Source organism: Pituophis catenifer, unplaced genomic scaffold, assembly GCF_029215685.1.
Source record: "Pituophis catenifer annectens isolate HBS135680 unplaced genomic scaffold, rPitCat1.0.hap2 SCAF_8, whole genome shotgun sequence".
NCBI lineage: Eukaryota > Metazoa > Chordata > Lepidosauria > Squamata > Colubridae > Pituophis > Pituophis catenifer.
Window position 1 is genome coordinate 73,385,935 of NW_027256888.1, and position 144,179 is coordinate 73,530,113.

General features: G+C 43.3%; 1 protein-coding gene across 1 annotated transcript; it reads left to right on the plus strand.

Moving 5' to 3' along the window:
• Positions 1–51,836: 51,836 nt before the first annotated feature.
• RASGEF1B (RasGEF domain family member 1B) lies at positions 51,837–112,276 on the plus strand. Its single transcript, XM_070948205.1, has 14 exons — positions 51,837–51,906; positions 80,391–80,573; positions 86,932–87,054; positions 88,058–88,195; positions 97,795–98,007; positions 98,452–98,526; positions 99,982–100,077; positions 101,241–101,343; positions 102,676–102,755; positions 103,874–103,969; positions 104,303–104,398; positions 107,385–107,508; positions 109,444–109,516; positions 110,674–112,276. The coding sequence occupies exons 2-14, from the start codon at positions 80,397–80,399 to the stop codon at positions 110,696–110,698; spliced, it is 1,419 nt and encodes a 472-aa protein (XP_070804306.1). The 5' UTR covers positions 51,837–51,906; positions 80,391–80,396; the 3' UTR covers positions 110,699–112,276.
• The last annotated feature ends 31,903 nt before the right edge of the window (positions 112,277–144,179 follow it).

Sequence of the window (144,179 nt, forward strand, 5' to 3'; positions counted from 1 at the left end):
TCATGTGAACTTCTATTTATTATGACCCGTGAGAGACCAAATAGTAACATTGATAGATTCCAATAGAAGAGAATATCTGGGTTGAACAGTGAGGTTCTTGGTGCTCTCTGAATTTGATGGTTTGCTTCAGAGGTCGCATTCAGCCGGTTCAGACCGGTTTGCCTAAACCGGTAGAGAAAATCACAGGTGGGGGCCGCCCGCCCATCCGCCCTGGCTCTATGCCATCCTATTTAGGCACGTTTTCGAGACTGGGCGCATGCGTGGAAGTCGTGCACATGAGCAAAATGTATGTGCAGAAGGCTGGGCGCATGTGTGGAAGGTAGGTGCACGCACAAATCAGGCGTGCGCGTGCATGCAGTGAGTGTGCATGAACCGGGTGTGCGCCAGTGGTGGGTTCCTCCCGATTCGGCCGAGCCGGTAGCGGTGATGATATGACGTCATCAAACCGGTTCTCTTTGTTTGGGAGCTGGGCCCTCCCGCCCTCCCCCCCGCCCTCCCCCCCATGTTATTCTTACCTTTTATTTGGCCCCGCCCCCAATCTATTGCTGCCTCCCGAGTCCCAGTTGATTGGCTAGAAGGAAAAAAACTGTTTAAGCTCTTGCCGCGGGGCTTCAAAGGGCCGCCCTACAGCTGATCAGTGTTAAAAGGCAGTGTGGTGGTAGACCGGTGCCTCCAAAAACAAATGGGTAGACTGGTACAGCTCTGCAAGCAGTTAAAAGCCTGATAGACCAGTATCTCTGCTAAAGCCTAAATAATTGTCACATGACCATCAAGCCACGCCCACAAAATAAGCCATGCCCACAGAACCGATAGTAAAAAATGTTAGAACCCACCCCTGGTGTGCGCACACACAAAGGGAGCAGACGTGATCCAGGCGGACGTGCACACAAAGCAAGCATGCGCAAACGGGACACATGCACACACAAAGTGAGCTTGCGTGCACATGGCGAAGTGGTAGTAAGATCATCCGAAACCCACCACTGGTTTGCTTGCAAAGGTTATGATACCCAACTAGATAATATCATCAGTGCTTGATGATGCTATTTCCTGATGAGGTTACCTAATTGGGTAATGAGATGTCTGCAAGCAAATCACCAAGCTCATGAGCACTAAGGACTCTAAAACATTGATAGAGGCAAACAGACAGAACTTCCTAATTAATTCCAGCTTTCACACAATTATAAAATATAGGAGTTGCAAAGGACCTTAGGGGATCTAGTCTAATCTCCTCTTCAGGGCAGGAATCCGCTAAACCCTCAACAGTTCCAGGTAGTCTGTTTGAAAATGCCCAGACAGCAGCGCAGAACATTTTATAAGTACCTTTTAAATTTAATCCCAAATGACAACTGTAGTAAATAGCTTCGGAACAAGCCAGAATATTAAAGCAGCTTCCTTGTCTCTGTGATACGTGTTTTGCTTGTGATATAACTAGATTATTGTAAAGTACTTAGCATGGTTTTGCCTTGGAAGATATGTTCACAAATTAGAACTGATAAAGAATATTGTGAGAGGAAAATTCAGAGCTAGTATTCAGACTGTATTACAGCTCTAAAATCTGTATCGGTTACATGAGCTTCATTTTCTTTTCAGGTTTCAAATCTTAGTTTTGGAATTTTAGGTGCCCAATGAATAGAGTATTTTTATGAACGTACTAGCTGGATATCTGTGCTTCACTACTTATCACCATTTTTCACACTTACGACCATTGTAGCATCCCCATGGTCTCGACACTCTCTTGTTGTCATCATCACCAACGAAGTCTATCTGGAGAAATGAAGGCTGCTGCTGAGGCCCCGCCATGATACTCCCTATCCTGTGGTAGACCTGCCCCTCCACTTTGAATGTTGGCATAAAATTTCCCTCCTTCACCTCTCTGGCTACAAAAAGACGTCATTTTGAAGTATCTGTTGTACTTCTGGGCAGCAGAAAGATAATCTTTTTCCTTTAACTGCTGTTACAGTAGAAGGAACAGATTGGTCTGAACTGAGGAGGTCAGTGTAAGAAGTGAATTGGGGCTGGGACACTATGCAGGAGAAATTCGGTTCACAATCCGTTGGCTCAGTGGTGGTCGGTGATTGAAACACATAAGGGAATATCTCTCCTGCCGCCTTGAGTCCGGAAGCAGTTCCATAGGTAGAAGGCGTAGACATTTTGGTGAGGTACTGACATATAGTACTATAAGGAGCCCCAGACCACCCCTGAGTGAAGGAGTAGAACGTCTCCTTCCAGTTTGACCTAAGGGTGAGGCAACTGGCAATTGGAACAGAGTTCCTTTCAAGTGGGGATGGGGAGTAGAACGTCTAACCCCTTAGCATCAGAGCGTGTGAATATACTGTATATGAATATATTGTATATGAAATACTAATGATCTGATGGTCATTTCAAAAAATCCTTTCTTAGCGAGCACCTAGAAGCCAAGACGAACGTACGTGCCAAATTTCAAGTTTGTCGGTTTTACCGTTCTGGAAATTTTGTGATGAGTGAGTGGATTTCGCTTTTATATACTGTATTAGAGGTGGGTTTCAGCAGGTTCTGACCAGTTCTGGAGAACCGGTAGCAGAAATTTTGAGTAGTTTAGAGAATCGGTAGTAAACATTCTGACTGGCCCCGCCCCCATCTATTCTCTGCCTCCCAAGTCCCAGCTGATCGGGAGGAAATGGGGATTTTGCAGTAACCTTCCCCTGGATTGGGGAGGGAATGGAGATTTTACAGTATCCTTCCCCTGCCATGCCCACCAAGCCATGCCACACCCACCAAGCCATACCTACAGAACCGGTAGTAAAAAAATTTGAAACCCACCACTGTGCTGTATACAGGTTAAAACCTACTTTTCCTCAATCAACGTATAAGATAGTTCAAGGAGCTGAATATCCCTCACTTCTTCCTGAAGGACAATCCCTCTCTTAAATGGTATGAAGTTCAGTAAATATATGTTTTTCCTGACCTCCAATTTTCCTAATAACTTAATAATTGGCTTCTTTTTTACTTCCTTGGAGTGAAATCATGATGCCGGGTGACAGAGAGGTCTCTTCCACTCTTCTAGAAGGTTAAACTTCTCTAGAAGATGACTTCCAAAAACTGTCCATTCTGATCTTCACAACCCAACCATTTTGCACAATTAGAAAGGCTTCAGATTCCCACTACAGATGAAAAATTGGATTTCTTTTTCTATGCTTATGTACTTTTTACCTGTTTATCTTTCATTATGTCAAGCGCAAAAGCCCAATTTCATACAGAAAGTTCCATGTGATTTATCATTACTCACACCTATGCCCAGGAATCTACAGCTTGTCCTCAACTTACAACTATTCTTTTACTGACTGTTCAAAGTTACAACGATACTGGATACCGGAAAAACATGATTTAGGACCTTTATTCACACTTAAAACTGTGGTCATGTGATCAAAATTCAGATGCTTGGCAGCTGACTCATAGTTATGACGGTTCCCAGGGTCATGTAACCACCTTTTGCAACCTTCTGACAAACACAATCGTTGGGGAAGCCAGATTTACTTAACAACTTAATCTAGTGTTTCTCAACCTCGGCACTGTTCCTAACTTCACAACTGCAGTGATTCAGTTAACAGTTTTGGCAAGAAAAGTCGTAAAATGGGGCAAAGGTCACTTAACTATCTTGCTTAGCAACAGAAATTTTGGGCTCAGATGTGACCGTAGGTGGAGTATCTGTACTCAACTGCTAGCACTATTGTAGAGTAAGTAGAATCGAATCGAATCGAATCGAATCGAATCGAATCGAATCGAATCGAATAGAATAGAATAGAATAGAATAGAATAGAATAGAATAGAATAGAATAGAATAGAATAGAATAGAATAACAGAGTTGGAAGGGACCTTGGAGGTCGTCTAGTCCAACCCCCTGATTAGGCAGGAAACCCTATATACCACTTCAGACAAATGGTTATCCAATCTCTTCTTAAAATCTTCCAATGTTGGAGCATTCACAACTTCTGGAGGCAAGTTGTTCCACTGATTAATTGTTCTTAACTGTCAGGAAATTTCTCCTTAGTTCTAAGTTGCTTCTCTCTTTGAATAGCAATAGCACTTATATACCGCTTCATAGTGCTTTTACAGCCCTCTCTAAGCGGTTTACAGAGTCAGCATGTTGCCCCCAACAATCTGGGTCCCCAACGGTTTCCACCCATTGCTTCTTGTCCTGCCCTCAGGTGCTTTGGAGAATAGCTTGACTCTCTCTTCTTTGTGGCAGCCCCTGAGATATTGGAAGACTGCTATCCTGTCTCCCCTAGTCCTTCTTTTCATTAAACTAGACATACCCAGTTCCAGCAACCGTTCTTTATATGTTTTGGCCAGTGGTGAAATCCAAATTTTGTTACTATCGGTTCTGTGGTTAAAAAAAAAAAACTATGGTTAGTTTGAAGATTCTTTGTTTGTTTGTTCATGGCCGCACTTTATGAGTTTAGCTGAAATACAATCACCCAAAATCTGGCATCGTCATTGTTCTGAGTGGTGGATGGTTAGACTCTGGAATCTGTCTGGAATCCTTCCCTCATATCAGACATGAATGCCATCGAGCGAGTTCAGAAGTAGTTTACAAGGAAACCCTTGCATTCTTCTGTCCATAAAAGAATACCTTACGCCAGGTGAAATCTACTTAGCTTCCTTACCGGTTCAGAAGTGCATGTACCATGCACACATTACATACGTGCACAGACCCACTGTGCATGCGCAAAACCTTCTGCGCATGCACAGAGGGTAAAAAACACATTTTAACCAGGAAGTAACAACACCCGGGTGAGTGGGCGGAGCCTCGCACCGCCATCGTTACTGATTCTCTGACTCACCTGCCACAATCGCTACTGGATCGTCCGATCCGGTCCGAACCGGGAGCATTTCACCCCTGCCTTATGCCGCTAGACTTGAAAGTCTTGCTTTGAATAGTTTAGAATTGCGACCCTTGTGGTCAGATTTAGGTATTGCATATAAAATTGGACATAGTAAAGCTTTACATCAAGGGTGTCAAATTCAATTTCATTGAGGGCCGTATCAGGGTTGTGTTTGACCGTGGGGGCCTGGGGGGGAGTGCAGTGGCTAGGGTGTGTGTGACCAACTTGACATCACTTGTGTCAGGGGTGCCTGTAGGCCCAAGTGCTCTGCCAGGGAAAATGGGCTCCTGACAGTGGTGGGTTGCCCCCGGTTCGGACCAGTTCGTAAGAACCGGTAGTAAAACTGGCAGGAGGCTCCACCCACTGACCCGGACGGCATCATAGGTGATCCGCGCATGCGCAGAAGAGCGTGCACAAGGGCGTGATGCAAACTGGTAGTAAAGGTAAGTAGAACCTACCTGTCAGCATTCTGATGCTGCCATAAAAAGACGAGGCTTGACTTTTCACCTACTTATTTTCTCTGTAGATAATATCCCCTAGGAGATGGGATGGGAGGGGGGAACATTCCTGTGGGGTGAGGTCAGAAGCTGGAGAGACTGACTTGGAAGATGGCCAATGAGAAGATGAGAATTGGGGAATGGAAAGGGAAGGGTTTGGGGGTCAGAGGGTTAGTATTGGCTACGACGAAGTCGGGGCCAGATCTGTCGTACTCAATAAATGGAATATTTCAGCAAAGATTAATTGTTTGGGAGTGCAATTTATTTGAGATGACATCGAAACCTGACACTACCCCTAGTCCCGAGCTCCGTTTTTGGCTGGGACAGCCTTCTGCAACCCTCTGCCAGTGAAAACAGAGCTTGGGAGGGCCGCCCGCAGCCCTCCCAAGTTCCATTTTTGCTGGCAGAAGCACTGTGGGCCAGTCCTTTGCAGATCTAAATACCCTGCAGGCCGGATCTGGGCTCCGGGCCTTGAGTTTAACACCTGGAAATGACTTTTTAAAGTTTTAATTGTAATGTAAAACGTGCAAACAACCGCTTTGAACTTAAAGTAAGCCGCCCTAAACTCGATTGTAAAAAATTAGATTTTTTTGTAACAGAATTGTGAAAGTCTGGAATATCTTCCCGGATTCAGTTGTCTCAGCCGTGAGTGAATGAGTGAATGAATGAATGAGTGAGTGAATGAGTGAATGAATGAATGGTTTTCCACCAGCTATTGATATTCAGAAATGATACAGCAACAAACTCAAAGGTTTTGATTGACATGCCCTGCGAATGAAGAGATGCAGGACCCAACAGGAAGGAAGGCAAAATTTACGTCATATAATTTTCTGCTGATTTCAGAGTTCGGTGATTCACTTGAACGTAGTCTTGGAGGAGGTCCCATAAAGGATGTCTATAGAGATGCCCTGGGGGATTTTATTTTAATTTAGAATTACATTATGATTTTAGAGTATTTTCTCATAACTATGAATTGGCCGAACTGCTTTGGATGATAATTTTGCAAGATTTGAAACACAATATTTATCCAGGCAGGATATTGCCTGAACTTAATTAGTTATTATTTTTTTAATTATTAATTCATTTTTAATTATTCTTTCATTCATACTCCTCCACTGTTTTTTCCACAGTAACATTGACCTTACAACTTTTTTTTAAAAAAAGGATGCCAACCGTGTTAAGTAGAAGCAATCCTTGACCGATAACCACAATTGAACCCAAAATTTCTATTGCTAAGCAAGCCAGTTGTTAAGTGATATTTGCGACAGCGCTTGGCTGTCTTAGGAATTCTGGGAGTTGAAGTCCACAGGTTGTAAAAGGCCACAGTTGCCCACCCCTGCAATAAGGCCAAGCGCTTATTTCAGGGTTCAAAAAAAAATAAGATAGGGTCTTATTTTTGGGGAAACACGGTATATTACAGACATGTAATTTAGTGAGAAGTAACGACTACATTTTGGAAATCAATTCTTTTTCATTAATCTGCATGACAACTAAAAGGAAAAAAAAAATGTAGACATTTTTTCTGCCGGGATTCAAAATCAGTTTCTTTAAACCTTCATTGTCATGGAGCAGCGTATCACAGATACCTTTTAAAACGTTGTCCTCGACTTACAACAGTTCATTTAGTGACCCCTCAAAGTTACAATATTGCTGGAAAAAAAATGAGTTATGACCATTTTTCACACCTACGACCATTTCAGCATCCCCATGGTCATATGATCAAACTTCAGACGCTTGGCAACTGACTCATATTTATGACAATTACAAAGTCGCGGGGTCATGTGATCCCTTTTTGCGACCTTCTGACAAGAAAAGTCAACGGGGAAGCCAGATTCAGGGTCCTTTTTGCTGTCAGAGGGCTGCAGAAGGCCGTTGCAGCCGAAAACAGCCTCAATGAGTGATGTCGAGCTGGCCATGCCTACCCCAGCCACACCCATCCCTGTCTCCCCACCCGAGTTCAAACACAACCCTAATGTAGCCCTCAATTAAATCTAGTTTGATACTTCTGACCTAGATAGACGTATTTTGGTTTTAATTATCAAAATGGAAATTTGCAATTCAATGGAGTTTGTTTTGGGAAGAGCAACCTCTGAGAACAGCATGGAAAATGCAGCTGCTTCTGAATGCATCTGCTAAATTGCTGGGCAGAGTGATGAGTATTTTGTCCCAATACTTCAGTTGTACATTTAGCCAATGAATCAGCCACTTCCCCTTTCATACTCTGCCAAGGCTCCGTGTCAGCTGCATGGGCTTCTCATCTGCTTCTAGACCATTCAACATTTGTATTCAGTTAAGTTGCTGCAAGACAGGACATCTGTAAAGTGGACCGCATCAAGATGGAATGGGATAACTCGGTGCAGCCAACTTGTCATGGCCAACTCAGCATGGCCAACTTGTCATGGCCAATTCAGCGTGGCCAACTCAGCACAGCTAACTTGTCATGGCCAACTCAGCGTGGCCAACTCAGCGCAGCTAACTTGTCATGGCCAACTCAGCGTGGCCAACTTGTCATGGCCAATTCAGCGTGGCCAACTCAACGCAGCTAACTTGTCATGGCCAATTCAGCGTGGCCAACTCAGCGCAGCTAACTTGTCATGGCCAACTCAGCGTGGCCAACTCAGCGCAGCTAACTTGTCATGGCCAACTCAGCGTGGCCAACTCGGTGCAGCTAACTTGTCATGGCCAACTCAGTGTGGCCAACTCAGCGCAGCTAACTTGTCATGGCCAACTCAGCGTGGCCAACTCGGTGCAGCTAACTTGTCATGGCCAATTCAGCGTGGCCAACTTGTCATGGCCAACTCAGCGTGGCCAACTTGTCATGGCCAACTCACCGCGGCCAACTTGTCATGACCAACTCACCGCGGCCAACTTGTCATGGCCAACTCAGCATGGCCAACTTGTCATGGCCAACTCACCGCAGCCAACTTGTCATGGCCAACTCACCGCAGCTAACTTGTCATGACCAACTCACCGCGGCCAACTTGTCATGGCCAACTCAGCGTGGCCAACTCGGTGCAGCTAACTTGTCATGGCCAACTCAGTGTGGCCAACTTGGTGCAGCTAACTTGTCATGGCCAACTCAGCGTGGCCAACTTGTCATGGCCAACTCAGCGTGGCCAACTTGTCATGGCCAACTCACCACGGCCAACTTGTCATGACCAACTCACCGCGGCCAACTTGTCATGGCCAACTCAGCATGGCCAACTTGTCATGGCCAACTCACCGCAGCCAACTTGTCATGGCCAACTCAGCGTGGCCAACTCGGTGCAGCTAACTTGTCATGGCCAACTCAGCGTGGCCAACTTGTCATGGCCAACTCAGCGTGGCCAACTTGTCATGGCCAACTCACCGCGGCCAACTTGTCATGACCAACTCACCGCGGCCAACTTGTCATGGCCAACTCAGCATGGCCAACTTGTCATGGCCAACTCACCGCAGCTAACTTGTCATGACCAACTCACCGCGGCCAACTTGTCATGACCAACTCACCGCAGCCAACTTGTCATGGCCAACTCAGCGTGGCCAACTTGTCATGGCCAACTCACCGCAGCCAACTTGTCATGGCCAACTCACCGCAGCCAACTCGGCGCAGCCAGCTAGTGGCGGGACAACTCATTGTTTAACAATTCAATGTAAGGACTTAAAATAATTTTTAAAATATTTTAATTTTCGTCATTCGCATTTCATTCTGTCCCTCCTTTTGTAGCCTTTCTTTAATAATTCTATTCCACCATTTCTTTGATATTAGTGTAACTCTTGTCCTACAGCGAGTTGTTCCACAGCGAGTTGGCTGTGGCAAGTTGGCCATGCCGAGTTGGCCACAGTGAGTTGTCCTAAACCTCCATCAACACCCTTCTTAGCGGCTTGGCTGATGCAAGGTAGCTTTGATTGGCATCCATGAAACACATCATAATTTTTCAGGGCAGTTGGAGGAGCTGGAAAAAATTTTCTCTGAGCTACTGCAAGCGCCAGTTGAAGCAATCAGAGCGAGCGAAGCCAAGTGTTATTACCACCCTCTCAGCAATGGGGATTGTATTGTATTGTTTCACAGAGCAACAATGGCTTTGTCAGAGTGTCGGGTCTAAACTCTGGAAAATTTATGACTGTGTTGAATTGAGTTCTTTCCTAGATTGGGCACAAGCTAACAGTGATGGCCTGAATACTAAGATTTAAGAAAGGCAGAAAAAACCGTGGAATTACCTATAGGTAGTCCTCCACATACAATGGTAATAGAGCCAAGACAGAGGTGGGTTTCAGCAGGTTCTGACCAGTTCTGGAGAACCGGTAGCGGAAATTTTGAGTAATTCGGAGAACCGGTAGTAAAAATTCTGACTGGCCCCGCCCCCATCTATTCTTTGCTTCCCGAGTCCCAGCTGATCAGGAGGAAATGGGGATTTTGCAGTAACCTTCCCCTGAATTGAGGAGGGAATGGAGATTTTACAGTATCCTTCCCCTGCCACTCCCACCAAGCCATGCCCACCAAGCCACACCCACAGAATCGGTAGTAAAAAAATTTTGAAACCCACCCCTGAGCCAGGCCATTATGTCTGTATGTTGTGATGGTCATAAAATGGGTCAGTCACCTGACCAAATTGATTTTGTGACCCTTTTTTGCAATAGTTGTTAAGTAAATATAAAACAAACACAGGAGTTGTTAAGTGAACCCACTGTTCGCTATGACACTATTTTGTCAAAACCCAGAAGTACCCAGAATAACTGTGTCATTCACTTAACAACCCCGGTGTTCATTTTACAACCATGGCATTTACTTAACAATTGCCGCAAACAAGCTACCTTCCAGTTTTTGGCAAAACAGTTGTAAAACACAATCTTATCACCGTAGGATACCACTTATATACCACTTCACAGTGCTTTACAGACTTCTCTGTAAACCGGTTTACAGAGTTAGCATATTGCCCCCAACAATCTGGGTCCTTGTTTTACCAACCTCGGAAGGATGAAAGACTGAGTCAACCTTGAGCTGGTCAGGATCGAACTGCTGGCAGTGGGCAGAACTAGCTTGCAATACTACATTTTAACCACTGCGTCACCACAGCTCTTGGTAACAGGTGTGTTACCAAATCCCTCAAATGCAGTCACATAACTGTGTGGCGGGGGCGACCCTCAAAACTTCGGATTCGGGTTGTAATTCCCTTTTCTAGGAAACTTTGACTGTTCAGGGTACTCCTCAACTTATAATCGGTTGCTTAGTGACTATTCAAAGTTGTGGAAACAGTCGAAGTTTCCACAACTGTGAACAGTCTCTAAGCAACCGGTTATAAGTTGGGTAATATCTGTAAAAACATATGGAGGAATGAGAACGCTACATAAACAAATTGGTTCCTGAAAAATTAAGCACTGTTTTTCGTTTTTTTTTCTTTCCATGATTTTGGTGGGCGGGTGCTACCAATTGCAAGGGGAAGCAAAATTCATTGATTTTGCAGCCAGTAAAATTGACTTTAGTAACCCAAGTTTTATTTAGTTGCTTGTAACTAAGGGCAGAGCTATTATTTATCTGACAAATGATGCTGAACTGGTAACCATTGAATTGTAAAAGTATTTTGTCCCGATAAAGATCCTGGGAATGAAGAAAATAAATTATTTTTAGATACGTTTCTTCTTCCTATGCCTTTAATTTCTTGGATTTACAAATGCTTATTCTTTTTATTATTTTTTTTGTGGGCTGTGTATACCCTGCTTAGCTTAAAAAGGAACAGCATGATTGATAGGTATGCCTGTGTATAATTAAGGAATACACAGATGAACTCCCTTACTGATCTGTTACTCTATTTCCTGTGTAATTGGATGTAATTGGAATAATGGATGTATATGCAGCCTTTCCTTTCTCCTTTACTCCTGACTTGTGACCTGCAGTGTTAACCTTTGTAGCTCAGATGTGATTGAGGCCAGGAAATGAACATCAATTGCATACAAACATCCATATGTTACCTCCCTTAATTACTTTGGAATGAAATAAACAAGTAGTTTCTTATTTATTTATTTTATTTTATTTATTTATTTAGTTTGTCAAACGTGTGCAAGATAACAGGCGTAAGTATAAACGTGGCAGTGGTGAAATCTGAACCAGTTTACTACCAGTTTGCTGACTGCGCAAGCGCGCCATGCACCAAGCGCATGTTGTGCACACATGCGCCCTACACACCATGCACCAAATGCAACATGCATGTGCGCATACGTGCATGCAGTGCACGCTAAAAGGAGGCATGGGATAAGTAGAATAGCACGCAATCAGCGAGTGTTTAGCGGGTATGATCAGCTGTGGCGCGCGATCTTCAGAGCCTTTTTTTTACCTTTTAAAAGCATTTTTTTCGAATAGGTTGTAAAAAAAATGCTTTTAAAAGGTTAAAAAAAAGGCTCCGATGATCGCGGGCCACAACTGTGATAGTTGGAGCCTTTTTTTTTACTTTTTAAAAGCATTTTCACTACCGGTTCTGGAGAACCGATAGTAAAAAGATGCTATTTTTTTTTAAAGTTCCGACGATCGCACGTCACTCACCTGATCGTCGGAACTTTTTATTTTACAGTTTTTACTACCGGTTTGGTGAACCAGTAGCCTTTTTTACTACCGGTTCGGGCAAACTGGACCGAACCGGGAGCATTTCATCCCTGAAACATGGACATGAACACAGGAAATGAGTACAAATAAATGGGGGCAGTAGGACAGGGACGGTAGGCACGCTGGTGCGCTTACACACGCCCCCTTTACAGACCTCTTAGGAATGGGGTGAGGTCCACGGTAGACAGTTTGAGGTTGAAGCTGTGGGGGTTAGAGGATGTAACAACAGAGTCAGGTAGATCATTCCAGGCATTGACCACTCTGTTGCTGAAGTCGTATTTTCTGCAATTGAGTTTGGAGCAGTTTACCTTGAGTTTGTATCTATTGTTTGCCCGTGTGTTGTTGCAGTTGAAGCTGAAATAGTCATTGACAGGTAGGATGTTGTAGCAGATAATTTTGTGTACTATGCTTAGGTCAGACCAAAGGTGATGTAGTTCAAGGTTGTCCAAGCCCAAAATTTCAAGCCTGGTGACATAAGGGATTCTATTGTGAGCAGAAGAGTGGACTACTCTTCTCGTGAAATATCTCTGGACCTGCTCAATTGTATTAATGTCCGATATACAGTGTGGATTCCAGGCAGACGAGCTGTATTCGAGAATTGGTTTGCAATATTTTACATACTAAAATATTCTATTCTATTCTATTCTATTCTATTCTATTCTATTCTATTCTATTCTATTCTATTCTATTCTATTCTATTCTATTCTATTCTATTCCATCCCATCCCATCCCATCCCATCCCATCCCATCCTATCCTATCCTATTCCATATTTTCTATTCTATTCCATTCCATGCCATGCCATGCCATTCTAAACAATCGATGCTTGTTTGTGCAGACTTGCCCTGGTCTTCTTCGAATACTGCCAACCAGTTTTAAAGGTTTTCCAAAAGCACCTTAGATCATTTTATATTAAAATGTATTATCTACAAAGCCATTTTTTTTCCCGCCGGAGCTCCGAATATGAACTAAAACCCCAATCCATCGGGGATTCTGTTAATCAAGCCTGCAGTACATACTAAAATATGCAATAAACAATTGACAATTATTTTTATTTATTAGCCATAAAGCTTTCATTCTTCTGCTTTCATAAAACGCGAGGGGTGGGGGGGCTGGGAAGAAATTTAGGAGATCGTAGACTCAATTTAGTGAAGTTTGGAACCATAGCACAATGCATTCAACAATTCCTGAGCAAGCTTTTCACCACGGGGCAATTCCAAGATCGATTCGAAAGAGCTGTTTTAGCCCATGTAAATGCAAGATGCAGATCTGCGCCCACTGTAGGAGCCGTGTTTTTCTTATCTGCATCATGGCAGTAAGCCAGCCATATGTGGCAAGCCGTCTTGTCAAGGTCAAAGGATTTATAAAAGGAACAGCTTCCCTTCCCTGTGCAGAAAACAGCTGCCTGGGAGCCTTTCAGTAGCCGCCATTCACCAAATGAGCTCTCCTGTTGCAAATTAGGGGGCTCTAATAGTAAAATTCTTTAGAGGGACGCGGTGGCTCAGTGGCTAAGACACTGAGCTTGTCGATTGAAAGGTCGGCAGTTCAGTGGTTCGAATCCCTGGTGCCGCATAACGGGGTGAGCTCCCGTTACTTGTCCCAGCTTCTGCCAACCTAGCAATTTGAAAGCACATAAAAAATGCAAGTAGAAAAATAGGGACCACCTTTGGTGGGAAGGTAACAGCGTTCCGTGCACCTTTGGCATATAGTCATGCTGGCCACATGATCACAGAGACGTCTTCGGACAGCACTGGCTCTTCGGCTTTGAAACGGAGATGAGCACCGCCCCCTAGAGTCGGGAACAACTAGCACATATGTGCGAGGGGCACCTTAACCTTTCACCTTTTAGTAGTAAATTCTAATCACAGCTCTTCTTTCCGTGTCCCCCCCACCCAGCCCTCCCAATTTTGGACAGAAAGCAAACGGGATGGAATTCCAAAATTATCCCTGAACATAACTCTGAAAAATTCATTTGCTATATGGTGCTGCTTTTGCTATATAAAACGCACACTTTCACTTTTCAAAGGTGATCACGGAATCAAAGTTTGTGTAATGCCACAGCATGCATAGAACAACAGAATATCAGCGTTGGAAGGGACCTTAGAGGTCTTCTAGTCCAACCCCCTGTTCAGGCAGAAAATCCTATACCATTTCAGATAAATGTTGTCCCAACCTCTTCTTAAAAACTTCCAGTGTTGGAGCATTCACACCTTCTGGAGGCAAGTTGTTCCACTGGTTAATTGTTCTAACGGTGAGAAAATTTCTCCTTAGTTCTAAGTTGCTTCTCTCCTTGATTAGTTTCCACCCATTGCTTCTTGTCCTACCCTCAGGTGCTTTGGAGAATAGCTTGACTCCCTGTTCTCTGTGGCAACCCCTGAGATATCGGAAGACTGCTATCATGTCACCCCTGGTCCTTCGTTTCATTAAATTAGACATACCGAATTCCAGTTTAGCAAAGGGGAGGAAAGTCCCAATATGTCATGTGACACCCCCATGACGATGCAAGTTTGACACTCCTGTCCTAAGCTAAGAAGACAGTAATATTTCCATCAAGTCAAGTTTCACTCCTTCATGTTAGCCGTAGAGAAGTAGTCTTCCATTGCTTCGGTGGAGAAGTTGTATGGTCTTCTCCTTCTAGCCCAGGGATCTCCAAAACTGGCAACTTTTAAGATTGTGGATTTCAACTCCCAGAATTCCACAGCATGGCTGGCTGAGGAACCCTGGGAGTTGAAGTCCACAAGTCTTAAAGTTGCCAAGTTTGGAGAGACCTGATCTAGCCTACAGCCTTGTCCTGGACACCTCTCATTTAATGGGCCTAAATTCAACCCAACTGGACTTTGCTTAAACTATCATAAGCACTTATTGAACCTTGCCCATTATGTCATTACAGGTAGTCCTTGACTTACAACAAGGGGTGGGCTGCTGGGAGTTCGCAGGGGTTCGGGAGAACCTCTAGCTAATATTCTGTGCAGTTCAGAGAACCCCCAAATCCCACTCCTGACTGGCCCTGTTTATCCCTTCCTTCCCCTCCCAGGAGTCCCCACATGGCCCGTTTTGGATGCAGGTAAGTGCAGGGCACATGCGGAGGCTCGGGGAGGGCAAAAAACAGGCCTACCAGAAGTTCAGGAAGGGCAGAAATGGCCCGGCCTCCAGAGGGCCTCCGGAACCTGGGGAGGCTGTTTTCACCCTCCCGGATGCTCGAAGAAAGCCTGGGGCAACCACCCCTCCCCCCCCTGTGGTGCAGGAGGCTGACTAGGCCATGCCCACTTTTCAATGGGAAAGCCATATTCATCTCAAATGATCTAAGTGCCAGGGCTCACTGCAACAACATTGCCAAAAAGGCATTAAGAGTTGTTAACTTAATCTTGCGGAGCTTCTTCTCCGGTAATATTGTACTGCAAACTAGGGCATGCAAAACCTTTGCTAGACCAATTCTCGAATACAGTTCGTCTGCCTGGAACCCGCACTATATATCAGACATTAGTACAATTGAGAGAGTCTGGAGATATTTCACGAGAAGAGTCCTCCACTCCTCTGCTCACAACAGAATACCTTATGCCACCAGGCTTGAAATCTTGGGATTAGACAATTTAGAATTACGCCGCCTTCGGTCTGACCTAAGTGTAGTACATAAAATTATCTGCTTTAATGTCCTACCTGTCAATGACTACTTCACCTTCAACCGCAATAATACACGAGCACACAATAGATACAAACTCAAGGTAAACCGCTCCAAACTCGACTGCAGAAAATACGACTTCAGCAACAGAGTGGTCAATGCCTGGAATGCACTACCTGACTCTGTGGTTACTTCCCTAAACCCCCAAAACTTTAACCTTAGGCTGTCTACTGTTGACCTCACCCCATTCCTAAGAGGTCCCTAAGGGGGCATGCATAAACGCACCAACGTGCCTACCGTCCCTGTCCTACTGTCCCCATTTATTCGTATCCGTTTCATGTATTCATAACCATGTTTATACTTATATCTAATACATATTTGACAAATAAATAAATAAATAAACAATTGCAGTGATCCACTTATCAACTGTGGCAAGAAAGGTCGTAAAATGGGAACAAAAGAAAAGCCTCACAATATATGAAGTTTCTGCTCCGTAAAGTTCATCAGAGCCCCACACCTGTTTCATGTGCATTGTCATGCAAATGAAAAGGGGCGGAGCTTCGATCACATGATCGTGGCTGCCATCTTGACTTGTTTGACTCTTCCCTGCAGACACCCCTGGTTCCCATAATTGCATTTAGCAGGATTGTCTTCCCACATCCACATCTCCTTAAACTTATTTAATAGTGATTTGTCCCCAATATTTATCACTGATGCCTACAGTAAAAATATTTGACAAAAAAAAAAAAGAAAAAAGAAAATATATAATAGAATATAGTAGCAAGGATCTAAGCTTTAAATTAGTAACTCAAACGTCTAAATGAATAATATCATTTAATGACCATTAATGTTAGTGTTGTTTTATTTATTGCTTATTAAATGTATATACTTCCTTTCGGCTTGTTATAAGCACTCAGGGTATTTTGCAACAATAAATCAAGAGACAAATAGAAAACCTGGCGGTGAGATCATCACAATTAAAATAAAAATTAAAGTCAACCCGCATTAACATCGCTTAACAAATTAATCTCTTCTTAATTGAGTTTCTGTACTTAAAAGCTTTGCAATAAATTTGTAAATACAGAAAATAAATTACTGATTCATTTTAATATAAATTAAAAATAAAAACACATAATTATTTACTTAAAAATAAATTAATAAAATGCTCAAGTTGTTCCTTTGGTTCATTTTCTATTCTTCCCTTCCCCAAATAAAAATTATATTATGTATGGTTTAATGTTTCTCCCCTTCTTCTAAATGTTGCTCTTGATTGAAGCCGGCGTCCCTTTATAGTGCCTTCATTCAGCAATAGATCAGCAATGATCTACTGTATGGATCATTTTACAGAAAAGAAGAGATTTCTCAAATCTTCAAAGACTCCAGATATGTTGAGTTTCAGTTCTCATTATTTGTTGTGGATCACAGGAGCTGAAACTTGCAGGAAAGTTTAAAAGAGGAATCCAGCTTGATCAAAGAACCCAATGTCATATTGACAACTATCACTAGGTGGATAAAGAATAGAATAGAATAACAGCGTTGGAAGGGACCTTGGAGGTCTTCTAGTCCAACCCCCTATTTAGGCAGGAAAGCCTATACCACTTCAGACAAATGGTTATCCAACATCTTCTTAAAAACTTCCAGTGTTGGAGCATTCACAACTTCTGGAGGCAAGTCGTTCCACTGATTAATTGTTCTAACTGTCAGGAAATTTCTCCTTAGTTCTAGGTTGCTTCTTTCCCTGATTAGTTTCCACCCATTGCTTCTTATCCTGCCCTCGGGTGCTTTGAAGAAGAGCTTGACTCCCTCTTCTTTGTGGCAGCCCCTGAGATATTGGAAGACTGCTATCATGTCTCCCCTCGTCCTTCTTTTCATTAAACTAACATACCCAATTCCAGCAAACCGTTCTTCATATGTTTTAGCCTCCAGTCCCCTAATCATTTTTGTTGCTCTTCTCTGCACTCTTTCTAGAGTCTCCACATCTTTTTTATATCGTGGTGACCAAAACTGGATGCAGTATTCCAAGTGTGGCCTTACCAAGGCATTATAAAGTGGTATTAACACTTCACATGATCTTGATTCTTGATTTTTGTGTAGATAAGGGTCAACTGAATTCAAGAATGGCTGGACTTAGTTCATTTATGGCTACATAACGATTCTAGGATGATTCCTTTTTTGATTCCGTCCCCTGATCTGCCACTTCTTCTCCTACATATTCCGACAGAAAAGCAGATAAAGCAATTATTAGCCACAGCTTCTTGTCCTACCCTCAGGTGCTTTGAAGAAGAGCTTGACTCCCTCTTCTTTGTGGCAGCCCCTGAGATATTGGAACTCTGCTATCATGTCTCTCCTAGTCCTTCTTTTCATTAAGCTAGACCTACCCAATTCCTGCAATTCCTTCTTCGTATGTTTGAGCCTCTGGTCCCCTAATCATCTTTGCTGCTCTTCTCTGCACTCTTTCTAGAGTCTCCACATCTTTTTCACATCGTGGCGACCAAAATTGGATGCAGTATTCCAAGTGTGGCTTTAGCAAGGCATTATAAAGTGGTATTAACACTTCACATGATCTTGATTCTATCCCTCTGTTTATGCAGCCCAGAACTGTGTTGGCTTTTTTTGGCAGCTACTGCACACGACTGGCTCATATTTAAATGGTTCTCCCCATTTGGGAATGGTGGGAAGACCCAACATTTTGAATCTGTCAGAGTCTTTAAACTTTCATTTATTATCACAGACAATACAGCGTGCATCTAGTGTAGGTAAGATTATTTTATTATACATAAATCTATTCCAATGATAAAATGTCCGTGTATCTGTGTTGAAAAAAAATAGAGAGCGAGAAAAGATCTCTTCATACAGGTGGTCCTCGATTTACAACAGTTCATTTAGTGACCATTTGAAATTACACCTGCACTGAAAAAAGTGACTTGTGACCATTTTTCACACATACGACCATTGCAGCATCCCTGTGGTCACGTGATCAGAATTTGAATGCTTGGCAACCGACTCATATTTATGACGGTTGCAGTGTCCTGGGGTCACGTGATCCCCTTTTACGACCTTCTGACAAGCCAGGTCAATGGGGGAAGCCTGATTCACATAACAACTGTGTTACCAGCTTAATAACTATGGCAGGAAAGCTTATAAAATGGAGCAAAATTCACTTAACAAATGTCTCGCTTAGCAACAAAAATTTGGTGCTCAACTGAGGTTGTAAGCAGAGGTGGTATTCAGCCGGTTTGGACCAGTTTTGGCGAACCGGTAGCGGAAATTGTGTCCTATTTAGGCACGTTTTTGAGGCAGGGCGCATGCGCAGAAAGAGCACGCGCATGCGAAGCGAGCGTGCACATGCGGAGCAAACCAGTGGTAACAAAATGTGAAACCCACCACTGGTCGTAAATCGAGGATTACCTGTAATGAAAAACAAACCTAATGGAAATTCAAGGCCACAAGATGAATCTACCTTGTCATTTTGTGAGAGTTAATGGCCAGTGGTAATATAGTTTTTGATTATGTATTATAATCAGAGAGGAAAAAATGATAAGTAGGCAAGACTCGGGGGGGAGAGACGGAGGACAAGGAATGAATATAAACCATTCTGCTACTTTCCTCCTGCTGTATGTCTCTCGGCTATAAATTCACTTCTTCCAAACTGGAGCTTATTTTTATAAAATCATTGCAGATATCATGTCCAGCTCAATGGCAACACCCAGCTGATCTTGATTGACCTCAAAGAAAGCTCAGAAAGATTAGAACTGGGTTTGTACTGGGGACCAGGAGGCCATCGGATATAGACAGTCTTCGATTTATGACCACAATTGAACCCAGAAGTTAGGTTGCTAAGTGAGAAATTTGTTTTGCCTCCTATTACGAACTTTCTTGCCACAGTTGTTAAGTGAATCACTGCAGTTGTTAAATTAGTTAACATGGTTGTTAAGTGAATCTGGCTTCCCCCATTGACTTTTTTCGTCAGAAGGTCGCAAAAGAGGATCACATGATCCAGAGGGCCTCCAGAGCCTGGGGAGGTTGTTTTTGCCCTCCCAGAGGCTCAAGAAAAGCCTCCGGAGCCCGGGAAGGGAAAAAGTGCCCCTCCCCCATCGTGGTGCAGGAGGCCGACTAGGCCACGCCCACCATGGCCATGCTTACCCAGCAACCAGGCAGAGAACCCCTTGCTAAAATTTTTGAAGCCCACCCCTGCCCGAGGTCATGTCCTCACCTTTGACAACCTTCTGACAAGGAAAATTAACGGGGAAGCCTCATTCACTTAACAGTCGCGTTACTAATTTATCCACCGTGGTGATCCACTTAGCAACTGTGGCAAGAAAGGTCGTAAAACGGAGCAAAATTCGCTGAAAAATAGTATTTTACTTTTTCCCTCATACGTGGGCCTTGAAAACGGGTTTTAAAAATATCAAACGAGTGGAAAAAAACAAGTTCCTTACATGTGCAGGAAAAACCCGTTGACATTAAATGACGGTGCCTCACCAGGAGTGAGCCTGATGATTGAAATGGCTCACCCTGGCCTTGCTAATAAACTTTGCATTTATGTGCATTTATTCAAGGCTTAGACTGTTCTCAGGGTAGATCAGTGGTCAGACGTCTTCGAGCAAAGGAAAAACAAACTTGTTTTCTGAGAAAAGACGAAGTGTGATGTGACAATTCCCAGAGAGTTCAGTATGGAAAATCAAGTTCTCTGGGAAATTTTAGTCTCTTCAGATTTTAGTGGGGGGGAGAACTGTCCCCAGTGTTATTGTCTGTCAGGACAATGACTAGACTAGACTAGACTAGAATAGACTAGACTAGAATAGACTAGACTAGACTAGACTAGAATAGAATAGAATAGAATAGAATAGAATAGAATAGAATAGAATAGAATAGAATAGAATAGAATAGAATAACAGAAAGTTTAAAAGAGGAAACAAGCTTGATCAAAGAACCCAATGTCATATTGACAACTACCACTAGGTAGATAAAGAATAGAATAGAATAACAGAGTTGGAAGGGACCTTAGAGGTCTTCTAGTCCAACCTGTAGGAATCTGGAGTCTGCCTTTGTGTGTGTGGTCACTCAACACAACCCCCTACATCACTTCAGACAAATGGTTATCCAACGTCTTCTTAAAAATTTCCAGTGTTGGAGCATTCACAACTTCTGGAGGCAAGTTGTTCCACTGATTAATTGTTCTAACTGTCAGGAAATTTCTCCTTAGTTCTAAGTTGCTTCTCTCCTTGATTGGTTTCCATCCATTGCTTCTTGTCCTGCCCTCAGGTGCTTTGGAGAATAGCTTGACTCTCTCTTCTTTGTAGCAGCCCCTGAGATATTGGAAGACTGCTATCATGTCTCCCCTAGTCCTTCTTTTCATTAAACTAGACATACCCAGTTCTTGCAAGTGTTCTTCATATGTTTTAACCTCCAGTCCCCTAATGATCTTTGTTGCTGTTCTCTGCACTCTTTCTAGAGTCTCCACATCTTTTTTACATCGTGGCGACCAAAACTGAATGCAATATTCCAAGTGTGGCCTTACCAAGGCATTATAAAATATATGAAAATGGTGACAATGGCTGAGTAAAATACTGTAGGAAGTTAGCAGCCACCCGTCTCCTAGGAAAATGAGATATTTGAGGAAATATTAAAAAGACAGAATATTTCCCCTAAAAGGGAGGCAGAAACTCACACCCCCTCCACCTTTGTCAATGGGCCATTAAGGGCTAGTCCAGTCATAACAAAGATCTACCTCCTTCAGGCAGAGCCATAGTAGGAATTGCCCAAAGCCCTTTCATTACATCATCACCCAACAAGGCTCAACCAAGCCTGGGACACAGACAACCTACGAAGTTACCCCTGCATTGCCCCATGGGAGTCTGACAACCAATCAGAATACAAGCTCAAATTCAAAGCCCAATAGAGGGTATAAATCTCTCTCTCTTTCTCTCAGCCATGTGCTTTTTTTGCCCGGGATCTCAAGCCATGTGATCCTGTCCACCATTAAACCATCATTCCAAACAGCCACCATGAATCCAGTGTCTTTTTCCACGCTTGGAACTGAACCCAGAAGGATATTTCTTCCAACAATACCTTATATCTCCCTTGGGTTTAGTAACTTCGTTTTCATTTGCCTGCCCAGTTCTGACTTGTGGTTTCATTTAATATTCCTTTTTGGTTCTCCCTACAGGGGTTTCCACAGGATAGATCCATTTATTGCATGGATATAGATGCCATTTTGATTTTTTTGGCCATTCTTGGTGGAATGGATCCGTTGTTCTGAAGTGCCGAAGTGTTCGAAATAGCTACCATAACAGTAAAATCTTGCTTTACTATATAGATTGTTAAATTTTTCCAGGAAAATTGATGGAAAAAATGGTATTCTTTCTAGCTTCGAATCTCAATTCTTTTGCAGTGGCAAAATTGTCCTCATGTTAATTTTCTGAAAATTAACACACGCATTTACAAAAAAACCCAGCGAGTCACCCAGAACAAGATTAATACGTGCAATTATTTTTGTGCAAAGGAAAACCTGTACAGCATAGAATCACATCTCCAACATTTTGAGCACCTCATCTTTTCCAATTAGCAAAATCCCTCATTTTTTCCCCCTCGGAAGACATAAATATGCGCTGTGAATTCAAGTAATATTTTTATTAAGTGAATGTAATTGTAAAACTAATGAAATGTGATGCATAAATGCTAAAATCGTCTTCCATTAATGTTTAATGCGCTGAGAGTTCCAATTCCTTATTTTATGGCTCCCTATATTACCGGACATCCAATTTTAGTATATTTAACCATCATTTGTAAATAATAACTATGGAATTATTATTTCGTTAAAAAAAACCATTGTAAAACGCCTAATACTGTACGAAAGGGGATTGATTGTGAGCTTTAAAGCTGCAGATGGATCCATCCATATGTAAATCTCCATTTAAGATTTTGCCGCTCTGAACTACGCAACAAAGATATATAATGTTGAATATTCAACTGGTTATGTTGCAATTCTTCAAAAAACAGAAATTCTGTTTACTAATCTGTTCTAGGAGATATATTCTGCCCTTGGTATTTTAACCAGAGGGATGCCTACCTTGTTACTTTCAAGTCTAAATTCCCTCCACAATGCTTAGCTTATTAATAGGAAGGGAACCTTTGTGGCTTTCTGCATTCATTACAGCTAATATTTCCCTTTCATTTGAAATCTGAAGTCTTTTGAAACGGAAATCTCCTGGTTCTCCAACCTCTAAAGCCTGTTATTTTTTCTACCTTGCATTCCAGTATTTTACTGAATGGGTACACCTGCAACCACAAATGCTCTTTTTGAAAATAAGATTTTTTTAAAAAAAATATAAATTGCAGCCCCACCAGTAGTGGGAATAATGGCTATTGTTATAACAATTCCACAAAAAAAAAAGAATGCTGGGCTAAAGCCTTGTAATTATTGCTAGTTTTCCCTTCTCCAGATGAAAGAGGCTGCCCATTTGAATTTTAACGCCTGCACAAAGTAAACTGAATTAGTCCCCCGTAGATTCAAGAAGTACCTATTAATAAATATGTGGAAATGACACTTGGATCAACTAATGAAGGAGACACATGGGATTTACAGCCAATATTCTTGCTTCTCAGTCAGAAGTGTATTAGCCTATTTAACTTGAAAACAAGAGATTTTTGCCTGCTTCGTGTATTCTTCGTTGAGTTATTCAAACCAATGTCTTAAACCTCGTCACTTCTCGCCTGGACTACTGTAATGCTCTCTACATGGGGCTCCCCTTGAGGAGCACCCGGAGGTTCCAGCTGGTCCAGAATGCGGCCGCGCGGGTAATTATGGGGGCAACATGGCGCTCCATGTAACACCTCCCCTGCGCGAGCTACACTGGCTCCCGGTGGTCTTCCGGGTGCGCTTCAAGGCATTGGTTCTCATCTTTAAAGCGCTCCATGGCTTAGGGCCCGGGTACTTACGAGACCACCTTCTGCCACCGATAACCTCCCACCGGCCAATTCGCTCCCACAGAGAGGGTCTCCTCAGGGTGTCGCCGGTCAAGCAGTGTTGACTGACGACCCCCAGGGGGGAGAGCCTTCTCTGTGGGGGCACCCGCCCTCTGGAATGAGCTACTCCCAGGAATACGACTGATCCCGGAGCTCCGTACTTTCCGCCGAGCGTTAAAGACCTTCTTATTCCAGCAAGCCGGGCTGGCTTAAAATTTTAATTATTAAATTAAATTATTATTAAATTAAATTTCTATACCGCCCTTCTCCTGAAGGACTCAGGGCGGTGAACAGCCAGAAGATAAAACACAGGAATACAAAATTTAAAATAAATTGGGTTAAAATAATGGGTTATTTTATGGGGAAAGGGTTTTAAAATTTAGGGAAGCCAAACTGATTTAATTTTGTTTTAATTCTTTTTAATTTTTATACTGTATGTGTCTTAAATTTTGGCTGTTCACCGCCCTGAGTCCTTCGGGAGAAGGGCGGTATACAAATTTAAATAATAAATAAATAAATAAATAAATAAATAAATAAATAAATAAATAAATAAATAAATAAGCCAGGGGTCAGCAATCTTAAACACTCAAAGAGCCACAAAGGCCCTAACTGGGAGCCTCCCATTCAATTCTGGAGCCAACCGGAAGTCTGGTTCCTCCCACCAAAGAGTCTCCTCCTAGCGCAGCATAATTTTTCCTCTACCTATCCTAACTGAAAGTCCTATCAGTTGTGGAGCAGACTGGTGACAGGGAGCTGCAGCAGAGGGATAAAAGAGCCACATGCGGCTCCAGAGCTGCGAGTTGCTGACCCCCGTCTTAAGCAAACTTAAACTCTAATATATTTCTGATGTTTGAATTTTCATGGTCTATAGTTCATAAAATGCCTCTAAAGCAGATCTGGGCATTTTATGACCCATGGGCCACATCCAGCTCATAGGCTCTCCCACAGGAGTGGTATTCACTTACTTTCCCTACCGGTTCGCAAATGTGAGCACCCGTCCACGCATGCACCCGGCCTCAAAAATGTGCCTAAATAGGATGGCATAGAGCCGAGGCAGGTGGGCGGGGCCACCCGCAATTTCCGCTACCGGTTCGGGTAAACTGGTCAGAACCAGCTGAATACCACCTCTGCTCTCCCAGTCCGGTTTATCACAACAGGAAGTGGCGGAGGGGCGGAATGTCCAGTGGTGAAATTCAAATTTTTTTTACTACCGGTTCTGTGGGCGTACTTGGTGGGTGTGGTGTGGCTTGGTGGGCATGGCAGGGGAAGGATACTGCAAAATCTCCATTCCTACTCTACTCTGGGGCCAGCCAGAAGTGGTATTTGCCGGTTCTCCAAACTATTCAAATTTTCCGCTACCGGTTCTCCAGAACCTGTCAGAATCTGCTGAATTTCACCCCGGGAATGTCATCAGTGGCGGGAGGCGGAGTGACATTGTTGGGGGGGGGCATCATCATCAGGGGTGGGGCATCATTGTTGGAATCCAGGCCACAAGCACTGGGGACTGGAGTGGCAATTACGGCCGCCTTTCACAACAGTCCCAATTACACATGTGACCCCCCCATGGGAAAATTAATGGCCCACCGCTGCTCTAGAGAAGAAGAGCTGTTTTTGGTCTCTTGCAGCAGAGATGACAGTTATTTAAGTCACATTAATACATAGTTTTTCTCAATAGCAATTCCTGCCATCAAAGTCATAGAAGATACTGTAGTCTTAAAAAAGAAGTACCGTATAATACAGTGCAGTGCAGAGAAATTATCTGCATTTTTAAAAATCATTCAGTTGCATGAAACAAAAGGGGCTTTTCGTGGTTTTTTTTTCAAGGAAGTGGGGGAGTTTTGAGATATTTATATGGACAGGGGTGGATGTTTTTGCATTAATTTAGTAACTCAATGTCCTAGAGTCATATTTGTGTGGATGTCCCCTCTGTCATTCTCCAGAAGTCGACATTTTTCTATCAGGGTTCCAAGTAATACGCCCAACGAAAGAAAACTCTGAGGCATGAGTTTCCTCAAAGTTGCATTTTATTAGAGATGTCATATTGGCACATCTGGGAAAACCCGAATCTGAAAGTTTCCAGCTTTTCTCCACCCAAAGGAAAGTTCAAGTCCCTGCCCAACACCCACATGTCCATCACATGGTCCAATCAAAGCATCGTCTGGAGATGCTTCCCAGTTCCAGCTGTCCAGGTGCAGGGCAAGATGTCCTTGACTCTCTGAGAAAGGAATGTTATTATGACTACATATCACCCCTGCTCCACACAATCCCCCCTCCCAGTTTCCCACAGTAGTAAAATGTGGCAGGCCTGAAGGCCCAATGGAAAAGATGGCTTCCAGGCCTGACATCTTCTTAGCTACACCAATTTCTAATTCATCCCTTAGAGAGGACATCAGAAGAAGAATTTCGCTTTAAGGGATTCTTCCAGTACAGGTTATCCTCATTTAACGACTGTCTTGAATATTGAATATTTGTAGTCATAACGATGGTGAAAAAGTAAATTTGGGACTAATCCTTGTATTTGCAACTTTCGCTGGTCTGTAAAGCAAAGAAAAACTGAAGTAATATCGTAAGCACTGTTGTGGTTTCAGTTAACAACTGCTTCACTTAACAACCTAGTTGCTGGGCTCGATTGTGATCATTGTATTAGCGAAATGATGCTTTAAGTCAGAAATGAAGAGCTAATAATGACCAACAGCAAAGTTGATTGAATGAATTAGAGTAGTAAGGAGTAGAATCTGGGGACAGAAAATCCTGGAGAAAATCAATCTACATAGTCACTAAGTGTCAACAACTTAATGGCATATAATGAATCAATCAGCTAGTTTTGTAATACAGACTGTCCTCGACTTAAAACTATTCATTTAGGGACCATTCAAAGTTACAATGGCACTGAAAAGTGACTTATGGCCATTTTTCACACTTACGGCCGTTGCAGCTTTGCCATGGTCATGTGATCAGAATTCAGATGCTTGACAACTGGCTCATATTTATGACAGTTGCAATACTTAAGCAAAATGGTTCAGTTGAGATCTACATATGTGGGACTGATTGGGGTAGATTGCAGGGGTGACACTGAAATAGAATTTTATCATATTTTATCTATATCTTAAATTATTGTATTTTATTCCAATTTCATTTTAGGCTGTATTTTGCTCCAATTTCATTTTAAATCATATTTTACTCCAATTTCATTTTAAATTGTATTTTATCCAATTCCATTTTAAATTGCTTTTATCAAATTTTAGTAATAATTTGTTTCTGGAACTCTGCCCTTGGATATGGCCCAAGGGCTAATCAATAAATAAAGACTGCAACCAGAATTCCGATGCTTGGGAACTGACTCATATTTATGACAACTGCCGTGTCCCGGAGTTACGTGATTCCCCTTTTGCGACCTTCTGAGAAGCAAAGTCAACGGGGGAAGCCAGATTCACTTAACAACCGTGATACTAATTTAACAACTGCAGTGATTCACTTAACAACTGTGGCAAGAAAGGTGGTAAAATAGAGTAAAATTCACTTAACCAACGTCTCACTCAGCAACAAAAATTTGGGGCTCAATGGTGATCATAAATCCAAGGACTACCTGTACATTCAGCAAAACTAAACAAGACACGTTTATTATTTAACATGATCTGTGTGTCCAGCAACCCACATGTATTACCAGTCAGGATGTCAGTGTTACACATAAAATGTCGATTGATGGTCACTTACCTGTAGCCAATTTGGTCTCTCACTTTCTCCTTTTCCTATTTAATCCTTTCCCTGCTTCACGAAATATTTGTAGAACTATTTAGAACTCCTTCGTAATCATTCTATTCCGTGAGTCTGATGAGATTGACTGTTTTTTAATCTTGAAGTTTCTCCAGGAATCTGTGAAAGTTTGAATGGAGGCGGGAACTCCGTATATCAGACTTACTCATATCTTCCCATACTGTCCTTCCTGTCCCCTTATCACCCTACTGCTGATGTCTTCATGTCCTGTTTTTCCGGAGCTTAGCTCTTTGCCTGATCCTAGATTAGACTTCAATAGGGACGCGGTGGCTCAGTGGCTAAGACACTGAGCTTGTCGATCGAAAGGTTGGCAGTTCAGCGGTTCGAATCCCTAGCGCCGTGTAACGGGTTGAGCTCCCGTTATTTCTCCCAGCTTCTGCCAACCTAGCAGTTTGAAAGCACGTAAAAAGTAGAAAAAATAGGATTAGATTAGATCAAAAAAATTAGATCAAAAAATTGGCTTTGTGCAAAATGAGGAGAATTTGGTAAAACAAATTAGAGATCAAAAACAAATGCATATTAAAAGGTTGTATAATGCTTTATTGGAAATAGATTCTGAGACGGAATTGGTTAAAGACTGTATGATTAAATGGGCACAAAATTTTCAAGAGCCAGTAATGATGGAAACTTGGGAAAAGATTTGGATTAGAAATGTGAAATTTACACAAGCACAAAATTTAAGAGAAAATTTTTATAAAATGTTTTATAGATGGCATTTAGATCCTAAAAAATTATCATGTATGTATTCTAATGTGCAAGCTAAATGTTGGAGATGTGACTGTGATGATGCAACTTATTATCATATATGGTGGACTTGTAGAAAAATCAAAGCATTTTGGATAAAGATTTGGTGGGTGATGCAGAATATTCTTAAAAAGAGACTGAAATTTACTCCACAGTTGTTCTTACTGGGTATAACTACGGACTGTACAGTTGCAGAGACTAAATTGATTTTGAACTTGATAACAGCAGCAAGATTGTTGGTAGCACAATACTGGAAGAAGGACTTTTTGCCTACTATTTATTTATTTATTTATTTATTTATTTATTATATTTCTATACCGCCTTTCTCCCGTAGGACTCAAGGCGGTGTACAGTCAAGAAAAATATAGACACACAAACATCATAAAATTGCTAATTAAAATAATTGATAATTATTGATGACTGGATATTGAAAGTAACTAATTTAGCTGAAATGGCTAAAATTTCAGCATATCTGAAGGATCACACACAAGAAAGGTACATACAGGACTGGAGAAGATGGATTGATTATATACAAAATAAGTATCAGACCAAAAAATATCAAATAGCTTATGAATGATCTCTTTTATTTGTATAAGTGTTATATAAGTGACATTAGAAGTATTATGTTTAAGAAATAGGATTTTATATATGGGGGGTTAAGAATTTTTTTTTATAGGGATGTTAGTTTAATGATTGGTTATGCAATTTAGATTATTGTTAAAGATCAATAGAAATACCTTGTGTTCTGCTCTGGGAAGTCGGGGAGGGGGAGGGGGGGGTTGGGGGGATTGGGGGGGGGTTGTGGGGAAAATATGTTTGTTTTTAAAACTTTTTCAATAAAAAAAAAAAAGTAGAAAAAATAGGGACCACCTTTGGTGGGAAGGTAACAACGTTCTGTGTGCCTTTGGCGTTTAGTCATGCCGGCCACATGACCACGGAGACGTCTTCGGACAGCGCTGGCTCTTTGGCTTTGAAACGGAGATGAGCGCCGCCCCCTAGAGTCAGGAATGACTAGCACATATGTGCGAGGGGAACCTTTACCCTTACCTTAAATTAGACTTCATTAGATATCTGAATTGCAAGCAAGCTACTCTCCTCATATTTATTAATCCAGTAAAGAAAAAAAGCTTAGAAAAGGTGATAGAACATCTGCAGAACAATTTTTAATCTTCCTGCAGTTAGGTGTATGTCTGAATAAGGCTAACAGCCTTGATGGCTTCTGACAATTGGGTTCCAGTCCAAGAAGGCATATTAAGAAATATTTATTTTTAGGGCACGAACAATATTTATTTTCCTTTTGCTGCAACAGCTGGAAGTTCAGAACTTCCCTAAAAATTTTTTTGCTGTTTCTCTCACCTACAAATACAGTACAGTGATATGAAAAAATCCTGAAATATTTTATTTAATAACAGGTATTCCTTTGGCCCAAGCAGAAAGCCACCTCATCTTAAACTTTGACCACCAAACTGAAGCTAACAAACCAATAAAAACATTTTTCAAAAATATAATTGATTTCATGTCTGCAGCATTTCAATGGGAGATGAATTTCCATAATCCGCTCAGTTTTCTCCAGTCAACAATTCAAATGCATTAAAAGTTGGGGGTGATTCACCCTTAAAGCTACAGTGCTGACTAAAAAGAGATTAATCAAATTTGATTCTTCTTCCTGAGGGCACTTGAGGCTAGCAGAGAAAGCCAACAGGGTTTGATAGGATCAACCCAACAATGGCCAATCTGATGAGAAATCATAGGAAGTTTGGTCTAGTGATTAAATCACCAGGCTAGAAACCAGGAGTATGTGGGTTCTAATCCTGCCTTAATCCAATTGGGTGACTTTAGGCCGATCAACTCTCTTTCAGCCCAATCCACCTCACTTTGGTCGTTGTTGTGAGGAGAACAGGAGGAAAAACAGCATACTAGATGTGTTTGTTGCTTTCTGTTGTTTATAAAAGGCGGGATATAAAAATAAATATACTGTCCTCAACTTATGACCACAATTGAGCCCCAAATTCCTGTTGCTTAGTGAAACATTTGTTAAGTGAGTTTTGCCCCCGTTTTACGACTTTTCTTGCCACAGTTGTTAAGTGAATCACTGCAGTGGGTAAATCAGTAACATGGTTGTTAAGTGAATCCAGCTTCCCCATTGACTTTGCTTGTCAGAAGGTCGCAAAAGTTGATCTCATGACCCTGGGACACTGCAACCGTCATAAATATGAGTTAGTAGCCAAGCGCCTGAATTTTGATCAAATGACCAAAGGGGATGCCCAAATCGTCGTAAGTGTGAAAAATGGTCATAAGTCACTTTCTTCAGTGGCATTATAACCTTGAATGCTCACTAAATGAATTGTTGTAAGTTGAGGACTATCTATATAAAAACTACTATATTAAATAAATATACTAGTCATGGCAGATGGTATGAAGCAAAAATGGTCATTTAAACAAGGTGGAGAAGCACAGGCCTTTAGATAATACCGCTGAGTCTTTCCGGCAACTTAAAGTTTGGTGGAGGCTGACAAAATAGATAACACATGGCTAACTCTCCCCTGCCTTGTCTGTTTTTGAAATCTTTGACTTGTGCAAACCTGGAAAACTGGAGATTTATCTCCTGAGTCAAAGGGTGATGTCAGGGTTACGTCTTGTATTTAGGAATAAGGTGTAGTAGGTGATCTTATGAAATCAGACTCGGCTTTATTAGGAATTCTGGGCGATGCGAAGCAAGCTCTCGGGGTTAGAAATCAGAATACCTCACTTGGCCTGTGATACAATGAAGGGATGAGCTGGGCTATTGCCGTGTTTTTCAACCTTAGCAACTTTTAAGATGTGTAAACTTCAACTCCCAGAATTCCCTTAGATCTATTGTATCTATTTCACCATTTGGAACCAATAGCCCAGCATTTCTCAATTTTAGCAACTTTCAGCAGGGGTGGGCTTCAGATCCTTTAGCAATGGGTTCGCTGGCCCGTTGCTGGGTGGGCGTGGCCATGGTGCGTGTGGCCTAGTCGGCTGCCTGCACCACGGTGGGAGGGGGTGTTTTCGCCCTCCCCAGGCTCTGGAGGCTTTTCTTGAGCCTCTGGGAGAGCGAAAACTGCTTCCCCCAGAGGGCCTCCGGAGGCTGGAAACAGGCCCATTTCCAGACTTCCGGAACCTCTGGTAGGCCCATTTTTTGCCCTCCCAGTCCCTCCACGCGGCCCCTGCATTTACCTGGAATGATGAACGGGCCACGTGGAGACTCCTGGGTGGGGTGGGGTGAGAGGGGTGGGGTGGGATGGGCGTGGCCAGCCAGGGATGGCATTTGGGGGTTTGCCAAACCCCGGCGATCCTTGGCTGGAGGATCACCCGAACCCTGCCGAACCCCCAGGAGCCCACCCCTGACTTTAAGATGTGTGGACTTCAACTGCCAGAATTTCTCAGCCAGCCATAGCTGTGAGGACATGTATTTACTCCACCATTTGCAATTGATAGCCCAGCATTTCTCAATTTTGGCAATTTTAAATTATGTTGATGTCAACTCCTAGAATTCGCATGCTGGCTGGCTACCTAAACAGAAAAATGAAAGGAAAAGAAAAAATAAATGTATTTCTTTCTTCTCCTTACTTCACGGAATCTCCAAAACTGAATATGTTCCAAAGTCTAGTAAAATAAATGTCAATCAATTGTAGCACGTCCTGTCTAAAAACAAGCTTTTCCGCTATAAAACCACCAAGGAGGTGGCATTGGGAAAGTACAAATAAATACTTTTCTGACTTTCAGAAACTTAAAGCAATTTGGTGGGTTTAAAAAAAAAAAGAAACTAACATGAAACCTTCCATGCAAATAATTACAACATTGTTTTGACTTCCTAAATCATCCCACAGAAAGGACCAAGAGAGCTCCCATCAACAACATCAACATCAACATCAAATCTATTTATTTATTTATTTATTGGTTCGATTTATATGCCGCCCTTCTCCAGAGACTCAGGGCGGCTTACAATGCATTAAGCAATAGCCTTCATACTTTTGTATATACCTGCTCAGTAGGGCTTTTTGCCCCCCCCCCCCCACCCAAGTGGTGTTCTTTTTTATACAAAGTCAGCTTATTGCTCCCACAATCCGGGTCCTCATTTTGCCTACCTCAGAAGGATGGAAGGCTGAGTCAACCTTGAGCCTGATGAGATTTGAACTTGCAGTAATTGCAGGCAGCTTGCAGCTAAGTGCTACTTTAACAGCACTTAGTCCACTGCGCCACCAGGCTCAAAGATCCTTTCCTTTTAAAGTGTGAAGGGTCCCCAGTATTCTTTGAGCTTAGTTGTTTTCTCGCAGACGTTTCATTACCAAACTAGGTAACATTATCAGTGTTCTGATCACAGCACCAGCGCTCTTTTAAAGTGTGTTGCACACATTATACAGATATAAGAAAGGACTGGGTTTTGATCACCCAGTTGGGTCTGTCATTTATCAAATGGGAAATCATTTATCAAAGAGAGATCCAATTCAGAATTAAGGAGAAATTTCCTGTCAGCGAGAACAATTAATCAGTGGAGTGGCTTGCCTCCAGAAGTTGTGGGTGCTCCATCACTGGAGGTTTTTAAGAAGAGATTGTGACAACCATTTGTCCGAAATGGTATAGGGCCGTGATGGCGAACCTATGGCACGTGTGCCACAGGTAGCACGCGAAGCCATATCAGTGGGCACGCGAGCATTGTCCTAGCTCAGCTCCAGCGCACATGCGCACGCTGGCAAGCTGATTTTCGGGCCTTCCAGGCCCACCGGAAGTCGGGAAACACGCTGTTTCCGACCTCCAGAGGACCTACAGGGGGGTTGGGAAAGGCCCATTTTTCACCCTCCCCAGGCTCCAGAGGCTTTCTACGAGCTTGGGGAGGGCGAAAACGGCCTTCCCCACCCCCCTGGAGGCCCTCTGGAGGCCAGAAATGGCCCGTTTGCCAACTTCTGGTGGGACTGGAAGGCCTGATTTTCACCCTCCCCAGGCTCCAAGAAAGCCTCTGGAGCCCGGGGAGGGCAAAAAACAGGCCTACCAGGCCCACCGGGCCATCACATGCCAAAAGCGGGGGGAGTGTGGGGGGGTTGCGCGCATACGCGGGGCACATTGAATCATGGGTATGGGCATGTGCGCGTGTGACCCCCTGTGCTCCCCCCACTTTTGGCACGTGACGACAAAAAGGTTAGCCATCACTGGTATAGGGACTCCTGCTTTAGCATGGGGTTGGACTAGAAGACCTCCAAGGTCCCTTCCAACTCTATTATATTATAATTCTGTAATTCTGAGTCTGTTGACCCTACCCACTGCAGATAAGGGAGGGCATCTTTGCTAACATTTTCCACAGTTGCAAGTATTGTATTGTGTGTATGGGAGAAAAGCTGTGCATTTCCAGCCTTTTATTTATTTAAATGTGAGTTGCTTAGACACATCCACAGTCTAGCTTTGCATCTTCACTGATAGAGGAAGGGGAAGTGAATAAGAAGTGTTTCCACAGCTCTCCAACCCAAAGAAAAAGCTAGCTTGTTGTGGTTTAACGAGGAATAAAAATAATTGGATGAAAAATGAGCTTGGATAGATATACATGCCATGTAGAATTCTGGAGATGCAAATCTGAAATATGTTTTTTACCACCATGTAAGGAACCCAAATCGTTTCTTTATGTACAGTTTTGACATCTTGTCTTTCACAGGCTGTATCTTATTTTGAAAATCCTGTTACTGTTCTGCCCCAGCTACGGACCCCAAAGATCGCAGCACACACAAAGTCTGTACAAACCTTAGTTTACTAAATTAAATCAGTCTTTTTCAAACAAAGGCTCTTAATTAACTTTCTTAACAGCCTACAAGAATCCAAAGAATAAATAATCATAATCTTACTATGGTTGGCAGAAAGCCCAGAAGCAATTTGCAGAGAACTAAAATCAAGGCGCAAAGGAGAGTGAACGAAGTTGTTCCCTGCAAATTGCCTCAGTCGTCGTCCTTCCTTAAATAGGCTAAGGGAGTGGCCAATTAGCCCCAAGCCTTACTCTCAAGGAGACCTCCTCCTGAGGAGCCACTCCTGCCTTTTGGCAGCTCTGTGCGCCCGTGCATCGAGAAGAGGCTCCTCCTCTTCTTCCTCTTCACTTAAGGGAGCTTCTGGAGGTTCTGAAGGCCCTGGCTGAATCCCCGCCTCTGACACCACATCTTCTCCAGCCTCCTCATTGTCCGACTTGAGTGCCAGTTGCACAGGCTGCTGGAGCAGCACCACACCAGCCTCCTCGCTGTCGGAATCAGCTACTAGCTGCACAGGCGGCTGACGGGCCACAACAGTTATGAACCTGAGATGAAGAATGACATTCTGAACATATGCACCAGGGGTGAAAGTGCGCTCGCTTTGCATGTGTGTGCGCGTCTCATGCGCACAAAAACTTCTGCGCATGCGCAGAAGATAAAAAACACATTACTTCCTGGTTAAAACCAGGAAGTAATGACACCCAGGCGGGTGGGCGGAGCTTTGCTCCATCATCGCTACCGGATCGTTGAACCACCAGCCAAGATCGCTACCGGACTGGGCGATCCAGTCCGATCCGGGAGCATTTCACCCCTGATATACACCATACACTGCATGGTCTGAACATGTGAACCAAATTTCATTCCGATTATCTTCAAATTATGATGACAGGTGTCCATATATTAAATAATATTCAAGCTTTCAGTTTGAAGAGATGCATTCTCAAACCCCAATCCCAGAAGTCATGCAAACAAAAAGCAGACCACGTTTTTGGTACCCTCACACTCAGGGGAAAAGAAAAAAAAAAGGATATAATCTAAAAGAAGACAGGTTAAAGCACCAGCTGAAGAATATAAAATGTTCTCCGGTTGCAATTTGCATTAGAAAATGCCTCGTTTGCATTTTTATTGCAAAGTGGTTTTGAGAAAAAAACCTAGATTCTGCAGAAAAAAGGGGAAAAAAAATACTTAAGACTCCAGGCCTGACAATGTCACTGAACAGTAAGCCTCACTGAAAGTATAGCAAGGGTGATTTATGAGTGAAATGCATGACATGGCAATGAGCTGATGCATCTTTCGGTTCCCCTGACTGAAATCCAAGAGACCACATCTGATCCTCATTTTAGATAGCCTCCAGGATGTCACCTTTTATGTCAGGGGTGGGGAAGTAGGGATCCTTTAGGACTTGTGGACTTCAACTCCCAGAATTCCTAAGACAGCCATGTTGAAGGGAGTTGAAGTCCACAAGTGATAAAGGAGGGGCAGTGGGGCACAGTTCCCCACCTCTGTTTTATGTGAAGGTGGCCCCATAACAGTGGTGGAATTCAAATTGTTTTACTACCAGTTCTGTGGGTGTGGCTTGGTGGGCGTGGTGTGGCTTGGTGGGCGTGGCAGGGGAAGGATACTGCAAAATCCCCATTCCCTCCCCACTCCTGAGGGAAGGATACTGCAAAATCCGCATTCCCTCCCCACTCCTGGGGGAAGGATACTGCAAAATCCCCATTCCCTCCCCACTCCTGGGGGAAGGATATCGCAAAATCCCCATTCCCGCCCCACTCTTGGGGAAAAGATACTGCAAAATCCCCATTCCCTCCCCACTCCTGGGGGAAGAATCAGTGATGGGTTTCAAAATTTTTTACTACCGGTTCTGTGGGCGTGGCTTCGTGGGCATGGCAGGGGAAGGATACTGTAAAATCTCCATTCCACCCGATCAGCTGGGACTTGGGAGGCAGAGAATAGATGGGGGTGGGGCCAGTCAGAATTTTTACTACCGGTTCTCCGAACTACTCAAAATTTCCACTACCGGTTCTCCAGAACTAGTCAGAACCTGCTGAAACCCACCTCTGGGAAGGATACTGCAAAATCCCCATTCCCTCCCCATTCCTGGGGGAAGGATATTGCAAAATCTCCATTCCCACCCCATTCTGGGGCCAGCCAGAGGTGGCATTTGCCGGTTCTCCAAACTACTCAAAATTTCCGCTACAGGTTCTCCAGAACCTGTCAGAACCTGCTGAATAGCACCCCTGCCCCATAAATATTGTAATTTTTTCTCCACAGGGTTGGTTTTGGGATTTCCTCATTTCTTCCCTTACAGGTCATCCTCGTTGGGCGACCACAATTGGGACCAACAACTCGGTTGTTAAGCAAAGCAGTTGCTGAGTGAAACTGTGCTTACAATCTCACCTTAGCTTTCCTTCACTTTACAGACCTGCAATGGTTATTATTTAAGTAGTCCTCAATAGTTTGTTTAGTGACCGTTCAACAATATAACAGTACTGAAAAAATAATAACCTATGATCATTTTTCACATCTATAACCATTGTAGCATCCCCCTGGTCATGTGATCAAAATTCAGACACTTGGCCACTGACTCATATTTATGACGGTTGCAGTGTCCGGGGTCACGTGATCCCCTTTTGCGACCTTCTAGGAATCGAAATCAATGGAGAAGGCAGATTCACTTAACAACTGTGTTCCTGACTTAACACCTGCAGTGATTCACTTAACAACCGTGGCAAGAAAAATCGCAAAATGAGGGAAAATTCCTGTCACAACTATCTCGCTCAGCAACAGAAATTTTGGGCTCAAAATTGTGGTTGTAAGTTGAGGACTACCTGTGAATGTGAGGATTGGTTCCAATGACATTTTCATCACCATTGTCATGGCAAATGGTCACTAAATGAGGCAGTCTCTAAACAAAAACAGCCTGTGTTATCGTAAGAGAGATAATACAATCTTAACATTTAATTCTTAACACTTGACAATTTTCCTTCCTTGATTGGCACATTTTATAGAAGTTCTTTCCTTCTTCCCCGTTCGTTTTTTTCTTATTTTTGTAGCACAAAAAATTAAATAGATTATTTACCTTGGTTTTCAAAAAAATGTCAGCGCCCCATCTGTGAAAGACACACTCTAGATCTCTTATACATAGTTATGATTTCTAGAATTCAAATGTCAATGTGGATTTCTGTCTTGTTTATTTTTCTCCCCTGTGGAGAAGAAGAGAAAAGAAGAGAAAAATGATTTCTTTGACTCAGAAAAGACACCGAGAGAGAGCTTGTAGTGGGACAGCTGAGCTGAGATCTCAGACCTTCTCTTCCTGTATCCTATTCTTCTGTCTCCCCATTTCTTCCCTTACAGCCCAGCTGCACCATGTACCTTAGAGCAGCGATCACCAACTGATGGTGCGTGGACCACTGGTGGTCCACGAGAAAATTTTGGTGGTCTGCAGAAAAATTATTTGCATTTTTAATATTGCACTAAATCAGGGGTCCTCAAACTACGGCCCCTGGGACAGATACATGCAATGAACATTTGTGTTGCTGCAGAGAGTCTCCCCCTTTGGGATCTTTTTGTGTGGGTCGGAGGGGGGCAGAAATTCCGACGTGGGGTCTGTTTCAGCCTCCTGGTGTGGGGCTTTGGGCGAAGGCTGGAGGGAAGCACCGCTGGTGGCGAAGAGCCAGAGGGCCTCGTTCCAGTAGGACTGCCTCATGGCCTGGAATTGGCTGACCATCTCAGCCCGCTGAGCCTCCAGGCGCCGGTACCTGGCCTTGCACTCCCGCAGGTCTTCCCTCTGCTTGGAAAGCCTATGCTCGTAGTCCTCAGTGAGGTGCTTCTGCTGAGCCTCCTCAATCACATCCAATTTGAACTGAGCTGTTTTGCCAACTCTTTCTCGTGGTGGCTGCTTAGCTCCAACAACTGCTTCCTGTTGTGACCCTAAGGAGTCTGGGCGGGGAGGCGAGGAGTTGGCTATGCCCACCCAGTTACATGCCCACCTAGCCACACCCACACATCTGGTCATTAGGCAGATCATATTAGTGGTCCGTGGGATTTAAAATTATGAACTTAGTGGTCCCTGAGGTCTGAAAGGTTGGTGACCCCTGCCTTAGAGTGTATTGGCTTAAAAAATTCCCTTTGTCTATCTTCCTTTCCTTGTCCCTCCTCCCAAATTCCAGCAGGGGAGAGAGATAGGACCCCCCCCCACACACACACACAAAACCTATGGGCCTTATCAGCAAGCAGGAAAGGAGGGAAGAGAGTTGATAAACATGAAATTAAATTTGATAGCAGCACCTCTTAGAACTTGCTTTGGGAGTCTGATCAATCTCACAAGACGTAAATAAAATAAAGCTTCATTTAAAATGGAAAAGAGAAATGGTAATCATTCTTTTTTAAGTTTAAGTAGGCAGAGGCGGTGGCTCAGTGGCTAAGACGCTGAGCTTGTCCATCAAAAGGTTGGCAGTTCAGCGGTTCGAATCCCTAGTGCCGCGTAACGGGGTGCGCTCCCGTTACTTGTCCCGGCTTCTGCCAACCTAGCAGTTCGAAAGCACGTAAAAAATGCAAGTAGAAAAATAGGGACCACCTTTGGTGGGAAGGTAACAGCGTTCTGTGCACCTTTGGCGTTTAGTCATGCCGGCCACATGACCACGGAGACGTCTTCGGACAGCGTTGGCTCTTCGGCTTTGAAACGGAGATGAGCACCACCCCCTAGAGTCGGGAACGACTAGCACATATGTGCAAGGGGAACCTTTCCCTTTCCCTTTAGGCAGAGGCAAGACATTTGGTGATGCAGGAGAGAAACAAATACAGAGCTGCTAAAATCACAAGCAGCATCCTTTAAAAACATCCAATAGAATGCACCAAAGGAAAACGTTGATAGACAAATGATGCTGGCTTCTTCTAGTTTAAATACAACTTATACTTCCCTTAGCTTGTCAAGCATAACACTTTCTTCTTCTCACTATTACAAAGTATGCGAGTTTTTCCTCCTAGCCTCAGGACAGCATTCAACTTTCAATTGCTCCAGAACTCATCTGTCTTTTTGTTAGTCCACAGTAATTTTAGTAACTTTCTCCAACTCTGTCATTCAAATTTTCTCTTTCAGTCTTTCTCAATTTTCAGCCTTCCCTGCTACTCATTATCTCTTAAAAACCAACGTTTTAGCTGGTTTTATATTCCTTCAGAAAACAAGCCAATTCGGGGAAAAAGAAAACAGAAACTGGAATTACCAAAAAAAAACCCAGTCTGCGTCTTCCTAAACAACTTACGTTGAGTTTATTAATGTTTAACTGAACTATCTTACAGCATTTGGTAGTCATTTAAGCGTCTGTTTTGAGAACACAGGAATAGCTTTTCTGGAGTAAAAAAAATATATCTATGAATTTGAAGAACTCCTTTGAGAAGGAGTTTACATGCTTCTAATTTGGAAGCTGAAAAGAGGAGTAGGAATTCCCCCAGCTGAATTTCCAATTGCTAACCGAGTCAATTCTGTTTTACATTCTTTCTAGGAAATCCAACACATTCCATCCAGATGTTTAATAATAATGTCTAGGCTTCACAGAAAGAGGTTCCCACTCAAAGAGAATGTCATGTTCGAAGCTATATGTGTCAAAAACAGAGAGGTTACATGCAAGCCAGAAGTTTTAAAGCAGCTGTGGCTAATAATTGCTTTATCTGCTTTTCTGTCGGAATATGTAGAAGTGGCAGATCAGGGGACGGAATCAAAAAAGGAATCAGCCTAGAATCGTTATGTAGCCATAAATGAACTAAGTCCAGCCATTCTTGAATTCAGTTGACCCTTATCTACACAAAAATCAAGAATCAAGATCATGTGAAGTGTTAATACCACTTTATAATGCCTTGGTAAGGCCACACTTGGAATACTGCATCCAGTTTTGGTCACCACGATATAAAAAAGATGTGGAGACTCTAGAAAGAGTGCAGAGAAGAGCAACAAAAATGATTAGGGGACTGGAGGCTAAAACATATCTGTTCTTCATAACGGTTTGCTGGAATTGGGTATGTCTAGTTTAATGAAAAGAAGGACCAGGGGAGACATGATAGCAGTCTTCCAATATCTCAGGGGCTGCCACAAAGAAGAGGGAGTCAAGCTATTCTCCAAAGCACCTGAGGGCAGGACAAGAAGCAATGGGTGGAAACTAATCAGGGAGAGAAGCAATTTAGAACTAAGGAGAAATTTCCTGACAGTTAGAACAGTGAATCAGTGGAACAACTGGCCTCCAGAAGTTGTGAATGCTCCAACACTGGAAGTTTTTTAGAAGAGATTGGACAACCATTTGTCTGAAGTGGTATGTAGGGTTCCCTGCCTAAGCAGGGGGTTGGACTAGAAGACCTCCAAGGTCCCTTCCAAATCTGTTATTCTATTCTATTCTATTCTATTCTATTCTATTCTATTCTATTCTATTCTATTCTATTCTATTCTATTCTATTCTATTCTATTCTATTCTATTCTATTCTACAATAGCGCTAACAGCTGAGTACAGATCAGGGGTGAAATCTACTTACCTTCCTTATCGGTTCGGAAGTGCACGTGCCGCCCTGCCTTCCCGTGCATACATGACAGAGACCCAAACACCAGCTGGCTGGCGGGAGGTGCATGCACATGCGCAGCGAAGCTGAACTGGTGCGATGGTTCACATGCCATCAGAGAGGGTGCTGCGTGCCACCTCTGGCACGCATGCCTTAGGTTCGCCATCATGGGCATAGGATCTCCTGCGTGAGCAAGGGGTTAGACTAGAAGACCTCCAAAGTCCCTTCTGAGCCTATTATTCTATGTTCTATGAATCTCAGACGTTGGGTTAAAAAGGAAAAGAATAAACCTTGTTCTATTCTTATATAAACCACTAATGGGAGCAAAATTAGACATGTGTCCTTCCATTAAAGAGGGCATCCCAGCATCTACCAAAATCGTTTCAAGGGGGGGGGAGTTACCACTTCCCCCTTCAAACTTTCTCAACAGATGGATGGGAAAGCTCGAGGCCATTGGAAACATGGAGCATTCTGCCTCCTTTCTGAGACTTTCCGGCATTATTATTCAGGCTCTTAAACCTATGGCAGGCTGTTAATGGCTTAATGCTTATTCAAGTGTCAGGGAGCGCTGGCAGATGTCAGAATAAATGGGGAGCTGTCAGCAAGGAAATTATTTACCGTTCACAAAGTGATGGCTGCAGTCTGTCAGATAGCATTGGAGCTCCCCTGTCATCAGGCTGAAAAGGGGAAAACGGGGGAGAAAGGATTGTCAGGGTTTTAAAAGGGGTGGGAGGGGGTTGATGAAAGGAAAACTGGGGCTCCAACAAGGTTCGCCATAAATCAGGAGATAAAAAAGAACCACAGATCTTTTCTAAGGTTCATGCTGTTTTTTTAAATCCCCCCCTTTTTTGTTAAGTGCAATTACACAGAGAGTTAACACCATTTGGGGCTGTCTGCAAATTGCAATAAAGGGTAGCACGGTCTCAAATTTCATTGTTAAACCCTGTTCAATTTTATTTTGTTCTCTAATAGAGGAATCTTACGGTTGCAGGAAATTGTTTTTTTCTTCTGGATCGGGGTGAGCAATGTGCGGCAGCCCCCAAACAGATGAATTCCCTTTTTAAAAAATATTTATTTGTCTATTTAAATTTCATTTTCATTATTTATGATTTCCCATTAACCATCACAATTTGGGAATAACTTTCAGAGAAATTTTGGCTGGGGTGAAATTTGGGGGGGGTGGGATAGGAAGAGCTGGCAAATTCAGATTGAAATTCCCTAAATAGGAGAAACTTTGCATTGTCTCGTTTTTTTAAACTTCCTGGTCTGCTGTGAGAGATCACTCTATCCACATTCACACAACACCTCCCAGATATGGTTGATTATAAGCTGGGCAGTTCATGGTGGGAAGCCAGCCCTTGTAGACAATTGTAGAAGTAGGCCATTGGCCTAAAGCCAGTTTTAATCTTATTCTTTAATTTTAGTGGGTTCTGCACACCGTGGCAATTCTGCTTGGTTAATTCTAGTCTAGTGAAAAGGACTAAGGGGGATATAATTTATTTATTTATTTATTTAATTTATATACTGCCTTACTCCCGAAGGACTCAGGGTGGTGAACAGCCAAACAGTAAAAATACATAGATACAAAATTTAAAAACAAAGTAAAATCGAATTAAACAAATTTGGCCCAAACGTATTAAAACCCCAATCGTTTAAAAACCAATTAAAATTTGCATAATTAAAAAGAGGGAAAAGATTAGGCCAGGCCCTCCTGGTGAAATAAAAAGGTCTTAAGAGCGCGGCGGAAAGTGCGCAGATCCGGGATCCTCCGTATCTCTTGGGGGAGCTCATTCCAGATAGTAGGTGTCCCCACAGAGAAGGCTCTCCCCCAGGGGCCGCCAGTCGACATTGTTTGGCCAACAGCACCCAGAAGAGCCCCTCTCTATGAGAGCGTACTGGCCGGTGGGAGGCTATTGGTGGTAGTAGGCGGTCCCGTAGATAACCAGGTCCTAAGCCATGGAGCGCTCTAAAGGTGGTAACCAAAACCTTGAAGCGCACCTGGAAGACCACCGGGAGCAGTCAGTGCAGCTCGCGTAGGAGAGGTGTTACATGGGAACGCCATGTCGCTCCCATTACCATCCGTGCGGCCGCACTCTGCGCCAGTTGGCAGTGTTGGCAGTAATAGAAGTGTTCCAGTATTTGAGGGGCTGCCACAAAGAAGAGAGAGTCAACCTATTCTCCAAAGCACCTGAAGGCAGAACAAGAAGCAACAGATGGAAACTAAGCAAGGAGAGAAGCAACCTAGACCTAAGGAGAAATTTCCTGACAGTGGGACCCATTGAATAAGTGGAGTGATTTGCCCCTAGAAGTTGTGGGTGCTTCATCACTGGAGGTTTTTAAGAAGACAGAAATGGTATAGGGTTTTCTGCTTGAGCAAGGGGTTGGACCACCAAAGTCCCTTCCAGCTCTTGTTATTCTGTGATTCCATCCTTCCGAGATTGGTAAAATGAGGACGCAGATTGTTGGGTGTAATATGCAAACAATGCTCCGACATTGTAAATCACCCAGAGACAGTGGTGGGTTCCTCCTGGTTCGGTCGAGCCGATAGCGGTGACGATATGACGTCACCGAACCGGTTCTCTTTGTTTGGGAGCTGGGCCCTCCCGCCCCCACCCCCGCTTTATTCTTATCTTTTATTTGGCCCCACCCCAATCTATTCGCTGCTCCCGAGTCCCAGCTGATCGGCTAGAAGGAAAAAAACTGTTTAAACTCTTGCCAAGGGGCTTCAAAGGGCCACCCTACAGGTGATCAGTGTTAATAGGCAATGTGGTGGTAGACCAGTGCGCTCAAAAAACAAATGGGTAGACCGGTGCCTCCAAAAACAAATGGGTAGACCAGTACAGCTCTGCAAGCAGTTAAAAGCCTGGTAGACCAGTACCTCTGCTACATCCTAAAGAATTGTCACATGACCATCAAACCACACCCACAAAATAAGCCACGCCCACAGAACCAGTAGTAAAAATTTTTAGAACCCACCCCACCCAGAGAGTATTATAAAACGCTAAGCATTTATATTGACTGTTTCCTAATACGATTTGATTGCTCATTTGTTCCCTATGACTATCATTAAGTGTTGTACCTTATGATTCTTGATGAACATATCTTTTCTTTTATGTACACTGAGAGCGTATGCACCAAGATAAATTCCTTGTGTGTCCAATCACACTTGGCCAATAAAGAATTCTATCTATCTATCTATCTATCTATCTATCTATCTATCTATCTATCTATCTATCTATCTATCTATGCCTAAATGCTATTGCTAAATGCTGTATTCACTCCCACTCCCTCTTCTTAGGCTGATAGTTAGTAATGGCAGAAAGTACTGAGTCACTGATTCCTAAATAATGTTTAAGATATTCTCAGTACACATTAAAGTGGAAGTGGAAGTTGAAAGGGGAGAGCTAGAAAAGTCTTCAAGGAACTTTGATTCTTCCTCTTTTGGACAGGGAAATTTTTTTACAACCGGCAGCTGAGATTTACTTCTCCAGTTAGATTAGAAGTGAGCGGGGGTGGAAGAGAAATGAGACTCCATGAGTCTTTCTCAGATGTCCTTCACACAAACATTTAGAATTTACAAGAGAACCAAATGATAAGGAAAGGAAACTGGGAAGTTTTGAAAAGAAGAAACTTCTCACATGACAATGACACATGATTTGGAGATCAAGTCCTCCCTTTCAGGGGATTCCTGTAAACGAACCCACATTTACCATTTTTATATTGATTTTTCCATTACAACTGGAATATAGAAATTCCCTAAACAAACGGTTGTAGGTTGAGGACTACCTCTGACTTATGACCATTTTTCACACTTACAACTGTGGTAGCATCCCCATAGTCATGCAATCAAAATTCAGACACTTGGCAACTGATTCATATTTATGACGATTGCAGTGTCCCGGGGTCATGTGACATCGCAATTCTGACAAGGAAAGTTGACGGGGAAGCCAGTTTCGCTTCACAACCGGGTTACTAACGTAACAATTGTGGTGATTCACTTAACAAATGTGGCAAGGAAGGTCGCAAAATGGGGCAAAATCCCACCTGCCAATAGAAATTTTGGGCTAAATTGCAGCCGTAAGTCGAGAATCACCTGTATTAAAGTCTCTTTAATGGTTTACTCTGAAAGAAAGCAATGAGCCCCATCATCCTAGTCCACATGGATGGACATTGTCACACAAGATATTTGGATGACCTTTTGGGAATCTCTACACTCCAGAGCATGTTTCTCAATCTTGGCAACTTTCAGATGTGTGGGTTTTCATTTCCCAGAATTCCCCAGCCAGCAATAGCTTGAAAACTACCAAGGTAAAGATAAAGCAGGAATGGTTAAATGGATTATTTTATTCAAAGAGGAAAATATGTTTTCATTGGGATATCACTTCTGGATTTGGTGCTGGTGATGGGGAAAAAAATGCAGCTTTGACTTTGGTTTTGTTGATCAGAAAGATTTGTTATTATAGAAATGGCTAGTTATATATTAATGTGTAAAAGCAAAAAGTTGAGGATGCAGTCTCTTTATCTTGTACTGTGCTAAGAGTCAGAAGTCAGTGCCCTTTCTCTTTCTTTCTTTCTTTCTTTCTTTCTTTCTTTCTTTCTTTCTTTCTTTCTTCTTTCTTTCTTTCTTTCTTTCTTTCTTTCTTTCTTCCTTCCTTCCTTCCTTCCTTCCTTCCTTCCTTCCTTCCTTCCTTCCTTCCTTCCTTCCTTTCTTTCTTTCTTTCTTTCTCTTTCTTTCTTTCCTTTCTTTCTTTTTCTTTCTTCCACCCTCTTGTATCCCTTTTCCCTGCTCCTTTTCCTTCTCTTATTTCCTATTTTATTTTCTGTTCTTTGTATTTTATATAATAAAACAAATAAAAATTTGAACGAAAAAGAAAATTGCCAAGGTTGAAAAATAACCTTGCTCCAGAGTCTGGAAAGACTCTTAAACAGTCCTGGAAACGGAAGCATTAGAAGACACGGCACAGCTGAACTTCCAAATGGTTGTCCTTCAGAAGATTGTGTAGGCAAGATGAAACTTGTTCTCTGCTACGCCTTCTCTGTTCTCAGCCTCCGAGGTCTGTGCCTGCATTGCTTTAATCCTCTATAATAGCTTTCCCAGGAGAAGCACCCTGGAAGTGACCAAGTTATCTCCTAGGCTTCGGGGTATGACGTTGTAGCAGTTGTATACATCAACCTCACTTCCACGGCACTTGGCCTTACTTGCACATTTCACAGCCAACCCGAAGGAATGCCATCAAATAACCCCACCAAACCAGAGCTGTAGGACGGATGAGTAAGCGCTCCAGACGACCTTCTGAATCACCTGTCAGAGATGTCTGTCTACTACAAGGCCGAAAACTTGAATGGCACTGATAGGATTTGGAGAATGTGGAGAAATGTGTCGCAGGATGCTTCCTGTAGGCCCCATCTAAGACAAAAATAAAACCCTCCATTGCTCAATAGCTGGGAAGAGATAGGGAGACAGGAGACTGACCTCACTACTCACATTCTGATAAATGGAATTAGGGGGATGGGAAAATCCACAGGTTTAAAATAAATCCTTTGAATCAAGTGGATAACTTCAAGGACGCGTCCATTCCTAGCAACGTGAGTGGAGTGCTTGGGAATTCTTAAGCTAGCCTACAGCAGGAAGCCCTTGACGAGCCCAAAATTGCTGTGGCTAAGCGAGACGGCGAACCGGGTTTTGCCCCCATTTTACGACCTTTCTTGCCACTGTTGTTAAGTTTATCGCTGCAGTTGTTAAGTTGGTAACCCGGTTGTAAAGCGAATTGGGCCTTCCCCATTGACTTTGCTCGTCAGAAGGTCTTAGAAGGTGGTCACATGACCCCGGGACACTGTGGCTGTCATAAATCTGAACCAGTTACCAAGCATCCGAATTCCGATCACGTGTCTACGGGGACGTGTGAAAAACGGTAATTTTTCAGTGCCTTTGTAACTTTGAGTGGTGGCTAAACATTGGTTGTAAATTGAGGACTACCTATAATCTACAACCCTAGAATATATGAATGGCCAATCAAACCCTGTTTAGTTCGAGACTGATCAAGACTCGGATCTGCCTCCTTAGATCTTAGATCTGTAATATGGAACAAACTTTCCCTAACCCTTTGAGCCGTGAAAATCTAAATGTGATTTTGGACAACTCTGCTTGAGACTATTTCCACTCCAATCAAAATGGGAGTGAGTGACTTTTTTTAGAGCAAAGTAATATAATAATAGTAATTTATTAAATGTATAAAATGCCACTTGATTCCCAATAACCCCCACACACAGAGAGCTCTTGAAATATCAAAATGAGTGCCACCGAAACCCTACTCTCTTTTTGCATGTGTCACATGTGGTGCAAATAGGAATAGGAATAGGAATAGGAGTAGGAATAGGAGTAGGAATAAGAATAGAATAGAATAGAATAGAATAGAATAGAATAGAATAGAATAGAATAGAATTGAATTGAATTGAATTGAATTGAATTGAATTCTTTATTGGCCAAGTGTGATTGGACACACAAGGAATTTGTCTTTGGTGCATATGCTCTCAGTGTACATAAAAAGACAAGATACAATCGTCAAGAATCGTAAGGTACAACACTTAATGAGAGTCATAGGGTACAAATAAGCAATCAGGAAACAATATCAATATAAATCATAAGGATACAAGCAACAAGGTTATACAATCATAAGTGGGAAGAGATGGGTGATAGGACGGGTGAGGAGACTAATAGTAATAGTAATGCAGCCTTAGTGGATAGTTTGACAGTTTGAGGGAATTATTTGTTTAGCAGAGTGATAGCGTTCGGGGAAAAAACTGTTCTTGTGTCTAGTTCAAGGGTGGGTTCTATTTACCTTTACTACCGGTTTGCAGTGGGGTCGCTAGCGCATGCTCTTCTGCACATGTGCAGAAGCGTTCTGATGATGTCAGGGTCGGTGGGCGGAGCCTCCCACCAGTTTTACTATCGGTTCTATAGAACCGGTCCGAACCGGGGGCAATCCACCACTGGCCTAGTAGTCTTGGTGTGTAATGCTCTATAGCGTCATTTTGAGGGTAGGAGTTGAAACAGTTTATGTCCAGGATGCGAGGATGGACAGAAAACATCAACGTTATGCCCGCCATCTGGTCTGTCACATCCCCTGCCATCCTACCTCAAGGACGGTTCAAAATTTGAAAGACCAAATGGACCGATGCTTCATTTAAAGTAATCCATTAAAATATAATCCGAAAGAGTCATTTTGTTAGAGTTTATTACTCTTTATTAGAGTTTCTCCCAGGCAACCTATTCACTGGGCCATTGATTTCAAGGCCAAAAATGCACGAGAGAGAAAAAACAGGAATCTTGACTTTAGTCACTGTAAGAAGAAAACTGCGTGGAGGCAGATTCCAAATGAAGTTCTTCTTCGTGTGTTAAAATGAGTCACGGCAAATTTATTTACTTTTCACATTTCTACTTTGCCCACCTTCCCCAGAGAGGGAGCCAAATATTTACTAGTTCCTGTATACACACGCACACACACAGAGACTTAAAGATTATTATTTCCAAACTCATCCTTTAGGTCTGAGCATCTCTACCAGAGCTCCTGTTGAGTTTCTTCACTTCAGCGCAGGAGTGAAATCCAGCAGGTTCTGACAGGTTCTGGAGAACTGGTAGCGGAAATTTTGAGTAGTTTGGAGAACCGGCAAATACCACCTCTCGCTGGCCCCAGAGTGGGGAGGGAATGGGGATTTTGCAATATCCTTCCCCCAGGAGTGGGGAAGGAATGGGGATTTTGCAGTATCCTTCCCCTGCCATGTCCACCAAGCCACACCCACAGAACCTGTAGTAAAAAAAATTTGATTTCACCACTGCTTCAGCGCCATCTTTACTGCACCCAGAACTTGATCCATTACTCTTGCTGAATCTGGAAGAAGGGCCAGGAAAGAGGCAATTACATGGCAATTACATGATCCAGGATACTGCAACCATTGTAGATGAATGAATTCAATTCAATTCAAACTTCCTTGAATTCATTCAATGAGTTAATAGTGTGTGGTGGCAGCTGAAAAAGCCAATGCAATCCTAAAGTTGCATTAACCGAGGGATTCAATCAAGAACAAGTGAAGTATTAATACCACTCTATAAAGCCTTAGTAAGACTATACCTAGAATTCAGCATCTAGTTTTGGTCACACACCATAAAAAAAGATGTGGAGACTCTAGAAAGAGTGCAAAGAAGAGCAACAAAGATGATGAGGGGACTGGAAACTAAAACATATAAAGAACGGTTGCAGGAACTGGGCATGGCTAGTCTAGTGAAGAGAAGGAGACATGATAGCAGTCTTCCAATACTTGAGGGGCTGTCAAAGAGAGGAGGGGGTCAACCTATTTTTCAAAGTACCTGAAGGCCAGACAAGGAATAATAGGTGGAAACTGCTGGTCAACCTAGAAATAGGAATTTTCTGACAGTGAGAGCAATCAACCAATGGAACAGAAGTTGCCTTCAGAAGTTGTGGGAGCTTCATTACTGGAGGCTTTCAAGAAGAGACTGCCATCTGTCAGAAATGGTGTAGGGCTGGATGGGTGGGGTTGGACTAGATGACCTACAAAGTCCCTTCCAACTCTGTTAATCTGTTCATCTTTAAATGGATAGTCATAAGTGGAGGGGCCCTTGTATGTATTAATTATGGGTTAGCAAGTATTGCAAATAGAATGTTAAACCAGAAACTGAACAATCTTTAAATGTTAAGATTTAAAGCAATGTGGAAACACAGCATTTTCAACAGAGGAATGCCCATAAAATATGATGGCTGTATTCTCCCAGCACACTAAGTCTTGTTTTTTTAACCAGTTTACTGAATAAACTGTCATTGTCTGGCTTAGCAAAAAATATAAATGATGTTTCCCATATTATAATGGTTAAATTAGTACATGTTCATCTAATGGCCCAATTGTCTGTGGTTCATTGAACAGACCCAATTTAGTAAATCATATTTGGACTGGAAATTGTTGTGACATAATCACAACCTGCAGTAGTAGCTACCTCTAGCTAATAGGTTTGCAAGTGTAACACTGGGAAGCCATTATGGGTTATTGCTTCAACTGGTGACGCAACCACAACTAACAATCTATTTATACATCCATCACCTACTATATGATTCAGCTCCAACAGTCCCACTGAGAATATAATTTTTTTCTCCTACCCAGTTACAATTCTTAAGAAAGGTTTCTCTTTGCCCGTTGGCAGTTCCGAGTAAATCCATATCACCATGCCAGGGCTGAAGGCATCTCCCACTAGAAGGAATGATTCAATGACCTTTTTGCTTAAATAGCTGGTAATGATTCCCATTAAAAAAGAGAACTGCTCAACTTCTGGGCACAACATCAGGACGATCAACGCACAGGAGAAATTTCAAGTACCAGCATATGTCTTGTTCTTTATAATTAGGCATCTCTCCCACATGGTACCAACACGTTGACTCAAGAAGGAACACGGGAGGGAAACCCAACTTCACGCCAAGTGTCAATACCACTCTATCACGCCTTGGTTAAGACCACACTTGGAATAATACGGCATTCAGTTTTGGTCTCTGTGATGTAAAAAAGATGTTGAGACTCTAGAAAGAGTGCAAAGAAGACCAGCAATGAATGATGATTAGGGTCTGGACTGGAGGCTAAAACATATATAGAACTGGATAGGTCAAGTTTAATGAAAAGAAAGACTAGGTGTGACATTATAAATGTTCCAATATCTCAGGAGCTGCCACAGAGAAGAGGGGATCAAGCAATTCTCCAAAGCACCTGAAGGCAGGACAAGAAGTAATGGGTGGAAACTAATCAAGGAGAGAAGCAACCTAGAACTAAGAAGAAATTTCCTGACAGTTAGAACAATTAATCAGTGGAACAACTGGCCTCCAGAAGTTGTGGATGCTCCAACACTGGAATTTTTTTAAGAACCACCATTTGCGATTAGGGTTTTCTGCCTGAGCAGGGGGTTGGACTAGAAGATCTCCCAAGGTCCCTTCCAACTCTCTTAAGCCAACATTTGGCGACACAAAGTGCAAGGAGGGGACTATAAGAGGCGTGGACTGCCCCCCCCCCCTTTTAAGAAAAAGACACTAACACTTTTACTCTGGACTCCGACTTAATTCCCACCCCCTATTCTATGACCTTCCTTCTTTAAAGGAAGAAATGGAAACCAATCAAGGAGAGAAGCAACTTAGAACTAAGGAGGAATTTCCTGACAGTGAGAACAAATTAATCAGTGGAACTGCTTGCCTCCAGAAGTTGCGAATGCTCCAACACTGGAGGTTTTTAAGAAGAGGCTGGATAACCATTTGTCTGAAGTGGTGTGTAGAGTTTCCTTGCCTAAGCAGGGGGTTGGACTAGAAGACCTCCAAGGTCCCTTCCAACTCTGTTATTCTACTCCAGGGGTCCCCAATCTTGGCCGCTTCAAGACTTGTGGACTTCAACTCCCAGAATTCCTTATCCAGCAAAACTGGCTGGGGAATTCTGGGAGTTGAAGTCCCCAACCTTGGCCGCTTCAAGACTTGTGGACTTCAACTCCCAGAATTCCTTATCTAGCAAAGCTGGCTGGGGAATTCTGGGAGTTGAAGTCCCCAACCTTGGCCGCTTCAAGACTTGTGGACCAGGAAAGCTGGCTGGGGAATTCTGGGAGTTGAAGTCTCCAACCTTGGCCGCTTCAAGATTTGTGGACTTCAACTCCCAGAATCCCTCAGCCAGCAAAGCTGGCTGAGGAATTCTGGGAGTTGAAGTCCACAAGTCTTGAAGCGGCCATGGTTGGAGACCCCTGTTCTATTCTATTCTAAAGGGACAAGACAAGATCCGGACAAGCAACTCGCAATCACGGCCCCACCCCCGCTTTAAACTTCTCCTACTCCGGCCCCGCCCTCCCTTAAAAGTAGTCAATTCCAGGGCCGGGATTGGTGGAGAATCCTGAAGAGGCGGAGTCAAGGCGAGGGGGCGTCGACGCTTACTTAATGCTGGCCAGAGGCGGTCGGGGAGGCTCATTCGAGAGGAGGTCGCGCAGAGGGGCGCTACTACTGCTGCTGCTGCTGGAAGAGCCGGACGATTCGAGTGAGCGCAAACAAGCATCCAAGCCGCCCCTCGCAGCTCCGCAGGGCTGCTCGTTGCTCCTCTGCGCTCTCCCGGAGCCCAGGTGCGCGGCGTCGGCTTGGACTTGAGCGAAAGACCCCAGAAGGGGGAAAAAAATCGGATTTTTTCCCCTCCCGGGCTGCTCTTATAGGACTTTGGCGTCGCCTTCCTATTTGATGCGCCCAAGCGGGGTCGGCAAGAAGGCTTTTCTCTCCGCCGATCCGGATTCTCTTCCTTCCCCGGAGGACTCCAGGTGGTCTTTTTCCCGTGGCTCCCGGCAACGGATCTCTTGCTCACCTGTCCCGGACTGGGAAGATTTTGACGAGCAAAAAAGCCAATCGCCCCTCACCTGCGGCTGCTGTCGAAGGGTTGCGCGGAGGGACGACGGGATCGGAACCTGCGGGGTGGCTGCTGCTACTGTTGCAGATCACCAGCGCCCGCGGTAAAGCCCCAGAGATCATCGCGGGACCTTTGAGGCGCTGCTGTTGGAAGGTATAATAATAATAATAATAATAAGTAATTATTAATATTAATTATTATTAATATAAGTAATAATAAGTAATAACAATTAATAATAATAATAATAATAATAATAATAATAATAATAATAATAATAATAATAATAATAATAATATAAATTATAATAAATAAGTAAATAAAAAAAAAATAATAAAATAATAAAAAGTACCGGGACTTGCAAATTGAAGTTGAGCAATTGTGGAAAAAGAAATCGTGTGTTGTCCCGATTGTAATTGGAGCCCTTGGAGCAATACCCAAAGGGCTACCCTTCTATTTAGAAATTCTAAATTTGCCAGACTTGAACATTTTGACTCTACAAAAAACCACCTTACTCGGAACAGTTTGCATCCTCCAACGATACCTTAACAGTTCCTAGGTCCTTGGTTAGGACTCGAGCTGCTGAGCTATTAACCAACCTCAAAGGCTGTGAATCTCACTAAAGATTAACCAATAAATAAATAAATAAATAAATAAATAATAATAATAATAATAATAATAATAATAATAATAATAATAATAATAATAATAAATAATAATAAATTCAAAGGCTGTGAATCTCACTAAAGATTAACCAATAAATAATAATAATAATAATAATAATAATAATAATAATAATAATAATAATAATAATAATAATAATTGGAGCCCTTGGAGCAATACCCAAAGGGCTACCCCGCTATTTAGAAATTCTAAATTTGCCGGACTTGAACATTTTGACTCTACAAAAAAACACCTTACTCGGAACAGCTTACATCCTCCGACGATACCTTAACAGTTCCTAGGTCCTTGGTTAGGACTCGAGCTGCTGAGCTATTAACCAGCCTCAAAGGCTGTGAATCTCACTAAAGATTAACCAATAATAATAAATGATAATAATAAAAATAGGTACTTGGTTGATACCTAGGCAGCAACCTGTGTCAACCATTAGCACCAGTCAATGGTATTTGTGATGTATTTTTGAATGTTCAGTTGACTTGAGTTTTATGTTTAATGAATAAAGTAAATAATAATAGTAACAAGAGTTGGAAGGGATCTTGGAGGTCATCTAGTCCAACCCCTTGGCTCACGCAGGAGACCTAGGGATTCGAACCGCCGACCTTTCTGATCAACAAGCTCAGCGTCTGAGCCACCTAGCCAAACCCCCCCTCCACCCACCTCCTTTCGGAGTCTGGGGGGGATGCTTCTCTCGAGTGGCTTTCCCGAGTGGGAAGCGGGGGGGGGGGCGAGAGATGGACAGGAGGTGTGATGTGTACAGGGCTCGGTTATTCTAAATTAACGCTCAAAAAAAGTACAAGTATTTTCAATACGGTCTCTTTCTTGGAGCACTGATGATGTTGCCTAGTTGGGTCATGAAACGTCTGCATTTAAAACAACCAAGATCAGAGAGCGCCACGGTAATTGGGGTCCCCCCCCCTCATGCCAGGTTGTTTAAAGCAGGCTTAGGAAGGCGGCTCCTCTTCATCGACTTGTGGGGCTGCGGTTTAACACTACTTGGGAATGCGGTTGCGTGGTAAGCGACCGGTGGATTCCCCGGGGCTGCTAGTTACCAAAAGAGATTTTTTTTCAAGGCAAACCTTGCGGATCCTTTCTCTGCCCCGCTCCAATTCGGGATTCCCCCGGTATTAAATGCGATGTGAAAAGCAGAACCTGGCTGCCTCGTCTCTAGAATTAACATCCTGAAAGCAAGCAAAGAATTCCCAGCCAGATTCCAGGAGGAAGGGGCTGCTTTGAGCCCCAGGAATCCAGATCAGATTTTTTTGGGGGGGGAAGCTTGTGTCTCTGGGTCTTAGATGGGGTTTAAAAGGGGTGTAGGAATCTGACTACTTGTTTTCTCTGCTGGTCGGTTTCTCACAACTGTTTGTCTGGCTGGGTCAAAGGTGGCTGTGCTAACCTTGGTTTTAAATTGCGGTGGGCTCTTTAGTGCATTGTGTAACCCTATCTATTTGCTTGGGCTAACCCAAAAGATGGGTTAATTCAATAGTTGAAATCCATGTTTAGGTGAATTTATGCTGGGCTCCCTTCCTGATTTGACTTGGGTCACGTGCAATAAAATTATCCCCCCCCAAAAAACCGCTCCCTGCCTGTTTTAGCTGCTTATTTTGTTAGCGTTTGAAAGCAGAAGCTAAAACAAACCTGACCTGTGTCACTAAATCACTTGTACACTTTGAAACTTCTTAAGTCAGCTGACCCACAGCTCTTGTTTTTCAGACATATTGGCCATCATTCCTAGATAAGTGCATTATTGGTGTTGGCTGCGGTAATCTCAGTTCAGGGAAAGGGTATCAAAAGTAAATAGGCTTGGGCAGAAAGGAACAATGTGAGGAAGTGGCGAAGAAGGACACTCAGATTCAAGTTTCTATTGAAACTAGGAATGGATAGAACTACTGGTTGTATGAACACAATTGACTGATTCTAGTTGCTGAATTGAACTATTTTATGAGCTTGCATCATACGCTTTGGGTCTTCCTACCATAATCCAAGAGGCTAAAAACTCATTTCATTGAACCCCAATAAAACTTAAAACTTGGGGATGCACACAGCTGCTGAGTTTTTATCTTGATCAGGTATGTTTTGGGTAAAAGGCTAGTAAGTAACTTCAACTGGTCGCTTTTCTCCCTGGCCCAAATGATAAATTCTGATGTAACAGCCTTATCCAGCCAGGTGTTGTCCAGGTATCTTGAAATTCAGTTCCCAGAATTTCAAGCCATTTTGAAGAGATGCCAAGTTAATGATAGATCATTCGGGGGGGAAAAAATCTTGGGGGGGGGGGGTTGCTCAGACTCAATATAAACTTGAAGGTGCTTAATAATAATAAATTTTGATCTGGTCTTACATAGGAGCAGCTTGGTTATTCCAATCTTGGTGTTTGACGTCTAGTAATATAACCATGGAGATTAGAATTGTCAAACCAGGATCTTCCAGAAATGTGATCAGCTAACATTTAAACCTAATGTCCTTTATGCCTTGCCTTTTAGATAATAACATAATTATTTCAGGAACTTCAGGCTGTGGAAAGCCAGATTTCCACATTGCTAAGTTGCTCCAACCCCCCCCCCCCACTAATCCTGTAACAATTTTAGGATAATCAATATTAATAGGTTCTCATTAGATTGCTTCCTTTTTAATTTGAGCTGGTGACTCTCTGCTTGTGCTGCGGCCCGGGAGAAGAGCTGAGAGAAATGGCGGGAAATCAAAACAAGATCCCAATTATCAAGAACAGAAACAGACAGCAATGTTAATGTTGTCTTGGCTGGCTGGTGTATTTCCTTCCACTCCTGGGGTGTCTTTAGCCTTCTTTTCTCGGAGAATGGATTAATAGACTTGTTTTGGCTTTCTTTGCCAACTTTGATGCCTGTGTCCCACAATATGCCTGCGTCTGTGTATTGCACAGTTCTCTAAATTTAGAACTGGGGGGAGGATGCACAACTTAGGAAGCTAAGGCAGAGAGAATCTTGGAAATTCACAGGGAGGGAGGTTGGACCGATGCCTTGTTTTGATCATAGCACGATGAGAGACAAGTAACAACTCAGCTACACGGTGACGCATCCTTGCTCTTCCATTGAAAATGAGTGCATATTTATATCCAGCTCCCGGGTTGTAGTTCCTGGAAATAAGCAGATTGCTAGGAAAAAGAAGAGGGAGTTAAATTTCAGAGGGAAAACACAGCTCTTTGTGACTACTCAGAAGTAAGCCTTGTTGCATTCAATGGGGCTTGCTCGTTGTTGACTGCAAGGAAGATTACTCTTGGGTCTGCTTTGTCTTAGATCAGGGGTGTCAAACACAAGGCCTGCGGGCCAGATCTAGCCCGCGGGGTGCTTAGATCTGGACCACGGGGTTGCCCTGGAAACAGTGAAGGACCGGCCCGTGGTGCCTCTGCCCATGAAACACTGCCCCCCCCCCACCCGAGCTCCGTTTTTGCCCACGACGGCCTCCTGCAGCCCTCTGCCAGAGAAAACGGAGCTGGGGGGGCAGCATGAGCCCCCACGAGCTCTGTTTTCCCTGGCAGAGGGCTGCAGGAGGCCGTCGCGACACGAGTGATGTTGAGCTGGCCATGCCCGCCTGGCCTCGCCCACCTCCCCCCCCCCAGGTCAAACACAACCCTGATGTGCCCCTCAATGAAATCAAGTCTGACATCCCTGTCTTAGATCATTGTTGATTAAGCCATAATTGATTGGGTACTCTCAAGACCATATTGGTTGGAAACATGCAGAAGAGGCTTTCATCCTGCAGTGGATAGACAATGGCTTAGAATGATGATGATGATGATGATGATGATGATGATGATGATGATGATGATGATGATGATTGAGTTCTTACAATATGGAAACCACGAACAATGGTTTCGGACTGCTAATGGACAGTTTTGGCTTTGCACAATATATTCTAATTCTTACAAACCCTCTACATCTCATTGCAATGTCTTAGCTCAGATGCTGTGGTTCACAAGTCATGTTTATACACCTCAAAAGATTATTGAGGTCAGCAAACCCAACCTATTGTGATTCAGTTAATAAATTACGGTTTATGGTTATGATTTAACTGAACGTGTGGATCTAGTCATAGAAAACTACCGGGTGCACCAAGAGGAGATATTCAGTCATGAGACTTCCTACTGCAAGTCAGTAGGGCAACCAAAATACGGACTGGAAAATTAGATGATGCCTTTCCTTTTGCCTACTAGAAAATCCTCCAGCCAAAACGAATAATCTGAAGTATGAAAATCCTGCAGAGCGAGATTCCCATCGCCTCTGCAGGATATCAAGTTGGTAAAGATTGTGTTACGGCTCGCTTGAGGATCGGCGATTGACAATACCTGCAAGTATTAACACATGGCTGGCAATATGGGATATATGTAGATTGGCAACATGTATAAAAATAGGAGGAGAAAGGTGTGTGCTCAGTATGTTTGCTGCCTTGAACTATTTGTAAAGATAAAGGTGAGATAAGAGAGAAAAGAGGAGGGGACGGGAAGAGGAGAGAAGAGAAGGAAAAGAAGAGAAGAGAAGAGGAGAGAAGAAAAGAAAAGAGGAAAGGAAGAGGAGGAGGAGAGAAGAGAAGGAGAAGAAGAGAAGAGAAGAGAAGAAGGGGAGAAGGGGAGGGGAGGGGAGGAAGCCTTGTGCTTCAGGCTGGGATGGCATTAGTGGGGTTTGTTGCTGGTACAAAATAAGACTCAATGAGGCTGGCCCCCCAGCGGTTTCAAGCTTGGCAGCCCAGCGTAGTGCGTGTGTATGTGAGTGGCAGCCACAAATGCGTACGTAAAGCTGCATGTGCTAGACTAAACACTCGTGTGAGTGGAGTTTCACACACACACACACATGTTTGCCCATCTCTGCTATGACCCGGTTTCAAATAAACAGGCTGCTGCCCAGTAATACTACTGTACACACTTGTTTTTAATCTATTTATCTGGAGCAGTGTTTCTCAACCTTGGGAACTTTAAGATGCGTGGACTTCAACTCCCAGAATTCTCCAGCCAACATGGCTGGCTGGGGAATTTTGGGAGTTGAAGTCCACACATCTTAAAGTTCCCAAGGTTGAGAAACACTGATCTGGAGCATTTTTAAGCTTTCAGTAACCCTCGGCCGTGAATGAGGCTTTTTTACCTCAGCGAGGCTCGCTTTTATTTAATGGCGCAGAGATTTTCATTGCGTTTATTATTCTGTGGGAAAGTGAGATAAGGATTAATCTTTCCAAGGCATGTTTGTGATGCTGATTACTACCCTGTTTCTCCAAAAATAAGACCCAACCGGAAAATAAGCCCTAATGCATCTTTTGGAGCAAAAATTAATATAAGACCCGGTCTTATTTTGAGGGAAACATGGTAGCTTGGTTAGTTTAAATAAAACGGGATACAGCTAGTCCTCGACTTACAACTATTCATTTAACAAGGATTAAATGAAGAAGTGACCTATGACCAGTCCTCACTCTTATGACTATGGCAGCATCCCCACGTTCACATATTCAAAATTTGGGTGCTGGGCAACCAGCATGTATTTTCGATGCATGCAGCATTCCAGGATCACGTGACTTCCATTTATGACTTTCCCAGGGGGCTTCTAAGAAACAAAGTCAAGGATTTCCTTCATGACTCTGCAATTCACTTAACAACCCCAGCAAAAATAAAAGAAAAAGGTCGTAAAATTAGGCACAAACTTACTTAATGACCGCATTGCTTAAGGAACCCTGGTGGCCCAGTGGTTAGAATGCAGTATTGCAGGCTGACTCTGCCCACTGCCAGGAGTTCGAACCTGATGGGTTCAAGGTTGACTCAGCCTTCCATCCTTCCAAGGTTGGTAAAATGAGGAGCTGGATTGTTGGGGGCAATAGGCTGACTCTATAAACTGCTTATTGTGAAGTGGTATATAAGTCTTAAGTGTTAGCGCTAATGCAAGTTCTGATCCCAATTGTGGTTGTAAGGCAAAGACTACCTGAGCCGTGGCGGTACAGGTAGAACCGTGGTGGCGCAGTGGTTAGAATGCAGTACTGCAGGCTACTTCTGCTGACTGTCGGCTGCCGGCATTTCAGCAGTTCGAGTCTCACCAGCTCAAGGTTGGCTCATCCTTCCATCCTTCCGCGGTGGGTAAAATGAGGATGCAGATTTTTGGGGGCGAGAGGCTGACTCTGTAAACCGCTTGGAGAGGGCTGTAGTCTAGGTGCTATTGCTCTTGTTACCCATAGACTGATTCAGAAAGGTCATAGAGATCCATGGCTATTGTCCTTGAAGTCAATATGACTGATTCGGAAGTTCCCCTGCTGGTAGACTGGTGGGCTGCCTTGTGCAATTGGCCACTTGAGAATAGACTGGTGGGCTTAAGTGAGCCAGTGGAAGCACATGGGTTATGTAGTTCTTATAAGACATAAGATTTTCCCCCTCTTTAGAAGCTGGTTTCAGAAAGGATGACAGCAAAGGGAAGCATCGAAATGGATGAGATGAGGGGGAAATCTTCAAATTGATCACCAGTTCATTTTAATCTTCGCTTTCCATTTTATTAATTCCACTAGGGACCACAAGCCATGTTTTAGCTGTGGTTTTCATGGAGCCAGGATTAGTGGCCTGATTCACAGTAGGCCCCAAACAAACCAGATTGTGATTTAGGATTATAGGTAGTCCTCGGGTTACCACAGTTCATTTAGTGACCGTTCAAAGTTACCACGGCACTGAAAAAAGTGACTTATGGCTATTGTTCACACTTACGACCATTGTAGCATCCCCATGGCCATGTGAACAAAATTCAGATGCTTGCCAACTGTCTCATATTTATGACAGATCCCAAGGGTCATGTGATCCCCTTTTGCAACCTTCTGACAAGCAAAATCAATGGGGAAGTCAGATTCATGTCACACCCGTGTTACTTACTTAACAACTGCAGTGATCCGCTTAACAACGGCAGCAAGAAAGATTGTAAAATGGGGCAAAATTCACTTAACAACCGTCTCGCTTAGCAACAGAAATTTTGGGCTCTATTGTGGTTGTAAGTCGAGGACTACCTCTAATACCCGTATGAATAACCTAATTACAGAGATCATCCTTTTTAAAACAAAAGTTGAATAACAAGGATTTGTATTTATATGGGCTAGTAGAAATGAGAATATATAGGGAAGTTTCTCGAAATAGTTCTGGGAGACAGGCGGGATGCAAAGACTCAAATTGAGCTTTAGCGAAATAGCTAAGAACCACTCACACTCTAAAGCTACAGACTGAAAGACCTAGGCCAGTGATGGCTAAACTTTTTGCCGTCACGTGCCAAAAGCCGGGGGGAGCACAGTGGGTCACGTGCACGCGTGCCCGCACCTATAATTCAATGCGCCCCGCCCCCCATGCATGCGCGTGTGACTCCCCACGGCTCACCCTGCTTTTGGCACGGTGGGCCCAGTAGGCCCGTTTTTTCGCCCTCCCCAGGCTCCAAAGGCTTTTTTGGAGCATGGGGAGGGCAAAACTGGCCTTCCCCACCCCCTAGAGGCCCTCTGGAGGCCAAAAACAGCCTATTTCCCGCCTTCTGGTGGGCTCAGAAGGCCCGAAAATCAGCTGGCTGGTGCGCACATGCATACCGGAGCTGAGTTAGGGCAATGCACGCGTGCCCACCGATATGGCTCCGCATGCCACAGGTTCGCCATCATGGATCTAGGCCAAGTGCGTCAAACTCGATTTCATTGAGGGCTGCATCAGGGTTGTGTTTGACGTCGGGGTGGGATGGGTGTGGTCAGGGTGGGCATGGCCAGCTCGACGTCACTCGTATCGGGGGCGCCTGCAGTGGCCCGAGTACTCTGCCAGCAAAACGGGCTCCCAAGATCCATTTTCGTCTGCAACGGCTTCCTGCAATCCTTTGCCAGCGAAAACTGAGCTCGGGAGGGACGCCTGTGGCCCTTGCAAGGTCCGTTTTCGGCTGCGACAGCTTCCTGCAACCTCTGCCAGTGAAATTGGAGCTCGGAAGGTCCGCCTGTGGCCCTCAGAAGGTCCCTTTTCAGGTCCGACAGCTTCCTGCAACCCTCTGCCAGCGAGCTCGGTTTTTGCAGCAGAGGCACCCGTGGGCCGGTCCTTCGCTGTATCCAGGTCGGTCCCATAGGCCATATCTAAGTGCCCCGCAGGCTGGATCTGGCCCCCAGCTTTGAGTTTGACACCCCTGACCTAGGCACTTATTTTTATCTATTAGATTTTTATCCCACCTTTATTGCTTTATAGGTAACGCAAGGCAAATGATGTTGACGGCAAAACCCTCTTATTCTTCAGAAATCAGCGGGCGAATAAATGTGGGATGATCAAAATGGCATCTGAATGCTAACTCATTTCATGTGGACCACAGAATCTGCAGAAAGCAGGACTCCAGCTTGTACTGCAGTGCATTGTGATGCAGGCCCTAAAAATGTCAGGCTTTTGATTCATGTCTCCTGGTAAGATACCTAGAACACCTGCATTGCGAGAATTCCCGTTCCTTCTTCCTCTACCAGCATTTTCCAGATTGCAGCTGCCGTGGCCACCACTGCCATCTGGATTTATTGTAGTGCAGTATCTGTCACTCTTTAAGACGTGTGGACTTCAACTCCCAGAATTCCCCAGGCAGCATGTGGAGAAGGTTGAAATACCCTGTAGTGACTATACATCTGTGATGAGGAAACTCTTGCAGGCCATTTTTTGTTTAAAAAAACAAACATGCTATGTAAGGAAGGAGGGTTCTCATATCAGATATAGGCTGCTAGGAAGACAGTTACTTCTTTTGCATGCTCTTTTATGCTGTCGATTTCAAACCGTTCCCCTAGAACTGTGATGGCGAACCTATGGCATGCGTGCCACAGCTGGCACGCAGAGCCCTCTCTGTGGGCATGCGAGCCGTCACCCAGCTCAGTTCCACCGTGCATGCGCGTGCGCCTCCCGCCAGCCAGCTGATTTTCGGGTCTCTGCCGCGCATGTGCAGGGGGCGGGGCTAGAGGTGGATTTCAGCAGGTTCTGACCAGTTCTGGAGAACTGGTAGCAGAAATTTTGAGTACTTCGGAGAACCGGTAGTAAAAATTCTGACTGGCCCCGCCCCCATCTATTCTCTGCCTCCCAAGTCCCAGCTGATAGGGAGGAAATGGGGATTTTGCAGTAACCTGGATTGGGGAGGGAATGGAGATTTTACAGTATCCTTCCCCTGGAGTGGGGTGGGAATTAGTGGTGGGCTTCAAAATTTTTTACTACCGGTTCTGTGGGCGTGGCTTGGTGGGCATGGCAGGGGAAGGATACTGTAAAATCTCCATTTCCCCCCGATCAGCTGGGACTTGGGAGGCAGAGAATAGGTGGGGGTGGGGCCAGTCAGAATGTTTACTACTGGTTCTCCGAACTACTCAAAATTTCTGCTACCGGTTCTCCAGAACTGGTCAGAACCTGCTGAAACTCACCTCTGGTGGGAATGGAGATTTTACAGTATCCTTCCCCTTATTTGTTTAAATTTGTTTAAATTTCTATACCGCCCTTCTCCAATGTAGGACTCAGGACCACGCCTACCGAACCATACCCACAGAACCAGTAGTAAAAAAATTTGAAACCCACCACTGGGCGGGGCGCATGCGGGAGATGCACACATGCACGGAGGGTCACACATGCATGTGGGGGTTGGGGGTCACATACGCGGGGTGGAGGGGAGCATGGGGGGCACAGCACCCCCCCCATGGCCCTTTTTGGTCACAGGAGGCTGCAGGGAGGCCTACTAGGTCCAACATGGGGTGGGGAGTCACGTGCGGGACACGGGGGGCGCGGGGGAGTCGTGTGTGCATGCGTAGGGCGTGCGGGTGTGTGTGTTGCACATGCATTGCATTATAGGCGCCATTCGGCACGCAATAACATAAAGGTTAGCCATCCCTGCCCTAGAATATCGTATTCTGCTTTTGGGTAATTGCACCTTGATTTAGAGAAGTGGATTGAGGCTTTTCCCTTGAAGCATACTTTAAGAAAATAAACCCGAAGATATATTTTCTAAGAAAAACTCATTTATTTGTTATAAAGAAAATAAAACATCTCACTAGCTAATTAACTACATCTTGGCAAAGCTTTCCCGGCCAGACCTCTCCTGGCCGGAGAACAAAGAAGGTTAGAAAAAAGTGAAAGAATGTAGACATGCGCAGTGAGCTTAGAGATAAGAACTTGGCAAGCTACGGTAAATCTGAAAGTTCAAAAATAAGAGCTCATCTGGTAAATACAAAAACGCAGTGACACTGACACTGTCAAACTACTGCAGAATAGATAAAAAAACAGTTTGTTTTTTCCAGCAGTACTTACACAACCATCTTTGTCAGGCTCTCAAAATGAGATGACACTCCTATCCCAGGGCACGGTGAATTGTGCAAAAATCCATGTTTTCAGCGGGTGAAAAAAACAACAACTGAAAAATCAGAAAATGGTTTCAAAAGAGAGCAAAACTCCACAGTCCAGCTGATAATAGTTTGATGGATTTAGGTCAGGTTGTGTATCTCGGGCACAGGTTGAGTGGCAACGTGGTATGTTCGGTTGTGACATGGTTGGGGCAGAGGATGTGGGGGAGAGAGAGAGAGAGAGAGACGCTTGGAAGAGGCAATTTTTCATTGAGAGTTGACAGGCCTGATTTCTTTCATTTTCTCCTGCCTTGCAGTCTTGCGCCTTTTTGGTCGTTAGATAAGACAAAAGCATCTTGGGTCTCGTTCTATTTTATAATAGAATGGTACCCTTGGCTGATCTGGATTGGATTTGCGCTGGAGAAGGAAGCTGCCAGTTTATAGAGAGATTTATAGTAGGAAGGAAAGATCTGTTCCTGGCAGATAATGAAATAATGAAAATGTCTGCGTTGCCGCTCTGTGTTATTGTTAGATTGCAGTCGGGGAGAATTTTGAATTTGTGAGTTTTAAATATCGAAATGGACAGAGGGCTAGGGGTTGCCACTCAGTATAAAAATAGTCAGACAAAAAAAATCATTTTTGCGAGAGTGACTCAGTTCTGTGCGTGGCGCGAGGAATTTTGTTTTCCAAGACCGACCCCTTGAAACGTGTGGGTGTGCATCTTGGGAACGGGGCTGAATAAGGAGGTTAAAAGTTAAGGCTCTTACTCATCTTGGAAAAAAAATCATTTCTCCGCCGACAGCATAGGCATCTTTTTCTTAAACAGAGAGCACAATCGCTTGTTTTCCTTTCTGTGTTTCTTTGGTGCCCATGCAACAACACCTTCCTTTAAATCTGTTGATTTTATAAGCGTGACTTGCTTGCAAGGCTGAAGCTTTGAGCCGAGAGTTTACTGTCTAGAGTTCCACCTTCTGTGCAACATGAGAATTGCTGGCAGATAGTTGAAATAATCCAGCAGCTGAAGAGACTCGATGTAGTTAATTCTTTTTCCTTCATTCCACCCCTTCCTTTTGTGCCAAGTTCCACTGGAAGGGATTAGCATTGGTGTAATCGGAAGGGGACGCGGTGGCTCAGTGGTTAAGAATCTGAGCTTGTTGATTGAAAGGTCGGCAGTTCAGCGGTTCAAATCCCTAGTGCCGCGTAACGGGGTGAGCTCCCGTTACTTGTCCCCGCTTCTGTCAACCTAGCAGTTCGAAAGCATGTAAAAAATGCAAGTAGAAAAATAGGGACCACCTTTGGTGGGAAGGTAACAGCGTTCCGTGCCCTTTTGGCGATTAGTCATGCTGGCCACATGACCACAGAGATGTCTTCGGACAGCGCTGGCTTTTCGGCTTTGAAACGGAGATGAGCACCGCCCCCTAGAGTCGGGAACGACTAGCACATATGTGCGAGGGGAACTTTTCCCTTTAATCAGAAGAGATTTCACTGAACATGGAACTCTAGAATAGGAGAAGGAAGGAGCGCAGGTCACTCCTTGACTTTTGACCATAATTGAGCCCAAAATTTCTATTGCTAAGAGAGACCATTGTTAAGTGAATGTGGCCTCATTTTATAACCTTTCCTGCCACGGTGGTTTAAGTGAATCACTGCAGTTTGAAAGTTAGCCACAAGGTTGTTAAGTGAATCTCGCTTCCCCGTTGACGTTGCTTGTCAGAAGCTCACAAAAGGGGAATCACATCACTCCCGGAACACTACAACCGTCATAAATATGAGTCAGTTGACAAGCGTCTGAATTTTGATCACATGATCCAGGGGATGTTACAACAGTTGTAAGCGGGAAAAACGGTCGTAAGTCACTTTTTTTTCAGTGTGGTTGTAACTTGGATCGATCACTAATCGAACTGTTGTAAGTCAAGGACTACATGGAGGAGGAAGAGGAAGGAGTGTATTAAGTATGTTCGTGGCCTTGAGTTATTTATCAAAATAATAAAGGTGGGATATAAATTAGATAATAAACTTGGTAGATTTTGTTTCTCTCATTCCTAAACTCCATGTATCTTCACGCTATCTTAGTGCAGCTGGAAATTCATTTTACATTGTTTTTCACTAGCCTACAGAAATATCTTGAGGATACAGATTCACTAAACCCTGTAGAGCTGTGATGGCGATCCTATGGCACGCGTGCCACAGGCGGCACACGTAGCCATATCAGTGGGCACGCGAGCTCAGCTCATGCGCACTGGCCAGCTGATTTTCGGGCCTTCTGGGCCCACCAGAAGTAGGGAAACAGGCTGTTTCCTGCCTCCGGAGGGCCTAGAGGGTGGTGGGGAAGGCATGTTTTTCTCTCTCGCCACTCTAGGAGTCTCTGGAGGCTGGGACAGCAAAAATGTCACTTCTTGTCCAACTGGAAGTTGGGAAACGGGCTATTTCTGGCCACCGGAGGGCCTCCAGGGGGGTGGGAAAGGCCGTTTTCGCCCTCCCCAGACTCATAGAGAGGCTCTGGAGCCAGGTGAGAGAGAAAAATGGGCCTACCAATCCATCACGTGTTGAGAACTGGGGGAGGGGGCACATAGAATTATGGTGTGAGCACATGCGCACGCAACCCCCCCTCCCTCCTGGCACGCGATGGCAAAAAGGTTAGCCATCACTGCTGTAGAGTCATGGCTGTGGGTACCCAGAGCAAGTATATTTGAGAGTTTTTGATTGTTTACAACAGAGGTCTCCAAACTTGGCAACTTTTAAGACTTGTGGACTTCAACTCCCAGAATTCCCCACTAGCTGAGGAATTCTGGGAGTTGACGTCTACAAATCCTTAAAAGTTGCCAAATTTGGAGACTCCTGATTTACATGATGCAATGTTTGCATTTTCATCCTTGTTTTCCTATTTTATTTAAAAAAACAGAAGTTTTACCTTCGCAAGGAGCGAACATAGCCAAAAATTGAAACTGCCACTTTCTTTTTTGCAAGCGAATACTGCTTCCTGCTCCAGGGTCTCTTCCTTTAGGACTTTTGGTGCTTTTCTCTGACACGGGGTGCTCCCCACTTACATAACAACCACATGCCTACTAGTATTGCCAGGTCCTGCCAGAAGGCAAGAGGGATCACTAGCATTGTGCAAGTCAGCTAGGATTTGTGTCAATTCGGCTATTCAGAGGTGATAGGATTAGAGTTGAATTGATCCAGTTTAATGGAAAATTCAACAATAAGCTCTAAAAGGAATATGTCAGAATGCTTCCAAGGGTTTCATTTTTGTGGGGGGGGGCAGAATGGGGTGAAAACGATAGGGATGGCAAACCCCTTAGAGGCTGCCACTAATCCTGCAAAATTTCAACTGGATTGCTTCTAAGGTTTCACTCCATCTTAAAAATATTTCGTTGAGACTGTTTTTTTAAAAGACAGAATTAACGGGGATGAGGAGAGCTCAGCAGCCTATACGTTGTCCAGCAAGAAATCTGTAGCAGGGGTCCCCAAACCCCAGTCTGTGGACTGGCACCGAGCCACGGCATGCCAGAAACCGGTCCACGCAAACAAGCAAAGCCCCATCCGTGGGATGCAGACAGCCCGTGAAACCATGTCCCCTCCAGTCGACAGAAAAACTTCTCACGGAATCGGTCCCTGGTGCCCAAAAGTTTGGGGACCCGGGGCTCCTGATCTATAAAATATTGTTTCCCCAAAAATAAGACCAGGTCTTATATTAATTTTTGCTCCTAATTTGCTCCGAATTAGGACTTATTAGGGTTTATTTTCTGGTTAGGTCTTATTTTGTGGGAAATACAGTACTAAATGCATTTATCTAGCTGACAACTTTAACGGGGGCTTATTTTGGGGGATAGGGCTTATATTATGAGCATCCTGAAAAATCATGCTAGGATTTATTTTCCGGTTGGGTCTTATTTGCGGGGAAACAGGGTAGTTCTCCGACTTAAAAAATCAACATTTAATTTTTTTTTTAAAGAAGTAGGCGCTTAGAAATCTACCTCTCCCATTCTTAATGAGTGTTAAGGTTATTGTTGTTGTGTTACCAACCAGCAGAGTGTAGAGCACAGAGAAACGTTGCTGAGAGCAATTAATAAGAGATGTGTAAACTGATTTATCAAAAGTTTACTTTATAGTGAAAAAACAATCTCATAGTCTTTAAACAAATCCAAGTCTTTGCCAGTTAAATCAGTCCAGTGATACAAAAATCTTATCACACAAACAGTAGTTGGTTAGAATAACAAACTCACTCTGGTAACAAACCACGATGGTAGCAGATCCATCCAACGATGATAGCACAATGGTAGCAACTCCACACACTATGGTAGCATATCAACTGAATACATTACAGTACCTTTCTTAAATACGTGCACAACTAGTGATTATCTAATTACAGCATGACTCAGCATTACAATGAATCAGCAGGAAAACTTTAAAGTCACACAATACATATTCATATTAAAGTCACAGAACACATATATTGCCTGGACAACTTGTTAGGCTCAAACCATATCCTAACAATGAGAACCTTTAAAATCTGGCCACGTTCGATCATTTAATTAGTGATGGGAGCAGTGACATTCTTCCCAACTAATTTATTTTTATTTATTTTTTATAATTTAATAGCCAAGCTAATATAATGCCAAGCTAAGAATGAACTGGTTTTTTTTTTGTTTTTTTTTTGGCTTTATTTTGAGTTGAATTAGCATGAATTGCTCATCTTCTGGTTGTAGGGTAAGATTTCATGTGAATCAGGCCTCTCTGAGGCAGACTTTTGAAAAACAAACCTGAGTTTAAGTAGCTTTGATTAGTAGTAGTTGCAAATTAGTGGAGAGATTGAATTCTATAAAAACAGAACGTGTGGCTTATCGTCTCTGTTCATTCCTTACAGAGCATTTAATGTGTGCCAGTGGGTTCACAAAAAAAAAAAAGGACAATAAAACATTATCTCATCATTCAGCTAATCATCATCATCTTCATTTAACGACCCCATAATCCCTTGCGGGGTGGAGTCTGGGCAACTGAATGGAGCAAGCAAAGTGTTTTAATGGCCGGATGCCCTTCCTGTCTCCAGTGCAGAGTTTTGTTCAGCAGATACATTTTTCAGTGTGCCCGGAGAGAGAAATATCTGCCTCTACCTAGGATCAAACTCACAGCCTCCTAATTGTGAGGCGAGAGCTCCACTTCTAGGCCACCACACCACACCACTCTTATCATTCAGCTGATGTGCTCTGTAAACTGTACTCAGTTCTTTGGAAGCGTTCTCTTTCATTTGGGGGGGGGGATTTACTTCTGTTTAGATGCACAAGCTGGATTCATACATGGCAGAATAGAGCTTGATTTGTTTGGTTTAGTATCTTGTATAAATACGGAAAACTTTAGTCAACAGGCTAGTTTAACTGGGGGGTCCTTGGTAGTATAGTGGTCTAAAGCACCCTGTTATTAAGACCAGCTGCCTGCAATTACTGCAGGTTCGAATCTCGCCAGGCTCAAGGTTGACTCAGCCTTCCATCCTTTCTAAGGTAGGTAAATTGAGGACCCAGTTGTGGGGGCAATAAGATGACTTTGTATAAATATACAAAAAGGATGAAGGCTATTGCTGAGCACATCCTGAGTCTCCGGAGAAGGGCGGCATATAAATCAAATTAATAAAAAAAAAAAAAAAACTTGGTGGTTTTCTTGCAGACGTTTTATTACCAAACTAGGCAACATCATCAGTTCAATCCTGAGCTGCAAATATTATCTACTATGGAGCAGGGGTGGTATTCATTTACCTTCCCTACCAATTCACAAATGTGAGCATGCGCGCCTCCTCCATGCATGCACAGAGCCTTCTGCGCACATGCCGAGGGTCGAAAATGGGACGTGATGAGGTCCGGGCGGGTGGGCGGAGCCTCCTGCCACTGGCAACTACCGGATCGCACGATCCGGATAGAGCCAGCTGAATTTCACCACTGCTATGGAGACTAGTTAAAACAAGCTGCTGTTTAGGGTACCTTGAATTCTCAACCACGTAGAAATCTTTCCACTTTGGAACCAAATAAAGTCAACATCTGGGATCTGAATAGAGATAATAGGCAGAAAATGCAGATGTGAAGCTTGTGCCTTCTCTTCAAGATGGGCTATTGTTTTGAAACGGCTTCCTTGCCAGCTGCTCGGTCGTAAATAATGACTTGGTAAGACACCGGCCTCAGATGCTACGCACCAAACGGAATTAGGGCATGCTTTGCTCGGCTTTGACCATTCTCAGATCTACTGTGTATGCCTTTCCAATTAATTCAGTCCATAAATCACCTGAGCTTTCCTTGGTAACAAAATAAATAGCTGGCTGAATTTTTCCAGGGTTTTTGGAGAATGATAGCACTGCATGTAAGTCCTTTTAGCACAGGAGTAGCACAGGAGTCAATGCCTGGAATGCACTACCTGACACTGTAGTTTCTTCCCCAAACCCCCAAAACTTTAACCTTAGACTGTCTGCTGTTGACCTCACCCCATTCCTAAGAGGTCTGTAAGGGGCGTGCATAAGTGCACCAGCGTGCCTATTGTCCCTGTCCTAATATTCCTTTTTACTCTTACTCTTTTCATGTATTCAAATTATGTTTATACTTTTACCTGTTATCTTATATATGCTTGACAAATAAACTTACGATGATTATGAATTATAGCAACTGAACGACCTGTGGATTTCAACTCCCAGTATTCCCGAACCAGGATGGCTAGCTCAGGAATTCTGGGCGTTTTTTAAGTCCACCCATCGTAAAGTCACCAAGGCTGAGAAGCATTGGTCTATTTTTTTTCTTTTTTTTTTTTAAATGATTTATATGCCGCCCTTCTCCGGAGACTCAGGGCGGCTTACAATGCGCTAAGCGCTTCAAATGAAACATAGCGCAATCCTCTTAGTAACCAACCATGGTGAATAAACGAGATACCCCATAATCACTGAAGAAACCCTAAGACATTCTACAGGTAGTCCTCGGCTTTCAGCAGTTTGTTTAGTGACCCCTCGGAGTTACAACGGCACTGAGAAAAGTGGATTATGACCATTTATCACACTTACGACCGTTGCAACATCCCCAGGGTCACATGAATAAAATTCAGATGCTTGACCATTGAATAGAATAGAATTAGAATTAGAATTAGAATAGAATAGAATAGAATAGAATAGAATAGAATAGAATAGAATAGAATAGAATAGAATAGAAAAATGGAATGGAATAAGAATAGAATAGAATAGAATAGAATAGAAATAGAATAGAATAGAATAGAATAGAATAGAATAGAATAGAATAGAATAGAATAGAATAGAATAGAAAATATGGAATAGAATAGAATAGAATAGAATAGAATAGAATAGAATAGAATAGAATAGAATAGAATAGAATAGAATTTTTTATTGGCCAAGTGTGATTGGACACACAAGGAATTTGTCTTGGTGCATACACTCTCAGTGCACATAAAAGAAAAGATACGTTCATCAAGAATCATAAGGTACAACACTTAATGAAATTGACTCATATTGATGACGGTTTGCTGTGTCCCAAGGTCATGGGATCCCCTTCGGCAACCTTCCGACAAGCGAATTCAATGGGGAAGCCAGCTTCACCTAACAGCCGTGTTAACTAATTCAACAGCTGCAGAGATTCGCTTAACAAATGCGTTAAGAAAAGTTGCAAAACGGGGCAAAACTCACTTAACAAATCTCTCACTTAACAGCATAAATTTTGGGCTCAATTGGGGTCATAAGTCAAGGACTACCTGTATTAACAACTGGTTTGGGATGGAATGCTTAAGTCACAGCATAGAATATTTGGCTCGGATGATACGTGAATTCACCTATGGGTTGGTTCATACATCCAACCATATAGGCCACCATCATTTAATGCCATCACTTAACCGTTGTTTGGAAGATGTGGTTTCTGGTAGGCAAGGCCAAGTCCAGTGCTGAAATCCAAATTTTTTTACTACCAATTCTGTGGGCGTGGCTTGGTGGACATGGGGTGGCTTGGTGGGTGTGGCTTGGTGGGAAGGATACTTCAAAATCTCCATTCCCTCCCCACTCCAGGGGAAGGATACTGCAAAATCCCCATTCCCTCCTGGGGGAAGGATATTGCAAAATCTCCATTCCCACCCCACTCTCGGGCCAGCCAGAGGTGGCATTTGCCGGTTCTCCGAACTCCTCAAAATGTCCGCTACCGGTTCTCCAGAACCTGTCAGAACCTGCTGGATTTCACCCCTGGCCAAGTCATCTTAAGGGGCAGGGGAAGGTTTGCATCCGTTGCCATGGGGATAGATGGGTGCGAAGCTCTTGGGGACCACACTTAACCATTTCAAGGAAGGCTTTTAGCATCTTTAGATCTCTACCTGTTTGACTTGCGGAGGGTTTTCCTTTGATTTTGTACATGGCATTATTTTCACCCTTGGCTGGGCTTATCCAGGACTGTTTTTATCGTGGTTTGTTTCCCCTTTTAATCTCCAGTATACCTGATAGAGAACTCACATTCTTGGACAGTTGAAAAGTATCATAAAGAACAGGGGGCTATCTGTGTAAGAGTTAGAATGAGAAAGTATGGCAAAATTTTTCGTGAAAGAGACTGCATCCCATGCCTATGAATTGATCGATTTCCAAATCGCGGGGTCCTTGGCGCGCTCTGCGCTTGGTGGTGTTCTTCCAGAGGTTTCATTACACAACTAAGTAACATCATCAGAGACAATAAAAAGCTAAGAAGGAAACCAAAAGCCCAGAACACAACCTCTCCAGTAGCCTAGGCCCAGATAAGCAGGGATTAATACCAGACAAACAATCAAGCAAAAAACAAAACAAAACAAAACAACAACCTGTTAAGGATATTCTTGGCTCATAACCGATGTTGTGGGTTATTAAGCAGAGTACCCTTTGAGTAAAGGCATGAAAAGTGACTGGGAGTAGTTGTGAACAATAACAGTTAACATACAAACACGCTGAGTTGTTGTAGTCTTTTACTTTTAGAAAAAATAAAGCAAAGTCCAAAACAATCCAAGTCATACACAGATAAGATGAAAGTTAAAAGATCAATCCAGGGATATTTCAAGTACAAAGTCTTCTTACCAGTTGTAGTCATACACATTAAAACAGTTCTTCTTGAGTTTCAAAACAGGAACAAGTTCAATATAAAACATTCAATAAATAGTAGAAAGCAACATGTAGCTATGATCAAACAGTGATCATGCAGAGAGATCAGGTAGAGAGTTACAGCATATAAGCAAATAAAATGGTGTAGTATCCACACAAGCCATGATTCAGACTTCCCTTAAGTACATTGGCTACAGAGCTTAGCCAATCAGGATACAGGATGATGCAATACAGTCTTAAAGCAATATAATACCTTTCTGACTGCAAACATACATTGTTGGTTTATATATTGCCTGACCAACTAGTTAGACAAATAACCATGTCCTAACACAACCAATACTCTAATCAAAGAGAAAACCCACACTCCCACCAACACAGGCAGGCCAAGCTACTGTTTGGGGAAGAAACTCCACACTCCCTTACACCTGACGATGTTACCTGGTTGGGTAATGAAATGCCCGCAGGCAAAGAACCAAGCTCAGAGAGCGCCGCAAGGACCGCACGATTCACCCCCTGACCTGCAAAAATTCTCCTCTATTAGTGTCTACGTTACCTCTTCCTCCTCCTTTCTCTCCCTCTCCCTCTCTCTTTTTTTAAAAATTTCTTTTAAGTATCTTTTCCTACGGAAGCATTCTCAGACTGGTTCCTTCCAGCTTCTTTCTTTGAAGGGTCCTAGATTTGTTGCATGACCCCCCCCTCCCCAAGGCTCTCCTTCTTCTGTTACAGGCACGTGGAAGCCTTTCCTTCAGGGCCCCCTCCTGACCTATTTTGCGCTGGGAAGAATCCAATCCCCCCAGTTGAACAGCTGCTCCCAGGGATGAATGTGACTTTTTCAAAGATCTTTTGCCTGCTGCCCTCCCTTATTTTGATGCAAATCTCCTTTGGCATTTTGAAAAGAGGGATTAGCAGAAGGGAGAGGAAGAGGGGGGGGTCCCCACAGGGTGGGAAGGCTCCCCTCCGCGTGTCCTCTATTCCCTATGCAGCAAGTTTTGCTTTCTCTTATTGTTTGCTGGCTGTAATCCTTGGGGGTGGGAGATGGGGGCCTTTGAAAGCTTGCTTTGTTCTGAACCTGCTGCCAGAAGCAAGACAGCTTTTTTTTGAATTCTTTGTGCAAAGCTGTGTTTTCCCTTTTTTGGGGGGGGGGGGGTTGAAAATGTCCCTAGGAATCTGGCTAATAACTTAATAGCTTCTCTAGTCCTACTGCAAATGCTTTGTGTGCCACTGAGTGGACAGATGGAGGCAAAAAAAAAAAATGGTGGGGGGGGAAGCAGATTTCTCTGTAGGCTGCCCCATTAGCTCTGGCTTTTCAAAAAAAAAAAAAAAATCAGGTGTTTTCCCAGCCTGTCTTTCCTTGGTTTCATTTATGCTCGGAAAAGCTTTCTTTCACCTTTCACCTCGTGGCTGGTCGCCGTAAGGAGAAGGAATATGGCATAATGGCTAGGAGGGAAGGGGAGGGATGGGACACATATTCAGGCTCTTCATGGGCGCCTGGGTGTGCAGTTTGCCAGCAGCTGGTCTGCGCAAATGAGGCTTGCCATTTGGAGATTGTTTCTGGTTAATTGGGAGAGCGGCAACTGTGCCAGGGATAAGGGGGTACATGTGCTTCCCCGTATGTGCTTAGAGCAGGGGTCAGCAACCTGCGGCTCTGGAGCCACATGCGGCTCTTTGGGCCCTCTGCTGTGGCTCCCTGTCAGGTGATCCCACCACTGGCTGGCCCCACCCCTCGCACTCCCCTCCCAGTCACCTGAGAAGGTAAGGGTGACGGTGGGGGATGGAGAAGCGGCCAGGGCAGAGACAGGGAGACACAGAGAGAGGGTGAGAGAGAGAGAGACATAGAGAAATACAGAGGGAGGGAGGGAGGAAGGAAGGGAGAGAGGGGAGAGAGAGATGTCAAAAGGATTTTGTGGTTCCCGGTGTTTTTTAACTACGGGTTCTCTGCCCTAATGACCGGGTGGGTAGGTGTGGCTAGGGGGGCGTCATGTGACTGGTGGAAATGAGTGACATCGAGCCCCCCCAGGTTTTGTGGCTCCCGGTGTTTTCTTTTCTGTGGGGAACGGATCCAAATGGCTCTTTGAGTATTTAAGGTTGCAGACCCCTGGCTTAGAGAAAGGTTACAACCCAGGTTTGTGTGTGTAGCTAGAAAACTTGGTGGCGCAGTGGACTAAAGTGCTGTTAAGTAGCACTTAGCTGCCAGCTGCCTGCAATTACTGCAAGTTCAAATCTCACCAGGCTCAAGGTTGACTCAGCCTTCCATCCTTCTGAGGTAGATAAAATGAGGACCCGGATTGTGGGGGCAATAAGCTGACTTTGTATAAAAAAGAACACCGCTTAGGGTGGGCCGAAAGCCCTACTAAGCAGGTATATACAAAAGTATGAAGGCTGTTGCTTAACGCATTGTAAGCCGCCCTGAGTCTCCGGAGAAAGGCGGCATATAAATCGAACCAATAATAATAATAATAATAATATAATAATAATAATAATAATAATAATAATAATAATAATAATAATAATAATAATAATAATAAAAACTTTGGGAAGGATCAGGGACAGGTGGTCCTCGACTTGTATACCCATTATGTTCTGACCCAGCTCCCCAAACACGGCAAACCCTCTGTATTTTAAATCAAGGATTCCTTTATTAGGAGCACCAGCAGCCCCGGCAAAAAGTTTCTCTCTCAACGCAGGCTAACAAGTTTGTCCGGCAGGGAGAAGAATAGTTTGCCACACCTATTCATCTCCGCCCCCTGCCTTTTATCCCCAGAGCTAGGGTGGGGCTTCGCTAGCAGCGGTGGCTCTTCTGTCCCGAGGATCGGCCCACAGATTTCCACTGCTCTCCTCTCCTCTGCCTTCTGCGAATCCACGCATCAGGCACTGGACCCAGCTGTTCCTCCTCCTCCTCATCAGCCACCTCCAGACCTGGGGGCTGTTGACTCTCCATCTGAGAGCTGACGGACGGCCCAGGCTCCGCCTCTGTCTCTCTCTCTCTCTCTGCTAGCTCCATTCCCTCTTCCCCCTCAGAGCTCCCAGATTGCCCTGATGCTGGCCCTGATTCCCACACCTCCTCCTCCTCTGATCTGGCTGCTGGAGGGGCTGGCAGCTGACAGGCTACAACACATTCACTTAGTGATTGCTCGAATTACAACGGCCCTGAGAAATGGGATTTTCAACTAGTCCTCGCCCTTACGAGCATCGCTGCGTCGCCAGAGTTGCGTGGTCAAAATTCAGATCCTTGGCAACTGGCATGTATTTACAAGGGTGGCAGCATCCCACAGTCATGTGACTCCCGTTTGCAACCTTCCCAGCCGGCTTCTGGCAAGGAAAAATCAATTGGGTGGTAGTCAGATTCATTTAATAACTGCAGCATTTGCTTAGCAACCGTGGCAAAATGACACGACTCACTTAACAACCGTTTTGACTAGCAGTTTAAATGATTGCTTGTGGTCCTAAATCAAGAACTACCTATAATTGGGGAGCGTAGTTAGGATGGTCTTATTTTTGGAGCCCAGAGGTCTCCCTTATGGCAAAGGACTCAGCTGGGGCTCTGTAATGCTGTGACATTGAGCTGTTGTCCGAATGCTGTGAACTCCAGGTGAAAAGTCTTGGGTTCATACCTTCCTGTTGGGATGAAGGAGGCCCAGATCCTAGTTTCAAACTTTGGACTTCAGTCTGGATTTTGTTTCCCTGGTCCTTAGAATCAAAATCGCGTGAAGTAGCCTTGGTAGTACAGTGGTTTAATGCACCCTGTTATTAACAGCTGCCTGCAATTTCTGCAGGTTCGAATCTTACCAGGCTCAAGGTTGACTCAGCCTTCCATCCTTTCTAAGGTAGGTTAAATGAGGACCCAGTTTGTAGGGGCAATAAGCTGACTTTGTATAAATATACAAAAGTATGAAGGCTATTGCTTAACGCACTGTAAGCCGCCCTGAGTCTCCGGAGAAGGGCGGCATATAAATCAAATAAAAAAAAAAAGTATCAGTACCGTTTTATAAATCTTTAGTAAGACCACACTTGGAATACTGCTTCCAGTTTTGGTCACCACATTACAAAAAAGATGTTAAGACTTTGGAAAAAAAAGTGCAGAGAAGAGCAACTAAGATGATTAAAGGGCTGGAGACTAAAATGCATAAAGAACAGTTGCAGGAACTGGATATTGTTAGTCTAGGAAAGAAGGAGTAGGGATGACATGATAGCAGTATTCCAGTTTTGAGGGACTGCCACAAAGAAAAAGGGGTCAACCTATTTTCCAAAGCACCTGAGGGCAGGACAAGAAACAATGGATGGAAACTAATCAAGGAGAGAAGCCACGTGGAATTAAGGAGAAACTTCCTAACAGTGAGAACAATTAATCAGAAGTTGTGGGTGCTTCATCACTGGAGGTTTTTAAGAGATTGGACAGCTATTTGTCTAAAATTGTATAGGATCTCCTGCCTGAGAAGGGGGCTGGACTAGAAACCTCCCAGGTCCCTTCCAGGTTTATTCTGATTGAGGACATCAGGGATGTCCAACCTTGGCAACTTTAAGACTCGTGGATTTCAACTCCCAGAATTCATGGCCGGCTGGAGAATTCTCGAGAGTTGAAGTCCATAAGTCTTAAAGTTGCCAAGGTTGGACACTCTTGCTTTACATAGAGACCTGTCTGATTTATTGATTTGATCTTAAATGCCTATATATGGCATTTTAACCAATCAGCCTAGAGGTAAGTGAGCAGTCTCTGATGTTTGAAATGTTTGAAGAAGCTCCTGATGGATTGCTGATTCATTCTTTCTGCTGCATGGCTGTGACACGGCCATGTAAGATGAGTAGGAGGTCATGAGTTGTGCCGAGTCTTTGAGAGTGTGCAAGCTTGCATGTAGATTTGCGGAGAAAATCAGTGTTTTGGTGATAGGCTAGGGAAAATGGGAGTTGAAATGTAACACACCTGGGGGGGGCACCAGACTGGGGAAATTTGGATTAAAAAGGACTTGCAACCAGTTTTGGGGGGGGGAGGTTGCCCTCTTTTCCCCTAAAATTATTTGTGCCCCTGATTTTGCCAGTTGTGGACACGGGTGTCAAACTCGCGGCGTCATGTTGCTGTCATGTGACATATTGTGATGTTTTCCCCCTTTGCGGAGCTGGGGTGGGCATGACCTTTGTGTGATGCATCCGGCCCGCGGGCCACCAGTTTGACACCTCTACTGTAGGAAAAGGAGCGGCAGAGCTGGGGGAGGAGTCAAAAGAGGAATCGGCCTACAATCTCTACGTAGCCTCAAACAGACTAAGTCCAACCCCTCTTGAATTCCATTGGCCCTTATCTAACGCCAAAATAGTGCTAATCTTTAGTTGAGTAGATAGATTCCTATGCATAGATAGGCCTGAGCAATAAAGCAGCTTTGCTGCTGGTCTGGTCTGGTCACGTTGTATCTTAACTTACAATTGTAATGACTTACAACCAAAATTGCGATTCCAAATGTGGTCGTAAATTGAAGACCATCTGTATCAGTAGTGGTATTCAGCTGGTTCTATCCGGTTCGGGCGAACTGGTAGCGGCGGCTGCAGGAGGCTCCACCCACCCGCCTGGACGTCATCACGTCCTGTTTTTGATGCTCTGTGCATGCGCGAAAGGCTCTGCACATGTTCACATTTGGGAACCGGTAGCGAAGGTAAGTGAATACCACCCCTGACCTGTATGGTTGCAAAAGCACTCTGCACAGTAGTCGTGACTGTGTTGTCCCTAGGACAGGGGTCAGCAACCTGCGGCTCTGGAGCCGCATGTGGCTCTTTGGGCCCTCTGCTAGGGCTCCCTGTCAGGTGATCCCACCATTGGCTGGCTCCGCCCCTCGCCCTCCCCTCCCAGTCACTCCTCGCCTGGCCTGAGAAGGTAAGGGCACCGGTGGGGGATGGAGAAGTGGCCAGGGCCGAAATAGAGAGAGAGAGATACAGAGAGTAAGGGAGAGAGGGATGGAGGGATGGAGGGGAGAGAGAGATATGTCAAAAGGATTTTGTGGTTCCCGATGTTTTTTAACAACTGGTTCTCTGCCCTAATGACCGGCTGGGTAGGCGTGGCTGGGGGGTGGTCATGTGACCAGTGGAAGTGAGTGACATCAAGGTGGCCACGCCCACCCAGGTTTTGTGGCTCCCGGTGTTTTTTTTTCTAGGAAATGGGTCCAAATGGCTCTGTGAGTGTTTAAGGTTGCAGACCCCTGCCCTAGGAGTTGACCTTGACTCGAGAGACCCTACATTTATTAACCAAGTTCTAACCAGGCCATGTCGTTGGCTGCTTTGAACTGTGGTATTTTGCTAGGAACAATAATATCATTTTTATTACGGTCAGGATGGGAGGAAATTTCAAGAATGTATGGAAAGAGAAACAATGTTTGTTCTGAGATGCTAACAAGAGCTCCATTATGCTGCTCTTGAACAAAAATGTGCCAAGCGCTCAAATTTTATTTACTGTTTACAACAGAGGATTAGCACTGCTGAGGTTCCTTGATAATATTGCACATCTTCAGAATATTTCCTTCGCTACACGCAGCTTGTAGTTTTAGTTACGTGAGCTGGTGCTTCAAGAAAAACTTGGTTTTCCAAAATATGGGGATATGTTCTCGCAATGGGATACCTGCAACATAACACTATATAAATACAGTTTGCACAACTTCTCTCATATAGCTGTGATTTGACTCGATTTGCAATTGACTTTAATGTACTGCAACTGTTTTGGTTTTGAAATACTCTCTTTTGAGAGCAAAACAGCTGTTCGGAAGGCAAAACAATTTGTTTCTGCTGCTTGGAAGGTGTTTTGAAGAGGGCATTTCAAACTTGGGTTGTTTTGCACAAATCCTTTTGAATTGCGAGTTGAACTTTGCAAAGCCACGTACGTAGTTGAAAGAAACTGCTTGAGGTTTTTTTTTTTCAGAATGTAACATAATCCCTCAAAAAGCTTAACGCTGACCTAAAAATTTAGGTACAATTCAGATCATCATCACTTATGCAATATGATTTAAGCAAGGAGCAATGGCTCTATTCAAGATTCCTTTGAGAGCTGATAAAAATAGTTAATCCAGCGTAACGTTAGTTTATCCAAATTTACCATTCCTGGAGAAACCTGATGATATAAAAAATTAGTTAATTTACAGATCAAGATCTCAAAGAACTATTGGCTGGATGGTTTGTTGGATCTTTAAAAGCCAAATGATTTTTATTGTGTTTGACAAGTTGATGGCATGTAATCAAGCTGAAGAAGAATAGAATAGAATTCTTTATTGCCCAAGTGTGATTGGACACACAGGGAATTTGTCTTTGGTGCATACGCTCTCGGTGTACATAAAAGAAAAGATACATTCGTCAAGAATCATAAGGTACAACACTTAATGATAGTCATAGGAAAACAGTCAATATAAATCGTAAGGATACCAGCAACAAGGTTACAGTCATACAGTCATAAGTGGGAGGAGATGGGTGATAGGAACGATGAGAAGACTAATAGTAATGCAGACTTAGTAACTAGTTTGACAGTGTTGAGGGAATGATTTGTTTAGCAGAGTGATGGTGTTCGGGAAAAAACTGTCCTTGTGTCTGGTTGTTCTGGTGTGCAGTGCTCTATAGCATCATTTTGAGGGTAGGAGTTGAAACAGTTTATGTCCAGGATGCTAGGGTTAGGGTTAGATTTAACAACGACAACTGCAATCTTACAGATCTAGACCATAATTCATAATACAGTCCTCGACCTATGACCGCTGATGAGCCCAACATTTCTCTTGCAAACCACAACAGTTGTTAAGTGAGTTTTGCCCCATTTTACGACCTTTTGGTCACAGTTCAGCAAATCACTTCAGTTGTTAAGTGAATCATGCAATTGTTCAACGAGTCTGGTTCCTCCCATTGACTTTGCTTGTCAGAGGTCCGCTGGGGAAGGTCACCAATGGTGATCCTATTAGAATTTTAGAGCTTAGAATATGTTATTTGGCCAAGTGTGATTTAGAGACACAAGGAATTTGTCTCCAGGACAGGGCAATTGCCATAAATACATGCCCCCCCAAATTTTGATCATGTGACCATGGGGATGCTTCAACACTCATAAATATAAAAATTGATCATAAGTCACTTTTTTCGGTGGTATTGGATCACTAAACGAATGATTATAAGCAGTGGTGGGCTGCTGCCGGTTCAGACCGGTTCGCGCTAACCGGTAGTTCCAACTATCAGCTGGCCTCACCCACTTGCTTCTGCTCTATCCTGTCGTATATTTCCTTCTTTCTGGCTCAGCTGATCGCACGGCATAGCTGATTTCCACACCTCCACTGTTCTACTTATCGGGCTGCCTTAGAAGGTAAGCAGTTGAACTTCAAATTGTTGTATTTTGAACTCTGCGCACAAGCGCATTAGGTGCGCGCACACGCGTGCTCACAGAACCATTGTTAAACCGGTTGCAGCCCACCACTGATTGTAAGTCAAGGACTACCTCTATAGTTCTTTGACCTTATTCATTTAGGACCCACATGTTGGCCAAGTCTCCTGGCTTCTCAGCCATAAAAGAGTTGGGCTGCTAAACTGTGACAACAGCCTTAAACCATCCAACTGACTCTAATGTTTTCTTGTGGCTGTTTTTCCTCAGGAAAGTATGCCCCAGACGCCTCCTTTCGCAGCCATGTTTGACAGCAGTGGCTACAGCCGATACCTGTTCCAGTCCAAAGAGGACAGCTGTGAAGGACTGTATTACCATGACAACAACTTGCTGTCAGGATCTTTGGAAGCTCTCATCCAGCACTTGGTGCCCACTCTCGATTACTACCCAGATGTAAGTCTTCTCCGTTTGCAAATTAAATCCGCTCACCCTGCTGTGTCAAAAGTGGAAGGGCATGGCAAGGGGCCATAAGGCATTTGCATTAGAGAGAACAATTAAGAGAGAAGGCCTTGCCAGCTCCAGTTTCAGAGTGTATTTCTTTTCCTTTTTCTTTTCCTCTTTTATTTCCACGATGTATTTTATTAGTTTTATCAAAATATAAAATACGGAAGTACAAAGAAAAATGAAGATAAGGGAAAAATAAGGGAGGAAAAGGGGAAGAGAGAAAAGCGTAGGGTAAGGTATCCCGAAGGTGCTTATTCAAACTGGACTTCCTTGGTTTTTCCTTGAAGACGTTTCGCTTCTCATCCAAGAAGCTTCTTCAGTTCTGACAGAAGTTCTGTCAGAACTGAAGAAGCTTCTTGGATGAGAAGCGAAACGTCTTCAAGGAAAAACCGAGAGAGGCCAGTTGCCTTTTGAAAAAGCACCTTTGGGACAACCAGGACCCGAATGACTGAGAAACTCTGTAGACATGTGGGTGGGCTTCGACCAGGGATGGGCTTCAAAAATTTTAGCAAGGGGTTCTCTGTCCAGTTGCTGGGTGGATGGGGCCATGGTGGGCGTGGCCTAGTCGGTCTCCTGCACCACAGCGGGGGAGGGGTGTTTTTGCCCTCCCCGGGCTCTGGAGGCTTTCCTTGAGCCTCCAGAAGGGCGAAAACAGCCTCCCCAGGCTCCGGAGGCCCTCTAGAGGCCTTCCGGAACTTCTGGTAGGCCCGTTTTTCACCCTCCCTGAGCCTCTGTGCACGCCCTGCACTTACCTGCATCCAAAACGGGCCGCATGGGGACTCCTGGGAGGGGAGGAGTGGGTGGGACGGGGCCAGCCAAGAGTGGGATTTGGGGGTTCTCTGAACTGCACAGAATCTTAGCTAGAGGTTCTCCCGAACCCCTGCTTCCGACTCCTTTGGTAGGCAGTAGAATAAGGTACTAACATAAAACCTCAACTTTTTACTTTTGGATGACAATATGTACTAGCCACTTCTGTAACAACAAACCTATCTAAATCAGCAAAACCCAAAATCAAAAGTTTTATTTTTTTTCCTGACATAGCTGCTTTGAGCATCTCTAAAAATGAGCCATGGTATCATGATGTGGTAACTTCATCTCCCCTATGCCCCTTTCCTTACACCTTGAGAGTTTTCCAGCCAGGCGGCAACCTAACTCTGGCTCTCAAGAAACGATCACAAAGAGTTGTTGTTGTGCCTGGATTGCATCTCTCTTTTTCTCCACATCACTTGGTCGAGAGCTATTTTTGTCAGGGCTGCTATGTGCACTACGGACATGGATGTTCGGCATTGAAGATCTCAAAGCAGATGCAGAGATGGTCTCTTTGATCTTTCTCTTGGGCAGCTCAGAAGCAGCTGGGCGTCTTTGCAAAGAAGTATTTTCCTCTTTTTGTCCCTCAAGGAGTAAACGATCTTAGGGGCTGGGAAGATGAAAAGGACAAGCAGGTTGCACTTCTCTATCCTAAGATAATTTTTCCTGATCCGGATTGGAATGCAGAATCAATGCCTCTTGTTCTCTTGTCTCTTAGAGCAGGGGTTCCCAACCCCAGGTCTGTGGATTGGCACCAATCCACGGCATGCCAGAAACTGGGCCACGCAAACAAGTGAAGCCCCATCTGTGGGATGCAGGCGGCACGCAAAACAATGCCCCCCTCTGGTTCACGGAAAATCATTTCTCCATGTAACCGGTCCCTGGTGCCCAAAAGATTGGGAGCCACTGTCTTAGACAGGGGTGTCAAACTTCATTTCATTGAGGGCCGCATCAGGGTTGTGTTTGACCTCCGGTGGCCGGTGTGGGTGTGGCCAGCTCAATGTCACTCGTCTCGGGAGGCACCTGTGGTGGCCCAAGTGCTCTGCCAGTGAAAGCAGACTCCCGAGCTCTGTTTTCGACTGTGACGGCTTCCGGCAACACTCAGCCAGGAAAAACGAAGCTCGGGAGGGCTGCGTAAGCTCTGTTTTTGGCTGGTACAGCCTCTTGCAACCCTCTGCCAGTGAAAATGGAGCTCCATCTTTGCTGGCAGAAGCATCACAGGCTGGTCCGTCGCTATTTCCAGGACGGCCCCGCGGGCCAGATCTAAGTACCCTGCAGGCCGGATCCAGCCCCCAGGCCTTGAGTTTGACACCCCTAGTCTTAGTGAAGAGAGGGGCATGATTTCCACTTGAGATGGAGAAAATGGTTGATCCTCCCACCACCTCACTTATTGAAGTTGCTCTCAAGCTGAGCTCAGTCCTCAGGGATATACAGGTACACATTCTTTTTATTTATTTATTTATTTTAAATTTGATTTATATGCCGCCCTTCTCCGGAGACTCAGGGCGCCTTACAATGCGTTAAGCAATAGCCGTCATACTTTTGTATATTTATACAAAGTCAGCTTATTGCCCCCACAAACTGGGTCCTCAATTTACCTACCTTAGAAAGGATGGAAGGCTGAGTCAACCTTGAGCCTGGGGAGATTCGAATTAGCAGTAATTGCAGGCAGCTGGATGATAATAACAGGCTATTAGTCAGCTGCGCCACCAGGCTCATGCCATTTTCTTGGCAAAATACACAAATGGTTACTTTTTTTTTTTTTTACTAAAACGCAACCGTGATCATGAGGTCTCCCATCTACGTAATAAGCAGAGTTGGCCCCATGGAGTTTTTACATTCAGCCAAAGTCAGCTATGTAAATCACAGAACTGGACAGATAAATAGAAATGCAGCTTTAGAATTAGTATCGCATTTTTCCAATGCAAAGTCTACCTCACCAGGCTAGTTTTAAGTTTCAGAAGAATTGAGACATCTTCTCATTTTGGGTGATGGCTTCAAAGTACTATAAAATTGTCTATTTTATGTATGTATGTATGTATGTATGTATGTATTTATTTATTTATTTATTGGTTCGATTTATATGCCACCCTTCTCCAGAGACTCAGGGCGGCTTACAATGTGTTAAGCAATAGCCTTCATACTTTTGTATATACCTGCTTAGTAGGGCTTTCGGCCACCCCTAAGCGGTGTTCTTTTTATACAAAGTCAGCTTATTGCCCCCACATTCCGGGTCCTCATTTTACCTACCTCGGAAGGATGGAAGGCTGAGTCAACCTTGAGCCTGGTGAGATTTGAACTTGCAGTAATTGCAGGCAGCTGGTAGCTAAGTTCTACTTAACAGCACTTTAGTCCCCTGCGCCACCCAGGCTCTTCTATTTTGCTAATTTCAAACCAGATCTAATCAGTGCCAACTTGGTATTATTCCATTTGAGTTCTTAGTTCATATCAAAACCATCTCTTGTTATGAGAATCGCTTCGTGTTTTGAGAAACAACTGTTGTTGTGTCTTCTCAGAAATCTTCATTCCATATGCTTCAAAAACTGAAATCTTCCAGCGCAAATTCTTCCGCCTGTTTGGTCTGCTTTGCTTTGGAATTCATGCATTCCATCCGTCACGTCTTTCTTACACACACAGAAATTATTGCAAAGTAATTCTGGTGACAATACAGCTGCTTTCTTGTCCTAAAATTGGGTGGTGCTAGGAAATTCATTGCAAACCATTTCTAAAATAGTTTTTTTTTTAAAAATCCATAGCTTGAATTCTTCAAAAGGTGCAGTTTCCCAGGTTTTCATGAGTCTAAATCATGGATTACCGTATTTTTCAGAGTATAAGATGCACCTTTTTCCCTCAAAAGAGGGAAAATAAAACGCACCCTCAAAAAAGTAGGTGAAAATCTGGGTGCGTTTTATACTCGAATGTAGCCCTACCCAGCTTCTCAAATGGAGGTTTCAGAGGCTGAAAAAAACATCAGAAACGAAGCTTCAGAAAAAAAGCCCCCAAACAGAGCTTCAGAAAAGAAGCCCCCAAACAGAGCTTCAGAGGCTTTTTTTCTGAAGCTGTTTCGGAGGCTTTCGGAGGCTTTCAGAGGCAGGAAAAAAAGCAGAAAAAAGCAAAGCACAGAGCTCACAACCAAGGAACCTGTTGCTAAAATTCACCTCTGGGAACAGTTGATTGGGGGTATTCCGGGAGGCCGATCCACCTGCCAATCAGCTTTTTTCTTATTTTCCTCCCCAAAAACTAAGGTGCATCTTATACTCCGAAAAATACGGTTATCCTAATAACATCAATTATATATGAGCTGACTATATGCAGCTTATGCCTCTTTTTCAGTTTAACACAAGCCCCTTCCTCTTCCCACAAATCATATGGCATACCAGAAGGGCTTGAAAGAGGTAGATAAATTTTTTTTCTTTGTGCTAGACTCTAATAAACATAAGATCAGAGGTGGTATTCAGCCGGTTCGTATCGGTTCACCCGAACTGGTAACAAATTGCGGTGGCCCCCCCACCCCCCTCCACCCCAACTCCAGCTCTATGCCATCCTATTTAGGCACGTTTTTGAGGCCGGGCGCATGTGTGGAAGGTAGGCGCGTGTGCGAACCGGGGGGGCGGACACAAAGCGAGCGCGCACGCAAGGGGGGGTGAACCGGTAGTAACATAACTTGAAGCCCACCGCTGCATAAGATGCAGTGTGTCTTCTCTTAGTTTTCAATAGGAAATATGTACCATGGGGTGCAGATCAGTGGTGGGTTGCCCCCGGTTCAGACCGGTTCTATAGAACCGGTAGTAAAACTGGCGGGAGGCTCTGACGTCATTAGAAGCAATCTGCGCATACACAGAAGCAAGGCACATGCACAAGCAAGCACACACACGCGTTCCCATTGCGAACCAGTAGTAAAGGTAAGTAGAACCCACCCCTGGTGCAGATAGTCATTGACGTATGACTGTAATGGAGCCCAGAATCAGATATGATTCAAAACCGTGCAAGTATGTGAAATTTAACAATCTGTTGTGATTTGGCCCATTTCTTGAATTATTTCTCTGGAGGTTGCAGGTGCCATACTTCAGTGAAGTAAGGTTCCCAACAGATGCGGATACTTATTGCTGACTCATGCTTTGTGTACTAGCTTGTACTAGACAGCTGCGGTACTTACTCACAGCCTGGTATCAATCACAAGTAGATACTCATCTCTTAATTTGCCTTTGATCTGAACAGCAGGTCCTCAGGAACGTGCTGAACGATGGGCTTAGGTTTCCTTAAGGTGAAAATGATGTGCTTGATTCCACTGAGGTTTAATTACTCAAATAAGTTGCACAATATTTTCAAAACACTCCTTTTTTATTATTATTTTATTAGTTTTAAAAGTAAAACAATGGACATTGCGCAACGTCTCTGGTTTCTAACATTTACATCAAAATCAAGTTAATAAGTAATCTATTCCTTGCTCTATATACAAATTTACATATCTCCTACTTCATTATATATCAAGTATATAGTATTTTACTTCCTAACCAACTATGCATGTATTTAATAAACCCAATATTACATTCACAAGTTCAATATACATTAATATATTAATATACATTGATATATACATTTCCAGACATTCGTTATCCCTTGTTTTTGGCATTCTTTCTCTTATCTAACCAATTATAAAATTTATTCCCGACTTCATAGTATTTTGATTCACTTTTGTCTTTGAGTTCTAACGTAAGTCTCTCCATCTCCATCCACAGCTGTAAATTATGTGTATTACTTCTTCTTCTGAGGGTATTTCTTTACACTTCCATTTTTGAGCAAATGTTAGTCTTGCTGCGATAAGTATATGCAATATTAAATAGGTTACATTATTTTCAAAACGCTCCTGTTGCCTTATAAAGCTGATTCACGCTCACCCATGGAAGCATAGAATAAAGTGAATAAAAAACATTCTGGCTAGCTCATGCGGGGTTGGTCAAACTCTGGAAGCCTGGTGGAATTTTCCATCCTGTGATTTGACTTATTGATGACCTGAAAGCAACAGAAATTCCACGTTGGAAAGTTGCAAGCAGGGTTGTGCCAGTTCACTCCATGATAAAATGAAGCCTGTTAAACAAATGTATTGAATGTAGAATTTGTCAGCCATGCTGGCTCGGGAATTCTGGGAGTTGATATCCACAGGTTGCAAAGAGTATATCGTTGCCCTTTTCTGCAATAGAGCCATGGGCTTAGTTAGAAATCAGTGTCCAATCTGTCCACCCAACTCTATATAAGGATTGTCATATAGCTGAGTAACTGCCCCATTTTCAATCAGGATGTGATGTATTCTAAGCAGGTTCTGCAGAGAGGAGCACTTCGTACAATTAAATTTTAACACCTCTGCAGCACGGTAGCTGAACCAATAAGCAGTGGGCTTTATTTCTCTCTCTCTCTCTCTCTCTCTCTCTCTCTCTCTCTCTCTCTCTCTCTCTCTCTCTCTCTCTCTCTCTCTCTCTCTCTCTCTATCTCTCGCTTACAGAGAACATACATCTTCACTTTTTTGCTGAGCTCTCGGCTTTTTGTACACCCTTATGAATTAATGGCAAAAGTCTGCCATCTCTGCACCGAGCAGCAGAGGCGAGCGGATTCTGCAACTGATCAAGTAAGTGGCCGACTGAGTCGTTGGATTTTAGGCCTGTGCCATAGAATACAACAGAATAGAATAGAGCTGGAAGGGACCTTGGAGGTCTTCTAGTCCAGCCCCCTGCTCAAGCGGGAGAACCTATACCAATGTTTGAATACAGAGGAGAAAGACAGGATAGAACAGGGGTGTCAAACTCGATTTCATTGAGGGCCACATCAGGGTTGTGTTTGACATTGGGGGGTGGGGGGGCAGGGGAGTGTGGCCAGCTGGACATCACTCGTGTTGAGGGCACTTTCTACCAGCGAAAGCAGGCTCCCGAGCTCCGTTTTCGGCTACAGCGGCTTCCTGCAACCCTCTGCCAGCAAAAACGGAGCTCGGGAGGGCTGCACAAGCTCCGTTTTCAGCTGCAACGGCCTCCTGCAACCCGCCCTCCCGAGCTCATTTTCACTAGCAGAGGCACCGCGGGCTGGTCCTTCTCTGTTTCCAGGACAACCTCCCAGACCAGATCTAAGCATTGTGCGGGCCGGATCCGGCCTTTGAGCCTTGAGTTTGACACCCCTGGAATAGAAACTTAGACTCCCCCCAAAGGAGAGAATCTGAATTCCAAATACGTTGAGGCTCAGTGTTTATGATGCTGGCTAGTTGAATGTATAAGTTTCCCCTCCCTTTTTCCCCTCAAGAAGTTCACTCTTGTGAATCTAATATATACATTTACCTATAAATAAATAAATAATTTACCTCAGGGTAAATGTTCATGCAGAGGTTAGGAAATCATTTCTTTGGAAGGAGGGTGGTTTAAATTTGGATTATTATTATTATTATTTTTTGTACTAAATAGAAGGGTGGAATCTGTCTTTTTCTTTCATTTGCCAAACCTCCCTTAACGTCGTCATGCCACATAGCTTGGCATGTAATAAATGAAAACCTATATTCTGCCCAACTTAAAAGGAGATTCCCCCCTCCCCCGCAGTCATCTTAGTAATCAATTTGTCTATCTCTTTCCCTTAATCTTTCTCTCCAGAGCCGGTTAAGGAAAATTGCCCCCAAAATCCTGCAGCTCTTAGCAGAATGGACGGAGACGTTTCCATACGATTTTCGAGATGAGCGCATGATGAGAAATCTAAAGGAACTGGCCCATCGAATAGCCAGTACAGATGAGGTGAGCCTCAAGGTGCAAAACGGTTGCCAATGGAAGAAAATACAAGCGGAATGGTTATATATGTGGAATATAGGATAACGTGGAATGTAGATGTCAGCGTTCCAAGTAATACACCTATAGAAATGAGAACTCTGAGGCAGGCAAGTTCCTCAAAGAACAGTTTTATTGGATACATCATATTGGCACAAACTGGTGAAAGCCGACTCTAAAAGTTCCCGCAGCTTTCACCTAATCAAAAGTAAAATAGAATTCTTCATTGGACAAGTGTGATTGGACACACAAGGAATTTGTCTTTGGTGCATATGCTCTCAGTGTACATAAAAAGAAAAGATATATCCGTCAAGGTACAACGCTTAATGATAGTCATAGGGTACAAATAAGCAATCAAATCATACTAGGAAACAATATAAATCGTAAGGATACAGCATACAGTCATAAGTGGGAGGAGATGGGTGATAGGAACGATGAGAAGATTACTAGTAATGCAGACTTAGTGAATAGTTTGACACTGTTGAGGGAATTATTTGTTTAGCAGAGTGATGGCGTTCGGGAAAAAACCATTCTTGTGTCTAATTGTTCTGGTGTGCAGTGCTCTATAGCGTCGTTTTGAGGGTAGGAATTGAAACAATTTATATCCAGGATGCGAGGGGTCTTTAAATATTTTCACAGCCCTCTTTTTGACTCGTGCAGTATACAGGTCCTCAACAGAAGGCAGGTTGATAGCAATTGTTTTTTTTCTGCAGTTCTAATGATCCTCTGAAGTCTGTGTCTGTCTTGTTGGATTGCAGGACCAAACCAGACAGTTATAGAGGTGCAGATGACAGACCCAAAAATTCCTCTGTAGAATTGAATCAGCAGCTCTTTGGAGCAGTTTGAGTTTTCTGAGTTGGCGCAGAAAGAACATTCTTTGTTGTGCTTTTTGGTGACGTTTTTGATGTTGGGTGTCCATTTTAGGTCTTGAGATATGATAGAACCTAGTTTTCCCCCTCCCTCTCCTTCCTCCAGGTCACTGATCACATTGTCCAATCCAGTTGCTGGCCGGTTGCCTGGTTACCATCCTCCTCCTTTGGCCAGCCACCTGTGAGAATGTCCTTGGTTCCCCCAGGAAAACTTTATTGTTTTGGCTACAAACCCCCATCTAACTATTATCCCCCCAACTTCTGTTATTTGGCAACCCTGAAGCCTCCAAGATGGCTTCAACCAGGCCCACTCTGGCATTTACAGTAATAGTTATATGTGTGGAATGGAATATACAGGTAGTCCTCGACTTACGACCTGAGTTGGGTCCCAAATTTCCACTGCTAAGTGTGTTAAATCATTAAGCTAAGTTAACGACTTAACTAACAACTAAGCTAACGACTGCTAAGTCGTTAAGCGTGTTTGCTCCATTTTACGACCTTTCTCCCCGCAGTTGTTAAGTGAATCACTGCAGTTGTTAAGTTAGTAACCCGGTTGTGAATCTGGATTCCCCATCGATTTTTCTTGTCAGAAGGTTGCAACAAGTGAGCACGTGACCCCAGGACAATGCGACCATCATAAATATGAATCAGAGGCCAAGCGTCTGAATTTTGATTGTGTGACCAAAATGGGGGATGCTTCAGTTGGTTGTACATGTGAAAAACGGTCATAAGTCACTTTTTTTCAGTGCTGTTGTAAGGTCAAATGGTCACTGAACGAATGGTTGTAAGTCGAGGACTATCTAAGGAATGATTAATTCTGTTGTATTTGCAGAATATATATAGAAGTAGAATTTCAGGGGTCTTCAGTTACAATTTCTGTACAAGTGGAAACGACCACGCGAAAGGGCAGAAAAACTGTTACACTTCAGCCTTGATAGGTCGTAATAAAAGGTAGATTACTATATTCAGGGAATGCAATATCCAGTTCAACCAATTTATAATTAGTGATAATTCATAGAAATTTGCAGAAGTCCACAAGGAGGAAACATGGATGCTTCCTTTGGATCCGTCATTCTCATTTATTCAAAATGATTTTGCATAATGTTTGGTGTTCCGATTTTGTTAGTCTCTCTGAACTCTGTCAGAGCGGATATAATATAAGCAGTTACATCAGAGAGAATTTATTCCATCTCAGGTCCATTCTGGGGATGGTAAATCAGATTTAGCTTCCATTCCTTTTCTCAAGCAAGTTAAAACTTGCTTCTTTTAACTTCTTACTCTTGCATAAAGCTGCTTACTCCAAAATGTAATAATACGATAAATATCTATATTCACTTTTCTGCAGAGAAAACTGATTTGAATAGATAGATTGCATAGAGATAATATGGAATCCCAGGATATTCCCACATGGATGTGTGGATTTATCCCCGTTGGATATATCGCACGGCTCCCGTGAAGGGACATTCTTTTACACAGAGGCCCCCACCTTGCTTGACTAGCCTTCCCATAGAATAGGGGTATCCTATCGGCTTGATGAGCCCCTCAGGTTGGAAGGTGTCCAATATGCTACTGGAGAAGAGCAGAGGGCTAGTACTAGTAGCGCCAGAAAGAGTGAAGTGACTGGGCCAAAGCCGAAAGGACGCTCAGCTGTGGATGCATCTGGTGGTGAAAGGAAAGTCCGATGCTGTAAAGATCTAACCGGTCAGTCCTAGAGGAGATCAACCCTGGCTGCTCTTTAGAAGGCCAGATCCTGAAGATGAAACTCAAATACTTTGGCCTCCTAATGAGAAGGAAGGACTCACTGGAGAAGAGCCTAATGCTGGGAACGATGGAGGGCAAAAGAAGAAGGGGACGGCAGAGAACGAGGTGGCTGGATGGAGTCACTGAAGCAGTCAGCATGAGCGTAAATGGATTCCAGAGGATGGTAGAAGACAGGAAGGCCTGGAGGAACGTTGTCCATGGGGTCGCGATGGGTCGGACACGACTTCGCAACCAACAAATGGGCAAGTCTTTAAGATCTTTGGACCTCAACTCCCAGAATTCCCTAGCCAGCATGTCTGCCTGAGGAATTCTGGGAGTTGAAGTCTTAAAGTGGCCAAGGTGGGACACCGTGGTCCTAGAGATTCAGTTATTACTGTCCTTGGCATCATTCTATAAGGCTTGAGCCTTTCGCAACTAAGATTATGGTGATTGAGTGGTTAGTCACTATTTTTCTAGTTTTCATCGCACGCCACTATATTGAGCTTGTTCAATCATTGTGTAACTCTTTTATTGTTTTGAATTTGATGCTTTATGTTGTTTCAATTGTTGGAAACCACTATGAGTCATTGTCTGCTTGTGGTGTTATACAAAGAAAGACAGATTAATAAATAACTGTTGTTGAGGACTGCCGAACTGTCCTGAGAAATCCTGGAGGCAAGAGCAGCTGCAATATTTCATAATCACAAGGAAATTGCCCACAGGTTACTCTACGCTAGGAAAGCACATAAGTATTTTTTTAAGGATGACAGTTAAAGGCAACTTTTCTCAGTGCTAATATCTTCCAGATATATTGGCCTTCAATTCTCAGAATTTATTTTTATTTTATTTTATTTTATTTTATTTTATTTTATTTTATTTTATTTTATTTTATTTTATTTTATTATTATTATTATTTTATTATTTTTTTTATTTTATTATTTTATTTTTATTTTATTATTTTATTTTTATTTTATTATTTTATTTTATTTAATTTTTTTTATGGTTTTTATTTATCTTGCCTTTAATTATTTTTTACAAATAACTCAAGGTGGTGAACATACATAATACTTCTTTTTGCTTTTATTTTCCTCACACCAACAACCCTGTGAGGTGAGCTGGGTTGAAGGAGAGTGACTGGCCCAAAGTCACCTTGCTGGCTTTCGTGCCTAAGGCGAGACTAGAACTCACAGTCCCCTGGTGATTGGCCCAAAGTCACCCAACCGGCTTTCATGCCTAAAGCAGGACTAGAACTCCTGGTTTCCTGATTGGCCAACTGATCATATCAGCTTTCCCACCCAACATCTTAAAAGATGTCACCATATGACATCTCATAAGTTCATCAACATTTACACAGAGTCTCATGGGATTGTTACGGAAGGGAAGTCAGTTGTGTAGTTGGCCAATCAAACACCGTACAAAGAAAGAACAACGAGGGTCTATTTTCTGTCCAGCCCCATATTACCATGTTTGATGGACAGAAAGGCCTGCTGCTCAAAGAATTTAAGGAGGATAGAAGAAGATAAATTGTCATGTTAGAGCTCTTCCATCCATAAGTGACCTGGAGACATATTTATTGTCAGTGAATGTGTTGTGGAACTGTGTAGAATAGAATAACAGAATTGGAAGGGACCTTGGAGGTCTTCTAGTCCAACCCCCTGCTTAGGCAGGAAACCCTATATCATTTCAGACAAATGGTTATCCAACATCTTCTTAAAAACTTCCAGTGTTGGAGAATTCACAACTTCTGGAGGCAAGTTGTTCCACTGATTAATTGTTCTCACTGTCAGGAAATTTCTCCTTAGTTCTAAGTTGCTTCTCTCCTTGATTAGTTTCCACCCATGGCTTCTTGTCCTGTCCTCAGGTGCTTTGGAGAATAGCTTGACTCCCTCTTCTTTGTGGCAACCCCTGAGATATTGGAACATTGCTATCATGTCTCCCCTGGTCCTTCTCTTCACTAGACTAGCCTGCAACCGTTCTTTATATGTTTTAGCCTCCAGTCCCCTAATCATCTTGGTTGCTCTTCTCTGCACTCTTTCTAGAGTCTCCACATCTTTTTTACATCGTGGCAACCAAAACTGGATGCAGTATTCCAAGTATAGTGGCAGTTGTTTTAATAAATGTTTGACCTTAAGGCAGTATTTCTCAACCTTTGCAACTTTAAAATGTGTGGACTTCAACTCCCAGAATTCCCCAACCAGCACACAGTGGAATCCTGGGAGTTGAAATTCACACATCCTAAAATGTGCCCAAGATTGGGAAACGCTACCTGAAAGTTTATACTTGATTTGGCTTTTTAACCCTATGAATTGTCTTTCAGTTACAGTTATGAAAGATTTTTATTGTTTTATTTAAACTTTCAAGCCACCTTGAAAAGGGTTGTTTTGTCCATGGACAATCCATATGCAATTTTAAATAAGTGCTTCTGTGTTTGCATACTGAAGAAGAGATTTGCAAAAAAAAAAAAAGAAATGGAAAAGTCAATATTGTAATAGAATTCAAGAGCGCCATAAATTATTTGTGATGCTGGCTAGCAGTTTCCTTTGGAAAAGTAAATTGTGACCTTGTATTTATCGCACTGCATTGCAGAGCAGGACAAGGAGTGTTAGGCTTCTAAGAATAGAACCCCCATAGGTTTATCCTTTCGATTTTTTAAATCCAGGAACTGAATACAGATAGTCCTCGACTTAACAACAGTTCATTTAGTGACTGTTCAAAGTTACAAAGGCACTCAAAAAAGTGACATGATCATTTTTCACATGACCAATGCAGCATCCCCATGGTCATGAGATCAAAATTCAGAGGCTAGGAAACTGGCTCACATTTATGACGGTTCCAGTGTCCCGGGATCATGTAATCCCTTTTTGTGACCTTCTGACAAAGTCAATGGGGAAACCAGACATGAGCAGGGGTGAAATCCAGCAGGTTCTGACAGGTTCTGGAGAACTGGTAGCAGAAATTTTGAGTAGTTCGGAGAACCAGCAAATGCCACCTCTGGCTGGCCCCAGAAGTGGGGTGGGAATAGAGATTTTGCACTATCCGTCCCCTGGAGTGGGGTGGGAATGCCCACCAAGCCACACCCACCAAGCCACACCCACAGAACCGGTAGTAAAAAAATTTGGATTTCACCACTGGACATGAGCCTTGGTGGTGCAGTGGTTAGAGTGCAGTACTGCTGCCTGCTGGCTGCCTGCAATTTGGCAGTTGAAATCCCACCAGGTTCAAGGTTGACTCAGCCTTCCATTCTTCCGAGGTCGGTAAAATGAGGAGCTAGATTGTTGGGGGCAAGAGGCTGACTCTGTAAACCGCTTAGAGAGGGCTGTGAAGCAGGGATGAAATCCAGCAGGTTCTGACAGGTTCTGGAGAACCGGTAGCGGAAATTTTGAGTAGTTCAGAGAATCGGTAGCGGAAATTTTGATTAGTTCGGAGAATCGGCAAATACCACCTCTGGCTGGCCCCAGAGTGGAGTGGGAATGGGGATTTTGCAGTATCCTTCCCCTGCCACGCCCACCAAGCCACACCAAACTATGCCCACAGAACCGGTAGTAAAAAAATTTGAATTTCACCACTGCTGTGAAGCACTGTAAAGCGGTATATAAGTCTAAGCGCTATTTCTATTTCTATTCACTTAACAGCCATATTACTAACAACAACCACAGTGATTCACTTGGCAAATGTGGCAAGAAAAGTAATAAAATGAGACTACCGGAATTCTACTTTAATGTTTTTTGACTAGAGTTATCATAGCCCAGAAGCATCTTCATTTTTGCCCCCTCAGTCCATCTGCCGGCATTTTTAGCAGTCTGCAGATGTCTGAGATTTCACCATGCCTGGCTGTTGTTGAGGTAACTAGACAGGGGTCAGCAACCTGTGGCTCTGGAGCCGCATGTGGCTCTTTCATCCCTCTGCTGTGGCTCCCTGTTGCTGGTCAACTCCACAATTGATAGGGATTTCGGTTAGGATAGGCAGAGGTAAAAGGATGCCGTGCTAGGAGGAGACTATGATGGGGGAACCAGACTTCTGGTTGGCTCCGGAATTGAACGGGGGCTTCCGGTTAGGACCTTTGTGCTTCTTGAATGTTAAGGTTGCCGACCCCTGGCCTAGCGTGAAAGACAACCCTCGTTATGGTCTCCCAATTCATCAAGGTCCTTCATTCGCCTTTTATTGTCTTTTCACAGCTTGAGCCCAACCTTTAATCAAATGTGAGTTTTGATTTAAGCATAAAAATATAAAAGGACTTGACATATATACAGTATAAATATTTTATTTATTTATTTTTGCGATTTATATGCCGCCATTCTCCCGAAGGACTCAGGGCGGCTTACAACAACACTCAATAGTACAAATCGCAAAATAACAAAATAAGTTAAAAAACCCTTAAAAACCATATTTAAAATTATTACAGTTTGTGCAACCCCTAGCAGGTCAATTTATTTGACGGAAGAGCCACGTCTTCAGGTCGCGGCGAAAGGAGAGGAGGTCCGGGGCTATCCTGAGCTCGGTGGGCAAATCATTCCAGAGGGTCGGCGCTCCGACAGAGAATGTGCTCTCCCTGGGGGGCCGCCAGTCGACATTGTTTGGCCGACGGCACCCTGAGGAGGCCAGCTCTGTGGGAGCGCACGGGATGGTTGTCAATATCCGTTCTCTCTCACACAGCATGGATGTAAATGAGAGGTTATCCTCCAGATTGGAAGTCGGTTTTTATGGCTTTCTTGTTAAAGTTACATCATAGCCTCAAAAATGCTGGCAAGTCAGTTGTGTTGGAAACTCAGCTTGCGCAAACGATGTGGTCACATAGCCACAAGCAAAGTCTGTTGAAGGAAGAGGTTAAGCTAGAAAAAGAAAGAAAATTAAAGCTGTGGTTTTTACTGGAAGGGCCTATGGTGGACAACTTAATTGGAATCGTTTCATTTTTTTTTTCCTGTCGCTTTAATTTCCATCCCCACTTTTTCTTTTCTTTTCTTCTCTTTTCTTCTTTTCTTTTTCTTTTTCTTTTCTTTTTCTTTTCTTTTTCTTTCCTTTTTTCTTTTCTTTTTCTTTTCTTTTTCTATCCTTTCCTTTTTTCCTTTTCTTTCTTTTCTTTTCTTCTTTTCTTTTTCTTTCTTTTCTTCTTTTCTTTTTCTTTTCTTTTTTCTTTCTTTTTCTTTCCTCTTTTCTTTTCTTTCCTTTTTTCCTTTTCTTTCTTTTCTTTTCTTTTCTTCTTTCTTTTTCTTTCCTCTTTCTTTTCTTTTTCTTTCTTTTCCTTTTTCCTTTTTTCCTTTTCTTTCTTTCCTTTTCTTTTTAAGGGATAGGCTTACAAAACCATGCTTTTCATAGTTCAAAGAGGCAGTGCAGATGAGTCAGAAGTAAATTTAATCCTGGATCTCCATTTTAGCTTCCTCTAGTACCTGCCTAATTCTTTGCTTCCCCTTTTTAAATAATTGTATTCATCAGAAAGCTCTACTTGCATGAACTTGTCTTCTGCACAGTGAGCTTCAAAGCATAATACAGGTAGTCCTTGACTTACAACCCTTTGGTTAGTGACTGTTTGAAGTTGCAGTGGCGCTGATCTAAGGCACTGGTTGTGTCTACAGAACAGGAAATGTGGCACTTCTGCCCACAAATTGGAAAAGTGCTCCAGTTGATTTTTATCTCCATTATGACATCCCAGCCTTCGTTTTCCACCCCTTTCTATATGAATAAAGTAATGCCTATAGCACTGTCTTGAGAAAATAAGAAAACATCATGTTTTAAAAAAGGGTTTGATTTAACAGTTGTTTGCTAATCAAGCTAAGTCAAAGTATACGTACGTAGCTCACCGTTTTTGGTTACTTTTTTTGGTATTTCATCTAATAATTCCAAGAAGAGTAATAAGAAAAAGAAAGCCACAGTGCATAAAAAAATTGGAGAAAGAGTAAAAACAAAAGTTAAAACAGAATTCTGGGTTTAGATTCAACTAGAAATCGTGATTGTTGGTGTTTAGAAATCTTCAAAAGATTGTGGTTTCCAATTCTCTTTGGTGGTAAAGCAACAGAGAGCCAGTTTGGTCTAGTACAGAGGTCAGCAACCTGCAGCTCCAGAGCCGCATGTGGCTCTTTGGGCCCTCTGCTGTGGCTCCCTGTCAGGAGATCCCATCACTGGCTAGCCCCACCCCTCGCCCTCCCCTCCCAGTCACTCCTCGCCTGGCCTGAGAAGGTAAGGGCGACAGTAGGAGATGGAGAAGCGGCCAGGGCAGGGAGATACAGAGAGAGGGGGAGAGAGAGAGAGAGACATAGAGAGATACAGAGAGAGAGAGGGAGGGAGAGGAGAGAGAGAGATGTCAAAAGGATTTTGTGGTTCCTAGTGTTTTTTAACAATGGGTTCGCTGCCCTAATGACCAGCTGGGTAGGCGTGGCTAGGGGGGGTCATGTGACTGGTGGAAGTGAGTGACATCGAGTTGGCCACGCCCACCCAGGCTTTGTGGTGCCCAGTGTTTTCCTTTCTGTGGGAAACGGGCCCAAATGACTCTTTGAGTATTTAAGGTTGCAGACCCCTGGTCTAGTAGTTAAGCCACTAGGCTAGAAAACAGGAGACCATGAGTTCAAGTCCCACCCTAGCCATGAAAGCCAGCTGGGTGACTTTGAGACAATCACCAGGAGACCGTGAGTTCAAGTCCCGCCTTAGCCACGAAAGCCACCTGAGTGACTTTGGGACAACCTCTTCCTCTCTCAGCCCAATTCACCTCACAGGATTGTTGCTGTGGGGAAAATTGAAAGAGGAAGCGTGCTGGACATGTTTGCCACCTTGAATTATTTGTAATATAATACGTAATATTAAAATTAATCAATAAAAAATAAAGGGAGGGTACAAGTAAAACGTGACTTCATGATCGGAAGACATCTTCTGGCATGCTGTTATGTGGAAGCTCCGCCAACAGAAAGCATTTCAGGTATTCACAAAAAACGATGATCCCTTTTCATTATTTCTCTTTCCATCTCTTTTCAGGCCTATCGAAAAAATGTGCAGCAAGTCATCCAGAGCCTCATTCGTAAGCTGGCCTCTCTTAACCAATACGAGGAAGTTCTTGCAAAAATCAATGCTACTTCAACCGATAGGCTGACGGTATTAAAAACCAAACCCCAGGCCATCCAACGAGATATCATCACCGTCTGCAGCGATCCTTACATGTTAGCCCAGCAGCTCACTCACATAGAGCTAGTAAGTGTATTCCCTCACTGTGTATTTGACTCTTCCTTGATCATTTTTCTCTGTGGTCTTCTACAAAGGGAGGCGCAGTGGCTCAGTAGTTAAGACGCTTGGCTTGTTAGCTGGAAAGCTGGCAGCCTGGGGTTTGAGACCTGAGCGCTATGCGACGGGGTGAGCTCCCATCCTTGCCTCAGCTCCTGCCAAATGTGGTTCGAAAGCATGCAGATGCAAGTAGATAAATAGGTACCACTTTGGTGGGAAGGTAACAGCACTCCGTGAAATCGCATGACTACGGAAATGTCTTTGGACAGCGCTGGCTCACTGGCCTTGAAAAAGAGATGAGCATCGCCCTCTATGTTCAGCAAAGACTAGCGGAGTAAAATCCGTAGAGACTCCTTCACTTTTACTTCTGTAAGGATGAACGTTGACCATGAATGGAATTTTTCTTTCTTTCAGGAGAGACTTAGTTACATTGGACCACAAGAATTTGTCCAAGCGTTTGTACAGAAGGACACCCTGGACAATGAAAAGGTGAATAGCAGGAACAATGATAAACTGTGGTAAAAATTTCATATGTACATAGGTGTGTCTTAGTGCACACAGTTTTGCAAAAGTTTCTCCCCAAATCATGAACTTTTGTGGAAGTTAAGTATGGATTTCAATGAAAAATGATGTTGGTTTGTATATTATAAAATACAGAAAGTGCATACAGGTAAATTGGCATTAAAATATTTGCCCAGTAAATGTGTCTCTGATCTCCAATGTTAACCTGCTTAACTGGATGTTACATGTTGGATTACTGGATCTTCTGATTGATGCTACTTCTTTGTTGTGGTATTTTATATTATTATGATTTGCAATACTATAGGGCAGTGATAACTAACCTTTTTTCTCGTTGTGTGCTGAAAGAGTGCGCACGCACACCGACAGAACACATGTGTACCGGCACCCATAATGCAATGTGCCCCCCTGCACATGCCCACGCAACCCCCCCATGTCCCCCCATGCATGCGCATGTGACCCCCTGCCCCCCGTTTTTGGCTTAGCAGGCCTCCCTGCAGCCTCCTGGGCCCAAAAATGGGCTGTGGGGGGGCGCATTGCTCCCCCCATGCCCCGTTTTGGGCCGAGCAGGCCTCCCTGCAGCCTCCTGGGCCCAAAAACGGGCCCTGAGGGGGCACACTACACCACCACCGCACTTCCCTGGCGTCCCCCGCGCATGCGTGCACGACCCCCCCCGTGCACATACACGCATCTTCCACAGGTGCCCCTCCCCCGTGCATCCCGAAAATCAGCTGGCTGGCGGGAGGCGTGCACGAATGCGCGGTGGAGCTGAGCTGAGTGACGGCTCGCGTGCCCACAGAGAGGTGCCATAGATTCGCCATCCCCGCCATAGGGTGATTTATGATTGCCCCTTTCTGACATGTTATTTCAACTTCCCAAATGACCGATGACCCTGGGATCTGCTAATGGTTTGTCCTATCACTAAAGGAAGTCCTTGACTTACAACAGTTCCTTTAGTGATCATTCAAAGTTACAACGGCAGTGACTTATGACCATTTTTCACATTTATGACAGTTGCAGCATCCCCATGGTCACGTGATTTACATTTGGACACTTGGCAACCTTAGACTCACATTTATGATGATTACAATATCCCAAGGTCATGCAATCCCCTTTTGCAACCTTCTGACAATCATAGTCAACGGGGAAATCAGATTCATTTAACAACTGTGCTATTCATTTAATGGCTGCAGTGATCCCCTTAACCAACGCGAACCAGAAAAGTTGTAAAATGGGGTAAAACTCACTTAATAAATGTCTCACTTAGCAACATAAATTTTGGGCTCAATTGTCATAAATCGAGGACTACCTGCATTAATCAGTAATCAGCCATATTTCATTTCTGAGCCCAAATTGGCTTGGCCAGATGCTACCAATTCTTTAAATTTGTGAGATGTGAATGCCTGGTTTTTGTTTCCTTCTCAGAGTTCTTATGGAGATCGGAAGAAGTCTCGGAATCTGGAAGCTTACGTGGAATGGTTCAATAGACTGAGTTATTTGGTTGCCACAGAAATCTGTATGGTAAGCAAAACTGTTCATTGGTCTTCCTTCTGTACGTGGTGCACTTCCTTCCTTCCGCTTTGATCAGACCACGGCGTTCTGACCTAGGCTCCCTTAACAAGCAGGAGGCAGGAATTACTGGCAAAACCTCTTCTATTTACACGACTGTGAATTATGTTTATTCACAGTCAGCAAGGTTTGTCCAAACAGTTTTTCTACACACCTTATCTCGTTTGGCAAACTGCCACGTAACTTGTTTCTAACTGCAGTACAAGGCCAAACTTGGCACAGAGTCTCTCAGAGTCACGGAATGAACGAATTGTTTCCTGCAAAAGCCCACTCCCTGTTCACTCTTTTATTTCCTATGGGAGGGACCAATCACCTCCAAGGTGTGGCTCTACTCCCGAGTCGACCCTGCTTTCTGAGTTGTTCTTGTCTTCTGGCAGCTCTGTGCATGCACACACTGGGAATGGGCTCCAGCTGTTCCTCTGCCTCACTGCTGTCTATCTCCCTCTCTGCCTCCGACGCAGAGCCCTCGTCCGAGCTTTCCCCAGCCCCCAAGACTGGCCCAAGTTCCTCCCCAACCTCCTTACTGGCCGCTGGCCGGCTACAACACACAGAAGCCAGCTGGGAGCTATATTCTATGCACAAGATTGTATGGTACAGAAGTAAAACTCGAATGTTCAACTTTACTTGAATGTTCCTCTGATGTCCCTGCTTACTCCACGCAAGGAATATGTGCAGGTGGGTGTGTTTTTGGAAAGCTGACAGCTCAGGTTTGAGACCCGAGTGCTGTGCGACAGGGTGAGCTCCCGTTCTTGCTCCAGCTCCTGCCTATCTAGGAGTTTGAAAGCATGCAAATGCGAGTAGATAAATAGGTACCACTTTGGTTGGAAGATAACAGTGTTCTGTGTGCCTTTGGCATATGGCCATGGTGGCCACATGACCACGGAAATTGTCTTCGGACAATGCTGGCTCCCTCAGCCAAGAAACAGAGTTGAACATCATGCCCTGAGAGTCGGACACGACTAGGCAGGGAAACCTTTACTTTTGACTCCAGCCTGAAATGTAACTCTTTCTTTAAAAGTTAAAAATCAGTGCTCTAAAAAGCTCAGAAGAGTTCCTTCTTCCCATTTGGACAAGTTCTCAGCTAAATCCCAATGTTGTGTTTTGCTCTCTCGCAGCCTATAAAGAAGAAACACAGAGCAAGAATGATAGAATACTTCATTGACGTCGCTCGAGAGTGTTTCAACATTGGCAACTTTAACTCTTTAATGGCTATTATTTGTGAGTATAAATAAGAATGCTTTCTATCCCTTTCCTTTATGTTTTGCTTTGGAAAAAAATGCTTAGATGTTTCTCCTTCATCCAATTCTGCCCCCAAAGCTTCTGGATCATGTTGGATAACCTGGAAGCCTTCACATTTGTTAGGATTCCTGGGATTTCTAGGAATTTTAAGTCTTAAATCGGTGTTTCTTGGAGAGACACGGTGGCTCAGTGGCTAAGACAGCTGAGCTTGTCGATCGAAAGGTTGGCAGTTCAGCGGTTCAAATCCTTAGCGCTGCGTAACGGGATGAGCTCCCGTTACTTGTCCCAGCTTCTGCCAACCTAGCAGTTCGAAAACACGTAAAAAATGCAAGTAGAAAAATAGGGACCACCTTTGGAGGGAAGGTAACAGCATTCCGTGCGCCTTTGGCATTTAGTCATGCCGGCCACATAACCACGGAGACGTCTTCGGACAGCGCTGGCTCTTCGGCTTTGAAACAGAGATGAGCACCGCCCCCTAGAGTCGGGAACGACTAGCACAAATGTGCGAGCGGAACCTTTATCTCACCAGTGTTTCACAACCGTGGCAATTTGAAGACGTGTAGACTTCAACTCCCTATGCTGACTGGGGAATTCTGGGAGTTGAAGTCCATACATCTTCAGACTGCAAAGGTTGAGAAAAACTGCCTTAACATTATGAAAAGTAATAGAGTAGAGAAAGGAACTCTTGATCTGCCTCTTTGTCTCTTCTTTCTCATCTTCCCCATAGTGACATTTCGGGCCCAAAACATGTCCCTTGCCCAGCTTAGTTTTTACTTCATTGATGAATCTTTGCGAAGATGGAAAACCCAGCCAGGATCCCTCACAGAAGCTGATAATGCATGGCCTGCATTAAAAATGGCTGCCATGTTTTAAGGCTTTGGCTTCAAGATGAGTTTACTTAAGTCTCGTGTAAATAGGACTTGTGAAACATTTTTCATAGCTTACTATATACATGTCCTTTGGTAGGAAAGCCAAGAAAATCCACCACAAATTTCTCTTGAAACAGATTTCTATTAAAGGAGTTGATAGCTAGAAATCTATGCCCAAAATGCTTATGAATCATGAGTCTAGAAAGGAATATAACTTTCTAACATGCTGTCTATAGAAATGTTATACCATTTTGAAATGGTATATTTTGGGATCATTTGTTGTAATTGGATAAAAATAAAGACATTTGGAAAAAAGTAGATATCTTAGTGGTTGGTTAGTTTTTTTTCCTCATTTTGGGAAAAATTGGCCTCAAAATATGGCTGTGTGTGTTTTAACTCTTATCTCTGATCTTCTCTTTCTCTCTACACTTTGAAATAAAAGCTGGAATGAATATGACTCCTGTCTCCAGATTAAAGAAAACTTGGTCAAAAGTCAAGACTGCCAAGTTTGACATTCTGGAGGTAAGTCTGACCTTTTAATCTGAATCGTTGCTATCCGATTATCTATGGAGATTGTCGGTCATCCAGGTCATGGTTGTCCCAAAAGTGCTTTCAAAAAGGCAACTGGACTTTGTTTTTCCTTGAAGACTTTTCACTTCTCATCCAAGAAGCTTCTTCAGTTATCCAGTTGTACAGAAATACTGAGTTGTTGTGGTTGCTGCAACTTCTTTATGATTCCGCAATGAATTTATTGTCTCCGATATTAGTTCTGTTAAAAGGGAAAACCGAATAAATATCCTGAGTGCATTTTCTTAGCCGGATATACTGTTAAGTGGAATGCTACGTGAGATGCTATGGCTCGATATATTGAGACTGCAAAACCCAGAATTCCCAGCCTGCATGAACTTAGGTTGGGAATCCTTAGAATGAAAAGAAAGAGCAGGGGTGACATGATAGCAATCTTCCAATATTTCAGGGGCTGCCACAAAGAAGAGAGAGTCAAGCTATTCTCCAAAGCACCTGAGGGTAGAACAAGAAGCAATGGGTGGAAACTAATCAAGGAGAGAAGCAACTCAGCACTAAGGAGAAATTTCCTGACAGTTAGAACAATTAATCAGTGGAATTAATTGCCTCCAGAAGTTGTGAATGCTCCAACACTGGAAGTTTTAAAAAAGAGATTGGATAACCATTTGTCTGAAATGGTACAGGGTTTCCTGCCTAAGCAGGGGGTTGGACTAGAAGACCTCCAAGGTCCCTTCCAACTCTGTTATTCTGTTCTAGTCCCAATACTTTTCAGGAAGATACCATACTGGATTTTGATTTTTGAAAATGGATCCTTGTATTTACTGATTCATCCGTTGCCACTTTCAAATAATTTTGATCATCGGCACTTTCAGATAGAAATGAAATTTTACGATTATTTGCTTCATCTGATTTTTTTCCTCCCCAGATTTGGTTAGCTTTTTTTATCCATAACCTGTTTTGACTCTTTTACTTTAAAACTGTTCAGTGACTGCTTTGTATTGGAAATGGTCTCCCCAGATTAAAAGCTGGACTTCTAAAGCAATATTTTGATGCAATTTTACGGTTTCTGACACAAAATTCTAATTCTCTACATTTCCACTTCTCTTTTTTTCTAGCATCAAATGGACCCTTCCAGCAATTTCTACAATTACCGCACAGCCCTCCGTGGGGCAACTCAGAGATCTTTGACAGCTCACAGCAGCAGAGAGAAGGTATGGTCCAAGAAAGAGATAAGTACAGGAAGTCTTTGACTTACAAACATTTGTTTTGTGACTGTCTGAAGTTACAAAAGTTTCGTGTCTTTTCTTTTATGTACACTGGGAGCATATGCACCAATTCAAATTCCTTGTTGTTTAGCTTCAGCGATGGCCTCTCTTGTTGTATGTAGCTTTATGGACAGCTACCTCTGTCCCAAACGTGATGCAGTTCATTCATTATTTGTCCCGAACGAGATGAAGATTTCCCGCCCCCCTCCCTCTTGTTCTAGTGACAAGTCTATTGCTAATCTGGATTGTGTTTTTTTTTTTCTCCCTTCCTTCCTTTAGATTGTGATCCCATTTTTCAGCTTGCTTATCAAGGACATTTACTTCCTCAACGAGGGCTGTGTCAACCGCTTACCCAATGGCCATGTCAATTTTGAAGTAAGTGAAGCTTGCTCGGGGTTACCAGATTTCTCTCAAACTTTGACCTCGTCAAATTAAATGCAGGAACAGAAAGCTTCATCTAGAGTTTGGAATGCAGGTGCAGGAACTTTGTACGGGTTACAGTACATCAAGGCTCTTGACATGTTTCCTTCCCTTCCAACCATGATTTTTTGAAGAGCCCTATCTCCTCTGAGCATGTCCAAAATGCCTTGTTTTCATTGACAAAGCACTGGTCTTTTCTTCCCCAACCCACAGAATTAAGGAATAGTCCTTAATACACAAAACTACACACATGGTTGGAAAAAATAGTAAAGCAACACGTACATCTAAAGCAGTGGTGAAATCCAAATTTTTTTTACTGTAGGCGTGACTTGGTGGGTGTGGCTTGGTGGGCGTGGCAGGGGAAGGATACTGCAAAGTCTCCATTCCCTCCCCACTCCTGGGGTAAGAATATTGCAAAATCTCCATTCCCACCCTACTCTGGGACCAGCCAGAGATGGTATTTGCCAGTTCTCCGAACTGCTCAAAATTTCCACTACTACTTCTCCAGAACCTGTCAGAACCTGCTGGATTTCACCCTTGATCTAAAGCCAGAAATATTTTTGTTGGGTATTCTACCAGAAAAGTATAATAAAGGGAATACCGTGTTTCCCCATAAATAAGACCTCTCCTGAAAATAAGTCCTCCCCAAAAATATTTAAATGCATGCGCAGCTGGTCCCTGCCATTTCTTCTGGTTAGGGTTAGGGAGAGAGAGCTGGAAATCAGGTAAGACGGCAAGAAAAGCCCCGCCTTGCTCCACATGCCCCAAAATAATAAGGCCAAGCGCTTATTTCAGGGTTGAAAAAAATATAAGACGGGGTGTTATTTTCAGGGAAACACGGTACATATTTAATTTTACATGTGTTAACTGCAGCTACAATTGTGTTTGCGCAACAACGGGAAAATGAAGCGATCCCTACAGATGAAAATGTGATAAAAAATATTAAAATGTGCAGAAATGAATAGACTAACATTCAGAATTAAGGAGAAGGAAGAAACTGAATACTTTTTAACATGGGATTTGTTTTATCAATGGTTAACCAGCAGAAACAGAAGTTAGAAACTTAAAAAAGCGTAAGGAAATGATTAACTACATTGAAGATTTATTAAAATGGATAAGCAAATATGTGATTATCATTAATGTTATGAATATTATTATTGTTATTATTACTATTTCTTAAAAACTGTACTCAGACAACACACTGTTTATATAGACATTGAATTTTTATGTTTAATATTAAAAAAAAATATTTAAAATAAAATAATTAAGGAATAGTCCATCCTTATAGACACGAAGGAACAGGATGAGCAGAATTACAAAAGGCAAGGGTTATAAGGACTCCTTGGTGCTCTCTGAGCTTGGTTGTTTTCCTTGTCGATGTTTGTTTACCCAAACTAGGTAACGTCATCGGTACTGGAAGGGGATGTTGTGACCGAGGCCCACGTAGTGATTACTAAATACAATTCAGTCCTGAACAAACTTATTTTATTAAAACAGCTGAGAATTAATTCATTCTCAGTTTAGTCCAAACCAAATTCTTCATAACCAGTCCTACGGCCTTATCACCAACCTTTGATGTTTTTGGCAACCTGCCAAAGGCTTTTCTTGGCAAAAACCCCACAAAGTTCAAGAGACTCTGACAAAAAGCACAGGAATCAATGTTGCTTTTCTACAAAGAACCCAATGGCTCGTTGCTGCTCTTTTAAGCCTTCTGGGAGTGGCCAATCATCTCCTGGCCTTACTCCCAAGTTGTCCTTTTTTCTTCAGCTGCTCTTGCCTTTTGGCAGCTCTGCGCATGCATGCACTAGGAACAGGCTCCTCCTGTTCCTCTGCCTCTCTGTTATCTGCCTCTGGAGGCTCTGGAGTCCACGCATCGCTCCCAGATGGCCCTGGCCCCATCTCTGCCTCCGACGCAGAGCCCTCATCCAGGCCTTCCCCTGACTCCAGGACTGGTCCATTGTCCTCCCCAGCCTCCTCACTGTCTGACTCCGCTGCCAGGTCCGCAGGCTGCTGGCGGATCACAACAGGGGAGTGGGATTTGCTCTCGGTTTATAATCTAGTGAATTGCCCTGTCATTATTGGTGGGAATTGTCCTGGAAATTTTTTGCATGGGCTGTTTATTGTTAGCTATGTACCATAGCCAAACAAACTAACAATAAACAGCCAAACAACCTCTAAGACTACCCACCACCACCACAACAATTCACTAGAATATAAATTGAGAGCAAAGCCAACTCCCTTCTAGCATTGGTGATGTTACTAGGGTAGCGGGTGGGTTTCACTTATCTTTACCACCGGTTCGCCGCGTGTACACTCACTTTGTGTGTGCGCATGCTGTCCGCGCATGTGCCTGGCCTTCTGCGCATGAGCTTTGTTCGTTCATGCGCTTTCTGTGCATGCGCCCACCCTCAAAAACGTGCCTAAATAGCATGACTTGGAGCCAGGGTGGGTGAATGGGCCCGCAACTGCCGCTACCGGTTTGCCCGAATTGGTGCAAACCGGCTGAATACCACCTCTGTAGCAGTGGTGAGTTGCCCCTGGTTCGGACCGGTTCGCAAGAACCGGTAGTAAAACCGGCAGGAGTTCCCACCCACCGCCCTGGATGTCGTCAACAGCAATCTGCGCATGCACAGAAGCAAGGCGTGCATGCTCGCTTCGCTCACGCACTCGGCGCGATCCCGTTGCAAATCGGTGGGCAAGGTAAGTAGAACCCACCCCTGCTCTGTAGGGTGGATAATGAAATGTCTGCAAGAAAACAAACCAAGCTCAGAGAGCAAGGACCCCTCATGTCAACCCTGAGCTGCAAATACTCTCCTTTATCGCAACCGTTTCGTGATCTGTCCTTCTGAAGCAGAGTAATCAACCGTATTGCCTTGTTTTTAATGGATCCCTTTTACCTGCTTAGCTCATGTGCTTTTCCCGTTTTGTTCGTTCCTTGCAGAAGTTTTGGGAATTGGCTAAACAAGTGAGTGAGTTTATGACCTGGAAGCAAGTGGAATGTCCTTTTGAGAGGGACCGGAAAATCCTTCAATACCTGCTCACCATTCCAGTTTTCAGTGAGGACGGTAAGAGAAGAACACCTGTCATTGTTCAGCATGTCCCAAAGGTGTTTTTTTTTTTTTCAAGAGGCAATTGGACTTTCTGGTTTTTCCTTGAAGACGTTTCGCTTCTCATCCAAGAAGCTTCTTCAGCTCTGAAGAAGCTTCTTGGATGAGGAGTGAAACGTCTTCAGCTCCGAAGAAGCTTCTTGGATGAGGAGTGAAACGTCTTCAGCTCCGAAGAAGCTTCTTGGATGAGGAGTGAAACGTCTTCAGCTCCGAAGAAGCTTCTTGGATGAGGAGTGAAACGTCTTCAGCTCCGAAGAAGCTTCTTGGATGAGGAGTGAAACGTCTTCAGCTCCGAAGAAGCTTCTTGGATGAGGAGTGAAACTTCTTCAGCTCCGAAGAAGCTTCTTGGATGAGGAGTGAAACGTCTTCAGCTCCGAAGAAGCTTCTTGGATGAGAAGCGAAATGTCTTCAAAGAAAAACCAGAAAGTTCAGTTGCCTCTTGAATAAAGCACTTTGGGACAACCATGGCCTGGAGGACTGAGAATCTCTGTAGACATATTCAACATGTTGTATATCAGTGGTCCCCAACCTTTTTATCGCCGCGGCCCGCTGAGTGCGCGCAGGGGTGGGGGCACGGCCCAGGAGCTTTTGCGCACGGCCCAGGAGCCTTTGCGCTGCAGCGTTTATGTCCCCCGGCCGCTGCGCGGCCCGGTGCCAGGTACTCCACGGCCCGGCACCGGTCCGCGGACCGGGGGTTGGGGACCACTGTTGTATATGACAGCTATTTTGATACACAGGGTGATACGTAATTGCCTACTTTTATTTTCCTTCTGACTTCCAATGCCACAGGCTGTGGCACAGATGGAAGCAATGGGTGGAAACTAATCAAGGAGAGAAGCAACCTAGAACTAAGGAGAAATTTCCTGACAGTTAGAACAATTAACCAGGGGAACAACTGGCCTCCAGAAGTTGTAAATGCTCCATCCCTGGGAGATCGGAAAGCCAATTTGCTGAAATGAGTTAGGGTTTCCTGCTTGAGCAGAAGGTTGGACTAGAAGACCTCCAACTCTGTCATCCTATTGTTTCTTGTTATTAGATTAGTCTTGCCTTGTCTTGAACTGATTGGGCAGTTTACAACCACACAACACCAGGTCCTTGCATTAGAAAAACACCAAACTTCCTAGGTTAAAAATTCCCCTTCATCGTCTTGCAGATCTTAGCATTGCTTCCAAAATCATTTTTGGTGCATCTCCCAGGCTTTTGGAACAGTTTTTCAGAGCATTGAAGGGAGAAGGAGGAAGCAGCTAATCAGGAGTGGGCTGCTGGGGGTTCGTAGGGGTTCGGGAGAACCTCTAGCTAAGATTCTGTGCAGTTTGGAGAACCCCCAAATCCCACTCCTGGCTGGTCCCGCCCACCCCACCCCTCCCCTTACAGGAGTCCCCAAACGGGCTGGTTTAGATGCAGGTAAGTGCAGGGCGCACAGAGGGCCTTGGGGAGGGCGAAAAATGGGCCTACCGGAAGTTTGGGAAAGCCAGAATAGGCCCGTTTCTCCCGGAGGCTCGAGGAAAGCCTCTGGAGCCCGGGGAGGGCAAAAATCCCCCCCCCCGGTCAGTGCAGGAGACCGACTAGGCCACACCCACCATGGCCATGCCCACCCAGCAACCAGGCAGAGAACCCCTTGCTAAAATTTTTGAAGCCCACCCCTGGCTAACATGGCTTCCATTCCTTCCGGATGAGAATAATAAGGATATTCATAAGAACCTTGAATCTCACTTATGAGCTATTACGTGTGCTCCAGTTCACGCAAGCTTTTAACCCCATTAGAAATGAGAAAATTATTTCCCCTGAAGACGTGAGGACCACGCATTTGAAAAGATACGGCGTTGCTATCCCACTGGGAACATAATTAGAAGATGCCTGTAATGCTCATCTTGTCTTTCCTTCTGGTTGTAGCACTTTATTTGGCCTCGTATGAAAGTGAAGGTCCAGAGAATCACATTGAAAAAGACAGGTGGAAGACACTCAGGTGAGTGCTTGAAGGTTTCCAGTGTCCATAAACGGGCTGAATATTTCTTCTTGCATTTGAACTCCTTGCTACCAATGCTTTTTTCTGTTGGGAGAATAATGGCGAATAGCAAATAATAGCGATTTAGACTTATATACCACTTCATAGTGCTTTATAGCACTCTCTAAGTGGTTTACAAAGGTCAGCATACTGCCCCAACAATCTGGGTAATAGTTTTGTCAAGATGGACAGCTGAGTCAACCTCGAGCCGGTCAGGATCGAACTGTTGGCATGTGGCAGTTAGCTTGCAGTACTGCATTCTAACCACTGAGCCGCCACAGCTGTTTATAGGAGCCATGGTTCTTTATAGAATAAGAATGATAGGTATCATTTTGCTTTAGACAAGTATTCCTCGACTTACAACCATTCATTGAGGGACCATTCGAAGATACAACAGCACTGAAAAAAGTGACTTATGACCATTTTCACACTTATGACCATTGCAGCCAAAGTCACATGATCAAAATTCAGACATTTGCAACTGGTATGTATTTATGACGGTTGCCGTGTCCCAAGGTCATGTGATCCCCTCTTGCGACTTTGGACAAACAAAGGCAATGGGGAAGCCAGATTAACAACCGTGTTACTAATCAAACAACTACATTGACTCACTTAACAGCTGTGGCAAGAAAGATCATTTGTCAAGTGAGCTTTGGCTCACTTAGCAACAGAATGTCTCACTTAGTAACAGAAATTTCAAGCTCAGCTGTGGTCATAAGTCGAGGACTACCCTGTTTCCCTGAAAATAAGGCCCAGAAAATAAGTCCTAGCGTGATTTTTCAGGATGCTCGTAATATAAGCCCTACTCCCAAAATAAGCCCCAGGTAAGATTGTCAGCCAGATAGGCGTATTTAGTACCGTATTTCCCCAAAAATAAGACCTAACCAGAAAATTAGCCCTAATGCATTTTTTGGAGCAAAAATTAATATAAGACCCGGTCTTATTTTCGGGGAAACACACTACCTGTATATCTTTCTCTTAAAGTATGCAGACTGGCCCTGATGGCAGTTCAGATGAATGCAGGACTTACCGTTGGCCAAGCAATTGGCTAACTCACATGAGTGTCGTCTTGATATTCTAATGGAAGGTCTTCCTTCTCTGTTTGACTTCTCTTATAGGTCCACGCTTCTGGGAAGAGGTTAAGGCGTGACTGGGTGCTTTCCACAGTTGCTGCTATGATCTTGACATGGGTTCTTAGGATGAAGGCCATGGCTGAGGTCGCTTATTTATTTACCCATCCCTCCACTCCTCCTCTTGACGACCAAGAGGCGCGTTTTTAAGTTATGAGAGCTAAATAGTTGGTGAAGAGCAAGTCGGGACATGATGCTGAGAAGAAAGCCAAGCTGACATGAAGTCAGGCAAGGCAGCTTTCTCCTACCCACTGATTGTCAGATGACATGGCCAGGTGGGTGGCATGCGGTTGATCAAAGAGAACCCAGTGAAGAAAGCCTTTTGAAGATCGGAGTCTTAACTGTGAATCATTTTGAAGCACCCTGGATGGGATTTCCCACCCACCCCCTTCCTCATCCCATCCCCACCTGCAAATGCCACTCATCAGATTCCAAGTAGAACTCCACCTGGATTCCAAGTAGAACTTCCCTTTGATCTATCCAAGGGCAACTGGACTGTTTCAGATGCCACATGAGCTGAGGAAGATTTTCGCTGGTGTGATTCTTGTCAGAAAAAAAAAAATCTAGGAACTCTTGCATTTTTCCCTTGAGGGGATCATGGCTCACGACCGTGTTGTTGTGAGGTTCCTAAGATGTTCAGCTATTTATTATGAAAAGGGACATAAGTGCTCTGGATTTTTTGTTTGTTTGTTAGTTTGCGAGTTAGCTGCTGGTTGGCCAACTCAACACTAGACATTATTTGGAAGTTTAAAATATTAAGTTCAGCAATAGCGCTAGGAGAAGCAGAGGCTTAGAAAACTAGGTAGCAAATGTAGCTAAACTATGTAGAAATTCCGATCCCTTCCTCTTCAATGTATTATTGTGCTGTTTTGTCATCTGGGCACATCTGCGCTACAAAGCCAACTGAATTAGGCATGAAACCAGTTTCATTCCGTGACTTTCTCCAAAGAGCCTGAGAAATTTTGGATGGAAATCCGAGTTCAATTTTGAAAGAAAGACCCCCGTTGGAATAAAGCGGGGACTCCGGCTTTTGAAGGTCGTTCATCGATGGGGCCTCTAAACTGGCTTATTATAGAATTTTTTATTTCCAAAACTCATTCATTGGAGAGCCAGAATAATAGAGGTTTGGAACTGGGCTTACATTTTGTAATGTGGATTTTCCCCAAAATGTCTGTATTTTTCTGCGTCTTTTTCTCCGCTCTCTATATTATTGAATTATTTGGTTTTGTTTTCTCCTCGAGAGGGGGAGGAAAAAACCCCTGCTGGGATTGTAGGTAGATATATAAGTTATGATTTTGTAGGGTTTTATTTAAATGTGCGGATATTATCTAGCAATGCTGATTTAAAGTCTGAAATCCTACAGACCCATTGAAAGTTTCTCCTAGCTGAGTCTATAAACTCCATGGTGTTTTGTTTTGGGGTTTTTTGCTTCAAGAACCTCTGAAAATTGCTTGGACTACAAAACAAGTCCTGTTATGTCAGTAGTAGCTCTGAATGTTTAATCCCCATATTGCCCTCCCCAAGAAATTCTGAAAAATGAAAAGGACCCCCCCCAGTCCGTTAACAAGTGATAACCAGAAAAGGGATTTGTATGAGATATGCTATTCCTCGAAATTAATAATAAATAAAAATACATCGTTTGATTGTTCTTCATTTCTTGCAACTTGTGGTTTTGTCGGTGAATTTGCGCCTAAGGTCCAGTAACACATACAGCTAGTCCTCATCTTACATCTTACAGTTCATTTAGTGATCGAAGTTACCACAGCACTGAAAAAAAGTGACTTATGACCGTTTTTCACACTTCGGCAGAAGAGGTTGTAAAAAAATGCTTTTAAAAGCCTCTGATGATCCCAGCTGAGCCGCGCGATCATCAGAGGCTTTTTTTTTTTACTTTTAAAAGCATTTTTTCAGCCGAAGAGGTTGTAGAAAAAAATGCTTTTAAAAGTAAAATAAAAAAAGCCTCTGATGATCGCGCGGCTCAGCTGGGCATGGGGAGGGGGGAGCATGGATTTTTGCTACTGGTTCTCCGAACAACCCGCCCCCATTGCTACCGGATCAGGCGATCCGGTCCGAACCGGGAGCATTTCACCCGATTCAAACCCTTGGCAACTGACTCATATTTATGACGGTTGCAGTGTCCTGGGGCCATGTGATCCCCTTTTGCAACCTTCTGACAAGCAAAGTCTGGATAGCTCTGCAGACTAAAGCACTGTAATTTAACACCAGCTGTCTGCAATTAAAGTAAGTTCGAATCTCCCCAGGCTCAAGGTTGACTCAGCCTTCCATCCTTTCTAAGGTAGGTAAATTGAGGACCCAGTTTGTGGCGGCAATAAGCTGACTTTGTATAAATATACAAAAGCATGAAGGCTATTGCTTAACACACTGTAAGCTGCCCTGAGTCTCCGGAGAAGGGCAGCATATAAATCAAATTTTTTTAAAAAAGTCAATGGAAGTCAGATTCACTTAACAATCCTGTTATTAACTTAACAATTGCAGTGATTCACTTAACAACTGTGGCAAGAAAGGTCATAAAATGGGGCAAAACTCACTTAACAAATGTTTCAGCTGGTAACAGAAATTGTGGTCGTAAATCGACTACCTGTGATCATCAAGGCACAACCAATCCAGATTTTATTCCTAAATTGCATGCTGGCACAACCTTGAGTAGAGGGAGTAACATTTAGATTTAACCACATTTTTTTAAAAAAATTCTCTAATGCCTGTTCTCTTGATCCCACTGCACAACTCTTTCAGAACTAATTCAGCTTTCCAGCATTGTTTTATCAAGTAGATGTGAATTTAAAAGGCGGCATGTTTTAATTAACTCAGCTATTAAAACTCTCCATTAACTGAATATCATTCATCTGTGTCGTTCGTCGGGCAACATTAATTACTTTTTAACATTACTGGTTTTAGAAATCTGCTGAAAGCAAGGGATTTTTGTCTTTTTGCAGGTGACACCTGCTCCTCTGTGTTAATGCACTTACCTTGCTAAAAAAAAATCCCCTCTTTTTTCAAATGGATTGAGATTATGAGATGCAAATTTGAGAAACTGTGGTTGATTGCTTCTTGTAAATGAGGTTACCCTATTAACTTGCATAATGCATCACTTTTAAACTCTCCCTGTAACAGGAATTCTTTGACAGGATTACGTGCCCACGTGTTGGTTTGTTTTTCATTATAATAGTAATTTTATTAAAAATTACATTTACAATGATAAAAACAAATACCAAAAAAGCAAAAGAATAAAAAGCAAAAACAGTGCGCCAAAATGAAAAGAAAAAGGAATGTAGTAAAGAAAAAGAAAAATATATAAAGAAATGGCTTCCCATTTCATCAGAAGTTTAAACAATTTTAGTAACTAATCGCCGCCTCTTAAAATACAAGATCTCCCAATATCCATTTTCTTACTTATAAACAAATTCTTAAAATCTCATCATGTCAGGGCTGATCAGCAAAAGTCCATTAAGGATTACCAGAGATAACATATCTTTTTAACCTTGACCAAATAAACACATTTTCTATGCCTTCATCTTACTTCTAGTCCACGGGTGTCAAACTTGTGGCATCACGTTGCTGTTACGTGACGTATTGCAATGTTTTTCCCCTTCACGGAGCTTAGGTGGGCGTGGCCTGTGTGTGATGCATCCGACCCGCAGGCCGCCAGTTTGACACCCCTGTATCTAGTGTCAACCCTGAAACTGATCTGACCGAAGCTATTTTGGAAGCTTCAGTGTTGCCACACTGGAGCTGAGGAATGGGGTTGTGGGGGGTGGAATAGAGATAGCTGGGGTTTTGTAGTCAAAACAAAATACTTTCCCCTGGGAACCAAGGACATTCTCACACCTAGTCAAAGAGAGGAGGAATGATGTTACCAGGCAACCAGACGCCATCTTGACTGGACCATGTGACTGACTGATTGGGGAAAAGGAAAAAAAAATACTTTTAATTAGATGAAATCCGCGGGAATCTTCAGAGTCGGATTTCACCACAACTGTGCCAATATGATATACCTAATAAAACTATTCTTTGATGAGTCTACCTGCCTGAGAGTTTTGCTTGCTATGGGTGTATTACCTGGAATCCTGACATCTAGTGCATCATACTACAAATGATGTTGATTTTGTATCTTGTGTCATTTTCACAATGACCTCATGTTCCATGGGACATAAACTGTCTCTTGTGCACATGTTCCTGTAACGTGTCTGATTCTACCTTCTGTTCAAATTACCATGTTCACAAGCTCTTTAGAATCAGCATTCTGTGCTGGGTTTGGGTATGAGAGGAATGCGGATTCCAAAGGACTTGTGATAATGACACTTCAGGGATCAATGATATTTTTATGAATGGCAAGATATGCAGAATCACACTCTTTACTTCTCAATCCATCAGCCGTCCCTCCTGTGCAAACTAGATTCTTTTCTTGCCTTTAAATGAAGTGGGATCTGTGAGTTTAGTTCATGGATTCTTTCTATGGATCTACACTCGACTAAAACTTCTCATAACCTTTAACTAGGCAAAACGTCGTATCACAGGGCCGCAATTTCTGAACCAAAGTCCAAAATAGACTAACTTACAGAATGAGTCCAAAATCCAGGATCCATGACTCCTGAGGGAATTAAATTTGGGGAAAGTGTGCTACTGGCTGCTGTTGCATTGCTACTGTGGTACACATGGTCTTCATTTTCAACACTCCAAGGGAAGGGAAGGGAAGGAGGGAAGGGAAGGGAAGGGAAGAGAAGGGAAGGGAAGGGAAGGGAAGGGAAGGGAAGGGAAGGAAGGACAATGCAGGGAAGGGAGAAGGAAAAAGGGGGAAAGGGAGGGTAAAGGAAAGGAAAGGAGGAAAGAAGGAAGAAAGGGAAGAAGGGAAGGAAAGGAAAGAAGGAAAAGAAAGGAAAGAGAAGAGAAGAAAAGGAAAAGAGGAAAGGGAAAGGAAGGAAGAAAGGAAAAGAAAGAAGGAAAGGAAAGGAGGGAAGGGAAGGGAAGGAAAGAAGGAAAAGAAAGGAAAGAAGGAAAGGAAAGAGAAGGAAAGGAAAGGAGGAAAGGGAAGGGAAGGAAGAAAGGAAAAGAAAGAAGGAAAGGAAAGGAAAGGAAAGGAGGGAAGGGAAGGAAAGAAGGAAGAAAGGGAAGAAGGGAATGAAAGGAAAGGAAAGAAGGAAAAGAAAGGAAAGAGGAAAGAAGGAAAGGAGAGGAAGAAAGGGAAGGAAGAAAGGAAAAGAAAGAAGGAAAGGAAAGGAGGGAAGGGAAGGAAGAAAGGAAAGAAGGAAAGGGAAGAAGGGAAGGGAAGAAGGGAAGGGAAGGGAAGGGAAGGAAAGGAAAGGGAAAAGGAAAGTTCTGATGCTCCCTGCCAGATTCCCACAAACTCAATGGGGAAGCAGGTAGAAAGTTGGAAGTCACGCCTGCTCCCACTGTTTTTTGTTTGTTTGTTTTTTGCCCACCCTTGGCCATTCTGTTTTTCTATTTAAGTAGAGAAATATCTCTGAAATGACCCAATGGGGCATGGGTTGTCTAGTATTTTTTTTTTTTTATCCATCTTAAAACTCTGTACATTCACCAACACATAATAGCAATCGTATGCTGTAGTTATAGCAATAGCATGTAGCAGGGGTGGGTTCTACTTACCTTTACTACCAGTTTGCAGCACAGAAGTGTTTCGGAGTCGGAGTCGGTGGGCGGAGCCTCCCACCGGTTTTACTACCGGTTCTATAGAACCGGTGCGAACCGGGGGCAACCCACCACTGGCATGTAGGCATTTACACTGCCCCATAGCATTTGCAGCGCCGTCAGAATCGAACTCCTGGCAGTGAGTTAGCCTGAAATACTGCATTCTAACCTCTGCGCCACCAGGACTCTTAAAGTTATGCCGATTAAACAGTTGAAAAGAAGTTAAGCGAAAGTAAATCATGGCTCCTAATTGTTGAAGTTAGAGCTTTGTTATCTCAAGGCTATAGATACTGGGCAAAAACAATCTTCGTATTCTTTCCTCCCAGTTCCAGTTCAAAGGAGAAAAGAATTTTCTCATGGGTGGGATGTGGTGTCCTTGTACTTTTTGCAGATGAGTTGGCCAAAGAAATATTTTTCATTGTACAATCGTCTCTCCAAGATCTGTAGCTTCTTTGGCTTTTGAATGAATTCCCAAGAGGAGACTTCCACACCAGTGGTGGGTTTCAAAATTTTTTACTACTGGTTCTGTGGACGGGGGTTTTTGCCCCATTTTACAACCTTCCTTGCCACAGTTGTTAGGTGAATCACTGCAGTTATTACCGTATTTTTCAGAGTATAAGACACACCTTTTTCCCCCCAAAAAGAGGGTGAAAATCTGGGTGCGTCTTATATTCCGAATGTAGCCCCACCCAGCTTCTCAAACTGAGGTTTCCGAGGCTGAAAAAAGCATCAGAAATGAAGCTTCAGAAAAGAAGCCCCCCAAACAGAGCTTCAGAGGCTTTTTTTCTGAAGCTGTTTCGGAGGCTTTCAGAGGCAGAAAAAAGAAGTTTTTTCTGAAACAGAGTTTCAGGAATTTCAAAGGCAGAAAAAAAAGCAAAAAAAGAAAAGAAAAGAAAGAAAGGCACAACCAAGGAACCTGTTGCTAAAATTCACCTCTGGGAACAGCTGATTGGGGGTATTCCGGAGGCCATCCACCCTCCAATCAGTTTTTTTTTCCTTATTTTCCTCCCCAAAAACTGTGTGTCTTATACTCTGGTGCGTCTTATACTCCAAAAAATATGGTAAGCTAGTAACACGGTGAACTTGGCTTCCCCACTGACATTGTTTGTCAGAAGGTCACAAAAGGGCATCACATGACCCCAGGACTTTGGAACCGTCATAAATATGAACTAGTTGCCAAGCATCTAAATTTTGATCATATGGCCAGGGAGATGCTGCAAGGGTTGGGAGTGTAAAAAATGGTCATAAGTCACTTTATTAATGTCATTGGTTCGGGGGGGGGGGGAAGAAATTGTCCCCCTCAGAACGGGCTCTCAATTTGGGTATCCTCCTAGACTCACAGCTGAGATTGGAGCAACATCTGACAGCTGTGGCTAGGGGGACCTTTGCACAGGTTCGTCTGGTGCATCAATTGCGAGCTACTTGGATCGGGAGGCTCTCCTCACAGTCACTCATGCCCTTGTCACCTCACGGTTGGACTATTGCAATGCGCTCTACATGGGGCTACCCTTGAAAAGTGTTCGGAGACTACAGTTGGTCCAGAATGCAGCCGCGCGAGTTATAGTGGGTGCACCTAGATGCACCCACATTACACCAATTCTCCGCAAGCTGCACTGGCTCCCTATCGGTCTCCGGGCACAATTCAAGGTGTTGGTTATTACCTTTAAAGCCCTACATGGCTCAGGGACAGGTTATCTTCGAGACCACCTTCTACCACATAGCTCCCAGTGACCGGTAAGATCCCACAGAGTCAGTCTCCTCCGGGTCCCGTCAGCTAAACAATGTCGCCTGGCAGGCCTGCGGGGGAGGGCCTTCTCTGTGGCTGCCCCAGCTCTCTGGAACCACTTACCTCCTGAGGTCCGGACCATCCCCACCCTATTGGCCTTCCGGAAAGCGGTGAAGACCTGGCTTTTCCAGCAGGCCTGTGGCCGTTGATCTCGCTATGGCAATCTTGTGAGATCTGGCTATCAGTGGTGTGAATGGGTTTTAATGTTTTAATTTTTAAATGTTTTTATAATGGTTTTTAAAATGCATTGTAAGCTGCCCTGAGTCTTCAGAGAAAGGCGGCATATAAATTGAAATAATAATAATAATAATAATAATAATAATAATAACAACAACAACAACAACAACAACAACAACAACAACAACAACAACTTCAAATGGTCACTAAGTGAATGGTTGTAATTCCAGGACTACCTGTATGCAGAATTTGAGCAGAGTCAGCAACTTGTGGTTCGGAGGCATTAATAGACCCCCTTTTCATCTCCTCTTCTCGGACTTCTTGCTTTCAGGACCTTAAAGAGCAATATATGTTAAATGAGAAGGTGACCTGCTATGCAAATGAAGATGCAGCCTCTGGCATTATCTTCATTCTGAGAATGCTACTCTTCTTGTGTTGTTTTTAAAAAGCGCAGTTTAAGGTTGGACCATTTTGAGCAGGGAAATGTTTGGATAACGGAGGATTAAAATGCTCCTCTGTTCTGAATTCAGTTGCCACCTCCCGGATGAAATTTCATTTGTTAATGTACAGCAAGGACTGCAGTTGGAATCCACGCTCATCTCTGAGTCCCTGAGCTGGAGAAATCCTGCTCTAAATCAAGTTAGGAAATATTTATCATTGTTGATCAACAGTGCCCTCTTGTGGACAATGGTCTATATGGATTCCTTTTAAGCATTTTATTAAAGCTTATTAATAGGAATAGGAATAGGAATAGGAATAGGAATAGGAATAGGAATAGGAATAGGAATAGGAATAGGAATAGGAAAACATAGCACAGCACAGCACAGCATAGAATAGAATAGACCTTGGAAGTCTTCTCATCCAGCTCAAGCAGGAGAGCCTATACCAGAGGTGGGTTTCAGCAGGTTCTGACCAGTTCTGGAGAACCGGTAGCGGAAATTTTGAGTAGTTTGGAGAACCGGTAGTAAAAATTCTGACTGGCCCCGCCCCCATCTATTCTCTGCCTCCTGAGTCCCAGTTGATCAGGAGGAAATGGGGATTTTGCAGTAACCTTCCCCTGGATTGGAGAGGGAATGGAGATTTTACAGTATCCTTCCCATGCCATACCCACCAAGCCACGCCCACCAAGCCACACCCACAGAACCGGTAGTAAAAAAAATTGAAACCCACCACTGGCCTACATCCGTGATGGCGAACCTATGGCATGCGTGTCACAGGTGGCACACGGAGCCATATCTGTGGGCACGTGAGCTTTGCCCTAGCTCAGCTCCAGCACGCATGCACGCACCAACCAGCTGATTTTCGGGCCTTCCAGGCCCACCGGAAATTGGGAAACAGGCCGTTTCCGGCCTCCGAAGGGCCTTTGGGGGGGGAGGCCGTTTTCGCCCTCCCCAGGCTCCAAGAAAGCCTCTGGAGTCTGGGGAGGGTGAAAAACGGGCCTACCGGGCCCACCGGGCGATCATGTGCCAAAAGCGGGGGGAGAAAACAATAGAATACATGTTCCTGCACAGGAACAGGAAGTTCAAGCGCAAAGCCCAAAGAAGGTATAAAAGACACCGACTCTTAACTCCATGTGGTCAACTACCAGAACCCATGTGCTTCTGTTTCATCATTAAATCTTCTTTCCAATCAGCCTCCATGTTTCCAGTGTCTTTCTCCTGGCTTGGAACTGAACCAGATGGATATTTCTTCCCACAGTTGCGTATTTTAGTAGCAATGTACATTTTCATTTGGCTAGTCTTAGAGCAGCCTTATCCAGATCTGCAGGCACTTCATGGCAATGGCCTAGTCAATTTGGCCAATGGAATTCTGGGAATTGTATTTCAACGGTAGTGAAGCAATCCGGTTGAGGGAATTATGTTTTAAGCACCGCTGTCTCTTTTCATATTTGTCCACTATTATTATCCTTGTATTATTGCTGCTTTTATTTCCTGCTGTTCGGATCGTATGGCAGTATTACTCTATTATAAATACATTATTAATGCCATTATTAATTGAATGCATATCGTGCTCTTAATAAAGTAAAACTGCAACCATTTACAGATTTGAAAGAAAAGTATACCACAAAGCAAAACAAAAAACAAAATATTAAGCACCAAGAGGAGAAAACAGCTTATACAGCAGCCTGCAAGAACTATACTCGGAGAAATCCTGGGTAGAAATTAAATTGAATTTTCAGAGCATAGTAAAATAGAAATCCCGAAGTTATCCGGTGCATAGATCTACCTATATCAGTGATGTGTAACCCTTTTGCTGTCGCATGCCAAAAGCGGGGGGAGTGTGGGGGGGATCGCGTGCGTGCCCATATCCATAATTCAATGCGCCCCCCCCCCCCGTGCATGCATGCATGCCCCCCTCGTGCTCCCCACGCTTTTGGTACGTGATGGCACAGTGGGCCCGGTAGGCCCGTTTTTTCGCCCTCCCCAGGCTCCAGAGGCTTTCTTGCAGCCTGGGGAGGGCAAAAACAGCCTCCCCCCCCAGAGGCCCTCCGGAGGCCAGAAACGGCCCATTTCCCAACTTCTGGTGGGCCCAGAAGGCCTGAAAATCAGCTGGAAGGAGCACATGCACGCTGGAGTTGAGCTAGGGCAACGCTTGCATGCCCACAGATATGGCTCCGCGTGCCACAGGTGCCATAGGTTCACCATCACGGACCTATACTATAGGCTGGGGTTGGGAGAATCCAGGCAACCACTAGAGGGCAGAAAAGAGATACAGAAAAGATTACTCATTACTGCAACCTAAAGGTCGTTTTGATATTTGCAGCCCAGGTATGGAATGCTAAGTTAATACATATCAGCCAAGTTGTCCAAATGCAAGTAACTTAATGGTAATTAGCTGAAATTAAGGTCACCAGCCCAAATAGCATAGGGGTTAAAGTAAAGGATTGGATCCAGTCCCATCTCAATAATGCTTCAGAAAGCCAATTGTAAGTATCAAGAGTCAAAACTGGGAAATCTGATAGTGAAATCCAGATCCTTCACTGTCTGTGTAACTTTGACCAAGCAGGCTAAGGACATGTTATATTTGTATTTTGCCATGGTTAGAAGCATGGCTGAAGGGTGAGCTACAGATGCTATGCAAACAAGAGGTCAGCTGACCCATAGGACCAATGAGATTCTATCTGTTCCTTTAAAGCAGGGCTGTCCAACCTTGGCAACTTTAACACCTGTGGGCTTCAACTCCCAGAATTCCCCAGCCAGCATGGAGTCGTTCCCCAGGAGCCATTCAGGAGATCCTTGAGTGAGCCCTGGAGGATTTCCTGGCAGATCCGGGCAAGAGGTGAGCCAATCTAATCTTCCTGAAGTTACCTGAGACTGTTGCCCCCTCTTCCTTTTGCATTCAAGTAAATCTTTAGCCAGTAATGGTGAATATTTTGCACTTGTGGGAATCAAAAGTTCAGAAAATGCCTAACTTGACTCTGCTGGTCTCTGTCTCTCTCTTCTCTCTACTCTCTTCTCTCTCCCTCCCTCTCTCTCTCTCTTTCTTCCTCCCTCCCTCTCCCTCCCTCTGTCTCTTTCTCCCTCTCTCCCTCTCTCTCCCTCTGTCTCTCCCTCTGTCTCTCTCTCCCTCTCTCCTCTCTCCCTCCCTCTCTCCCCTCTCCCTCCCTCTCTCTTTCTCCCTCTCCCTCTCCCTCCCTCTGTCTCTGTCTCTCTTCCTCCCTTCCTCTCCCCTCTCCCTCCCTCCCTCTCCCTCCCCCTGTCTCTCTCTCTCTCTCCTTCCCTCTCCCTCTTCTCTTTCTCCCTCCGTCTCTCTCTGCCTTGCTTTCTCTTCTTTCTCCCTCCCTCTCCCTCTCCCTCTCCCTCCTTCTCTTGTCTCTCTGCCTCTCTCTCTTCTCTCTCCTTCCCTCTCCCTCTCTCTCTTTCTCCCTCCCCCCCTCTCTTACACACACAGTCCTTCAAACAAAAGAGAAAGAATTCTTTATCTTTTCTCCCCACCACAAATCTAGGTCGCCCCGAATAGTGGCACTTGGTGGCCACACCAAAACTGGGTCTGAAGTTGGAGTCTTCAGCTCTAGTGCGACCAGAGGTAGGTGTCACATACTGTAACAACCCATTCACCGGAAATGTGAGCACACGTCATCCATGCATGCGTACGGGATCAAAAAACACAGCAATTTGCTCGTGCGTGCCGTCTGCGCATGCATGCAGTGTCAAAAACACGGCGATATAGAATGGGATTGCGCTCAGGTGGGTGGGCAGACCCACCGACAGGTTGCAACTACCGATTCACCCGAACCAGCAGCAGCCTACTACTGAGTGTGATCGCTGACACTCAAAAAGTCCACCATGCACCAGCTCTTGGTGTGACTGACCCATGGCCCAGCATTCCTCGGGATTTGCTGCACACTCTGCTTACCTTCAAGTGGTCTTCTTTGTCTGCTGACAGGCCCCTGAGGCTGCTCCAGATTGCACAAGAGCTTCATCCTTGAAGTGTCTTTGAAAAACGTTCTTCTCCAGATCCTGAAAACCATGTGAAAGCATGGTCTGTTCTCACATGATTTTTGGAGATTCTGGAGGCCCCGTGACCAGGGGTGAAATCCAGCAGGTTCTGACAGGTTCTGGAGAACCAGCAGCAGAAATTTTGAGTAGTTCAGAGAACCGGGAAATGCCACCTCTGGCTGGCCCCAGAGTGGGGTGGGAATGGAGATTTTGCAATATCCTTCCCCCAGGATTGGGGAGGGAATATCTGATCTCGCTCTTGTGATCTGGCGAGATCCGGCCATGAATGGCATGAATGAGTTTTTAATGTTTTTAATTTTTAAATGTTTTTTATAATGATTTTTTTAAAATGTATTGGGAGCCACCCTGAGTCTTCGGAGAGGGGCGGCATATAAATTGAATAAATTAAATTAAATTAAATTAAATTAAATTAAATTAAATTAAATTAAATTAAATTAAATTAAATTAAATTAAATTAAATTAAATTAAATTAAATTAAATTAAATTAAATTAAATTAAATTAAATTATTAAATTAAATTAAATTAAATTAAATTAAATTAAATTAAATTAAATTAAATTAAATTAAATTAAATTAAATTAAATTAAATTGGGATTTTGCAGTATCCTTCCCCTGCCACGCCCACCAAGCCACACCACACCACACCATGCCCACCAAGCCACGCCCACAGAACTGTTAGTAAAAACATTTGAATTTCACCACTGCCTGTGAGAGTACACCCCTTTCTGGCGTGCCACCCCAAATGCCATGGCGTGTCAGCTTTCATGCACATATGACAATAGCAATAGCTCTTAGACTTATATATCGCTCCATCATAGTGCTTTATCCCATTCTCCGAGCTGTTTACAAATGTCAGCATATCCCCCCTAACAATCTAAGTCCTCATTTTATTGATCTCGGAAGAAGTCAACGTTGACTTCTGAGTCAATTTTGAGCTGGTCAGGATCGAACTCCTGGCTGTGGGCAGAGTTTGCCTGCAATGCTGCATTCTAACCACTGCGCCACCAGGATTCCTCTCATAGCTTCACCATCATTACCTTAAGCCCTGGGGGTGAGGGGGGGGCTTCCACTCTCACTCTCAGCCCTACCTGTCTTTGGAGCCTACACCTGCAAGACAGTCTTTCGGCGATGGAGCGTGATCAAAATTCCAGTGATAAAACTGATTATTCCCAGGCCACCCATCCTGAGCCTCTCTAAAAAGCTGTGTAATTTATGGACTGTGATGCCACCTGTATGGTGCAGCTGTCAGGGCCATTTTTCTGATGCAGAAAATGCGATACTCCGGAAAGGGAGACGGGGTGCATGATTTAAATGAAAGCCATGCTCGGTGGGGGCTTGGCTTTTACCTAATTGGAAACATCAACTCTCTCTTTTTTTCCCCTGCTAGAGCATTGAAACTGGTAACCCTCTCCCAGGTTTTGGTAAAAATCTCTCTGTGTGTTTCTAGTCTGTCTCTGTCTGTCTGTCTGTCTCTCTCTGTGTCTCTCTGTGTGTGTGTGTGTCTTTCTTTCTTTCTTTCTTTCTTTCTTTCTTTCTTTCTTTCTTTCTTTCTTTCTTTCTTTCTTTTTCTCTCTCTTTCTATCTCTCATCGGTAGGCCGGTCTGCCTGTCTGCCTGTCCCTCTCTCTCTTCTGCCTCTCTCTTTTTCTCTCTGTCTCTCTGTCTCTGTCTATCTCGCTCTCTCTAGTTTGTCTCTCTCTTTTTCTGTCTCTCTGTCCCTCTGACTCTCTCTCTCTCATCTCTCTCTCTGTCTCTCTAATCTCTCTCTTTCTCTCTATGACCCTCTCTCTCTCATCTCTCTCTCTGTCCCTCCCTAGTCTCTCTCTCTCTGACTCTCTCTATCTGTCTCTCGCTGTCCCTCTCTCTCTAGTCTGTCTCTCTTGTTCTCTCTCTGTCTCTGTCCCTCTCTCTCTCGCCTCTCTCTAATCTCTCTCTGTCCCTCTTTCTCTCTGACTCTCTCTGTCTCTCTCTGCCCCTCTCTCTCTAGTCTGTCTCTCTCTTTCTCTGTCTCTCTCTCTGTGTCTCTGTCTCTCTGACTCCGTCTATCTATCTATCTCTCTAGTCTGTCTCTGTCTCTCTAATCTCTCTCTCTGTCTCTGTCCTTCTCTCTGTCTTTGTCTGTCTCTCTCTCTCCTTCTTTCTCTCTCTTTCTGCAGATTCCACAAAAAATAGAAGCAGGCCGTGGGCTCCCCAGGGTGCCAATTTCTTGAAACAGATCCAAAGAGTTGTCTCTCGTTCTCCTAAAGATGTTTTTTTATGAGATGAGGAGGAAGAGAGCTGATTCTGTGTAGAGGATGACCTCTGCCAAGCCTCTGCGGGCACAAATGTGTAGCTTTGACCTTCATCATCCATTGTGGGGAGGGGGGGCAGATAACAGGGTGGGCTATGGAAAAAAAAACTCACCTCCTTCACCCTGATCTGAGTCTAATGCACTAAAAGCACTGAAAAACGTACTTCTCTTTCTATATGGGATCAAGCGGTGGATCACTTAAAATTTCAACTGGAGCATTTTTCAGAAATCTGGACTGCAAATAACATAACGTTTAACCTCTTTTTTCCACCCCTGTCCCTTCTTGTCTGGTAAGTAGACTTCAAAATGAACGATGCAATCATATAATATTTTTGGGAGAAAGAGTTTTCTATAAACGTCGTTCCTATTTCTCTGTTTTTTTCCCTCCCCCCCACCCTTTTTTTTTAAAAAAAATACTATCCCCAAATAGTCACAGCAGTTTTCAGGTAGAGAACTGAAATATCTATATATCAAAGCATCTTGAAATTGAATGCATTGGTTCTGATTCTCTCTTTTTTTGTTTGTTTGTTTGTTTGCAAGATGGAAGAAGAGGAAATGATTTGTTAATCGACTGATACAATATAATAAAGCATTCCACTGCCAGCTCACTAAAAATTCAGCAACATCTGTACCCTAAATTTAGCTTATATCAAATTGCTTTGCTTGTGATTATTGTTTACAGCTATTAGCGTGACTGCAAAACTGTAAAACTGCATAACATGAATGCGTTCTCACACCCTTGCCTATCCCTTCCAATATTTTGAATATTCAGATAATCCCAGGAATATATTATCAGTTATTGGCAGTTACATAAATGGGGAAGATTCCTAGCATTTGTTAAAAAACTGAGAGGGGAAAAAAAACTTAATCTGGCATACTCAATGTACCCTCACTTTTCTTTTAAGTGTCTTTTCTAATCTGGTGTGCACTGGCATTTATAAGAGATGTAGTTCCAGCATGTTTGAATGGGATGGGATGGGACGGGACGGGACGGGACGGGACGGGACGGGACGGGACGGGACGGGACGGGACGGGACGGGACGGAACAGAACAGAACAGAATAGAATAGAATAGAATAGAATAGAAAAGATGGAATGGAATGGAATGGAATGGAATGGAATGGAATGGAATGGAATGGAATAGAATAGAATAGAATAGAATAGAATAGAATAGAATAGAATAGAATAGAATAGAATAGAATAGAATAGAATAGAAAATATGGGATGGGATGGGATGGGATGGGATGGGATGGGATGGGATAGGGTAGGGTAGGGTAGGGTAGGGTAGGGTAGGGTAGGGTAGGGTAGGGTAGGATAGGATAGGATAGGATAGAAAATATGGAATGGAATGGAATGGAATGGAATGGAATGGAACGGAACGGAACGGAACAGAATAGAAAATATGGAATGGGATGGGATGGGATGGGATGGGATGGGATAGGATAGGATAGGATAGGATAGGATAGGATAGGATAGGATAGGATAGGATAGGATAGGATAGAAAATATGGAATGGAATGGAATGGAATAGAATAGAATAGAATAGAATAGAATAGAATAGAATAGAATAGAATAGAATAGAATAGAATAGAATAGAATAGAATAGAATAGAATAGAATATATGGAATGGGATGGGATGGGATGGGATGGGATGGGATGGGATGGGATGGGATGGGATAGGATAGGATAGGATAGGATAGGATAGGATAGGATAGGATAGGATAGGATAGGATAGAAAATATGGAATGGAATGGAATGGAATAGAATAGAATGGAATGGAACGGAACGGAACAGAATAGAAAATATGGAATGGAATGGAACGGAACGGAACGGAACGGAACGGAACAGAACAGAATAGAATGGAATGGAATAGAATGGAATAGAATAGAATAGAATAGAATAGAATAGAATAGAATAGAATAGAATAGAACAACCTGATCATTGTGGCTTAGAATTCAGCTTGCAGTCCCAAAACCACATTAAGGAATGTGGGGAACCACATTAAGGAAAGATAATCGATAATAAATGAATCATTACGACATCATCAAGAGAGTAAAAGAATTGAAATGGAAATGGGCTGGTCACATAGCAAGAAGAACTGATGGCAAGTGGAGCAAGGCAGTCATAGAATGGATCCCATTTGATAAAAGCGTCCATGAAAGAGACCTAAAAAATCGTGGTGGGAAAGTGTTTCGAATGCAGTACTTCAGGCTACTTCTGCTGCCTGCCGGCTGCCTGCAGTTCAGCGGTTCGATCCTCACCGGCTCAAGGTTGACTCAGCCTTCCATCCTTCCGAGGTGGGAAAAATGAGGAGCCAGATTGTTGGGGGGAAAGAGGCTGACTCTGTAAACTGCTTAGAGAGGGCTGTAAAGTACCGTGAAAGGGTATAAAAGTCTAAGTGCTATTGCTAAAACGAGATGGATCAACAACAACAGCAAGTATTGCGAGTCCAATTAGCAAAAGAAAGCTCAGGATCGTATTGGTTGGAAACATGCGGAAGAGGTCTTCATCCTGCAGTGGATGGCTAGGATGATGATGATGATGATGATGATGATGATGATGATGATGATGAAATTAATGATATCCAGATAACTAAACCCAGGTAGCTCTGTGATTAAAGTGCAGTATTGTAGGATGTTGGATGCATAGGTGTTGATTTTTTTTGGCAGCTGCAGCACATGTTTTGACATGGCTTCCCTAATTTCATGTGTTTTCAGCCTTACAGTACTCCAGCAAGCGAACCTCAAGAATAGCCAATCAGAGGAATTGACCAAAGACTGACAAATTGATCCAGAGAGCTCTGAAGCTTGTTAGGAGCTCCTTAGAGATTCTTAAATAAGACAATGAAGGCAAGCAAATCAATGATCTTGAAGGATGACCTTCTACCATGAACAACCTGCTCCTACAGCAGGGGTCTCCAACCTTGGCAACTTTAAGACTTGCGGACTTCAACTCCCAGAATTCCTCAGCCAGCTGGCTGAGGAATTCTGGGAGTTGAAGTCCGCAAGTCTTAAAGTTGCCAAGGTTGGAGACCCCTGTCTTACAATGTACAGCCCAAGGGAAACAATGAAGGGCAATGTTTCATGGAACACTGATGACTTTGGGTGCTTAGAACCCTGCCAGGTGGGAAGGTTCAGGAACACGCATTAAATTCCAGTTAAGAACTTAAACAAACGTCTCACTTAACAACAGAAATTTTGGGCTCAATTGTGGTCATAGGTTGAGGATTACCTGTGCATATTAATTTCCAATTAAGCTGAATTATTTCTCATGCCTGTACACAAGAATCTGGCCAACTAACAGCACTAAATTGGTGCTAGATAAGAATTAATGGAATTCAAGAGGAGTTTTTTTTTTTTAATTTGATTTATATGCCGCCCTTCTCCGGAGACTCAGGGCGGCTTACAATGCATTAAGCAATAGCCTTCATACTTTTCTATATTTATACAAAGTCAGCTTATTGCCCCCACAAACTGGGTCCTCAATTTACCTACCTTAGAAAGGATGGAAGGCTGAGTCAACCTTGAGCCTGGGGAGATTCGAACTTGCAGTAATTGCAGGCAGCTGAATGTTAATAACAGGCTATTAGTCTGCTGCGCCACCAGGCTCTTGTCAAAGAGTTGAACTTGGACTGATGAAATTCAATGTAGAGAAAACTAAAGTCTTACACTTAGGCAAAAAAACAAAAACAAAAAAACAAAAGTACACCTATAGATTGGGTGAAATCAGGCTTAATAGTAGTAACTGTGAGAGGGATCTTGAGAGTCTTAGTCGACAACCAATTAAATGTGAGCCAACAGTGTGCGGCAGCAGCGAAAAAAGCCAATGCAATCCTAAATTGCATTAACAGAGGGATACAATCAAGATCAAGGGAGGTACTAATAGCACTCTATAAAACCTTAGTAAGACCACACCTAGATTACTACATCCAGTTTTGGTCACCACACTATAAAAAAAAGATGTTGCGACTCTAGAAAAAGTGCAGAGGAGAGCAACCAAGATGATGAGGGGACTGAAGACTAAAATATACGATGAACGGATGCAAGTACTCGGTATGGCTAATCTAGTGAAGAGAAGGACCAGGGGAGAGATGATAGCAGTCTTCCAATATTTGAGGAGCTGCCACAGAGAGGAGGGGGTCAAGCTATTTTCCAAGGCACCCAAAGGGCAGACAAGGAATAATGGATGGAAACTGATCAAGGAGAGATTCAACCTGGAAATAAGGAGAAATTTCCTGACAGTGAGAACAATCAACCAATGGAACAGAAGTTGCCTTCGGAAGTTGTGGGAGCTTCATCATTGGAGGCTTTCAAGAAGAGACTGGACTGTCCTCAGTCAGAAATGTTGTAGGGTCTCCTGCTTGGGTGGGTGGGGTTGGACTAGATGACCTACAAGGTCCCTTCCAACTCTGTTAATCTGTAATCTGTATCTGTAATCTGTATCTGATTGTGGGAACGTAATGATGCCAGGCTGATTCCTCTCTTGACTCCACCTCCAAACTCCGCCTCTTTCCTACAAAACCCTCCTAAAAACACAATCTGATGCAAACACCTTCCCTAAATGTTTAAAATTAGAAAAACCATTTGCTGATCACGAATATCATGTATATCCCAAGGGGAGAAAAATATATCTAATGGAACGTTATATTATCATATCATTCCTGTACCGTACAGCCATAATTAGGATCTGAATTTCAATCACTCAGTGATGCAGTCATTATAAACATGACATTATTATTATAGTCTAAAAGATATTTTTCTTTTAAAATTATTTGATTCTTTAGAGCTCTCCAAATCAATGCACTTTTTTTTTTTGGTCCTTCTCCCCCAGCCTTTTCACTACAAACCAGCCTTGCCATAAATTTAACAGTGCTTCCCTTGAGACCCTTCAAACCCAAGGCGAACCCCTCTTTGTATAATAATATATGGGCTCTATGCATGTGGACTGCACTTATATCCCCTAAATAAAAACGGCTGGGGCAGGTACATTACACAACTCAATTTACAGTACAGCCGGTTTCAAATGAAGCAAAGGTATCTCGCACAGCTGTGAGACATCTGCAAACAATTTCCCCAGCACTGAAGTTCATGCAGATTAACTGCTATCTGTATTCTATGTCCTTCTCAACCCATCAATGTGAGGCAAGGAGAAATGAGGACTGACTGGCCCATTTCAATATCTAAAAAGGCAGATACCCAGAGGACCATTTAACAAAGCCCATCCTTTCTGCAGCAAAATATGTTCTTTTTTCCTCTTGTGATAACATCATGAAGGAAGTTAGCACCCATCTCTCTCCTAGGAAAAGGAGATATTTTGGGAAATATTAAAAGGGCAGAATATTTCCCCTAAAAAGGAGGCAGAAAGTCAGGCCCCCCTCCCGTTAATGGGCCATTAAGGCCTGGGCCAGTCTATTCTATATAACAAAGATCTACCTCCTTCAGGCACAGCAATAGTAGAAAATTGCCCAAAGCCCTTTCGTTACATCATCACCCAGCAAGGCTCAACCATGCCTGGGACACAGACAACCAACAAAGTTACCCCTGCATGACCCCATGGGAGTCTGATAACCAATCAGAACACAAGCTCAAATTCAAAGGCCGAGAGAGGGCATAAAACCCAGGGACTCTCAGCATCTCTGCCCTTTTTTTTTCTTCGCCCCAGATCTCCAAGGCATGTGATCCTGTTCATCAATAAACCTTCTTTCCAAGCAACCTCCATGAATCCAGTGTCTTTTTCCCCACTTGGAACTGAACCCAGAAGGATATTTCTTCCAACAATTAGGAAATGAATATAGAATCATAGTGCTGGAAGGGACCTCAGAGGTCTTCTAGTCCAGCCCCTATACTCAAGGCAGGAGTTACAAATCAATCCAGTTGAATGGTTGTCCAGTCTATTCTTGAAAACTTCCAATGATGGAGCAACCACAATTCCAGAAGGCAAGCTATTCCAGGGATTAATTGCTCTGTTAGAAATTTTCTGCTGTGATGTGACAAAGTCACTTTCTATATTTTCTTTTTTCTTTTCTTTTTCTCTTTCTCTCTTTCTCTCTTTTTTCCTTTTCTTCTTTTTCTTTTTAATTTTCTTTTGTTTTCTTTTTCTATATATTTCTATATTTTGCTGTGAGTAAGTAATGTCGTTCGGATTAATATAAATGTATTTTGTATATACTGTATTTTATCTTTTTAAGTTTAATGAAGTTTGTTTTTAAAATTAAAAAAAAAGAAAAAAAAAGAAAAAAATTCTGCTTTTTTCAAGGTTGTATCTCTCTTTGACAAGCTTCCGCAATATTGTATACTGGCTTAGAAGTTTAAAATCATGCATGGCCAGCAAATATTCCTGAAAATAGATGATTGTCATGATGGTATTTTGAAACCAGAAGTTCAATGTACTTTGAAGAAGACTGTCAAAATTATCTAAACATTTTTTTCTGAGGACTCTAAAATGTCTTCCTAATGAAAAATCATTATTTTCTCAACCACCAGATGTCAGCTTTCGACATGGGGAAACAAAGAATGCTAGCTGTTATGTAATAATTACTAGCGGTGTTCTTCAGACAAAATGACAACCTTGATCTGCTGAAGAATCTGAAAGACACTTCTTGGATTACAATCTCAAACCCTTTAACAGGGCTGTCAAATTCGCGGCCTCCTAGATAGATAGATAGATAGATAGATAGATAGATAGATAGATAGATAGATAGATAGCTATCACAGGGTCTGCAACCTTAAACACTCAAAGAGCCATTTGGACCCGTTTCCCACAGAAAAGAAATCACCGGGAGCCACAAAACCTGGGTGGGAGGGGCAAATTCGACATAACTCACTCCCACCCAGTCACATGACCCCTCCAGCCACGCTTACCCAGGTTTTGTGGCTCCTGGTGTTTTCTTTTCTATGGGAAACAGGTATCTCTCTCTCTCTCCCTCCCTCTCTCTCTTTCTCCCTCTCTCCCTCTCTCTCTCGTGTGTGTGTATGTGTGTGTGTGTAACACTCTAGACTAGCTATCATTCAAAAAAAAAATTGTGGCAAAAATATAATTTGTGGGGGGACCAATTGAACTACCCAAATGAGAAGTGAGAAAAGCTTGTCTTTCTCCCCTTGCTTTCTGCTGCAAGTCACCACCCCTTCATATATTTGCAGTGGGCAGTAGAGTGGAGGGCCTAGAGAAGCCTTGTATTTGCAGGGCTATTCTAGGCTCTCATCTTTGTGTCTAACTGCTGGAAGAAAAAGCTATCCTTTTGTTTCTCTCTAATTAGCAGAATAGCATAATTAACCTCAAACAATCCAAAGGGCATTCCACTTTCTGCTAAATGCTGACTGGATTTTTATGGCACACCAGCTTGGTCCTTCTCTTGCTTAAGCACATTTTGCAAAAAAAATGGCCAATATATATGGAAGAATAAATTTGGAACTAAGTGAACTTGACACGTTTTGTTTCTGTTATTCTATTCTATTCTATTCTATTCTATTCTATTCTATTCTATTCTATTCTATTCTACTCTATTCCATTCGATTCCATTCCAATAGGAAGATAGATAGACAGATAGACAGATAGATAGATAGATAGATAGATAGATAGATAGATAGATAGATAGATATAGATGATATAGACAGATATAGATAGATAGATGATAGAAAAATAGAGATAGATAAATAGATAATAAAGATAGATATAGATAAATAGATGATAGAGATAGATAGAGATAGATAGATAGATAGATAGATAGATAGATAGATAGATAGATGATAGATAGACAGACAGACAGACAGATAGATATAGATGATAGATAGATGATAGACAGATAGATAAATAGATGATAGAGATAGATATAGAGATAGAGATAGATAGATAGATAGATAGATAGATATAGATGATAGATGATAGATAGACAGAGATAGATAAATAGATGATAGATGATAGAGATAGAGATAGATAGAGATAGAGATAGATAAATAGAGATAGATAGATAGATAGATAGATAGATAGATAGATAGATAGATAGACAGAGATAGATAAATAGATGATAGATGATAGATATAGAGATAGATATAGAAGTAGATTGATTGATATAGATGATAGACAGATATAGATAGATAGATGATAGATCAATAGATAGGTAGTGATAAAATAGATAGATAGATAGATAGATAGATAGATAGATAGATAGATAGATGGATGATAGGAGAAGAAATTTGGAACAAAGTGAACTTGACACATTTTGTTGCCTCTTCAGAAGTAGAAGAAGAGAAGGATAGGTGTTGTATTTTGAGTGCTACCTGTCACTTAAACTATGCAAAAAAAATTGATTTTTTTTTTCAGGAGGGGAGAGAATAAATATTATTAAGGTGGCTTCAGAAGTACTTTTTTTTCCTTTTTTCTGGCTGGGGAATTCTGGGTGTTGAAGTCCACATGTCTTAAAATTGCCAAGTGTGGAGACCCGTGCTTTAAAGTTGCTGATGTTATTTTCCATGGAATCATTTCATCTATCTGAGAGGTCTTAAACCGAAAAAATGAGGGAGAATGGACTTTTGGGGGTTTCCATTTTTTCCTAACGGAGGAGCACTTGAAATATCAAAGAAGATATTTTATTCCAAGCCCTGAAACTTGATATGGCAATTTTGAGTTCAGAAGGTTTGGAGAACAGTAACCTATCCAGTATTTGGAGGAATTTCATGCTGGGGTTTTATATCCCTTTCATAGGTGCCCAGTTGCCCATAAACTAAAATTGGTTCAGGACACATCTGTCAGGAAACACAAAAAACTAATAGCATACCACCGAGAATGTATTGATTCCATTTTCTCCTTCACCACTGATGAGTTTCTTCTTGGCATTGGTTCCAAAGACGTCTCGGGGGGGGGGGGGATTCTAAATAACCTTCATTTATCAAACTTCTACAAGGGCTTAAATGAATGCATAATTCCACCTGCAGTACTGTCAGGTTTCCCTTGGCTGAAATGGCAGAAGGAGCGGTAATGCACACCATGATTCAGCTATAAGGATTGCTGATAAGGAAGTTTATTGAAAGAAATAGGAAAGCTGTTAAGAAAGAATTCTAGTGACTGCCAAGTATGAAATCCAAGCCCCATTTATAATAAAATAACAGAGTTGGAAGGGACCTTGGAGGTCTTCTAGTCCAACCCCCTGCTCAGGCAGGAAACCCTATACCATTTCAGACAAATGGTTGTCTAATCTCTTCTTAAAAACTTCCAGTGTTGGAGCATTCACAACTTCTGGTGGCAAGTTGTTCCACTGATTCATTGTTCTAACTGTCAGGAAATTTCTCCTTAGTTCTAGGTTGCTTCTCTCCTTGATTAGTTTCCACCCATTGCTTCTTGTCCTACCTTCAGGTGCTTTGGAGAATAGCTTGACTCCCTCTTCTTTGTGGCAGCCCCTGAGATATTGGAAGATTGCTATCATGTCTCCCCTAGTCCTTCTTTTCATCAAACTAGACATATCCAATTCCAGCAGCTGTTCTTTATATGTTTTAGCCTCCAGTCCCCTAATCATCTTGGTTGCTCTTCTCTGCACTCTTTCTAGAGTCTCAACATTTTTTTTTTTATATCGTGGCAACCCAAACTGGATGCAGTATTCCAAGTGTGGCGTTACCAAGGCATTATATAGTGGCATTAACACTTCACGTGATCTTGATTCTACCCCTCTGTTAATGCAGCTCCAGCACTAGGTTTCAGATCTGGGACCTGTTTCCAGAGCGATGATGGAATTACGCAGTCTGGTGATAGATTGTGCAGACAGCAAAAAAATAAAAAAACAAAAAACCAACAATCTCATTTTGCATGTTATTTGGATCTGGACTCTATTTAGCACCAAAGCTAATGTCTGCTACAAGTCCCAAAGCTCAGCCGAAAAGGTTTCTTCCTTTTTGAAACAAGTTGTCTAGTGAATAATTTATTGGTATCCTTTGGCACTCATTTCTATTAGACCTGCCAAGCGTACATTAAAACTCACATTATTTTACCCATCGTGAGTTAAATCATTCATCTTAAAATCTCATGTGCATTACTGAGGAGCAAGTGACCTTTGAATGCTTCCTAAAAATTCTTTCAGGATTTGGAGCTTAAGGATTCATAAAGCAGGGGAAAAAAATCATGAACTAATTAAGTTTGCTCAACCTTATACCATGCTGGCTTAATACATGGCTACGAGTTCTGTTGCATCTCTCTGTGTTTACTTAATTTACTCTTGTAAGGGGGATTTGGGTATGCTAATCGTTCTGTCCTCACTACACGTTAGTCTGTGTGCAGCTCGGCATGCAATTAAACCCACCTATCTTCCAATAAAACAGACCATGTGCATAGATCTGAATGCTTCCTTGAAAGAACAGGATATGGTGAAACGGGGAAAAATAGGGATACATACAATGAGAACCAAATACAAGATAGACAGTATTGAATTACTGCTGAACATAAAAATTAATAAATACAAGTAATTTCAATCTCACCAGTGATGCTCTGTGTATGAGATGTGGGTTTGTACTTGGATGACCATGTGCCACAGATTAAGATGAATTCTTCTTTGTGCTTCTGCCTTCTCCAAATGCTAAAGGAAAATGGAGTCTCGCTTCCCAGCCTGCACTTGGTTTGAGAGTGCGGGCTGACGGGTAAAGAGGTGGGGATCGGCTCCAAACAATATACTTGGTATTTGTCTCTCTGGCCACTAGATGGGGCTAGAGAGCAACAACAGTATATAAAGATCCTATGTAGAGGCATATTTGTTCCTCCCGCCACTAGATGGGTCTAGAGAGCAACAACAGTATATCAAAGTTATATGCTGGGGCATGACACTAATGATAATAATAATTCTATTAATAGACCAAAGTAGCCTACAGGAAAGACCAAGTGAGACCTGTCAAGGGAAAATATTATATGGACGGTGCATAAAAAAAAACTAGCAGGAAAACAAGTAACGAGACCATGCAATGGTTAAGAGCAGGAAAGTTGAAGAAAGAGACAGAGGGGCCAGTTCTGGATGCACAAGACCAAACTTTATGGACAAATGTGTAGAAAGCAGAACTAAGAAGACAGCAGAATAACAGTTAGGAGGGACCTTGGAAGTCTTCTAGCTCTTACCCATGTTTGGTCAAGTTGACTCTTAATTTTCCTCCAGTGACATTCTTAGGGCCTCTTATGCCATTTCATCATCCAGAGGTTCTCTGAAAACAAGGAGATGCTCAGGAACCATGTACACAGAGAATCCATGTACCGTATTTTCCCCAAAATAAGACCGGGTCTTATATTAATTTTTGCTCCAAAAGATATATTTTGGTTTATTTTCTGGTTATTCTGTCTTATTTTGGGGGAAACACAGTACTAAACGCCTCCATCTGCTGATGATCTGAACTGGGGCTTATTTTTAGGGTAGGGCTTATATTACGAGCATCCTGAAAAATCATGCTAGGCCTTATTTTCCAGTTGGGTCTGATCCAAAGACGCTGCATTGCATTGTGTTTCACATCCTTTAGGGAAGAAGGTCCTTTATGGACCCATGAAGATTCTGTTGCTTAGGCAACAGCAGCTGAACCATTCTTAATATAATTTTTATTAAGAATTTTAATTATAATAGTAAAATGTAATACAATCTAAACTTAGAGAGAGACAAAAAAAATAGAGAGGAGGTGTAAAAAGTGTTAGAGATCGGAAAATATTCGAATAGAATAACAGAGTTGGAAGGGACCTTGGAGGTCTTCTAGTCCAACCCCCTGCCCAGGCAGGAAACCCTACACCATATTACCAAATCAGTTTTCATCAATTTCTCATATTTATGAATCGGTCAAATTCAGTTTTCTCATTTTGATGTATTTGTCAAATCTGGTTTGTTAAGACTCTGGCAATTTCAGACTAAAATTTCTATTACACGAAATACCTTCTCATAACATATACATTTCAGTGTGCTAATTTCACTTACATATAGTCTTTTTTTTTAAAAGAAAAAAAGACAATTTTCCATAATGTGATGCATTCCGTACGTTATTTCCGTACATATGGGCGTGCGGGTATATTTTGGAAATATTTCTCCAATCTTTTTTTTTTATTGCCAGCCCGTCTTTGCAAAATTAGGAAAACTGATAATTATATTTTGCTTTGTCTAGCAGTTTGAAAACAAGACATTCGATGTATTCATATCCAAATGCAAAACAGTTCCCCTCTTTGCTATGGTGCCAGAAGGAATCTGCTGGCAAAATGCTGAGAGATATAACAGTAAACATTTGTTTGAAGTTCTTGTTGAAAAAAGTATGAAAAGGATGAAAGAGTGACTACTTTCCGTAACATCAGATTGGCTTTTTCATTTTAGTGTCTAAGAATACTTTAAAAAATCAGACCGGCCCCTGGAAGTCGTAAAGTCCATGTAAAGTCCATCAATAAACAGAGTACAGGTAGTCTTCAACTTACAACCACAATTGAGCCCAAAAATTATGTTGCTAAGTGAGAAATTTGTTAAGTCAGCTTTGTCCCAATGTCAACTTGCAAAGCATCCCTGGCCTGCTCTCAAGTTGCCATAGTCCGGGGGGGGAGGGGAAACCGGGGAAATGGCACAGCAGCCAAAGACAGATGCACATTCCATGTTTATCTCTCTCAAGGCTGTATCCCAGGGTTACCTACAGCAGCCGGAGGGGAGTGACCTCTACAACCCACGAAATTGCTCAGTTGGCGAATGTGATTGATGACACACCCTGAGGGGAGCGGGGAAATAATTGGAGTGTAAATTACGTAGGGTCAGAGCTGGCTTCACTTGGGAACTGCCGACATGAAGCTCCTAATAAATAACTGGATTTCTTTTGAAGCTTGGCTCGAGGCTCATGATTTAATTAGGGCATCTGTCGGAACCCTGACATCCATTTTACAGCTTTTCTTGCCACATTTGTTAAGTGAATCGCTGCAGTTGCTAAATTAGTAACATGGTTGTTAAGTGAATCTGGTTTTCCCATTGACTTTGCTTGTCTGAAGGTGGCAAAAGGTGAGCAGATGATCCAGGACACTGCAACCGCCATAAATGTGAGTCAGTTGTCAATCATCCAAATGTAAATGTAAATCAAGTGATCATGGGGAGGCAGTAGTGGTCACAATTGTGAAAAACAGTCATAAGTCACTTGTTGTAACTTTGAATGGTCACTAAGCGAACTGTTATAAGTCAAGGACTACCTGTAGTAACCCAGTACACATAGTCCTTGCCTTACAACTGTTCATTTAGTGACGGCTCAAAGTTACAATGGCACTGAAAAAAGTGACATGACTGTTTTTCACACTTATGACCATTACAGCATCCCCATGGTCACAATGATCAAAATGAAACTGGCTCATATTTATGACTTTTGCAGTGTCCTGGGATCACGTATTCCCCCTTTGTGACCTTCTGATGAGCAAAGTCAATGGGGAAGCCATATTCACGCAACAGTCATGTTACTAACTTAACCGCACAATTCACTTAACAACTGTGGCAAGAAAGGTCGTAAAATGGGGCAAAACTCACTAAACAACTGTCTTGTTGTTTTAGGCTCAATTTTAGGCTCAATTATGGTCGTAAGTCTAGGACTGCCTGTATAAAGTTTTGTCATCCTATTAAGGAATTCACAGAGTAACTCTTAGTAGCAAGGGTATGCACATAAAAGCGATTGAGAGTAGTTACGAATAAACACAGCCAACACAGAGAGACACTGAGTTGTGTTTACTTTCAGGAAATAGTAAGGCACAGTCCAATAAACAGTCCAGGTCATACACATATAAAGCAAGATATAGCAAAACGACAGTCCAGGGATAATCCAATAACAAAGTCTTCTTACCAGTCGTCGTAGTCATTCACAATAAACAGTTCTTCTGGATTTGCAAACAGTAGCATACAGAGATATCAGAGAGCAAGAACATCAAAAAGAAACAAACCATGTTTCTAACTCCCTCTTAAGGAGATTGGCTACAGAGCTAACCAATCAGGACACAGTATGATGCAATACAGCAGTCTTAAAGCTATGTTGAGGGTTTATATAGTGCCAACCCAACAAGTCAGGTAATAATCATTTCCTAACACCTCCCATCCAGCTGGAAGCCCAGAGTATCAGCTGCAATAGGAAAATATGAAACGTGTGTAAGGGTAATTTCGGCCAACATAACCGCAGACGTTTTTCAATAATTTGTATAAATGGCTCCCCATTTTCTTTCAAATTATGTAGGCCTTGGGATTGGGGAATGGGTTTTGCCCTCCTTTTGCCCGAGAAAAGGAACATCACCGGTCTCTTTTACAACGGAAAAAATGTGGAAAATAAAAATAAGAACAAATTCTTGTGGGATGACATATCAGGTTTTCTCATTGTCTTTATAATCCCCTGTTGGCAGTTGTCTCCCAATATCTTCTATTGCCAAGTCATCCAGCGTTTATATTTAGCTTCGCTAACCCCCAAAGTCAATATTTACCTGTTGTAAAAGTTTATTGTCCCGCTTTGTAGCTCTTCCACAATTTCCGTCATCATATGCTCTTCTCGAAAAGTGACAAAGAACTTTTACAATAGGCAAATATTGACGCTGGCTTGACCTCTCAGCTGACCTTCCTCTTCCTCTGTTGATTTATTTTCTTCTCTCCCCATTGCGCTCTCAAGGCTAATGGCAACTCGTAATAAAACAAGGCCATTAAAATAATCAAAGCTGACACCAGCCAGAGCAGGAGAACAACTCAAAGAAGCAGTGTGAGATCGGAAGATTATGGAGAGACCTGGACCGTAGAAATAGCCAAGAATTGGACATGAATGAATGGATATCATCATTATTATCAGTAGCCTAATTCAAAAGGCCTGTGTTAGAAGAAATATCCATCTGGTTGAGTTCCAAGCTGGGAGGAAGGCACTGGAGACAAAATGGAGGCTGGAGGCTGATTGGAAAGAGGGTTTAATGATGAAGCAGAAGAACCCCATGGTTTTGTGGTTCTGGGCAGCTGAACACATGGAGTTGAGAGTGAGGGGCTTTTTATACCCTCTCTGGGCTCTGTATTTAAGCTTCCTGTTCCTGTGCAAGAACATTGGCTGTTGTCAGACTCCCATGGGGCCATCTTTGGGTCATAGCTGGCTCTATAGGCGAAGTACAAATCCTAGGTGTTTGTCTGAGCTAGGTTTGGTTGAAGTTTGGAGGGTGATGCAATGTCCTTAGGAGATTGTGCAATGTAGTGAGCTTTGCTGCTAAATGGTAGTGGGTTAATCCTATTATGTCCTGAAGGGTCATATCTTAATCCCATCATCCTGGAGCTGAAGGTCTTTTGTTTTGTAGATAGGTAAAGGTAAAGGTTCCCCTCGCACATATGTGCTAGTCGTTCCCGACTCTAGGGGGCGGTGATCATCTCTTTTTCAAAGCCAAAGAGCCAGTGCTGTCCGAAGATGTCTCCGGGGTCATGTGGCCGGCATGACTCAACGCCAAAGGCGCACGGAACGCTGTTACCTTCCCACCAAAGGCGACCCCTATTTTTCTACTTGCATTTATTTTTTACATGCTTTCGAACTGCTAGGTTGGCAGAAGCTGGGACAAGTAACGGGAGCTCACTCTGTTACGCGGCACTAGGGATTCGAACCGCTGAACTGCCGACCTTTCGCTCGACAAGCTCAGCGTCATAGCCACTGAGCCATCGCACCCCTTGTTTTGTAGATAGGATGGCCCAAACTTTCTCAATGGGCACAAAATGTCTGCTGGGCTGCGGGCAGGGAGCAGGGGCTCTGAGTTTCTGTCTTCCTTAAGATTTTTTATTTTTCTTTTAGGGGAAATATTTTATCCTGCCTTTTTTAAAAAAATATTCCTCTAAATATTTCATTCTTCTGGGAGGAGGGTGGCTTCGTACACCTGCAAAAAAGAAGACGACCATTCCTTTCGTGAAAGTAGACATAGTGGAAGCTAAGTGGAGCCAAGCAGTTATAATTCTCTATGGCTTGGGAGCAATATGATACAGGTAGTCCTCGCCTTACGACCACAAATTGAGCCCCGACTTTATGTTGCGAAGTGAGGAAATTGTTAAGTGAGTTTTGCCCCATTTTACGACTTTTCTTGCCACATTTGTTAAGTGAATCCCTGCCGTTGTTAAATTAGTCACATGGTTGTTAAGTGAATCTGGCTTCCACCCATTGATTTTGCTTGTCAGAAGGTCGCAAAAGGGGATCATTTGACACACACACACCCAGGACACTGCAACCGTCGTAAATGTGAATCAGTTGTGAAGCCTCTGAATGTAAATCATGTGACCATGGGGATGCTGCAGTGGTCATAAGTATGAAAAACGGTCATCGCTTTTTTCAGAACCGTTGTAACTTGGAACGGTCACTAAATGAACTGTTGTAAGTCGAGGACTACCTGGATACAATTCTTGCTTGCTTGCCTTAATAATGAGCCTTTAGAGCAGTGTTTCTCAACCTTGGAAGCTTGAAGATGGGTGGACTTCAACTCCCAGAATCCCCCAGCCAGCGCTGCTGGCTGGGGGATTCTGGGAGTTGAAGTCCACCCATCTTCAAGCTTCCAAGGTTGAGAAACACTGCTTTAGAGAGAGAGGCTACCTTTAACTTTTTAATGTCTTTTTCTTCAGCTCCAAGTGCCCCAAAGAAGATTAATTCTGACAAAAAAGGTTTCTGTTTTTCTACTTTATTTTCAAGGTATTCGAGAATTCGTTTCCAGTTCTTCAAGTGGTACAGATAGTTCTCTACCTATAGCCATTCGTTTAGTGACCTTTCAAAGTTACAACAGCATTGAAAAAATGGCTCTTTTTCACACGGGCTAATCGTTGCAGCCTCCCCGTGGTCACGTGATCAAAATCCAGCCACTTGGCAACTGACTCATATTTATGACGCTTGCAGTGTCCCAGGATCATGTGATCCCCTTTTGCAACCAGCAAAGTCAATGGGGGTGGGAGAGCCAGATTCACTTAACAATCACGTTGCTAACAACGGCAGTGATTCACTTAACAACGGTGGCCAGAAAGGTCGTACAATGGAGCAAAACTGAATTCACAACTGTCCTGCTTAGTTGGGGAAATGTGGGGCTCCGTTATGATCCCTGAGAAAACTTCCTTGTATTTCATTGGGACAAAACAAACACACATTTTCCAGGTCCGTAGACTTGTTCACCAATGCAATTAAGGTTACCACAGACTTCATTATTTCTGTGAAACAGTGGAAGCATGGTGAGAATAAGGTCAGGATTCATTGTGAGGTTGTATTTTTGTAGTAGAGGGTGTGTTGCAACCCCTAGCAAGAGATATGTTTGCTATTTGGAATCTAATCCTTAGCATCTGGGGAAATTTACGCTCCAACCTTGAAATGTGTTAGGGGGAAAAAAAATGATTTCATGTTTAGTTAGCTCAGTTTACACGTAGGTTAGTGCTGGGTGATGCTAAAAGCATTAAGAATTTGTCAGGAGCAGTGCAATTTAAAGCCTCGGTAATGATATTTATTACACCGATCTATAATTCAAATGACTTTGGATTTAGCTAAATAGAAGCACTCTCTTCACTCTTCACATCAGTGCTTTGTTGATCTTCACAGATTCCTTGAATGATTCGTATTGTGTGCATGTGTTATATAATGTGTACATTACTACAACAATGGACTTCCACTGGCCTCACTGCTAGACTCTGTGCTTCCAGATTGGGACTGCAAAACCGTCTGTGGCTACAGATGAGCTACACAACAGCACATCTTCTTCAGACTTGAAGACTACCATAAATAATGGTTTATGTGCGTGTGTGCGTGTGTGAGGGAGGGAGGGAGGGAGGGAGAGAGAGAGATTAGGAGGGAGGGACAGAGGAAGAGAGAAAGGAAGGGGGAGAGAGAAAGATAAGGAAGGGGAGAGCAGGACGGAGAGAGAGAAGGAGGGAGAGAGAGAAGGAGGGAGAGAGAGAGAGAGAAAAAGAGAGAAACGGGAGACAAGAGGAAAGGAGGGAGAAAGAAAGGAGGGAGGAGGAGAGGAAGGGAGGGGAAAAATGGGAATGAGAGAGAAAAAGAGAGAGAGAGAGAGGAAGAGAGAGGGAGAGAGGAAGACAGCAAAGGCAGAAGGGGGCGGAGGGAGAGAGAGGAAGGGACGGAGGAAGAGAGAGACAGGGAGGGAGGGAGAAAGAGAAAGGGAGGGAGGCAAGGAGGAAGGAGGAAGAGAGGGAGGAGGAGGAAGGGAGGAAGAAGGTGGGGGGTGGAGAGAGAGAGATTTTGGTGGGAGACCAGCAGGATATTCCAGAGCTGAAACTAGAGCAAGTGTTTTTTAAAAAGAAAATTCCAACAGAAGGCATATTTCTTTTTTGCCCAGAAAACTCTTCATTTTATTATTTATTTCGCAAACTTAACACTATATAGCTGCCCATCCATTAGAAGCAATGCTGGCCACCAAACAGAAGGAGAAGGCAATACAGCAAAAAGACCATTCTGAAGAATACTTATTTGCAGTTTTTGGAGTAGTGAGCTTCACATATTGTTACCACCGGTTCTCCCAGCACAGGAAATGTGAGCGTGCGCAGGCACATGCTTGCTTTGCGATCGCATGCATCATCCGTGCATGTGTGCGGCATCTAAAACATAGCGATATAGGATGGGATTGCGCCCGGGTGGTCCGCCCGCAGCCTGCAGAGCTGGCAGTGGAGTCGGACAGCAATGAGGCTGAGGAAGAACAGGGGCCAGTCCTGGAGGCTGGAAAAGGCCCAGATGAGGGCTCTGCGTCGGAGGCAGAGATGGGGCCAGGGCCATCGGGGAGTGATGTGCAGACTTCGGAGCCTCCAGAGGCTGACAGTAGAGAGGCAGAGGAACAGGAGGAGCCTGTTCCTAGTGCACGTATGAGAAGAGCTGCCAGAAGGCAGGAGCAGCTAAAGCAGAGAGGATGACTCGGGAGTAAGGCCAAGAGATGATTGTCCCCTCCCATAAGGCTTAAAAGACCAGCAACGGCTCTTGGGCTCTTTGCTGGAAAACAACGTTGAGAGATTTGCTTCTTCTTTTACTGTATTCATTTCTTGTTGGCGTCTTCTGCTTCTGAACTTTTGTCAAGAAAAGCCTTTGGCAGTTTGCCTAATTATCCCAAGGTCAGTGATAAACTAAGGAATGGTGTTTTGAAGAATTTGCTTTAATTTAGTTTGGACTACACTGAGAATGATTTAATTCTCAGCTGTT

Bases quoted from the DNA above. Each gene is read 5' to 3' on its own strand.
- RASGEF1B (XM_070948205.1), top strand. From the start codon at position 80,397: ATGCCCCAGACGCCTCCTTTCGCAGCCATGTTTGACAGCAGTGGCTAC. The intron at 80,574-86,931 runs GTAAGTCTTCTC...TCTCGCTTACAG, and splicing joins CTCTCGATTACTACCCAGAT to AGAACATACATCTTCACTTT. The intron at 101,344-102,675 runs GTGAGTATAAAT...TTGAAATAAAAG, and splicing joins CTCTTTAATGGCTATTATTT to CTGGAATGAATATGACTCCT.